Below are 124,042 nucleotides of genomic sequence, written 5' to 3' on the forward strand. Positions count from 1 at the left end.
AGAAAGTCATTGACTCTAGACGATTGATGAAACTGAGGAAGAAATGATAGTTGTGGACAACACACTCACACCCTTGTCTTTAAGACACTTCAAGTGAGGCTGAACACATGTTCAGTACCGGCTGTGATAGGTAGAAACAGGTGTCACAGAAGTGATTGATATCTGATGACATCAGAAGGTGTGAGATTGTTCATTGGTCCGTGAATGCAATCATCCCACGGACAGATTATCGGATGCAGAACGCTATTTGTAGGGAGGTAACTGATGGTACTGAAAAGAAAGGTTCTTACTATAGTAAATGAAAGATGACAGAATAGAGAAAATGGCTGAAAACTGCAGGCGGCTGTTCTACTGGTAGTGCTGCTATTCGTACTTTAAAAAATACAACTTTTATTGTTGTTGTTGTTGTTGCTGCTGTTGTTGTTGTTGTGGTTGTTGCTATTATTGTTATTATTTGCGTCAATGCAGTAACATTCTGCAGACAAAAGTCAGCGCCCTGGCAATTCAAACTAACAGCAAGCCATGTAACGAATTATGTAATCACACAAGGTCGCCAGATGTGTTTTCACGAGAAGAGAGAAATACTTGTCCAAAGTAACCTGTCAACAAGAGGCCAAAGAACAAGGACAAAGAAGGATACACTCTGTCTTTCATTTCATACGCATGTGAACTGTCTGTCAGTGTCTTGGTAAAGTCAAGCAGCTCTCTCTTAGTACCTGGGATGTCTGCGCAGATACAGTAGCAATTGGCCTGCCGACTGTGGAAAAGGTAGTGTGGTGGTCGTGAAGGGTTTCATCCATGATGTTCTCTAAAACAAATGTTACAGAGCGCGTGACAGGACATCCTTGCCCCACGCCTACATTCTCTTGGCCATTGTGCGTTTCCAGACTCTGGTGAGAGCCTTTCAAGTTTCTTTCTCACCTGCTTGAGCAGCTCAGCTGAGAAGTTGTCAACACCAGGTGGCTTCCCTCTCTTCACGCTATGTACGATTCTTTCGACTTCTTTCCGTAGGACTGGTAGGTGTGTGGCTCGCTGGTTCTAGTCTGATTGTTTTGAAGATGCTAGCATCCGTCTTCAGCTGACAGCTGCACAAATCTGTACAACATTCAGTCCATCACTTGTACTCAAGTCATCACTTGTCATCAAGTCATCACTTGTCATCAAGTACTCAGTACTTTCTGTGAGAAGCTGGCCATTGCTGACTTGTTGACCTGTCTTGGTGAGGGTCTTACGTAGCTGGTCGGCCTCTTGCTGTCACTACGCCTCCTCGATGGTCCGGCGTTGGTCTTCCAGCCAGTTCTCCCTGCTTGCCTTTTCCTCCCTCCTTTCCTTCCTCCTTCCTTTCTTCCTTCCTTCCTTCCTTCCTTTCCTTTTTGCCTTTCCTAAAGGCAGAATTCCCTTCTTTGTGTTTGGAAGAGGCTTCAGGTTTGCTTTTTCTCTCTTAAAAAATCACTTTGGTCACAGAGACAAAAGAGGTCATTCGTGACCCATGGCTGTTTCTTTTTCCTTTGACACCTTTGACACCATAGAACTTCCTGGGCTGTAGACAGTAGCTACCTCTCGATGTTTTCAATGAGGATTTCTACATCAGTATACCAAGGGCAATGGGCCTTCAGCTTTCCTTCAGCTTTCGCCTTGAAGATTTCGGCCATGTCTGAGTCTTGCAGCTTCTCCACATCAAAGCCAATGTGGAGGGCTGTACGGGCTGTGCTTCCTCTGCAAGATCATCGTCGCTGTTTCTGTCAGCGCTTGGATCTGTCCTCGATGTCGGCAGCAGGATGAAGTGGATTGGGATGGACCCGTCCATCTAGTGCCAAGTTGCCATCCTCGATTTCTTCTGGGGTGTAAAGTTTGGCTAAGGTAAGTCGACGGCTTTGCGAAAACTCTAGGAGTCTGATGACAAGGCTGCTGGTTTCACCAGAGTTGAACTGACCCACCATTCTAAGCTAACATTGGGACTTCGTTCACCGAGGGTTTTTGATCACCTGATCTAGTTGCTAACATTCCTCCCCTTTGTAGTCTTTATGCTTTTAAATGGAAAGCATATACTTGGACAATGATGACATGGGAAGTACTGGCAGAGATGCGAATGGAGATCAGCCGGCTGGAGATGGGTATACATGTGATGACATCTCCGTGATGTTCTCTCTGATGACTTCTCTATGTACAAGGACGCTCACGCCATGCTCGTGTCGGACCTCCTCCCCACGGTACCAGAGTCTATGAGCCCCGTCACCTGCTGTCCCCCCTAATCCTGGCCACCTGACTTCTGCCAGTTCCCCAATGTCCCAGGGTGCTGTTCTAACTCATGGGTGAATCATTTCACTGTCGTGAATGGTGAAATGTGTGGGTGTTCCTCGTACCCGTGATGCATGCGAGAGCTGGAATGACAAGACAACCCTTTATTTATGTGATAAAAATAATAAAGCTGGAAATAACAACAAAATGTATCCAATAGAAATGTGTTCGAGGTCAATGTCGAGCACGGAAACCCGCCTGTACGCGGTGGTTGCTGACGAAAGACTTTTGAAGACTTTGTTGTTTTATTTTAATTTTTATATTGTGTCAAAGATGTAATTTTTATTCTTATCTTCGTATGTGTCAAAAGTTTGTATTATCGTCGTTTGTTATATTTATCAACGATATTTTTGTCCTTGCCACAAGTTGTGTTCTTTTCTTCTCTGACATCATTCTTCTTGTCTTTGCCAAAAGTTATTTGTGTCAGTATTCTTGTTGTTGTTTGTTAGAAATTGTAATCTTGTATTTATCAATAGTTCCTTGTCTCGAGGAGTCTTTGTGAGGAGTTGACTCTCAGCTTGTGTCAACACTGTTCGTCTGTCAGAACTCTACTTCTCTTGTCGTCGTTCGTCAAACTTACAGTTTGTTATTCTCATCTACGTTCTTCTCTTTTTCATCAGCAGAACCTGTGACATACATCTCTACTCACTCTGTATCACCTGTGACGTGCGCTCCCTGATATTAGCAAACCCTGTGACGTGTCGCGCGTTTACCTGCAGCACGTGAGGTGTGTCGCCTTCACCAGGTCTGGAAGCGGTGAGACAGGTGTGAATAACTAATGGCACCGGGTGGACTGCACTGTGTGACGTCTTGCTTTCGTGTCTTCCTCCCCCTCCTCCTCTTCCTCCTCCTGCTGCTAGTGTCCGCAGCGGTCGCTGACTGCCCCAGCGGCTGCACGTGCGATGTGGCCAGGAAGTCCGTGAGGTGCACGCAGGTGAGCGCCTTTCCTGTCGGGACGGACGTGACGACGGAGAGCCTGACCATCACCGGCAACTACTCCATGCCCCTGCAGCTTCCTCACGTGACCAACGCCGAGTTGCGGCCCCTCAGCGCCCTCAAAACCCTCGTCATCACCCACACGGTGCTCGAGTCCGTCGGCGAGGACGTCTTCCAGGTGAGAATGTCCTGCAGTTCCACACAGTCTTAGTACTCTCGGCCATCCTAGTTCATCATAGGTTTGTGGTTGCCGTGGACTGGCCAGTGTGCGGGTCATCCTCCAGTGGCGTAGGAATCTGGTTTTGAAGGGAGGATGGGCAACCTTTATGCTGAGAGTAAACGACGTTCACATTCTTGCCTCCTCGGTGTCTTTCTGTGGATGCAGCTCCCCCGCTCACGCACACACACACACGCACGCACACACATACACACCTTTTACTCCCCTCCACACACACACACACTGATTCCTACGCAACTGTCACCTGTTTGTGTTATCCACATACCGGCGAGTCTGTACTTCATCATCTGTTGTTATCCATGTACTAACTGACCTCCAGTTCATCACAGGCGGGTGTTATCCACATACTGACGAGTCTCCGGTCCATCAGTACAGTGAGTGCTTGATGTCTCCTACATAGTAACAGGGGCAGGAGGACAGGAGTAGGATTCCTCCTGACATGCCGTGCCTTTGACATGGTCTACCACTGAGGTGGAGGGAGTGGCTAGTGGACTTAGTGACTGACTCATCCTAACAAGTCGTTGGTGTTGGTGACTCAGATCGTTGCTCGGCAGATTTTCTCCCCTTTAGGTCATAAGATCAGTGGAGTTGTGGGTCACTTAACAACCGTACCAAAGGTCAAAGAAACAGACAAAAGGCAAAGATTGCCGTATCATTGAGACGCAGAGGCAGTGAAAGTAGGTGGTTCACCGTGTCTACATTAAAGTATATGGAACGTGAGCCCAACCCTCTCCTCCCGCCGCCTGGTGCCGCTTCTGTCTACGTAGGTAAGTGACTGCTGGGTGGGCCGTGGGGGGATTGTCCAGCCACCAGCCCCCAGCCGGACTCGGCCTCACACCAGCGACCTTTTGCTCTACAGTTGAAGGCTGTAGGTACGGACCCCGCCCTAACCGTCTAATCTTCACAAGTATCACAGACGTTGACGAGCTCAGCTACAATATGGCGTCCTATGACATTAACACCTTGCACAATACATCATAATGAAATACAACACACGGCAAAGTCGATGTTGCTGATAAAACTTTCCTTTGACTGATGTGCTTTGCAGGGACTAACGAACCTGGTGTCCCTAGACCTCACCTTCAACCGGTTGAGTAAACTGGAAAAGGAAATATTCAAACCTCTCACGTCCCTGTTATTTTTGTACCTGACAGGTAAGTGTGAGCTGTCTTGAGAACTTCTATGTTCATATATTCATATAGATAAGATACGACAGTGAGAAATGCCTTGTTTATTACACTCACCAGATAAGACTGAGAAAGAGTTACATTCTTCCCTCTTCCACCCAGCAGTGCTGTACACCTCACATCACACTGTATTCACAGCAGTGCTGTACTTCAAGTTACATTCTGTTCACAGCAGTGATATACACCTCACATCACACTGTATTCACAGCAGTGCTGTACCTCAAGTTACATTCTGTTCACCGCACCACAACTCCTGGTGTTACATTCAGGGTGTACAGGGGACGGTCCTATCCTGTAAGAGCAAACCCTGAACAAATCACAAAGTAATGATATCCGACATTGTGGTTCTGCAGGAAATGACCGCTTGGACATCGCAGCCTCGTTGTTTCGTGATCTCCACAATCTCAAAGGCCTCTACATGGGCAGCCTCGGCTTGAATCACCTTGACCCCCAGCTATTTACTAACCTGGTGAACCTCACCTACCTTGACCTTTCTGACAACTACTTGAAGGAGCTGCCAGATGGTATAGCCAGCGACAAGTGGCTCCCTCGCCTGCAAGTGCTGGACCTCAGCTTCAACCACCTGACTACCCTCAAGGACACGATGGCGCCATTAGTATCCAGGGTGAACAGAGTAAGTCACGAGGTCAACAGACAAGTGAGCCCAGAGTGAAGATGGCAATGAGTACAGAGTAAGCAGGGTATTTGGTCCAGAATAAACAGGGTAATTATTTCAGCATAAATAGGGTAGTGAGTCCAGATTAAGCAGGGTAATTAGTCTAGAGTAAACGCGGTAATGAATTCGGGTAATCAGGGTAATAGGTCCAAAAAACGTAGTAATGAGTCCAGGTAAAGGGAGTAATGGGTCCAGACTAAACTGGGACAAGACCTCAGGTGTATTCGAGTTCTATTGATGAGGACAGGTAATGCATTCAGGATAAATGAGGTTAAAAACAGCTGGAAACCTTGGCTTGAAGGTCAGTATAAAAAACAGCTAAAAGTATGAGAGTGAACGCCAGAGTCCAAGACAGCATCAAACTAAATGGAGAAGAGATTGAGGAAGTTGACAGTTTCACCTATCTTGGGTCCAAAATGTCAAACACCGGGGATGCGGAGGTGGAGATTCGAGCCCGACTGGCGAAAGCCAGCCATGCCTTCGCCTCACTCAGGAGCACATGGAAGGCAAAAAACATCAGCCAGAAGATCAAGCTGAGAATCTTCAAGTCAAATGTGATCAGCACCCTCCTTTACGGATCACATCTTGGAAGATGACCAAAACCATCAGTAACAAGCTTGACGTCTTCCAAACAGATGCCTCAGGCGCATACTTAACATCTTTTGGCCAACACCATCACCAACGAAGAACTCCACCGAAGAACTGAACCAAGTCCATCACCACGCAGGTTCAACGAAGGCGTTGGCGATGGATTGGACATGTGCTCCGCCAGCAGACAGCAGACCTCTCCACAGTCGCCCTACGATGGACTCCAGACGGCCGAAAAAAACGAGGCCGCCCAAAGGAAACTTGGAGAAGAACAGTGGAAAGGGAGATGAAGGGAAAGGGCTGGACATGGGGTCACCTGGAGAGGGTTTCAGCCGATCGACATCGGTGGCGGACTCTGGTTGAGGCCTTATGTGCAACCTGATGCACGAAGGGGAATAGATATATAGGTGAGAGCTACGTGACGTGACACTGAGTAGAGGAGATCTTCATGATGTCACTCGCTGAAGTGAGATCGAGTAGCTTCACAGAGTGGCGGAGGAGAGTTTTAGGGTGAGACTTGGTGTCTATATTTCAGGTCATCCTAGCAGACAACCCGTGGAACTGCAACTGTCGGCTGAAGTGGGTGAAGGCGCATGCTAAGAGCCTGTTTCCGCCACACTCGCCAGCGGTACTGTGCCACGAGCCACCCAGCGTGCGGTACAGTGACGTCAGCACGCTGCCCGACACCCGCATGGTCTGCACACCCCCCAGCCTCCTCAACTGCTCCAAGGTCGGTGCCCCCTAGTGCTTCGTCACATTGCTTGTACATTGTACATTGTACTCACATTGAACAGGGTATCACACTGTTGACATTGTACAGGGTATCACGGTGTTGACACTGTGTACAGGGTATCACATTGTTGACACTGTGTACAGGGTATCACACTGTTGACACTGTGTACAGGGTATCACATTGTTTACACTGTGTACAGGGTATCACACTGTTGACACTGTGTACAGGTATCACACTGTTGACACTGTGTACAGGGTATCACATTGTTTACACTGTGTACAGGGTGTCACACTGTTTACACTGTGTACAGGGTGTCACACTGTTGACATTGTACAGGGTATCACGGTGTTGACACTGTGTACAGGGTATCACATTGTTTACACTGTGTACAGGGTATCACACTGTTTACACTGTGTACAGGGTATAACACTGTTGACACTGTGTACAGGGTATCACACTGTTGACACTGTGTACAGGGTATCACACTGTTGACACTGTGTACAGGGTATCACATTGTTTACACTGTGTACAGGGTATCACATTGTTTACACTGTGTACAGGGTGTCACACTGTTTACACTGTGTACAGGGTATCACACTGTTGACACTGTGTACAGGGTATCACACTGTTGACACTGTGTACAGGGTATCACACTGTTGACACTGTGTACAGGGTATCACACTGTTGACACTGTGTACAGGGTATCACATTGTTTACACTGTGTACAGGGTATCACATTGTTTACACTGTGTACAGGATATCACACTGTTGACACTGTGTACAGGGTATCACATTGTTTACACTGTGTACAGGGTATCACATTGTTTACACTGTGTACAGGGTATCACACTGTTGACACTGTGTACAGGGTATCACACTGTTGACACTGTGTACAGGGTATCACACTGTTGACACTGTGTACAGGGTATCACGTTGTTGATACTGTGTACAGGATATCACCCTGTTGACACTGTGCCCAGGCTGTAATGATAGGGTCTCGCCCACGGGGAAAGACTTGGCGTCTCAGGAGCTTGTAGCTGTGGATTCTGTGTGGAAGCTGTGGACTCTGTGTGGAAGCTGTGGACTCTGTGTGGAAGCTGTGGACTGAAGCTGACTTTGTTCTCACTGACATTCTATTAACATCTTGTCTTTCGCTTGCGGTGGTGATGGCAAGTCTTTAACACGTGTAGTCTCGATTGTAGTCCCTGGCAGCAGCTTACACCTGTACTTACAGCTATACAGTATAGTGCAGTTACACACCTGTACTTACAACTATACACTATAGTGACACACCTGTACTTACAACTATACACTATAGTAGAGTGACACACCTGTACTTACAGCTATACACTATAGTAGAGTGACACACCTGTACTTACAGCTATACACTATAGTGACACACCTGTACTTACAACTATACACTATCGTGACACACCTGTACTTACAACTATACACTATAGTAGAGTGAAACACCTGTACTTACAGCTATACACTATAGTAGAGTGACACACCTGTACTTACAGCTATACACTATAGTGACACTCCTGTACTTACAACTATACACTATAGTAGAGTGACACACTATACTTACAACTATACACTATAGTATAGTGGCACACCTGCACTTACAATATATACACTATAGTAGAGCGACACACGTGTACTTACAGCTACACACTATAGTATAGTGGCACTCCTGCACTTACAATTATACACTATAGTAGAGTGACACCTGTACTTACAACTATACACTATAGTGACACACCTGTACTTACAACTATACACTATAGTAGAGTGAAACACCTGTACTTACAGCTATACACTATAGTATAGTGGCACACCTGCACTTACAATTATACACTATAGTAGAGTGACACACCTGTACTTACAACTATACACTATAGTAGAGTGAAACACCTGTACTTACAGCTATACACTATAGTAGAGTGACACACCTGTACTTACAGCTATACACTATAGTGACACTCCTGTACTTACAACTATACACTATAGTAGAGTGACACACCTATACTTACAACTATACACTATAGTATAGTGGCACACCTGCACTTACAATTATACACTATAGTAGAGCGACACACGTGTACTTACAGCTACACACTATAGTATAGTGGCACTCCTGCACTTACAATTATACACTATAGTAGAGTGACACCTGTACTTACAACTATACACTATAGTGACACACCTGTACTTACAACTATACACTATAGTAGAGTGAAAACACCTGTGGTTACAGCACCACACTATAGTATAGTGGCACACCTGCACTTACAATTATTACCCTATAGTAGAGTGACACACCTGTACTTACAACTATACACTATCGTGACACCCTTACAGCTATACATTATAAGTAGAGTGAAAACACTGTACTTCAGGCTATACACTATAGTATAGTGGCACACCTGCACTTACAATTATACACTATAGTAGAGTGACACACCTGTACTTACAGCTACACACTATAGTGACACACCTGTACTTACAACTATACACTATCGTGCAGTTACACGCCCACATTAAGTTACTGTAACTACACACTACAAGCAGACGACTTTATACTGATCGTTTGTCACTAGTCATACATTGTTATTTCTCTGGCCAGTGTCTCTGGTAGTACATCACCACCACCACGGACCAGCACTACTGTGTTGTCACTATCACCAGCACTACTATGTTGTCACTATCACCAGCACTACTGTTGTCACTATCACCAGCACTACTGTGTTGTCACTATCACCAGCACTACTGTGTTGGTCACTATCACCTGTCACCAGCACTACTATGTTGGTCATAATCACCAGCACTACTGTGTTGTCACTATCACCAGCACTACTGTGTTGTCACTATCACCCAGCACTACTGTGTTGTCACTATCACCAGCACTACTGTGTTGGTCACTATCACCAGAATTACTATGTTGTCACTATCACAAGCACTACTATGTTGTCACTATCACCAGCACTACTGTGTTGTCACTATCACCAGCACTACTATGTTGTCACTATCGCTATCACCAGCACTACTGGTGTTGGTCACTATCTCCTGTCACCCCAGCACTACTATGTTGTCACTATCACCAGCTACTATGTGTTGGTCACTATCACAGCATACTGTTGTCAATATCACCAGCACTACTGTGGTTGTCACTGCACTGTCACCAGCACTACTATGTTGTCACTATCACGGCGAGCACTACTGTGTTTGGTCACTATCGTCTGTCACCAGCACTACTATGTTGTCACTATCACCAGCACTACTATGTTGTCACTATCACCAGCACTACTGTGTTGGTCACTATCACCAGCACTACTATGTTGTCACTATCACCAGCACTACTATGTTGTCACTATCACCAGCACTACTGTGTTGGTCACTATCACCTGTCACCAGCACTACTATGTTGTCACTATCACCAAGCACTACTATGTTGTCACTGTCACCAGCACTACTGTGTTGGTCCTATCACTGTCACCAGCACTACTATGTTGTCACTTATCACCAGCACTACTGTGTTGGTCACTATCACCTGTCACCAGCACTACTATGTTGTCACTATCACCAGCACTACTATGTTGTCACTGTCACCAGCACTACTGTGTTGGTCACTATCACCTGTCACCAGCACTACTGTGTTGTCACTATCACCAGCACTACTATGTTGTCACTATCATCATCATCAGCACTACTGTGTTGTCACTATCACCAGCACTACTATGTTGTCACTGTCACTGTCACCAGCACTACTGTGTTGTCACTATCACCAGCACTACTACGCCACACAGAGCCTGTAGAATGATCAGGTGTCTTCCATACCCACATGACTGGGGTTAAAGGTTAGAGAGCTGTGTGGTACCGCTACCATCAGGTACCGAGACTTTCATTTGCTCGGATAGTCGATGTTCTGCCGACAAAAGACAAGACGATGCGATGGAAGTGTGTTGAGGACACCGTGCGCTCTCTTTGTCTAGGTGCCAGAGACTCTAGAGGGTCAGGAGGTCAAGGTCACCTGTACAGTAGAAGGCGACCCTTTCCCCGACGTCTCTTGGCGTCTGGCCGACAACACCATCATAAGCGGCAGCGACAGTCCCGGACGTGAGCTGTTACAGGTCATCAACAGCACTTTCATCATCTCTGTCGTCGCCAACACCGCCAGCAACGGCTCGCTGCTCATCAACGTCAGTAACGTGCAAGGCATGGATCAGAAGATACTGCAGCTCTTTGTCCGCCCAACCACAACTACCACAACAACCACTACCACAACCACCGCCTCTACCACCACCACCACCATCACCACCACAGCCACAGCGCAGGACACCACCACCACAAACACAGCGAAGGACACCACCACCACAAACACAGCGAAGGACACCCCTACTGAAAAGGAAGGCAGCTTGAATATAGAAGCAATAGTCGCTGGCGCTGCCGCTGGCGTTGGTGGCATTCTCATCGGCGTCATCGTGACCGCTTGCATCTGCAAGAAATGCAGCAGCAACAAGGTGGAGCCTTCATTCTAGAAACACCAACAAGGTGAATCCCGGGAAGTCGGGCTTTGGAAGCGGCGAGAAAAACAGCAGTAAGCTTCTTCACCGTTAGCAGAACAACAACAACAACGACGACATGGGTGACGCCGGTGTAGAGGAGATCGCCTACGGTCGCGTGAAGCTCTCGAAGGTACCCCAAGAACGAGCCCCCACCCTAACGACCCACCCCACCTCAGCCTGATCATGTGATTGGCACTCTGTGGTACTTGAGGAACATTTCTCTCAACGCTCTCTTCCACCCTGTGTTTGTAACGCATGTAGGTCGGACTCTGTAACCCTGATTTTACATATATATATAGCTACAAATATATACAGATATAGCACAGATAGTGTACATGTTACTACATCAACACTGTGACGTATGTAGGTCGGACTCTGTAACCCTGATTTTACAAATACATATATCTATAGCTACAAATATATAACAGATATAGCAAAGATAGTGTTCAGGTTACTACATCAACGCCCCCTCCTCCAGCTGTTTACAACTGTAACGTTTGTAGGTCAAATTTCGTAACCATTGTTTTTTAAACATAACGAACCTACCAACAGACATTTACGCTTCGTTTTGCCAGTTTGTGAGTTTCTTGTAGCAAAGTTCGACTTTCTAAATGAGAGGCGACATTGAGAGACTGCGGTCTCTTTATTTCCTCTAATGTAACGCGGCATTTCAGCAAATAATTGATAAAACCTTACACTACATCTCTTCACACAACCACAGTACACACTGGAACAGGTCACAACCACAGTACACACTGAAACAGGTCACAACCACAGTACAGACTGACACAGGTCACAACCACAGTACACACTGACACAGGTCACAACCACAGTACACACTGACACAGGTCACAACCACAGTACACACTGACACAGGTCACAACCACAGTACAGACACTGACACAGGTCACAACCACAGTACACACTGACACAGGTCACAACCACAGTACAGCACTGAAACAGGTCACAACCACAGTACACACTGACACAGGTCACAACCACAGTACACACTGAAACAGGTCACAACCACAGTACAGACTGATACAGGTCACAACCACAGTACACACTGACACAGGTCACAACCACAGTACACACTGAAACAGGTCGGTACAGACTGACACAGGTCCAACACAGTACAGAGACTGATTACAGGTCACACACCACATACTGACACGGTCACAGTCACTAAGTTTGGTTGAAACAGACAACCACAACACTGACCTTACGTGACAACACTGAACAGGTCACAACCACACTACAGGACTGGATCAGGGTACAACCACAGGTACACAGACCTGGTAGACTGACAACCACAGTACAGACTGAGACTTGACAAGGTTCACCACAGTACCTGAAAAGGATACATGTGTGCACAACCAGCAGTATAGGACTGACACAGGTACACACCTTGGTAAGTCACTGACTCACAGGTCAGTAACACACGTGAATACAGGTCACAAAACACAGTAATGACTGACACAGGTACACCTACAGGCTTAGTAAACAGACTGAATCACAGGTCACAGTACAGACTGACACAGCGTTTAGTACACGGACTGACAACAGGTCACAACCACAGTACAGGTCACACACTGTGATACAGGTCACAACCACAGTACAGACTGACACAGGTCACAACCACACACAGGTGAACGAAATACTGTTTGAAAACGGGAGTTGACTGAGGATCCAGTTGACCGGTCACAACCACAGTACAGACAGTATAGGTGACTGGTACAACCACAGGTAACTCGACAGTAAACAGGTGCAAACCACCTGATACACAGGTACAGACTGAACAGGACACAGGTAAGAGACTGGAAGGTCACAACCACTCAGTAGCCACTGGCACTGAACACAGTACAACACTGGTGACTACAGGGGTAACCGACTGGAAAGTCACAACCAGAGGGTACAAAGGACTGATACATCACAACTACGGTAGACGGATCACAACCAGGTACAAACACTGAAAAACAGCAGGTACTACACTGAAACAGGTCACAACCAGTGACTAGGGAGTACAGTACACCACTGATGAAACAGGGTCCAACCAGGGAACCACAAGGTAGGCACTGAAACAGGTCCATACACGTACAGGTCACCACAGGTAGTACCTTGTACAAGGACTACACTGCACAGTAGGTACACTTGAACAGGTCCAGTCACACACGCTTGGACGACAGGTCAGCAACCGACAGGTACACTGACATTGATAACAGGTCACAACAGGTGCACGAACCACACACAGGTCAGGTACACTGATACAGGGTCACAACACAGTTGGACAACCAAACGTGAAAGTGAACACACTGAAACAGGTACCCAGTCACACGATACACTTGAGGTAGACTGAACGAGGTCACAAACCACAGTACAGATTCTGGACACAACAACTAGTACATGACTGACAGGTCACACTGAGGGACAGTCCACAACAAGGGTACTGAAAAAACAACAGTCACAACCTTAAGTAGTGATATTCAGACTGACACAGGTCACAGAACCACAGTAGCACCACACTGACAAACAGGTCACAACCACAGTACCACACTCACAACCACTCTTGTCAGCTTCAACCCACTGTACACTGGACACTGAAGTCAGGTCACAACCACAGTACACACTGAAACAGGACCAACACAAGTGAGATACACACTGACAGGATCGAGTACAGGTCTTATACTTAGAACAAGTCCAACGACACCTGAAGTACAGGTCACAACCAAGTACATGGGACTGAACAGGTCCACAACTTAGTGCAGTACAGTACAGACTGATTGACACAGGTCACAACCTTAGCAACACTGACTGAACAGTGGTGAATTCCAACCACAGTACACGCCTGACTGACACAGGTGACAGGTAACCACAGTACACATCACTGACAGGTACAACCAACACCACACAGTCAAACAAACCCAACAGAACAACACTGACTGAAACAGGTCAAAACAACGCACAGTCCACAGGACGTTCAACAACCACAGGTAACAGACGACAACAGGAGAGTCCAACAAACACAGTAGGACTGCAGTACACAACAGGTTCACAACCACAGTACAGACTGACACAGGTCACAACTATCTCTTATGTTAAGAACTTGAAACAGGTTCACAACACAGTTACAGGGGATCAGGTCCAACCAAGTACAGACTGACACAGGTCACAACCTTAGTACAGACTGACACAGGTCACAACCTTAGTACAGACTGACACAGGTCACAAACTTAGTACAGACTGACACAGGTCACAACCACAGTACAGACTGACACAGGGCGTCACAACAGACTGAGCACAGGTCACTGAAAAACTCGACAGTACAGCCACTGAAAGGTCACAACAACACGGTACCAGTCACAGGTCACAAACAGTAGTACACACTGACAACAGTCCGAAAACCACGTGTACACACTGCCAACACTCGTCACAACCACTAGTACAGAACTGATACAGGTCACACCATACCACAGTACACCCTTCGACTGACCAGGTCACAACCTTAGTAACAGACTGACAGCAGACCAGGTCACAACCTTTACACAACTGACAACAAGGTCATCACAACCCACAGTACACACACAGGTCACAACCCACAGTACACACAGTACACCACAAGGTCACAACCACAGTACACACTGATACAGGACTCACAACCACAGTACAGACTGATACAGGTCCACACCACAGTACAGACTGTCACAAACAAGTCACTCACAACCACGTATAACACAAGAAACTACCGAAATCTCACGGTTCACAACCACAGTTACAGACTGACACAGGTCACAACCTTAGTACACCTGACACGTTAAGCACATTGTAACTTCCAAGTACACACACTGAACAGGTCCACAACCCAGTACCTGATCAGGTCACAACCACAGTACAGACTGACACAGGTCACAACCTTAGTACAGACTGACACAGTCAAGTACAGACTGACACAGGTAACACAAGAAACAAAGACTGACAAGTCACAACCCCAGTACACACGACACAGGCACAACCACAGTACAACTGACACAGGTCACAACCACAGTACACACTGACTACACAGGTCACGAACAACCTTCAGTGATGACACAGGTCATCCGCCCCACCCCAACCCAGTCAGACCCCCCCTGCCACTCACAACCTTAGTCGACAGATCTCACAGTCACAACCACAGTTAAGACTGACACAGGTCACAACCACAGTACACACTGAAACAGACCCATCCGTCACAACTACATGTACACACTGAAACAGGTCACACCACAGTACAGCAACCTTGACACAGTCACAACACAGTTATACACTGCACAGGTCGATTAACGAGCCTTCACACGACCTCCACTATAGGTATATATAGACTGAACCAGACGACGGAGGAGCATCTCTCGGCTGCTTGCAGACGAACTGTAAGTAACTGACAGGCGACGACAGAAGACAACCTGTGGAATTCACTTCTGACATGAGGAGGAAGAGCAGACGATGCGAGCCCTCGTGTTGACGGATGCAGCAAAGATTATGGTCTTTATGGTCTGCTGTCTTTTTGGTTGATTGATTCTAAGTCGTGGCTAGTGAAGGCAGTCGACTTTTGCCAAAAGAAAGAAATAAAAAGGTAATTTAGTAATCTACAGCAATAAACTGTTGACATTAAGAATTCTATCAGGTTCCGGACACTACCTGTCACCTGGCTGACCGCCAACAGTCCAGAGATAAAGGTGTCCGGGGCCAGCAGACCACAGGGAAGAGTAATTAGATGACTGAAGCTTAAGACACGCACTGATCTGTCTGTTTCTGTTCACACCCACAGCTGAGGAGGGAGTTAAACGGCATTTTGATATGATATGATATGAGGCCGAGTCTTCTAGCACAAAAGCAACCTGCGTCACTGTCCAGATAAACACTAGGTGGTGGGTGGGACTCACAAATAGTCTCTATTCTGAACCTGTGATACAAAATATTTACCACGCAAACTGTGATACAAGCTGTTACAATGCAATCTGTTATTTTAAAAAATAATCAAAAGCAATTATTTTTATCCCTTTGCATAGTTTGGAATACATGTTTTATGGATAGACATGGAGTCTCCTTGTAATCCCATTTGATTATTTGATTAAACTTGTATTCTTAGGATTAATGATTGTGATTTCTATGTCACTTCTCGTTTAACTTTGTGATTTGTCACTTACATTCTGTACAGCCCAACAGCAGGATTTTCAACATGTGACAACAAACGAATCTTAGAATGCCAGTTGTTTTAATTATATTAATGTTCTTTATTCATGTACAATGAAACAATTGAATTAAACATCGACATGCCGGCCTCAATCAGACTTTTATCAATTGTCTTTCACTTTCATTGAAAATGTGTGTATACAGTTTCATGTTTGTTTTAAATGGCTTCTGGCCAGTTCCTGTTGCCACTCGCATGATTACAAAGTGGAGTGCAGGTCATGATCATAAGTATAAGAGCAGCCCAGCGACAGGGTATGCAATGCTGATAGTGCTGTATTATGTATTTCTATGTTTAAATCTTCATCTTTCACTAGGTCTTTTTTCAAATTAGAATTTAATTTTCAATAAAAATGGGAATGTAATTAAAAAGCTATTATGATCAGAGAATAACATGACAAACAAGTCCAACATTTTTGGACACTTTTCATGCATGCTTAAAGCCAAGCACGGCTACTAAGCAAAGCCTAGGACTAAAGCAGAGGGGTGTGTAGTCACGAATATGCACAAGGTTCTCCAACACAAATTCCAACTATAGGCACACAACACACACAAAGTACTCATATTATCTGTTAAAATTAAGCAATAAATAAAAACAAAAGAAGCAGCATAGAAGAATAGATGAACCAATATAATCACTACCTGTGTACATTACCATGGGGGATGAGAAGTGTTTTTATCAATGAAAGTGCACATGTAATGGGAGATCACCACACACTCCCTAGATATATTGAGTTTTGTTTGTACATATGTACGAAAATAAATGTATTGTGAATTTGTGCACATATATATTATGGAAAATAGAATATGTGGCATGGAACAAAAAACTAAACATAGAAAGGGAGAACTTTTTACCAGTCTTTTTTGAAATTAGAAAGTGTAAAGAAGATTTAGCAGATAAATGATGTTGAAGGGGTGTGTGTGTGTGTGTGTTGAGAGTGGGGGGGGGGGAGAATAAATTTATCAATCTCATTTCAGAAGGTAAAAATCACTTAAGATCTTTGTCTGCATCACATACAGCCAACAAAATGTCTGCGCCAGCAGCAACAGAATTCGTATTTGCACAGTCGATGTCCTTTGTCAAATAAGGCAGTTCTGACACTACTGGGAAGCGAGGAGTTAAATGTCTGAAAAGCTACATGACAAAGGAAAATAGGCCCTCATGGTCCTCAGTCCCAAAAAACGTTTTCGTAAGTACAAAAGGTTTCCAGCATCCCCAGAAATGCATACCAATATGGGGTCAACGTCATGCTGGACTATCCTGTGTCTGTCAGAGTGTTGGGCCTCCCCAGTCTAACTCTAACCTCCGCCCATCGAAAGATTTTCTCAGTGGGGGGTTCGGACCGAGGTTAGAGAAAGATTGTCAGCGTTGTCTGGCCATAGAAACGACATACAGACACGTAATTTGAGTGTTGAGTGAGTACACAAAAGAATGGCAGGGTAAAGGACAGAGGGCAGAGACAGCTGTGAAGACCATGCACCACATACATGTATACACAAACATCAGTATGGATGATAACACAAATGCTACATTTGAGGTGTACGTGAGTGTTTGACATCATGTGAGAAGAAACACCCTCATACATGCATGGCTCTCATCAAGACGTGCAATCAACACCTGACTGATGTTCAAGAAAACGGACAGGAACTGGTGGGTGGGTGGTGCGTGTGTGTTCTCCATTATTGTGTTTATGGTGGTTTTGGAGAGAGGGCAGATGCTTCTTCAGCTGTGATGAACGTTAAAGAGGAAGGCACCACATGCTTTTGTGGGGGAGTCGGTGTGTTAAGTTTGCAGATCTTTTGAAGCTAGCATTACAAACATTACACTTGTAACGATGACTATCGCTGTGGGTCAGATGGTGCCTTTGTAAATGTGATGATCTCTTAAAAGCAGCTTTACAAATACTGCAATGGTAAGGCTTGAGGTCACCATGCACCAGTATGTGTCGTTTCAAATCACTGGGTCGTCTGAAGGCAGCCTTGCATACACCACACAGCTGTGTTTTTACCTCTGTGTGCACCAGCATGTGCTGCGTCAAATGTTTGGAGCGCTTAAAAGCAGCCTGGCAAAGGTCACACTGGTGACTTTTGACACTGCTGTGGACCAGCATATGATCTTTTAAATCGGAATGAGTTCGAAAAGCAGAACGACACTGGCTGCACCGGTGAGTTCTCAAGTCACTGTGAATGGCCATGTGCCTGTTAAGATGCGACACATTTTTGAAAGCAGCTTTGCACACACTGCACTCGTGATGTCTGCCCTCACTTTGGTTTACCCGATGTTTTAAGCATGGTGAGGATTTTGCAGCAGCTCTGCACACCCTATCCTGGTCACTTTTTTCAGTCTTGTGCATCACCATATGTCTTTTTAATAATAGTGCAGTTCTGAAAGCAGATTTGCATGAAGTGCACTGATGTGGCTTTTCACTACTATGAATGTACATGTGCCTTTGCAAAGCAACTGAACTTTTAAAACAAGTCAGGCACACATCACACTGTTGGGTTCTGATTTTCCTGTTAGTTACCATTTGATCATCTATTTCTGACGCTTGTCTGAATGTGGACCTTGTGCTCACTAGAATGGGAAGTGTTGCTAGTCTTATAAATGCAAGTGTGCTTCTTCACTACAGAAGATCCCGCAGTCATGCAAATGCACTCGAGAAAATCTGTGTCTCTTTTTTGACCAAGAGTTACTTGCAAATGACAGTCTTCTTCAGCATGGGATTTCTCACAACTGACATCCAAATCATTTTCTGTGTCACTTTCTAAACACTTTATTTCATTTTGGTTGAAATCTGAATTTGCTACATCAATAAAAACATTTAATGTTACTCCATCCATGACCTCAGACAAATCACAACAGGTCTGTTGCTGATGCTGGTCACTGTCTCTCAAAATATTCATTCTACACTTTGTGCCACTAATCTTTTGGGCAGTTACTAAGTTTAGGCACATTGTAACAGCTTCTATCTTGCAACTAGGCACCACTTGCGACAATTGTCGTTGATTATCTTGCTGCTCTAGTGATCCTTCCAGTTTGATATTATCCACCTTCATGTATCTATGATTTCCTACTTCCTGTTCCATCTTTATTGCTGTATTAACTTCTTTACAAGAATGTATTTTACTCTTGGATGAAGCTGCAGCTGGTTGTTCTGTGCTTTCAGCATGTCCTAGGTTTTGCTCCATCTTAACACAGATGTCTTGCAATTTCCTCTCAGTTTTCACAACACTTGCAAACTCTGCATGCTGTTTCTTATTGTCCGTAAAACTTTGTGTTTCTGTTTTGACCATGTGAAGCCATTCTGGGTTCTCTCCAAGTGCAGGTTTTTCCCCTGACTTGACCTCAGAGGTGTTTTGAGTGCTAAACTCCAATTTCACAGCACTGCCATGCTTCCATTCATTCGGATTCTCATATTGCTCAATTTTTTGTGTGCAATATCCTTATTGACTACATCTAGTTTCAGGCTTCACTACATTAGAAGACCACTCTGAATGGATAGAATGCAAGAAAAGCTTTCTGTCTATTTCACAGACCTCTGAGTCCAACATATCTTGTACTTTGCTGAGTTCTTGAAGTGCTGCCATTGCTGATGTTTGTCAACTTTTTGATAACAGCTGTTGGTTTGACAAGAATATTTGTTGAAGACACCTTACACTTTCACTGTAAAAAAAAAAAATGTTTGTCTGTTTGTATTTTACACTTTAAGATAGAAATTTAAAAGAAGCTCTTGGAAAGTTTTTGCAAGAAAATATGTTATGCAGTTCAGTTCCCCTTTTGCCATTCTGAATACTGTGTTACCTATCAGAAAGAAACTTGAAATAAATGTTAGAATTCATTATTAATATTTTAAGATACACATAAAAAGAATCCTATATTTACAACAGAAAACAAAATCGAGATTAAGGATAACGACTGATCTTGCCATGACAATCACAATGCTCTATAAACTGTGGCAGTAATGATTGTGAATTTTATTTGTTCATTTACAACGACCAAGTTCCGCGGTTACTGATATTCTCGGTAAACACCGTTTCTATCTCATAACACGTCAAAGTGTTCTATAATATATATATAAACTCGATGACTCGGATCCTGCTATTGCAATAAGACTACATGTATAACTTTTCCGATTCCTCACGTGTATGCGCGTCCCTTTGTTGTTCACCACTCGCCCTGTAGGGGAGGTAACTCTCGTGACTCGCGCCTTGTATTGCCGGTGCTGTCCCCTGGGCCGCGCGCTGTGGTGCAGCGCTTAGCCTCTATCACTAGTACACTGAGGGTTTGTTGTCTTGGATTCAGCTCTCGTCTCGGATGGTTGCTCTTTCTCTGCGTGTGGCATCTGTTCACAGAGCTGACTGCCTTGGCGTGATATCAAAGCGTTACTTGCCGCCGTTACCGGCTCGGTGTACAATAATCGTCTCCCCTCTCCCCGTCCTTTCCCTGGGACGTATAAACCTCATCACGAACTTCTTTACACGGAAGTGCAGAGGTTAAAACACTCGCTTGTTATCACTGCAGTGAGGGGCTTAGATATCGTCTCGGGACACTCTCTGTATGTGACATCTGTTCACATAGCTGGGCATCGAGGTTTTCTCCAGGCTACACCGGTTTCCTCCCCACTCTCCCCCCCCCCCAATAGTGCAAAAATCACCTCAAGGTGCAACCAAAGATGCCACATCTAGAATAAGGTCGACACATTCGAACTCGGACCTCAATGGGAATCGTTGTAAGGGGGGTACAAAAGAGTGTTTTACCAATAGTCTCGCCATCGAGGATTTACTTCCCTCCAGATCTTTCGCTCCTGGATACACTCTTGACAACCTCTTTATTAAGACAGTAGCAATTGGAGTGCGTGACACTGGTTAAGATTTTTTTCGATCATGAAAAATAAAAATTGAAAAAATATGTGATGCAAATATGCTAAAGGCAACATATCCGATGTAATTGAAGAAATGGAGGAACAGTTAGTGAACTTGGATTTGCCTACATCAGGGATGTCCAACCTACGACGCGGTGCCATCCGGCCTGCGAAACTTCTGCCCACAGTGCAGGAAATCGGCATGTTAGTAAAAAAAAAAAAAAAAAAGACCTAAAAAAACGAAGAAAAGGGAAGACGAAGTATTTATCCCTACGTAGGGGTGTCTCTCAATCTTTTTTTCGATGGACGAACATTTCGATTCAGTGCTCCGACTTGGTGTCTCTACGATGCAGCCGGACATTCAGAAGTTGGTTTCGTGAAAACAACTTCAAATATCCCACTAATTACTACATAATTAATGGTAAGTACAACTTGTTTCTAATAAAAATGGTATCTGCTCTATTTTTTTTTTGTTTTTTTTTTGTATTTTTGCGATGAAGCGGCCCGTGACGCACATGTCGGAAATGTGTATGGCCCGCAGGCCGAAAAAGGTTGGGCATCACTGGCCTACATCATTCAAGATTCATATCTTTTATATGGGATATATATTTCCCCAATTTGTAAAAATTTAGTCACCAGTATTCATTAAGGATACAATTCTTGAGATCACGCAGTTTAGAACAGCAAAGTTAGAGAGTTTGCACCTCTTGAGTACGCATCTCAACATTAGGAAGTGTCTGAGACTGTCTCGCAGTCTGACCTTTCATACAAGTTTATAAGATGACCCATGGTTTATCCTGCATCAATACCGAAATGTGCCTGCCTCCTGCGCGCCATTAGCTGAAGCTCAGGAAACACAGGAATGGAGAAGGGCGCGCACACTTCCTTGAAGACAGGGTTGTCTGTGAGTTATTGGTCACGATCTTACACACACACCCGCCATGATCTGTACTGGGTGTTAGGTCACAGCCAATAGTTGTAGCCTGCTCCACCCGGTCAAATCGGACTTTCTGGGTGGCGCTCCCTCGCAGGACAATGACTGAGTACATAAGTATACTCTGGATCACCGTTTGTCATTGTCTCAGCTGCGGCCGTTCAAGATAGAGGTTTCTAGAAAGCAAGTGGTCTACGTGATATTTTGATCTCACCTTTTGATGAGAGGAGCTTCTACGGGGCTTCTTTTCCTGCTCCTTTTATTATTAGAGTGGAATCACTCAGTCGTGCTGTTGACTGTCTGCGTGTAACGGTGTAAGATGGCGTCACACACAGTGAGAGACTCTCGCCCCGTCAGCAACAACTTTGAAAGTTTTCTCTCTCACTTATCTCTGCATGTGTGATTGGTGCGTTCGTGTGGGGGCGGGGAGGGCTGGAGGGTGGTACTTTACCTGTCACCAAATCGAGTCCCAACTAAAGATAGGATTTTGTGCAACCTTTCAGTTTTAATGACGAGCCCGTTGCCTTATTTGATGGCACTAGTGAGCCCCGTAGTGGATCTGATTTGGTCAGTACAAGCCGGTCGTTCTATCCGTAATGAACTTTGGCCTCTGATCTTTTTAATTGTCTGTTGGTATTGTTTATTTGTTGTTTGCTTTTTAATCCGTAAGGGAAAACATAATGAAGAAACAGTTATAACACAAGCACATAGGTAAAAGTCAAAGGTCCGATTCCTGTTGACTGACTCATTGCAGCAGATGTTGTAACACCTGTCCATGCACTACTAGCGGACGTGCATTTAATATTGTGCACGGTTCAATGGTGTGTTTAATATTGCTAATATTGCAGTGCCTCGCTTGATGTTGCATATACTGCAATGCTGCGTTTAATAGTGACTTGGTCTAAGTCCATGCCATCTTTTTACATTGTTGAACGCGTGACATGTGTGAGAAGCGAATCACTACCGTTCAGTCGGTTAACTACGTCACACCACCGACAGCAACCGTGAGGTCAGGTCAGTTGACTAAATGCCATGATGGGGATACCATCGTAGAATACTTGAAAATATTGCATATTTTAAATTCTGATTTCACGTTACGACGCAGATTGTTGGCCTTGAATTCTCACCTGCAAACTGGTAAAACACCTAGCGTCTTGAAAGTACGTAGGCTCGCTGTCATGGCAACGCCTCGTTCACGAGAGCTGAGAGATCTCCCATCGATCTCCAGTGACGTCAGAGGTTACAGGTGAGGTAGACCAGTGACGTCAGAGGTTACAGGTTAGGTAGACCAACGTGTGCCCACCCAGGCCTGACGAGAGGTGTCTGATGTACCCGGGCCCTCGGCTGTCAAGGGGGTCCGGCTTTGGTCAATGATGTTTTTTTTCTCCTTTCTTTCTTTTTCATTACAGGGAAAGGTTGACGGAACATTGCTCACTCTGTGGATTTGTTTCCTATGTCACACTACAGTTTGATCCCTACCCTTATTTTTCCTCATGTACTAAGCACTCAGGTGTAAACAAATCAATGTTCAAGTAGTGATGAACATCCTAGTGCACTTGTCCTAGTGTTCGCAGTCTATCTTATGCTACTGAATGAAGTGTAGATGTTGACAATCGAACTGTAAACATATTAGCATATGTGGGAACATAATTTACGATTACAAGGACAAGGGGCCCGGAGAGATCGTCTACCCGGGGCCCGTGCTCGCACTCGGCGGCCCTGTGCCCACCTGCTTCTCCCCCGCTGAAAAAAAAGTGTATAAAAACAACAACAACAACAACAACAACACAACAACAACAACAACAACAACAGCGCATTTTGATGACAAATGACAAGTGCAATGCTGGCAAGAACTTTGAGTTTCGTTTTATGTTTGACTCGGTGCCCAACGGATCAATGATGCATCAAACTTTCTGTCAACGACCTGTTATTGAACCAAGCGTGTTGCCATGTCTGTCAGGTGTTGCCATGCATTTTGCTCAAGGTGTTGTCAGCAGCGGACTGCGCATGCGTGGAGCGTCTAGAGAGCGCGACAGTGCGCGTGCCCCGTGTTGTGGCTCCATCGACCAGGGTGGAGAGGGTGGTGTGGTGGTGGAGGTAGAGTTGGGTGGGGCCACAGCCAGCGTGTACAGCAGCATTGTCAGCGTTCACACGCCAGCCTCACCTGAGTGCAGCCAGCCGCCTGCTACCTTCGAGCGCGGGGCCCTGCATCGACCACTAACCTACTTTAGTTGGCGATCGGGAGGGACTCGACCGAGTGAACACATGGACTGAACGGCTCGACATGGCAGTGGCTGGGTCGGGCAGTGTCCCTCCCACACCACCACCACCACACCACCGTGTTTGAGGATGCAATGCGACTGACGGCCACGATCAAGCGAGAGGTAATCAGGCTGTCTTGTGCTTTCCATCAGCAGCTGTCAGTGATAGGAGGGTAGTGGGACTGTCATGTGTCAGTCAGTCATGTGTTCAGCCACTGACACAGACGAGTTTGACCAACATGTGACGTATGTGTCACACTAGGCACGAGGACTGTCATCTTTGCCAGGTAAACATTTTCTCCAGGATGCTTTGCTCGCTTCTTATGCTTGTCATTCGCTTTCAGTGCTTATTCCATCGCACGAAATGCTGCAGCAGCTGTGTGTCAAACGGATGTCACAGCTGTAAAGTACACACAACACAATTCAACATAGGTGGGCAGTGTCAAAGGTCACTTCACACACATTACAGAGAGGTACAGAAACAACCTACATGTGAACTGAGACTGGGTGGTAATCTGTCACTGGGTTTATTACAGCGGATTGTGTGTAGTCTGGTTTAGGACCCAACAACAAGCGCGACATGTTCTGGTCACTACATGTGTGTGTCGCGCGTGTGTGCTTTGACAGTGAGTTCCGCAACTCAAGAAATATGAAAATTCTGTCAACAACAAAAACATTATGTTTAGAATTGTTTCTAATAAAACTCGAAAGGTTTATTTTCTTTATCGTGAAGATGCTGACTTTTACAATTTGGAAGCTGATTAACTTAATTGTTTAATCACAAGAGTCAGTCTGTTCAACAACAGCCATTCCGCTCTTTTAATAGGAAGTTCTTTGTGTGTCTCTCTTTCTCAAACATTTTTCTGACATCTCCGCGGTACTCGACAGTATGGTGTGTACATGTTTGTGGTTGCTGGTTTGTGTACACACTTGTCGATCATCTGTTGCGTGATGTCGGCTGTTGTCGCTCAGTGAGCAAAGCAAAGTGCCTGTCCAGTGAGTCACACGTGACTCAACACTTCTGTCATGTCTTCATCGTTGTTATTAGCTTCTGGTGTAATTTATGACATTGGAAAAGGTCAAATTTGTCACCGTGATGTTTGATAAAGTGGACTAAGCTGTCACCTCGATGTCTTGCAGTCTGTAGGTTGGTAATGAGCGCCATGTTGTGTGACGAATGCATCCGTCAATGTTCGATTCTTGGCGTGGATCCTGCTGGTGATGTTACAGAGTCGATTGTTGTCGCTAGGGTAGCAGGAAGAAAGCCATCAGTAGGTGCATGCGAGTGAACAATGGCGGCTGGTGTCTGCAGCTGACAATGAACCCACCCAGCGCGTGACGTGGCTCCCTGCTCCCAGGATTCCCAGGATTCAAGTGTAAGGCCACACGAACAGGATTTTCCTACATGCTTGATGATATCAGTGGGTGACATAGCAGTCCACGGCGCCTGATCAGCAGTTTACAGTCACCTTGTTTGGACACAGTGACGAGAGTCCGAGGGTAATCTCTCCACCCACGGTTCCCACTCCTCGGGTAGACTGACTGCTCAGTCCCTGGGCTTCAGGTAGTGATGGTAAACAAGTGACCTCTTATGTTGGGGTGGGAGTGGAAATGATGAAAACTATACCCTCCCCACCCCCGACAGACATGAAGGTGTGTTTGTCCGACTGTTGACAGGGCGACGAGACTTAACCGTAAAGTTCTCACCTGACTGATCCCACCTAGGTCGAGTAGTGGTCACTTCCCACAATCCACCAGTTGTCATTGTGTCCTTCCCCACCCCGTTTTTTTCTCACCAGAGAGAAAGAGCGATCCCCATCCCACCCCGTCTGTTCTACCCCAGCCATCAGATAGAAAGACAAGCCACTTTGAGTGAAGGTTTGTATGTTGTCTGTCTGCCTGCCTGCCTGCCTGTCTGTCTGTCTGTCTGTCTGTCTGTCTGTCTTGCCTCTGAATTGATGCAGGCGAGAACAGATCGAGGACTTTCTGAAAAAGTTGTTAGAGGAAGGCAAGTCAGGAGACGTGTACGGCCATGTTGAAAGCTGTAACACACAGTTACAACAAATTGTCAAGTATTTGATTATCTTTGACATTTGTCTTTATGCAACAGCCATGTCAACCTGTGCCTATTTATAGCCACAACCGGGGTTTCATTAAGGAAACTCGCCAGAACATTTGGGTTACAGAACTCTGAGGTCACACATGTATTTAATTTGACATGTACAAGCGGTCTTCCTTCTATTTCGCCCTCAGCCAGCCATGTTTTATTGTTATTACTGCCTTCATTATTGAAGATACCAGTTGGCTAGCAGTCTGTTCTCAAGATGTAACTCTTCTTCCATTACTGTCATTTTGATTACACGTCTTTGAGTTGTCACAGTAACTGTATTACGACTGTTGGAAGCTTAGGGCAAGGTGTGGGGTCACAGTGTATTACGACTGTTGGAAACTTAGGGCAAGGTGTGGGGTCACAGTAACTGTATAACGACTGTTGGAAGCTTAGGGCAAGGTGTGGGGTCACAGTGTATTACGACTGTTGGAAGCTTAGGGCAAGGTGTGGGGTCACAGTGTATTACGACTGTTGGAAACTTAGGGCATGGTGTGGGGTCACAGTGTATTACGACTGTTGGAAACTTAGGGCAAGGTGTGGGGTCACAGTGTATACGGACTGTTGGGAAGCTTGAGGGCAGGTGTGGGTCACAGTGTATTACGACTGTTGGAAGCTTGGGGCAAGGTGTGGGGTCACAGTGTAATAGTCTTTGCTTGTGCTGTGCAGGTCACCAAGTCGCCGGTCGTCTGCTGCTGTCTCTACCGCAAGTCTTGCCCTCCAGTGGCTCACCACACTCCTCGGCTTCCGACTGCTCATCCTGCGCATGACGTCAGAGTTCAGTTATGAACCGTCTGTTGTCTCGAGATCGAGGCTCAGCGACACCGCCATATTGAAGTACAGCCGGAAGTTGTCTGGTGGTCTGATTGTGCGGGTGAAGACAGCACCTTTCAGCTTTCAATAGACTGTAGCTGTCTTCTGTCTGCCGGCGATGTCGCCCTAGCTGACCAGAAAGGCATCAGAAGCTGGAGTCTGTCGTGGGCCTTTGCGAGATGGAAACTCTTGACGGGACTGACGCCATTCTCATCAAGCATGCTGGATAGAAGAGACACGTGACAGTTGGTAGGAAAGTGACAAATGATGATGGAGGTCTCACAACAAACGTTTTTCCTTTTAAGAAAACTATCCATTCATGTTCTTGTGGATAATAAACGTTAACATCACCAGATATTATCTTGATGCCCTACTGGTCCATCCCCACCATGACGTCACTAGCAGGGCTCGTGCTTTATCGCGAGATCTCCTACGACTACCAGCAGCGGACTTTCCGCAGAGAGGACGAGATTGACGACGAGCCCCTGTAGCTGTTTGTGGATTCTGACAAGTATTAAGATCGTTATTTAATAACAAGAGTGTAGACAAGTGCAGCACCACCACCAGCACCAGCACCACCCTGCGTGACGGGTTCCTCGTTCAAGTCATCATTTTCATTATACCTTCATCTATCTCTTCAGAGACGACATGTGAAAACACTTTTCACCAGAATCGTGCATGGACATATAGCCCAGGGTCATCGCGGTTACCATGGCGATCCTGTCCAGCTTCTTGTGTTGGAGCAACACGCGCACCGGCAGCGCCATCTGTGCCTATTATTCCCTGGTAAGTGTGTGTGTGTGTGTGTTAGTGTGAATGTGTGTGTTGCTGATGTGTGGATACACTGTGGTGTGGTGTGGGTGTGTGATATCAGGGATATCAGACGAAAATAGTCCACTATCCACATCACTTGCAAGCTGTAATAATTTGAACCTAAAAGTTTCATTCGTTTCTCAACTGTTACATTTAACTTTGTAGTATTTTATTTCTTGTAATGTTCAGTACATTCTCATCGCATGCCTCGCTTCAACATGGAGTCTCGCTCTACGTCGAGTCTTGCTATCTTGCCCTCGGGCTCCTGAAATTAGAAACTTGTGTTTGGCCAGGGGGATGTCTACCAGTAAATATGTTTGTAGGCAATGTAGGCAAAGAGTAAGGGGGTCAGACAAGGAACGAGAGTTGTCTAAAGTTCACTGTGAGGTCAGGATTCTACTCGCCCAATCAGCGTCTAGATACTTTCAGACGGGGAGGTGGGGGCCTTGTTGAAGATCTCTGAGGAACGTTTATTCCCGTAACGTTACTGCCGTGAAAACACGCACCGCTCTCACGTCAGCAGTGACATCACGTACCGCTCTCACGTCAGCAGTGACATCACGTACCGCTCTCACGTCAGCAGTGACATCACGTACCGCGCTACTGCCGTTACAAGAGTACGTCGGTGCCTTCACGTCCTTCCCGTCCAACAGCTTTCCGGGGTGTATACACTGTAGAGAGTGTACGGGTATGGGTGGAGCAAGTGTACGGGTATGGGTGGAGAGACAGATGTGTGGGTGTGTCACAATTTCTGACATCAAAAGGTCTTGTTGATAACATGCCAGCCCCTCCCTGACAAGACGAGCAAGGGTCATCGGGGCATCATCATCACCTTGTGGTAGCCACTGAGCCTCGCGAGTAAATAGTTGCTGGGGTTATGCACCTGTACAGGTGTTTGGGAGAGTCTCTTTGTTTGACCTCGACCTTTCTTATTTGGTGTTCGTGAGAGCGGTCAGCGTGGCCAGCCAGGGAGGAATGTGTCCGTCTTCTCAAGAATTACATCCAACGGTTTTAGAGAGAAATACCAGACATTGTGTGTGTGTGTGAGATGTTTCATTCACTTTGTTCCTTTACAGTACTTCTTTCGTGAACACACACTGACACTGTGAGTCTGTGTCACATTGAGACACACACTGACACTGTGAGTCTGTCTGTTTGTGACACATGCTGACACTGTGTCACTGACTGACAGTAACAAACAGTCTCACTGACTGTCAAAACTCACTGTCTGACGTCACTGTCACAGGTGTGTGACTACAGGTGGGCTCACGAGCGCACTGTGTAACGTCACTGTCTGGTAAAGGTGCTCCCATTAACTGTGTGATGTCACTGTTGCAGGTGGTGTCCGTGGTGTGCATGTCACTGTACGTGTTCCGCTACCTGGCACAAGGCAAGATAGACGCTGTCCCAGGTGAGTCACCTCGTGGCCGCATTGAGCTTTGTGGGTTGCTTTACTCCGAGACCGAATTGTCATGACACTGCAGTGACTTGGTTGCTTGGCTGTCGTCGTGTGTGTGTGTGACATATTTTCTGACACGTGAATGCTCGGGTACCTGTGCCTGTGAACTGTTAAGTCGTGTCACGTGACCTGAGGGCACTAAGATGCTCCAGACTACCTGTAGAAGGTTGTGAGTACACTACCCGCTCCATGTCGCAGACCCGCTTTTGTCTCCCAGCTCCAACTAAAAACGTTTTGGGAACCTTCCAGAAGGCAGTCCCTGGTCCCTCCCCTCCTCCCATGGTAAAGCACATGAAAAGTCTGCAGCTGTCTTCCACAAGCGTCACAAAAGTCAGCTGTTTGTCAGTCAACCAACCTCTCTTTTCTTTTCTCAGCAGGCCGCCAGTACTCTTTCACTGTCCGAGGTTTGGATTGCTCTCTCTCTCTCTTCTTTTTCTTCCTCCCGTCTCTCTCTCTCTTTCTCCCTTACATCACGGAGCATCAAAGTGATGGCTACCTGCGCTTTACAAGACTACATCGTCTTCGTCGACAGTTTTTTTTTATTTTTAGGAACATGAAGGCAGATAACCGGACATTCCGATTGACGACAGTTGTAACTACCGCGCGACTGCCACGCTGACCTTGATAGCAGCTGACAACTTCCGGCTCGTTGTGCAGGGTGTGCATGACGTCATCACAACTTGTCCCCAGTGCTGGCGACAGCTGTAGTACGATGTCTTGTATACAGCTGGCCTTGACAGCTTTGACAGCTGTAGCACGATGTCTTGTATACAGCTGGCCTTGACAGCTTTGACAGCTGTAGCACGATGTCTTGTATACAGCTGGCCTTGACAGCTTTGACAGCTGTAGCACGATGTCTTGTATACAGCTGGCCTTGACAGCTTTGACAGCTGTAGCACCATGTCTTGTATACAGCTGGCCTTGACAGCTTTGACAGCTGTAGCACCATGTCTTGTATACAGCTGGCCTTGACAGCTTTGACAGCTGTAGCACCATGTCTTGTATACAGCTGGCCTTGACAGCTTTGACAGCTGTAGCACCATGTCTCTATGCACCTGAAGCTGCCTCAAGAGCTGCAGTTTCGTTTACTTTGCTCGACGTACTTTCATTTTGTAAATTCTTTCAGTCGTCTGTCCGTTTGATCATCCCAAGCGCAGGTCAAGACCTGTAGGGCCTGCATTCTTGGAAAAACTTTCTGTTCAGCTCTTGACCCCTGGGCTGCAGTCACCTGCGTGTCCATGGCAACAGCGTAGGGCATGCAGGGCCGCAGACAGAGGAAATGTTTACCTGAGTCAAAGGCTGCACTCCACCGGTGTGTCACCCTGGGTGGGGGCGGGCTGTAACCGGAGCAACTGAGACCCACTCACCTACAGACTGGCCGTGTGGCTTAGTCCTCACCTCCCGTATCATTGTCAATCAGGGACTCGCAGCACTGTTCAACAGGTGTGTCGACTGAGGTATGGGTAGAGAAAGTGATCCACTGCTAAATGTGTGTAGGGAATGTAATCGACTGCTGTGTGTATATGGAATGTGATCCACTGCTCAGTGTGAGTGTAGGAAATGTAATCCACTGCTAAGTATGTGTAAGGAATGCGATCCACTGCTAAGTATGTGTGGGGAATGTGATCCGCTGCTAATAATTGTAGGATATATGTAATCCAATGCTAAAAATGTATGGGTAATGTGATCCACTACCAATTATGTGTAAGGAATGTGATCCACTGCTAATTATTGTAGTGAATATGTGATCCACTGCCAAGTATGTGTAGGGAATGTCATCCACTGCTAAGTATGCAGCATGTGTAGGGAATGTAAGTCACTTCATAGTATGTGTCAGGACTGCAGTCCAGTGCTACGTATTGTGTGGACTGTAGTAGTCAGTCTTCACAGGGTGGATGGTAATCCAATGCTTACTATGAGTGGAGTGTACACCAGTGCAAGATTGTGTACATGAACTGTAAGCAGGTGGGTGTGTGGGCGGGCTATCTCCCGCTAATGTATTGATGTGTCACGTGTTGCAGAGTACAAGGGTATCGTGTACCCGGGCTTCGTGCTGTACACAGTCATGATCGGCGTCTCTCTCGTCATGCTACCCGGAGTTTACATGGTACGTACAGTCATGATCAGCGTCTCTCTTTCTCGTCATACTACCCGGAGTTTACAGGGTGCGTGCACCCCTCAGTGAAATGGCGCTTACCGTCCCACTGTAGGAAACTTTGTGTCTGGCCCAGTCACGGACTGTCCACCCACTCGGTCTCTAGCTAGCTCTAGCTATGGATAGCTACCTACTACAAGGCCCACTCTAGCCAGCTATGTACAAGGCCCACTCTAGCCTGCTATGCACAAGGCCACTCTAGCCGGCTATGTACAAGGGCCACTCTAGCCGGCTATGTACAAGGGCCACTCTAGCCGGCTCTGTACAAGGGCCACTCTAGCCGGCTATGTACAAGGCCCACTCTAGCCAGCTATGTACAAGGCCCACTCTAGCCGGCTATGCACAAGGCCCACTCGTTCTACTCAGATATCTCTATAGTTCGCAAACACTATAGCTAGCTACGTGCTTGACCAACTATAGGACTAGTCACAGCTTAATGAGATAAAGAACTAGCACACTACTTGTTTTCAGTATCCTTCCATATCGAGAGTGTGACGAGGATGTAGAGCTTTGTCCTCTTCAACAGAAGGCCAAATGCTAGTGACTGTCAGAATACATAGTCTGCGATGTATTTGAGGACATTATGTCAGAATACATAGTGTGCGGTGTATAGAATTCATAGTGTGCGGTGTATTTCAGGACATTATGTCAGAATACATAGTGTGTGGTGTGTTTCAGGACAAAAGGTTCCTCCTTCTACCCTGGGTGTACACCCTGGTCGTCATCGTCTTGTACGAAACAGGTGCCATCGCGCTCCTGACCACTGTCCACCTCTCTCAGGACAAGGTGACCACTACTACTATCATATCAACACTTAATAATAATGCATTAACATGTTAACCTCTGTATGGACATAGTGTTGTGCGCTAAAGCACTCACACAGCGTAATCATCTAGTAAGAAGCAAGATAGTGCACACCAGTCTACTTCACTCAACTATAGTAAAGACGAGTCTACTTCACACAACTATAGTAAACACCAGTCTACTTCACACAACTACAGTGCACACCAGTCTACCTCACACCAGTCTACTTCCCACAACTATAGTAAACACCAGTCTACTTCACACAACTATAGTGCACACCAGTCTACTTCACACAACTATAGTAAACATGAGTCTACTTCACACAACTATAGTGCACACCAGTCTACTTCACACAACTATAGTGCACACCAGTCTACTTCACACAACTATAGTGCACACCAGTCTACTTCACACAACTATAGTGCACACCAGTCTACTTCACACAACTATAGTGCACACCAGTCTACTTCACACAACTATAGTGCACACCAGTCTACTTCCCACAACTATAGTGCACACCAGTCTACTTCACACAACTACAGTAAAGACGAGTCTACTTTACACAACTATAGTGCACACCAGTCTACTTCACACAACTATAGTGTGACCAAGTGGTGAGGTATCTTTCTAACCCAACCGTCCATCAGTAAAAATACAAGCAGGTCTTGTCAACCGGTGCAACTCTTTTACTGCACGGCTAAAACAATCGCCACGGCTGCGCCACACACCGATGCTCCCTCACTCATCGCCGTTGTTCGTCCTCTCGTCTTTGTCCTAACGTCCTCCGTTTGTCGTCACCTTTTTGTCGTCACCTTTTGTCGTCATAAAATATGACGTCTATTTATGACGTCATACTCCAGCCCATCACATCCCCGCCGACTCTTTCTCCACAGCGTCCTCGCTGATGAGCTTTAGCTAGCAAGACTAGGGCTGAAATACAAGTTCACCTAATTATTGCTGGCCTTTGGGGGGGGGGGGGGCTCCAATATTTAAACCTCGAAAACCTCGAAAGAAGATCTGTTGCTGCCGCAAGCAACGCCTAGTCATACCAGCAGCTGGTACTATTTACCTAACAGAGTACAGAGTTGCCTTGTAGACAAACATCTGTACTTCGCCTAATAGCTAAATCTAACCGACTGATTATTCTTCTCCCTGAATAACTGCTACATGGGCATTCCGTCCATCTGTCCTGTGTGTAATTGTCCAGTCAGAATAACATTTCGTAGGCACAGCCGTGGCAAAGCGAAAGGGATATGAATAAAATAACAGATAAACAAACTAATCAATGATACAACATTGTACATATGTACATAGCTCGTTATCTATAGAGTCAATCATTACCGCGAGCTAAAATATGTCCCTCGTATTCATATGGTCTCTGAATAGCGTCACACGAAATAGTTCCTTGCACATTATGTGTCTCTTGCTTGTCTCGCGGCAAGTCTCTGAGATCTGCGTGGCTGAGACACTACAGGTTCTGTCACAAGGTTATTTTATATCCGCAGATAGAACCATCGCGAATCTGTCTAGAAATAAAGCCCAGTCTACTGCGAAATTAGTTTTGCCCGTAAAAATAAAAATGTATAAGCCAGCAGCCGGAAAGCTATCCAGAGAATAAAAAGCATTGCGATATCAAAATCGAGGTCGTCTTCGCTGAAACCCAGATGGTCAATGATGTCCTGGCCTGTGCGGAACATGCAGGTGTTTATGTGGAGGGTGACGTTTCCGTACGATAGCCTGGCTCGTCGCATTGGATGTGTTCCACATCCTTCCACTGGTTGACGGTCACCAGCTCATTGCCGTAATGGAACCAGGACAAGTATTTAATCCAGATTAAGTACCAGCGGATCGAGTCAGAGTTCAGAAAGAAGCCGCCCATCATCATGGCTGGAGTCATTAGGGGCGGGGCCAAGGCCACGGCGACGCCCTCATCAGCGCAAACGGTAGCGACGATGTGCCCAAAGGCGACGGCTACGTTGCCGGCAAGGATGAAGTAGATGACGGCAAGAAAGAAGGTGCCGACGTCGTCTTCCAGGCCGATCATCCAGTAGGCGATGCTGACCACTAGAGCTGGAACCATTATAAGCATGGGCAGCTCGGCGAGGCTCTTGGACAGGTAGTAGACGTCGCAGCGGACAGATTGCTGCCGTGGTCGCGCAGGAAGAGGGGAATCTCTGGAGGGAAGGTGTGCAGCACACTGAAAAGGTTGTTGAAGAGACAACAAGCAGCAATGAGAAGGTGGCCGCCGATTTCATGACCCCTTCTGTCGTACTTCAGGTCCAGGAAGATGAGGCCGATGACGAACGAGACGAGCAGGCCAGTGACGATGCGCACGCGAAACACCCACACCTCCCGACTAAGTGAGATCCAGCTGCGCCATAACACCACCCCCAGCTGCTTGATCCAGCCCGTCTGGTACTTTCGTGGAGCGAGAAAACAGCTTGCTGCGTAGTTCATCGCTCGTCGTCAGGTTTTGGTCCAATGGTTGCGCATCAGAGCTGCCTCTGGGTCTTTTCGTAGGCGTCGCAGATCACGCCGCGCCTGCGGAGGATTGTTCTTCTCTGGTGCGATAGCCAGCGTGAGGATGAAGAAGTCAGCCGGGTTGTAGTTGGACGGACAGACATGGCCAAAGTGTTGAAGAACTCCATGGCCGCACAGACTCCCATGAAAGCTACTCGCCCTCCTGCCATAAGTAGCACCTTGTCAAACAAGGCAAAGACCTCTGACGATGGCTGGTGGATGGTGCAGATGACTATGTGATGCAGAAAGACCAGACGCTGCATGGTGCGCACGATGGTCCTGGCCATGAAGCTGTCCAGGCCGGAGTGGGCTCGTCACAGAACATGATGGAGTTGGTCAGCATCTCGCAGGCGAAGACAGCCGCTTGGCCTTCCTCCGAAATACTCTTATTGGACCCAGCACACCCACATATGCGTTCATGCAATTAAGGAGCCCCATCTCCAACAGCACTTCGTCCACTTTTTCGGACAGCTCTTTCGCGGTCAGGCGCTGGTCCAACCTCAGGTAAGCCCTGAACATCAGAGATCCTGCTCGCAGCGCCAAATGTGACCAAGTGGTGAGGTATCTTTCTAACCCAACCGTCCATCAGTAAAAATACAAGCAGGTCTTGTCGACAGGTGCAACTCTTTTACTGCACGGCTAAAACAATCGCCACGGCTGCGCCACACACCGATGCTCCCTCACTCATCGCCGTTGTTCGTCCTCTCGTCTTTGTCCTAACGTCCTCCGTTTGTCGTCACCTTTTTGTCGTCACCTTTTTGTCGTCATAAAATATGACGTCATATTTTATGACGTCATACTCCAGCCCATCACAATAGTAAAGACGAGTCTCCATAGTGCACACCAGTCTACTTCACACAACTATAGTGCACACCAATCTACTTCACACCACCATAGTGCACACCAGTCTACTTCACACAACCATAGTGCACACCAGTCTACTTCACACAACTATAGTAAAGACGAGTCTCCATACAGTGCACACCAGTCTGCCTCCACACCACTCATAGTGCACACCAGTCTACTTCACACACTATAGTGCACACAATCTACTTCACACAACCATAGTGCACACCAATATACTTCACACCACCATAGTGCACACCAGTCTACTTCACACAACTATAGTGCACACCAGTCTACTTCACACAACTATAGTAAAGACGAGTCTCCATAGTGCACACCAGTCTGCCTCACACCACCATAGTGCACACCAGTCTACTTCACACAACTACAGTGCACACCAGTCTGCTTCACACCACCATAGTGCACACCAGTCTGCTTCACACCACCATAGTGCACACCAGTCTACTTCACATAACTACAGTGCACACCAGTCTGCTTCACACCACCATAGTGCACACCAGTCTACTTCACACAACTATAGTGCACACCAATCTACTTCACACCACCATAGTGAACTTCGTTCCCTAGGACTTGTGTTGACTGTGAGTCCTCCCATGTCGCTAGTCTCACTAAGGTTTTGGGTCTTTTGCTGGAGGTGAGGGTGTTTGTAGGATGACAGAGCGAGGTCGTAGTCGACATCCTCCAAGACTGTGGCTAGAGTCCACTGCAGGCCCTGGCGACTTCCCCGCGTGACACGGCGCATAAGCCAATCAATGGCCAGTGAGAATAGCAGTGGGAGACCTCTAGTGAACCCAAAATAATTTGCGTACGTGGGCAGCAAGGTGGCAGCAGATGGCGACTGTCAACGAGAGGCCAACCCCAGGATCAGCAAAGCCAGCCAAGCTTTTGCCAAGCTTAGGCCCGTCTAGAGATCCACTGACCTCACCATCCACACGAAGATCAGGATCTTCAAGACCAACGTGCTTAGTGTCCTCCTGTAGGGGTCAGGGTGCTGAAGAGAAGCTAGAAGTGTTCCAAACCAAGTGTTGGCGGCGAATACAAACCAAAGACCTGTGTTGATGGACTGCTGTCTGCACGCCGAGACTCACTCTTGGCCTCTTGCCAAGTGATCCGCTGTTAGTCTCGGCGAGCCGTAATAAGGAATGTGAATAAACCGGAAGCTATGTCGTCTAATGCCTCGTTTTAGCAGTTAACTGGAAAACATCGTCCGCCAGTCCAGGGATATTAGTTCGCGTACAAACGATCCTCTGGCCCAACACCATCTCGAAGGAAGAGCTGCGAGACAGGACGAACACCTTGGCAGAAGCAACCCACCTCCGGCGCTGGCGATGGCGAGATCACGTGATCCCTATGCCCCCAGACTCCATCCCCAGAACAGCCTGCCATGGACACCGCAAGGAAGGAGGGACAGAGGGAGGCCCAAAGTAACATGGAGGCCAACTATCGAGAAGGACCTTCAGAGCAGAGGTCTGTCACTGTCTGTCACTCCCCCACAACAGCAGCAGACAGAACCAGACGGAGGTGCCTCACGTGCCAGCCAGGTACCGACAGGATTGATTGATTGATGGATTGAATTGATGGATTGACTGACCTGGCCACACGTTTATACGGACTCAAATGTCAGCCCCTTTGACCTTGTCACGTGTTTCAGGTTCTGAGGGCTTGGGAAATAGGGTCGCTGTGCTTCTACTGCTTTCGCCTCATCGCCAACGTGAGTATGGGTCCCTCCCTTTCTCTGCCTCCCCCCACTCACTCTGTGTGTGTATATATAGATACTTGGCTCGCACAATTTCTTGTATGTGATTGCGAACTACAAATTTACAAAGGCAGACATTAGAATTTATTTACACAGATTATTCGCTGTGAGCGGTTGTCTGGGGGGCTGTCTGGCTGCCTTGGTGGGTAACAGTGTTGAGAAAGGCTGTGAACGTTCTTGACAAAGTTGTCGACACTTTGTTCACCTACCCAGCACTAGGTGTCGCTGTCTACTGTTTTCAGTGTTACTGCTTTGCGTGTGTGGTGTCGCAGTATCAGGAACTGTCAGAAGGCCGTGGAACTTACGAATTCCTGTACAAGCCGGTGAGTAGGTCTAGCTACACCCTCACAACCCAGTAGTGTGTGTGTGTGTGCGTGTAGGACAATAGAATTTAGACATACATGCAACTGTCTGTACATGTCGACAAGCAAGTCATAGTTCTTATGACTTCCGGCATAGCTCATCGTATGTCAAGACAGTACACAGTGTCACAGACGTGTATAACGATAAATAAAGGGTTCGGTGTTTTGCTACATAAATACGTGGATAGTAGACTAGCACCATCAGGTGATAAGTAGTTTCTCATTACCTGTGTCAGTGGCATGCGGTAACCAGTCAACACTTAAGTCATGTCACCATGTTTGCAGCGACGACGTCAACACCTGTCACAACCCCTGGCCGACGGCGACCTGTATTCGCCTCCCTACTGGGCCCAGCTACCCCCCTACAGCAAGGTGGACCTGCACAAGGAGTTCAACCCCCCAGGCTACGAGGAGGCCGCCGACCAGAGCCACGCAGCCTACGACAACCCCGCCTTTGTCACCGCGTCCTCCGCCTCGCTGTCCGCCAGCCTCCAGTCTTGCCGAGGTCAGCAGCAGGGGCAGGGGCAGGCAATCACCCCAGGAGATGTGGCGTGCCCCGCCCCCAGCCATCGCCCACGTGCAGAACGCTGATGAGAATAGGGAAGGGCAAGGCCCACACAGCCCTCACAGCCACCAGGCCCACCCGTCAATACAATACCTGAAAGTTGACGAGCATCCAAACCCCGAACGGACCGTGCATAGGACTACATATGTGACGTGGATATGATACACACGGACCGTACATAGGACTACCCATGTGACGTGGATATGATACAGGCTCATAAACACAACAAAGAAAAGCTACATAAGGGTGGCGGTTGGTTTACTGGTGTTTGACGCCGTGTCAGCACGAGACATGCATACAGGTGATTCAGTCATATGCCACATAGACATGACCCAGTCATTTCTGTGGAACTACCCAGAGTTAGTAGACACGGGTATGCTGGCATATGACAACTGGGTGTGATACCCGTGACAGTGGCGAGTGGGGGCAGGGGTTGAAGGTGACCTTTTGAATCCGGGGCTGTCTCCAGAGCAACGGAAATGGTGAACTTAGTCACATTTGACATGGTGGACACCAGGACAGCAGTCAGTCAGTCACTGGGACTAGTGACATTAAACATGGCTGTCGTCACAAGCTCATTTAGCCTTGTCACATGACACACAGGTCACAAGGACTAGTCAGGTAGCCTGGTAGTCACACCGTCACTCACCTTTTCGCACTTTGTGTACCTGCAGCAGAGTGTTTAGTACTCAGCTTGTCTCTCACCACATTCACCTTGTCGGTCCTGTCAGTCCACTGGTCACCTGTTCGACTGGACAGCACCTGGTGTTTACACGACCGCCATCTTACCCTTTGTTTGTTGTTGTTATTACAATGCGCTAACATGCCACACAAACCCTCTGATTGATGGTATAGATGCCCCGCCTCCCCCACATCATGAAAGATCGCGATTCCAGAGCAATGAGGGAGGCCAGGGTCACAAGGTGTAGGGTGGCGCCACCTCCATACTACCACCACTAACAGTAACACCACAGGTGCCACGTCAGCGGATGTGGGCACCAGGTAGACAACATGGACTCCACTGACTTCATTCCAACGAGGGTCTTCATGTCGTTGAAGAATTAATGTCTTTGTCGTGCGTGTTAACGTGATTTGAAATGTATTGGGGCTACACCTACACTACAGTGTATAGGGGCTACACTACAGTGTATAGGGGCTACACCTACACTACAGTGTATAGGGGCTACACTACAGTGTATAGGGGCTACACTACAATGTATTGGGGCTACACTACAGTGTATAGGGGCTACACCTACACTACAGTGTATAGGGGCTACACTACAATGTATTGGGGCTATACCTACACTACAGTGTATAGGGGATACACTACAGTGTATTGGGGCTACACTACAGTGTATTGGGGCTACACCTACACTACAGTGTATTGGGAGCGGCCCGGTGGCGCATCGGTTATCGCCTGTCACCAATACAGTGAAGGTTGGCTGCCCTGAGTCCATTTCTCGTCTCGGGCACGCTGTTCTTTCTCTGCACGTGGCATCTGTTTACAGGGCTGGCTGCCTTCCTGTAATATAGCCTCAGTTGCTGACACGGCGTAAAAACCAATCCCCCCCCCCCGCACAGTGTATTGGGGCTACACTACAATTTATTGCGGCTACACCTACACTACTGTGTTTTGGGGCTACACTACAATTTATTGCGGCTACACCTACACTACTGTGTTTTGGGGCTACACTACAATGTATTGGGGCTACACCACGATGAATTGGGGCTACACCACGATGAATTGGGGCTACACTAAAGTGTATTGGGGCTACACTACAATTAAGGTTTACAAAACAGGTGTGGAGATAATATACAAGACCCCAAAAACAGACTGGAAAAAAAAGCGCGCACAAAAAATCCAGCCTAACGATCATCCAGAAATGAAAAGGAAAGAATGTGAAGGTAGTAGAGCGAATTTGAGGCAGTAGGTAAGGATAGTAGAAGAAAGTGACAAGGTAGATCAGCGGAGTAGAGAGAATGTGAGGGAGTAGATGAGGGGAATAAGAGAGAATGTCCGGGAGTATATGAGGGGAGTAGACAGAAAATGTGAGGTGCGTAGAGAGCGGAGTAAAGAAAGAATTTGAGGGAAGTTGGGAGATTGTGAGGGGAGTAGGGAGAGTATGTGAGGTAGATGATGAGGAGAATATGTGAGGTAGATGATGAGGGGAGTATGTGAGGTAGATGATGAGGGGAGTATGTGAGGTAGATGATAGGAGAGTATGTGAAGATGATAAGAGTATGTGAGGAGATGATGAGGGGAGTATGTGAGCTAGAGGATGAGGGAGATGTGAGCTAGAGGATGAGGGGAGTATGTGAGGTGATGATGAGGGGAGTATGTGAGCTAGAGGATGAGGGAGTATGTGAGGTAGATGATGAGGGAGTATGTGAGTAGATGATGAGGGGAGTATGTGAGGTAGATGATGAGGAGAGTATGTGAGGTAGATGATGAGGGGAGTATGTGAGGTAGATGATGAGGGGAGTATGTGAGGTAGATGATGAGGGGAGTATGTGAGCTAGAGGATGAGGGGAGTATGTGAGCTAGAGGATGAGGGGAGTATGTGAGGTAGATGATGAGGGGAGTATGTGAGGTAGATGATGAGGGGAGTATGTGAGCTAGAGCGATGAGGGAGTATGTGAGCTAGAGGATGAGGGGAGTATGTGAGGTAGATGATGAGGGGAGTATGTGAGGTAGATGATGAGGGGAGTATGTGAGCAGAGGATTGTGAGGGGAGTATGTTGAGGTAGATGATGAGGGGAGTATGTGAGCTAGAGGATGAGGGGAGTATGTGAGCTAGAGGATGAGGGGAGTATGTGAGGTAGATGATGAGGGGAGTATGTGAGGTAGATGATGAGGGGAGTATGTGAGCTAGAGGATGAGGGGAGTATGTGAGGTAGATGATGAGGGGAGTATGTGAGCTAGAGGATGAGGGGGGCGAATGAAGGTGTTAATGTGCCGCTACATCAGTGCTGCCAAACTTCCACGGTTCACGGTGAGGGAGAGAGAGCGCACATCGATGTCTGTGGTTGGTGTGGAATCTTCAAATTGAGATGTGCGAGTCGACTTCGATGAATTATGTTTTCTAGAAGATACGATCGTCATTCGCCAAGTCTTCAAGAAGATAATAAACTATAAACATGGGCGGAGTGTTGTAGTTCTGGTCTTACTATGCCTTGTCACCGAGCCTTCAAACAAATATTGTCAATAAAAATATTGTCAATAAAATGTCTTCAACACAAGTCTTTTTCTGCCTTGTGTCTTGTCCTGACCTTCAGGGTGAAGCTGTTTGCATGGCTGACCAAACACTGAATTTTTAAAATAAACATTGTTACATACATTGATAGTTCCTTTAGCTGGCCAGGAGCCGCACTTTCTGCTGCGTGTCTGTGTGTGTGCACGTGTGTAACAAGTTTGTTAACGTTCATCATCGATAAAATGGATGTCGCTGGATAACTAGCAGCTGCATTCTATTTTCCTAAGGTCTGAAGGGGTCGTGATGACCAGCTGGTCGTGCCCCGTGGATAGCCACCCGTAAAACAACAGCAAAGTGTTATCAGCACCTGACTGATTATCTAAGAGGTAGTAGAACCTTAGCCCTGTGCACACATCCTGGCTACACGAGTGTTTCTGACCGGGGTCATTAATTACAGCAGACTGCCAGGCCCCTGCCTGTGCAAACAGCAATGACTGAGGCCAGACACCCAGTGATTAGCGTGATATACAGGTGGCGAGAAGTCACTGTTGGTTGGTCCTTTCCGATGCAGTGCTTACTCAAAACACGTTTTAGCCATCCTCTCGTATTTATTAAGCTCAAAGTTATTTTTGCCCTAAGATATTATTTTCCCCTGGTATTCACCTGCGTTCCTCAATATAGGGATGTTGACCTGTCACTGATGTGTCGACCTTCTGTCACTGACATCGCTCATAGATTAGTCCAGGGACGTCAGTTCATAAAGCTACTCTCATGTCCAGCCACTCATGTCCAGCCTCTCATGTCCAGCCTCTCATGTCCAGCCACAGTCGTCGTCTCACGCCCTCCGCGCGCAGTTGTGACGTCACACAAGATGTCCAGCTACCCGAGCCTTATCACCGCCATTCTGTGGCCTTGGGCTGTTCTGTCAAAGAGTTTCAAGTTGCGGCAATTAAAAGCCACTCTGTTTGAATGCCTTGTGTTTGCCGTCGCCAACTTTATGGCCGCCAGCCTGCATGTAACGGCTCGTGATACGGACATTGCGAGTAGCAGCACACCCATGGGAAGGACTGAACACCTCAGGCTTGTGCGGACTTTACGCTCTCCTTTCACGAATGTGAACAGTCAAGGTACGAGAACAGCAAGAACTAGAAGGTAACAGAGGAGTGTTTGACACAGCTACGAGAAAGGATAACCTTTCTCCTTTTACCCTGCTGTCCGACAACTCTCCACGGGAGTGAAGAAGCGCTTCCAGAGCACCAGGGTCAAAAGGGCATCTGACATCAGTAGGAAGATGAAGCGTGCGGGTAGGCGGAAGTGTGCCATGCCACTACTGAGTGAGCCTGCTGAGAAGTCCCCGCTGGTCTTCTTCGCCAACCTCAAGGAGAACATGTTGCTGCAGCGACAGCTGCAGGTGCTGCGACGCGCCGAGGCCGCCGTAGTTCATCGCATCGCCATCGACCAGAAAGTTCTCTTCAGAGGCTTCCAGGTCAGTGGTGGGGTAGCCTAGTGCTTACACCAGCGGTGTCCCAACTCACCATGTCTGTGTGACACAACGTACTCCTCCCACTTCATAGCTGTTCAGGGCTGGGAAAGGTGAGGTAGATGTGGAGGGTAGGGCAAGGTAAGTGACGGTAAAGCAGGTGCTAGGGCTGGGAAAAGGCAAAGCAGCTTTGGAGCCGTGGAAGGTAAAGCAGCTGTGGAAGCTGGGGAAAGGCAAAGCAGATTTGGGGCTGTGGAATGTAAGGCAGCTGTGGAGGGTTGGGGTAGGTAGGGGACGGTAAAGCAGTTGTGGAGGCTGGGGAAAGGCAAAGCAGCTGTGGAGCCGTGGAAGGTAAGTGAGCTGTGGGGCTGGAGGTAGGGGAAGATAAGGCAGCTGTGGGGCTGGGGAAGGTAAGGAAGCTGTCGAGATGAGCCCCGCCCTCACCTACAGCTGGCTCTAAGGTAAATCAGGTATTTAGGTAAATGAAGGTGGTTGCAGGCCAGTGGTCAGATATAGAGGGCCCTCCTAGCCACATGGGACTTTTCTGGTCAATAGGCAAAGCACAGATTATGTCCCTTGTACTCCAGTCACGATGCTTATTATTTCCCTTGCCTTCACAAAGAAGAGTGTTTCTGCAAGCCCAACCTTGTGACCCCAGCATGCTTTCAACAGTCAAAACTTTTTAATTTTGTCGGATTGTTAACAATTTTTTCCTTAGCTGCAGTCGAACTTTCACAAGCATGCCCACAAGTCTCAACAAGTGTTCGATGTGTTGACAAAAGTCCAGCTGCGGACTGGCCAGACGGGCATTTGGGCAATGCCCGGGTGCCTATTTTGTTGTATAGAATAATATTCTAGGCCTATTTTAGTGAGAAGGGCCGCTCTGTAAATAATGCCCGGGCCGCTTTTAAGCTCAAGTCCGCCCCTGCAAAAGTCGTATAACCAATTGCACTCCAATGGTAAGTCTCGACAAAATGTTGCGAAAGCTCGATCATGCTAACTGTAAGTCTCAACAGTTCAATATTTTAATGGCAGTAACAATAATAATAAAAAATGCAGACATTCAGCGCAGGAATTATGTCAAAATGGAGCTACTGCAAGAGGTTTTCCAGAAACTTAGAACAGGCTGAATGGCTGCAACTGAAAATCATGAGAGTGAGTCCCGCAGGTGGATTCAGCATAAGAAAAGGTCGATTGCAAACCAGTTTTCTAGGACTTGTCAGTGTAGTATCTTGTGGTCTGCCGAGGAACAAAGTGCTTTGTATTGGTGATACTAACTGCTGCTGTTGTGTGGATGTTGTGCAGGCCAAACTTCACAGATCAAAGTTGGCGCACGCACGTCTACGGGAGGACAAAGAGGCCGAGCGTCTCTTGCGCTCACGTGATCTGCACGTGCTCAACACCAACTGCGGCCAGGAGAAGGAAGACTTCGACTTCCTGAAAAAGCTGGATCGGCAACGCTTTGCAGACGACAGCTCGAAGAATGGCCGCCGCAGAAGGAGGGAAGAGGAGGTAACTGACAAGCACATGGAGGAGTTGATGGACGCAGTGATGAAGGAACAGAATCTGCTCCCCACCGACACAACCATGAGGACCCTCACCACGTTGGGCGACCTGCTGCAAGAGCTGCATATGCTGCCGGACACACAGCACAACGTGCTGACCGTCCAGAGCGCCAGATCGCCTACGAGCTGTACAACTCTCAGACCAGCGACCACACCTTTCGAGGGTTTGCAAGCGGCAGACTTCGAGCCTTCGCACCTGGATCACAAGCACAGCAGCCGCCCACCCATCGTTGGTTGCATACAGGTCGATGCCGACAGCCGCACGAAAGAAAGTCTTCAAACGGGAACATCTCTGTCACGTGGCCGACCCCCGACGTCACTAGCCCACTTCAGAGGCACCCTCGCCTCTGCACGGTCTCCGACAGTAGGGTCATCAAGCTCCACCAAGCGACCCAAAAGGACAATGAGACAACTGACCGGCTCTCCGCTGGAGGCGGGGCTGGCGCTGAGCATTGTGGGAACCCGCCGCCCTTCTCGTCAGGCCGCCAGCGTGTTTGAGGAGGAGGAGAAGGTCGATGCGATCGCCTTGAGACTCCAGGGGGTGCGAACCGAGGACCCTTCGCCCAAGGTGCTGGCCTTCATTAGGTCCATGGACGAGCTGGACATGCGCAGACGGGGTCAGTTTTCTTCCGCCCGTCAACAGGGAGGAGGGGAAGGCGCCATTGGGGTGAAAAAAGAAGAGAACTGGAGAGGTGAATACAAGTTTGACTACTACGCCACCAAGATGGCGCTGTATGCGGCCCACGTGCGCAGGGAGCCGCTGCCTGGTGTTCCGGGTACACCTGATGACATCAACTTACGTCTGGTTGGTCAGCGGGGTGTCAGAAGCCTCACTATGCCGTGCCTTCGCCTTGACTTCGGGAACGATGACGGCGATGGGTACATCACTGATGACGAAATCCAACATGGCGAGCCCCGTATCGCAATGGTCAATATGGAGTGACAGCCAGTTTCTTTGCTGGGACGTGAGGCCGAGATTGAATATTATTATCTGTCGTCCTTATAATGATATCTCATCATGCTGAAGAAACCTTGTCACGATTTGTTAGTCGCGGAAATGTTTCACTTTTTCCGCCTGTGGCCAGGTGCAAAATGTTCATTTCTCCACAGGTATGCGTTCACTTACTACCAAGCATCTGACGATCATCCTCTAGCATACACTGTTGGCGGTTTGTCAATCCATCAGTTGCTGAGATTACTAACCCCAATAAAGACAGGATCAGACTTTAAGCAGCAAGAAGTCTAACAGGTGATACAGGCAGACACCCGGCCCTTAGTTATCACCGTTTTGTGCATGTACAAAGGTATCATCGTGTACCCGGGCTTCGTGCTGTACAGTCATGATCGGCGTCTCTCGCATCAGGCCACCCGGAGTTTACATGGTACAGTCAAAATCAGCAAAGTTTACGGGGTACGTGTGGCCCAACAGTGACAATGCGCTTACCGTCCCACTGAAGGCGGCTTTGTGTCTGTCCACGCATGTCAACCGTCCACGTCCTACTACTGAATATGCAGATGACAGTTTTTAGTTCGCTTTGTGTAAGCCTTCAAGGCTTTGAGAAAAAATAGCGCGCAACCTCGTCACGACCGAACTGAATGACCTCTAGGGAAGTACAGTTTCGTGAGTAGATCGTCAGTCAAAATTTCAAATATTCAATAAATGAATACTTCAAAGCAGTGTACTTTTTGCCTGTCTTTTTTTTACAATTTGTGTCAGTTATTCCCAACTGCCTGACAAACGTCTAATGCTCGCTTTGGTGCATATTATGGGGCGCCTAGAGGGAAATTTTCTCTCTAGCTATAAAATGCATTCTGCAAGTACAGAATTCATTTTACAGCTAGAGAGAGAAAAACTCTGTAAAAACCAAAGTATTTCATTTATATTATAATCAGAAGTTGCTATCCAATTCATTTTATATACATAATTTTATTTTTCAAGCTAACGGCCACAAACTAGTTTCAGAGAGATGCACAATGTTAGCCTATCAGACTGTGTACTGTGCACAAAGCTTGCCATCAAAACTTTCTGAAGCAATTGTAGAAAAGGGATCAGTCTGAAGTTGACACTGCTGATCCACAGATGTAAAATGTCAGTTATGGCAAGATGGCACTGACATGGCAGTAGAAATAAAATGGTGTAGAAGTGAAGTGGCACAGACACAAAATTAAACCCAGGAATATACGAAATTAGAGCAGCCCGGTGGCGCAACGGTTAGCGCTGTTAGCGCCTGTCACCAATACAGTGAAGGTTGGCTGCCCTGAGTTCATTTCTCGTCTCGGGCACGCTGTTCTTTCTCTGCACGTGGCATCTGTTTACAGGGCTGGCTGCCCTCCACCAAGGACGGTCCCAAGCCCGGCTGAAAAAGGAGGAGGGTTGGGCGTGGGGCAAGCACCCCCACCCTGTAAAACAAATCCTTGCTGTCGACAACAGTTAAGACCAGGAGTGGCGAAGGGCCTTAAAAAAAAAAAAATATATGAAATTGCGTTACAGATGCACAGATCAGTACTGCACACAGCACTTCACTCAGATTAACAGCGAAAGATGAAAAGTGACAGAGCTAATCCCCTCTAGCCAGTAAGGCAAAGAGACACCTGTCTCCACTGTGAGTGAAGGTTCTCAGTCTTTTTAATGTCAGACATGAAGTACCATACAATGTCTGATATATTATGTAATAGTCACATTAGAAAAACAATTTCCTGAAAAGGATTAATAAAGATGTTTTGTAATGACAATGATGGACTTTATTTGTCCCAGTGGGCAATTTGAACATGGGAAGGTGCTCGAGCCATAAACATTGTAAATAAACTACTCCAAAAAGATGTTTAAAAATCACTAATGCTAACCAACTAAATAAAAATTTGAACTTGAAATCTGTTGTCATAATCACTCAGCAAGCTGGTCTGTATTTATGCACACATACACTTGTCTACCAGCAAAGTAAAAACCACAATGTAAAACAGAGGACATATTTTAATGTTAAGATACTGATGCCAGAAACAGTCTTTGCACAGGACAAGTAACACTGTCCAAAATGACTACAGTTTATATGCATCTAACTTTGAAGAGAGTTAATTTTTTCGTTCAGGATCAGTTGTGTTCGGGTCAGGTTTGACAAATACACCACCATCAAAAGGTCCTGAAATTAAAGTGATAAGAAATGAGTTTCACTTGTTGGCCACATAAACAATATCTCATTCAAAACCTGTAGCCAGAATTACCACTCCCAGAACAACTTGTAAGTCAACATGCAAAAAAAAAAAAAAAAAAACAAAAAAAAAAAAAAAAAAAACCACACACAAAAACAAAACAAACCCCAAACACTTGACTGATGGTCTTAGTGATAATTTTAATTTACTTTACATTTAATTTACAACTAGGACTGCAAAATGTATCTGCCACTCTTCTTTAAATATCACATTTTCTTGTTTTCATTTATAAAAGAGTTATCTCTCAGAAATAATGTACTAGAAAAAAATTAACCCAACAAAAATAAAATAAAATCAACTATTAAGATAAAGCATTCAACCATATAGACACAGAAGACTTGTTAACTAAAACAGGTAAACAAGCTTTTCCAAAAAGAGCAGAAAAAGTATGGTGTGCGTGCACACATACATATGCATATACAGTCAAATCTCCCTACTATACCACCTACCGGGACGAGCAAAAGTGGCATAGTAGCGAGAGTGGCATAATAGCGAGGGTTCGTAAAAACGGCTTTATTTGCTCAAGTTACCCGTCAGTCCAAAGCTCTCAAGAATAGTCGGCTGGCGCTAGCTGTCTCCTCTCATTCTCCCCCTCACCTCTTCATTCTCCACCCCTGCTAACCACATCCGCACACCTGCATCCTGTCTCTAGTCAACCCCCTCCCGCTCTCCCTCTGTCACGTGACTGTCACCCGGCCAGCGACCACCTCCCATCGCCGCCTCCACCCTCCCTGTGTACGTGCTAGGTTCCATCCACCTAACTGCAATGTCCCACACTACCATAGAGTATAATAATCGAGCACTGCGCGGAATTTCACAACTTGTGCCTTTTAACAATCACACAAAAGTGGCATAGTAGCGAAGTAGGTGGTGGCATAGTAAATTTTTTTACATTGAATTTATAGTCGGGACCGAGCAAAAGTGGCATAATACCGAGAGTGGCATAGTAGAGAGATTTGACTGTATAGACATGTCATCTGAATACATATTATAGACAAAAGAAAAACATGGTAATTGTACCTTCATGTTTGAATTCAGCATTTTTTCAAACTCCTCTGGATCAATCTGTGGCACCTTGGTCACAAGGTCCAGAAGAAAGCGCCCAGTTGCATTATCAGCAGGCACTTTTCCAGACTGTAAAAGTAGTAAGAACCTTAATGATTAATGATTTTCTCCTTCAAGTTGCTTTGTGTTGTTAAAAGATGTAAATTTAACAGCAGCGCAAGTGAAGTGCAAGGAGCTGCTCAGTTATTAAGCACACACACACTTTGGTCGTTGAAATGAAAACAAAAGCTCTATGAATCACCATTTCTTTAAGGAAAATAATGTCTGAAGAAAAGATTGCAACTCTCTCCTCTAGAAATCTTTTCTCAGATGCAATTATGACACTGCACAAACTTTAACACCTTTTCAAGAATAAACTGACCCTAAATGAAGTTGAGAGAAAATAACAAAAAGGACGAAGATCAACATACCAACACATTATCCACATATTCTGTGACTTGCTGAAGCATGGTGCGTATCCATGAGGTTGCTGTCTCGATCTGTATGAGGTCAGACTTCACAGTCACAGTGCGCTTAGGGTTGAACTTGCCCTGCTGAAGTACCTCCACTAACAAAGAAAGAGATTACAGCACATTTTATGAGGATCAAATTAGACATAAAATATTTTTTCTGAGAATGTGAGCACTGTAAAATGTGAATAAGACACCACTATGTCACTATAAGCATAAGAAACCTTAACAGGGCAGTCTGACCAAGAGGACTCACGGAAGCTGATTATTTCACTCTACTTTTCCTCATTAGTAAAAAATATCAATAGGGCAGCTTGATTTAATGGAAGGCTGGGGGAAATTGGTGTTTTATGCCATGCCAGCAACTATGGCTATATCACGGCAAGGCAGCCAGCCCTGTCAACAGATGTCACGTGCAGAGAAAGAACAGCGTGCCCAAGACGAGAGTTGAACCCAGGACAGCCAACCTTCACTGTATTGGTGACAGGCGCTAATCGTTGCGCCACCGGACCGCCACTAGATTTAATGGAAGTATCAAATAGTAAATGGTAAAAAAGTAAAAGACCAGCTTACATCCTGTCTGCTCTGGATCATAGCTTGTTGTTTCCACTTGCACAGGCGTAAACATGGTTCCTGTGGTCTTCCCTGGCACTCCTATTGTTGTGCTAATGTAGGCTTTCATCCCCATCTTCCCACCACGCATAAATGTATCCACAGTCAAGTGAATGGGACTCCTGGCCTCGCGTGAATAATATTCATGAATTAGAACTGAATGCACTGACACCTCCAAGCCTGTTGAATACCTGCCAACAAGATTAATTTATTAACCCATGCTGCATGGCGCATATAAAAGAACAAAAATATTATACAAAATTAACTCAGAATGCTTTCTACACTCATATTTTTCATTCTTCTCTGTAAAATAATCTATACTGCAACTAAAATGTCCTGAACACACACATCAGGATGAAGTCATCCAAAGAACAAGAAAACCAACTAAACATGTAGATTACTAACATGAGGAGGCTCACACTCACCAACCAACAATTGTCTCTGAAGAATTGACTTTCCTGTGAAGTTCATACATGCTCCTTGCATAGTCAATGTCCACAGCAACCTGCCAACATGCACCACAAGGCCTTACTCTCATGACATCAGACTCAGAGATAAAGGAAACCGCATTCACACAACTTTTAAAGGTCTACCAAAAAGCATTTTCCACCTAAACAACTGGGCTAAGCTCAGTGCTAAAAAAGTATCTTTTCTTTTTCATGACACAAGCCTTCAAATATCACCAAATTTATCACCATTGGCCACAGCCTTGATGGTGAAAATCTACGCATGTACATTTACGGTGTCAGGGTACTTGTTTAGTGCATGGTAATTTTGAGGACTTTAAATATTTTGATATCTTGTAGGAAACATCTGAAGTAGTCCAGACTATTGCACTAAAAATCTTGAGGGAAAATCTGCTGCAGCCCAAAACATACCTCATCCTCTGATTCATTATGTGGAACAGCAAAACAGTTAGTCACTTCAACAACACCCTTGTCATATACCCCTGAAACAAAAAGGTGACATTGGTAATGAAAATAAAAAAAGAGAACAAAAATCCTTTGGTGCTAAAATGCACCAAATTGAATTGTAGCAGTGCCTAGGAAATGTTCAACATAGGAAATCAATATTACTAGATAAAAAGCCACGTTAAACAAAAAGTTTCATTCCCCTTACACTAGCAACACAGCATCAAGCTTTCGCATGTCTTGTTTTTGATGACACCTTATGATTTTAGACCTGCCAACACCAAACTGTTTACAGTTTCAGCACTTCCAAACAAATTTTCTTTGCATGACTTTTATTTCTCCAGCATAATTTACACAGGTTTCTAAGCAAGACAACTATTTCAGTATTTTTCCCCATATTGTAAATGAGCTGGCGTTCTTCATTCTCCACATAGAAAGGACATATAAAGGCAATGCGACCCCAACACACATGGTTGTTTTGGTGACAGAGATAGGGAGCATAAGGTCATGAAAGGAAGAGTGGAGTTGTCTGGCTTGGGGGTGGAGGCAGGGGGATGTTGATATTTTACGGGAAGACAGCAACTAAGACTATATCAGGGCAAGGCTGCCAGCCCTGTACACAGATGGCACATCAGAGAAAGAACAGCATGCCTGAGACAAGAGCTGAACTCAGAACAGCCAACCCTGTATTGGTGACAGGCGCTAACTGTTGCACCACCGGACTGTCCAGTTGTCTGGCTGGCATGTAGAGGCCGAAGTCGAGATAGTGCAGGAGCCTGCAGATAAATTAAAGCACAGCACAAACAGTCTACTGTGGAAATGGATTGGTAGCCAGTTCAGAGAACAAAGGAGAGATATGGTCCCGTTTCCTAGCTCTAAGCACCAGAAGTGCAGCGGCGTTTTGCTTGTTCTGTATAGAGTGGGGAATTAACTCTTCTTAGATGATCCTGAGCCAAGTCATTAAATTATAAGGCATGGTTCAGCCCTTCAACTCATGTTTGCTTAAAGAACTATGCTATGCCATTCCTGAAGTGGTAAATGTGCTCTGTCCCTTCACCTAACTGGCTAGAGGGGGCAGCTCTTCATCACATTTCGTCTTGCCCGTTAATCTGTGTCAGGTTTTGTGCGTGTTGGCAATCATGGATCCGTGACATCGCCTATGTTTCTTAATTGGTTTCTGTGTCTTCACCACTTGCCTTATTTTTCTAGAGCATTTTCTTTCAACTGTAGTGTCTGCGCCATCTTACCCTATTTTAGATCTGTGTATCAGTTGTGTTCATTTTAGATTCTTTTTCTGCAATCGCTCTAACAAGCTCTAACATTCGTCAATGTGAAAATACAGCAATCTAAAACAATAACTGTTTCTAGCTTTGTGTGCAGTTTAAATTCACACAGTATTTATCTACATTTGTTGTTCCAAAAGACAGCTAACAGAGCACCATGGCTGTTCTAGCTGAAATTCTTGACTTCAACACAAGCCTTGCCTTAAGTGTTGCCATGTTGTCATTGTTGTAATGGTTTTCCATGAGATGACCTGCAGATGTACCTCCGGAATCCGGGGTGGCTTTACCACTGCTGGGTCACCTGCTGCTGATGAAGAAAGATCCTCTGCAGCAATTCTCAGCTAGGCTATGACAGTACAGTAACATGTTTGGTCTGTACCTGGGCAGCCAGCTGGTGATGGTGGTACTCAACGGCTACAAGGTCATAAGGGATGCAATGGTAAAAAATACCGACGCTTTCTCCAACAGGTCATAAAGTTTTCTTCAGGTTATTGTAACTGACAGCAAAGGCATTGTTGACACCTCTGGTACGGTGTGGAAAGACCAAAGAAAGTTACTTTAAACATTCTACATGAGCTAAGGATGGGCAAAAACGCTCTGGCAGTAAAGATCCAAGAAGAGGTCAAAAAGTATGTTAGGGTCATATCCAAAACCAAGGTCAGCCACTGAATCTAGTCCACTTGACCCAGGCAAGCATGTGCAACATCTGCTCCATTCTCTTTGGCAAATTCATCGGGAATGATGACGATGTCTTTGGAAATAAACTGATGTGGATGGATACTGTTGTTAATGACTGGGAAGTGGGTGCTGCAGTCACTATTATTCCTTACCCGTGTCACCTGCCTGGAGATTACCTTAAGTTGAAATGACTTGTGGACAGCATGCGGCTGATTCTAAATGAGTAGACAAGCACTGCTGCCGCTCTGAGGAGAGCATAGCGGACAACTTTATTGGTGCCTACATCAGAGAAATACATCATCGCAACAGGATCAACTCACATCAGCAGACAAGTGCTACGAGGAGATCCACAGAGTTATCGGAACCGAGATAGCGCTCAACAAACAGGGTAGACCCCAGTTATTTTAAGTGGAGGCTGTCATAAGGAAGGTTCTTCACTACATCAATATTATGCCACCAAGTTTGCTGCATGTCCCTTTATATGACGTGGAGTTTGGCAGATACACAATCCCTAAAGGCACTTTAGTTTGTTTTTTTTTTTTTTTGTCGTTCGCCTCTTTCACACTTGGAGACCAGCTCTTGATATGAAATTGGTGGTCTTCTGTAGAGTCTCCACTGGCCCGTACAGCTTGTTGTGCAGGGTCTCCGACTGTGGCCACGTCTCTTTCCTCAGGGTACGGAGATTCCTACAGTCCTGTAGGATGTGTTCTACAGTCTGGTCTGCCTCTCCACATGAGCATCTCGGGGACGGCACGAGGTGCAACTTCCTATGTAGGTGGTGAAGCAGCCTATTGTGCCCGGTCCTGAGGCGGAAGATAGCGACCTGGTCCGGTCTGGACAGCTGATGGTAACTGTCCAGTGGTTGCTGTGGCCTGTACAGAGACTTAATGATGGTTTTCATCTCTGACATGTTGACTGCATTGTCTTCTTGCTCGTCCTCTGCACCCAACTTAGCCATCCTGTCAGCTTCCTCATTCCCATCTATCCCGCAGTGTGATGGGATCCACTGCAGAGCCGTTCTGAGGCACTTGATGTTTAGCAGCGCGGCTTCCAGGTCTGGCAGTTTGTTATTGTTGACTGCCTGCAGCACCGACAGAGCATCGGTCAGGAAGACGACCTGGCTGTCATGGTCTGCTCTGCTGCTGATGATGTTTGCTGCTGTGGACCAGGGCTTCTACTTCTGCTCTATAGTTTGTACAGTGGAGGCCAGTTGGTATTGCTGCTGCCTGCCACTGTCCATTTGGGAACTGGATGTACACGCCGGCCCTCCCCTCTGGATAGCGTCTGTGGCTGACCCGTCTGTGTAGGCCCTTATCCATGATTCCTGGGGTACCTTTCTTCTAGCATGGCTAGCGTCAGGGCTCTCTTGCTCACGTCGCTATGCTCATCCTTTGTTGTGAGGTGAGGAACTGTGGTGCAGATGGTAATGTTCCCTGTTCTGTCTTTCCAAGGAGGAGGATCGAGGTAGAGAGTCGGTACCTGGACCTGTGCAGGAAGCTTTGTTTGGTATTTTCTGTGTAGTGCCTGCGTCTCTCGCACAAAGCTGGATCTTTTCAGCCTTCCCGAGGACAGCTGTTTCTGTCTGGCACTCATCAGGTGGTCTTCACTGTGCCCCTGTTGGATCACCACCTTGCCGCGGTCGGGGGGCTTGCGTGTCTCGATGACCCTAAGAGCTATGCCGACAGGAGCATCAGCTCCTAGCAGGGTCACCCAAGTCGGACAGGTCGAAGGGTAGAGACCAGACAAAGAGTGGTCCATGAGTGCTGAAGTCGGAGGTGGTGGGCCGCAAGGCGCACCCTGAAATAACCACACCACCACGCAACACAGCCTATGCCACTTGGAGGCACTTTAGTCATCCCCAACCTGGATTCTGTGATGAGAGATCTGGGGCGACCCCGACAGATTCCAACCTGAACAATTCAATGGAGGGGACGGCAAACTGTGGCGACCCAAAGAGTTCATTACCTTCTCTATGAATCAGCGTGTCTGTTTGGGTGAAACACTTGCCAGAATGGAATTATTTCTATAGCTGTCAACAATGGTACAACACTTCCGATTTCTGATTCCGTAAACTAAAGAGGTTCCACTGTTGCAAGACCTGATGAGATTTTCCTCTTCTCCTGAACATTTCAAGGTTCAAACTGTGCCTAGGATGAGTTCTACAAAAGAAACATCTGAATAAAAACAGTAATGGATCTGACGTTACCGTCTCAGTTTAGTTCTAGTTTATTCCTTGATCCTCCTCGAGGAGCATAAGCACCAACTGTCTCAGAGGGCACCAAAACACATCTACAGTGATTCTACACCTGTTTTTTTCTGTTTCTTATTATGTTTGTTCCGTTCTTATTGTATTTTTCTTTCTTTTTTTAGTATGCGCCCGCCTTTAATGGTATAATATAAATTCAACATATTCTTATTAAATAAATCTATAGCATATCCCACGTAAAATGAAGAAATTATAAGTACTGATTCAGCCTGATACTTATAGCCAGCAAAAGGGAGAGATAACTGGTGTGACATATATATGGGAAATATGTATCCCATCCAATAAGCCAAAAAACAAAATGGAATATGCTCGCAATGTTTAGATAAAAGTAAAAACACATCCAGTAAGTGTTAAGCAGCACAAGGATGATGTTCTCGGATTCACACCACATTGCTTTGCATTACCATTAAAGCAGGCCACTAAAATTGCACTGTAAGTATCAGCTAAAATAAAGAAAAAATGTGCAGAGGATATATTATATCCTTTTGTATATATACATAAAGTGTCACAAACATCATAAAGTATCACAAGTTCTTGCAAAAGCTAAAATGATATTTGGATAGGTCTTTTCATATACTGAGATACCTGTTTTATCAGAGTTTATGCAGAGATTTTCCCTGTAAGAAAAGTGCGAAAATATGGTTTCTATGGATAAACTGAAAACTGTGTTTGCTGATTTCAAGGCAGCGCTTTGGCAAGCGCTTCAGGAAGTTTTTAACCGTAGATACATTTCAACAACAACATTTGTTGTGGGACTGGGTGGGTGTTCTTTCCATCTTAATGTATTTATGTTAAAGGAAGTCATTCGACTCTAATGTTGAAATTTGATTCAAGTCTCTCTCTCATAAATACATCGCTTACCAATATGAAACCCCCCCAAAAATGTAAGTTTTCGAGACTTGCGTATATACGCATTTTTAAAAAATTACAGTATTCTAAACACAAACTTCAGCATGATTCTCAAAGCTATAATTGTTCTGTTTGGTTCATTATTAAACACTGGGTCTGCAATTGCTGTAAACGAAGGATGATGATGATGATGATGATGATGTCGATTTGTAATGCGCAGGTATCCATTCAGAAGAATGCTAATTGCGCAGAAAAAAAACAAAAGAAGAAGAAGTAAAGCGAACAAATATATAAAACACCAGGAAAGTAAAAAATATAGACAGAAGTGTTTCGTGGTTGTTTAAGACTGGTTTGAAAGAAACAGACGGGTCTTCAGTCTCTTGCGAAACGTGGTTGGTGAGGGGATGGTGGAGAGTGATGATGGCAGAGAATTCCACAGCTTAGGTGCCGCGTTTTTGAAGGCCCTGGCTCCAGTGCGCTTCTTGTTGGTGTCTTCCACTGCAGGGAGACAGAAGCGTGACTGGGAGCCTGAGCGCAGGCTACGTGACGGTGTAGCAAGATAGGACCTCTCCTCAAGAATCAAACTCCCAGTGAGGTATGCAGACGCTGGGATTTCTAGTGTTGTTGAATGGATTAGCAGACAATTTCGTGGTATTTTTTTTTTTTTTTTTATCAAAACCAAAAATAAAGCGTGAGTTGTATGTGTTTAGCTTTTTTCATGTTATTTTTATTTAAATTTGACTTGTAGTTACTCTTTAGCAAACGATCAAACACCCACTCGCGTAGTGATATCAAAGAAAAATAGTTCTATTATAACATCTCTTTGCAAGCTGTAATTATTTGAAACTAAAAGTTTTACGTGTTTCTCTACTGTTAAATTTAATTTTGTAGTATGCACAGACCATTGGTTCTCGCTGAGAGCTCGGTTCTGTCCGATTCTTGAGGAGAGGTCCTATCTTGCTACAACGGCTGGTAAGGAGGAACTGTCTCTTGCAAATAAGGACTGTTACTTGTCACACACTGACAATTCTTTTACGTCTGATATAAATATGATAGTACTTCAATCATCTACTTTCTATCAATGCAGCGTAAATAATTTTTAATTTGTAATTCAAAAAGTATATCTATGATAAAGAACCTCTCCCACAACAGCAAATTAATGTATAAGTCATAGAAAATTTAAAAAACACTCAGCGCTTAATATTATTATCGAGGACTGGACTGAGACTTAGTTTCTACTTTTAGCATATGCGCATCAAAATCTCATAAATTGTGTAATCGGAATTCATATACTTCATATACAACTATTATAAACACTTACCTAGCAATGTCCCTATAACTCGTTTTGAGTCTTCATTTCTTCTTTCATACGAATCAATAATGCTGAAATATACCACAGGGTGAATCTTACACACGAGGTTGGACGCCATTTTGCGGTATGAAAACAGCGTAGGACTCGTCTGAAAAACAAAATCACTGACATCTAAATTTTAGTGAATTATTAAGATATACTCAAATGTGTGACTAACTATAATAACTGCCTATATATATATAATGTTAAAATTTTTTCTAGTGAATGTTTCTAATAAAAATGTCAACTGCGGAAAGAAATCCTCAACATATTCAACTTCCGGAAGATGAACCGCACATTCGGTTGGAAGTATTTGTTCGTATAGAAGCATAAAGTTATTCAGCTTGAGGTAATATTTTAAACTTTGACACTGTGGTTTGTGACTATAAGTGTCGTGTTATAGGTTATTCGATTCAGATTTACATTCCTTCAGAAATAATAACTTAAATGGCTATATCTTGCAAGACAACGAATGGCAAATGAAGCTGTGGGCAACACATGACATGAATACTATCATTGACAGGTGACTTTCAGTGACATTGCTGCATGCTATCATTCTTGCCATTTATGTCCTTGTACGGCTCTTCACAAGGACGCGTGTATAATTGAATATAAAAACTTGTAACGACTAGAGCATGGCTTTATTTGTAAAATCTGATTGTGCTATGTTATTGATGTTGATTTTATATACAGGACGATCTTTTTTACACAAGGTGTCACCTCTCTCCCTCTCTAATTATTAATTTACGCGTCATTTCACAAAAAATGTCGATGAAGGTAACAGCTACATACCTTTGGCATTAGTGACTCAAAACTGCTGCTGATTCTTGAGCCTAATGTCGTCTTACCCATTCACTATATTCAACATGTTTGTGATTAGTACTCACTCCACTTGCTTGTGATTTGTACTCTTTCCTTCGACCACCATCTGTCATTACCATCTGTTCACGCACTTCTAACAAGGGCAATGGTCCTGAACATCAAAAAGCGGTCCGGTGGCGCAACGGTTAGCGCCTGTCACCAATACAGTGAAGGTTGGCTGCCCTGAGTTCATTTCTCGTCTCGGGCACGCTGTTCTTTCTCTGCACGTGGCATCTGTTTACAGGGCTGGCTGCTTGCCGTAATATAGTCTTGGTTGCTGACACGGCGTAAAACACCAATTCCCCCCCCCCCCACTGAACATCAAAATCTGAATCTTTCATGTTCTCATTGAATATAGTTATGCAAAAAGAGCTTGAAATGAGTCTTTACATTTATTTCTGTTATGAACCATTAGTGCAGCGGTTCTCAACCTGTGGGGTGCGCACCCCTGGCGCGAAGGTGGTCATTTTTTTAAAGTTTCTTTTACCGGTATTAGTGAAATTAGCTTACATTGCTGGCTAAGGTGGGGGGGGGGGAACCACTGACGTACCTTTGTTTATCAGGGGGGCGTCACATGTAAAATGTTGAGAACCGCTGCATTCGTGTAAAACGAGTAAGAAAATGTTAAAACAGGGTTCACAGGGTCCTTACCTATCCTCTCAAGTCCTTATGTAGAGAATTTTCGCCGTAAGGCCTTATAAGTCCTTATATTTGCCATGGGGTCCTTACAATTCCTTACACACGTCCTTACATTTTCTCTGTGACCCTTACAAGTCCTTATATCGATAAAATATTACTACAGATTTATTTTTCATGCCTCTTATAAATCCACATATTTATTTTCGGAGTCGACTTCAGCACAAAATACAGATGATTCTTCTTCGCCTCACCGCTATTTTAATCACACGACTGCCTAGTCTCATTCACGACAAGAACTTTACTTACGTTTCGCGATATTTTAGTCTTGACGGATGACCACATTTCTTTGTCTTCTTGATGATTCAAAAAATGCTGGGGAAGTGTTCTTTTCAGGAGAACTGGCTAAAGGAAGAAAAAATAAAGACTGGTTGATAAAAGACTCTAAATATAAACGTTGTGCACGATGTGCTGCCTGCGGAATATCCTTGAATCTTTCGTCAATGGGCAAAAGTGTTTTGAAGAAGCACAAGCTTACTGATAGACACAAAAAGCGCATGAAAGTATTTCTGGAAGATACACGTGTTTGTGTTAGGATTACTTTCGTAATCAAGAACATCTGTACTACACTAGTTGCCCCTTCGCATTCACAAAAAACACACTCTTGTTTCAAAAGGTCTTTAGATACTTATCTCTTTCTTGAACCAGAGCCTTGATTTTCTAGTACTGTGCATAGCTCTATTTCTCTCTTCTCTCTCTCTCTCTCCACTTTTGAGTGTATAAATAAACTGACTTTTGTATTACACCAAAGAATGGTTTTCAGGTCTTGCAATTATTGTTACTTAGATTTCTAGAAAACTTGGAACATAAACATTAACGGTTTATGTTATCAGTGCGTTAAAGAGACTTTTTAAGTTATCTAAATATGGCAGACAGGCATCAAAATTAACTCTTTGATTATTTATTACTAGAATAGTAATTCATGTATTGCAGAACATAGAGAAGACCAAAAATTCATAAATAAAACCTCTTTCCGACCGTACATGAGAAAAACTTAAGCATTGATGACTGTCACTTAGGTCCTTACAAATGCATGAAAGGTCCTTACTTGGCACCATCCCTGATCCCTGGGAACCCTGTAAAAGTAGTTTACACTACTGTTTATAATTACTACAATTTATAATTTAATTTAATGGCATGATCTTTTTGGTAATATAGCCTTGTGAAAACAAATAGCTGATAGGGCTGTATTAAGATGAGATTTTGTAAGACCAAAGACTGAGATCAAAGGTTTAATATGAAACTTTTTGAGTCTTACTGTGTGCCTTTAAATTTGAAAGGGAAACAATGCATTAAAATAGTTCTAATCTTAAGTGGTAAAGATATATTGCTTATGGCGCCTACATAAATCTGCTTTCACACCAGTCTTATAACAATTATGCACACACAAAAATTGTTGGAGTGAAACATGGTTTTTTTATATTTTATGCCAGGTTAAAAAAAATGCTTATAGATTAATATAAATTTAGTGCAGTCATGCTCGATTGTTTTCTCAAATGTAAAACATCAAGGAGTATTCTTGCAGTGAACTTGTTCTACTTTTTTTTTATAAAATATAACTTACTATAACTAGAGCACCTCCCCATGTTTAAATTTCCTATTGGGACCAATAAAGTTGATCATTGTCATTGTCAGTATCCTTTAAATTTTTGACAGCCTTTGGATATTAGCTACACAACATTCTCAGCACATAACAACACTAGAAAGAAAGAATTTTATGCCACAAAAAATACCATCTAAATGGTCACTTAGTCCCTCCCCATTTTTTGCTGTATTTTACTTATTGCTGCTCACAAGGCAGGGGAGTTTTTCACCTATGGGATTGAGTGAGTCTCAAAGTAACAACCTTGTCCAAAGTCAAGCACAAATCAATAAGCTACAGAGCCATCTAAACTTCACACACAAAATTTGTACGATTGATGGTTACAAGTGTTTGTTATTAGGTGACTATGATGAATCATAAGCACTTACTTATTTCTAGTAAATCTTTTTGAAAGTGTAATTTATCTTTTTTTTTTTTTTTTTTATTAAAGCACGTGAAAGTTCATGGGCAGAATAGAAAGCCATGGAGGAGGGACGCTGGGGTAATACCATGGCAGGTTTGAGTGGCCAAGGACTACGAATGGAGCGCTGTTTGCTCAACAAAGAAGAAGTTCTTCTACCAGAGGCATTTGTTGACCAGGTATATATAATCACTAACCAAGAGTTTAAAAAAAAATGAATGGATTTTCTGTGAAAGTATCTTAAAGAACTATACTTTCATAATTATCATACTTGGCATTTGATATCATACTAGGTGTATCTGTGTAGAATCACTGTTTAACAAATTTTTAGCTATATTTTTAAAGTTCTAGGAATTAGTCCTCGAGCTTAAGAATGACAAATTTAATAGTAATAATAAAGTAAATTTACTGTGATTTGTAGTTGTTGTAATATCAGTGATGGTGGTGACGGCGGGAGCAACAACAGATATCATTTTTGGTGCACATATAACTGTCATGGAAGTTGCATCAAGACAGTGGCAGTGAAGAAAATAAGGAAGCCGAAGGCAGGATTATAGACAGTAGATCAAGTCCATGCTTGTTGATTCATGTAGATCCAGAGTCTAAAGCAACAAACGTTGAGAGGAAAATGGAAAGTATTGAACAACTGCAGGATATTAGTGAATTGATACAGTAAACAAGAACCCAGAGTTGAGATGATGCAGGTATGGTGTTTGAGACTGTTAGATGATGAAGAAGACAACAGTGGGGAACAGACTCAGGAGAACAGTCCAGAACTGTAGCAGGAGGATCCAACTTAAAGCACTGATCAACAGTATTCAGCAGACATCAAACATGACAAAACCCCAAGGTTTCCTCAATAAAAAGAAGAGGGAAAGCTAGTCCCTTCAAGCTTGTAAGGAGAAGGGACATAACTCTCATAACACATATTACAGCGACATATAAAGATGTGAACAAAATGGCATTTTAAGTGGTTGAGATAGTCAGACACAAAAAATTCCTAAACCAGTTTGTTTCTCAGTTGATTAATGATCTTTCTATTTTGATGTCTTTTTTTTGAAAACACTGGCCTGCTAAAAACAGGAGGAGAGAATTTACTAGCTCATCAAAATAGTAGCTAAGTGTCACTTATGTCATTTGTGGTCTTGAGTTACTAAAACTCTTATATGGCATGAGAAAATTACACTGTGTGCTTGTTTGGAAGAAAAACAACCATACTATGACCAGTGGGTGTGCCAGTGGCTGCTTTTAGGATGTCATGGTTGAGAGCTGACAGGCTTGTCAAAAGTCGAGGTCATAACCTGGCAGGCTTTGCTAAATGTCAGTCATGAGCTGGAAGGCTTGCCAGATATCATGGTCGCAAGTAAATGGGCTAACTAGATGTCATGATTGTATGCCAGCAAGTCTGAGATAGTCCTGATTAACCTCTTGCCAATACTTAATGTTTGATTGTTGAACAGAGGCTGGCTGTATATGATCAACCACACCTCAGTAGTATATGAATGCTGTCTCAACAATATGCTTTGTTTGCCACTCTTTGATCTTTTCTTGAGTTACATTAAGTTTTCTATCCATTCTAAATTGTATTCAAACCGTCAGTGCTGCATAAATTCTTCATAGAAATGTAAACTTGTCTTCTTCAGTAATACCAGCTTGAAATCCACTTTTACAAAACTAGAAATAACTGTCCTAGATGAAAAACACAGGTCCTAAGACAGTGCTGACACATGCAGTTGATGCAGAACACACTCTCATATCATACTCTAATTTCTATCCCTCTCTCAACACATTGGAAAGTCCCCAGAATGCCCTTCATTATGGTCCCAATGACTGTGGCCCACTTCTTGCAGGACTGTCCCACCCCAAAAAAAACTAAAAACAGAGACATGGGCTGCGTCACACTATTGAAAGCAGATCCCTGCAGCACAAACAGTACACATCAGACTTTGTCATGACCAGGGCTTCTGCTAAGTCTAAATTCTTTGGGATCCCAGGGACCCCTTCTTCAGATTTCTAAGGGGTCCCCGGCTAACTCTAAGGGGTCCCTTTACAAAGTTGAAAAAACCCACCAAATCAACATACTTTGTTCAACTGCCTTTCATGCACACAAAGCACTGTTATGTCTAGTCAGAAACGGCGAGATTTCTGTGCCATGAAGAGTGTGCAAGCATCTGTGATGAGCTTATGCTCACTATACTTGGGGTGCTCACTTTCTTTCCGTTTCTGAGACGATGATTTTAACCATGCTGTCAACATCTTGGAAATAGGTTAAGGGAACTCTTCCCAGTGAGGGAAAAAAACTCAGTGCAAGGGAAGTAACTCTCACCTTGTAGCAGACGACAACAATAGATTGGGCTACGATGTCAGACACTACATTTACCCAATTTTGTATCTGTTCTTCGCCCAAATTTGAAGGGGTCCCCTGGGACCCCATTGACAAAAATTGAAGGGGTCCTCCGAACTTTTAATGCGTACTGTACGCAAATTTTTTGCGTAAGCAAAAGCCCTGGTCATGACCATGTATTTAGTTATTGTCTAAACTTTCAAAGAAGAAGAAAAATCTGTCCAGATGAAAAGACATTAGCGGTATTAAGACAAACAGTTTGCATCTGTCCGGAAGAGTGTTTTTTGGGTGATAAATATCTGATCATCCTGGTCCATATGGTCATATATAATCTGATCACCCTGCTCCGAATGGTTTTTATATATATATATGGTTTTGTATATATATCTGGTCATCCTGGTCTGTATGATCTTTACCTATATATAGTCACCCTGGTTCATATGGTCATCATATATGTATATATGTGGTCATATTGATCTATATGATGATCATATATATATATGGTGTATATAGCCTTATATATAGTCACCTTGGTCCATTTGATCATCATATATGTATATATGTGCTTACCTTGGTCTATATGGTCATCATATTTATGTATATGGTCACCCAGGCCCATATGAGTATTTGAATGGCAGAGAAAAGGTAGAATTTAATTAATAAGATTGAACTTTGTACTTGAGAGCTACATTCAGGGTGTCTTTGATTTTCAGACTAACATCTTTCAGCATGTTATGTCTCAAGAAACCTGGGATAGTGTTTTAACTGAAGAGCAGAGGAAACATCTTGAAGTGAGTTGTCTTCTGTGTGTGTGTGTGTACAGATATTTGAGTGCAAGCAAGGTAGTATGTTTTGGGACACATATAGAGACACTGGCATCAATTTCAGAATATAGTCCTTGAAAGCTATCTATAACAATGTATTGATCGGCCATTAGGACTGAATGAAAACTACAAAAGTGAATGAAACAATTTTTAGCCTAAATTTGGATGCATTGATTGACACACATGCATGTTGATAGCATTTGTGCAGATTTAAAAAAGGATAGCTGGGAGTGTATCTGGAGTGAGAGGGGGGAGAGTGTATGCATGTGTATGTGTTGGGATACAGCAATAATAGTGTGGTTTCATTTTGTTACAGAAGTTTTTACCATCTTTTCCAAAGGATATAGATGCTGAAGAGAAGAGTAAAACCATAAGGTGAAGTCCATTAGAAGTTCAAAAATGAAAACTAATGATGAGCTTTATAACCTTGTTCTTCCCTAGATTTGTGTATTTTGATTTTCTTAGTCATTCCCCCACCTCTCCTGCATACATTTATTTACCAAATAACACATTACTTGCAGGACATTTTTCCCTTCTTGGTAGAAAACGAAGTATTCCATAATGACTGTTCTAAAAATGTGTAATGGTTTGTTCTAGTCTTAACCAGGTAATATGCAAAAGCTGAAACCATGGTTGTACAACTAGAAACGTGCAGCAGGCTGCTGCTTAGATCTGTGTAGTAATTCCTCCAGAAAGTTCCCATGTTTCAAGAGTTTTAAAATAAACAAAAGTTTAGAAGCTTGTGTAGGTGTCAGTGACCTTGATTTTGGTTTTTAAAAAAATAAACATGATGACAAGAAATGAAGATGGAAGAATTTAAAATGTTTGTACTAATATTTCACTGTGTCTGTAGGAGGCTGTTTCTTGGAGAAAATTTTAAGTTTGGCAACCCTCTCATGCAGTTTCACCAGAAAGTAAAGGGTAAGGGAAAAATTACTTTTGAAAATATTATGGAATGATTGAGGCAAGACGCAACTCTGAAATTTGATGAAAATCTTAATTTGTAGTCATTTTGGCATTAAATAATTTTTATGAATTTATACGATTATGGCAATTGTGTGTGCAGTTTGTACTTTTTATGAAAAAAATTGATTTTCTTGATGAAGGAGCTGTATGTTTATTCCTACTACCAGTCTGCCCTTGATGATTGAGAAAGGTGAGCACAGAGCTCTGTATCTGATGCTCGCAAACACTGCAAATGCTATGCAAGACAACAATGGCTAAAATGTCAAACAAGAAGTGATGAGAGATAGAAATACTTATGATGAAGATGAACACTGAACTTCTAGATGGTTAAAAAATATAATACTTTAATTTTTGCAAACGCCATTTTTAATGACTTTTTTGCAACTTAATTAACATTTGAACTCAAAACAGCAGCTTTGCTCATTTTACAACCAAAAAAAAAAATCGTTTACTTTACCAAGTTGTTTGTACTTATCTCAAGATAAGGAAATGTAGATCTTTCCTTTAGTTAGCAGTGTCAAGATTGTGAGTTTACAACAGAAAAAAAATCCTTTTAAATCTGCTTGTTTGGGCAACAGTTGAATAATGTGTAAAAACAGTATTTTTCAAAGTTTCATTCAAGGACCAAAAAGATGAATCAAAACAAAAGTGATACAATATTATGCAAATATTTGGGTTTAAATTTTTGAGCCAGGGCTTACTTTAACCTCCCAGGTAGTACTTGGACTTTATGTTACATGTGGGTTAGATCATGTTATCCAAGAATTACTTAAATATTCCATAAAAGTCCAAGCTGAGGGTGAACTATTTTTACTTAACATTCCAAGCTAAAGTAATATTGGGAATTAATGCCAAAAATTGTTTTAAAAACAATGTTTTCACCTTGAAATAGTAGTGCATCCTGTTAGAAAAAGCAAGTATGGTTTAGATTTCTACACTTTACAGGTGGACATCACTCTTTGCAGGGTCATCTTCATTGTGTTGAAAGAGATTTCACAATTTCCTTTGCTTTTGTACATTCCTTTTTAGCAGTGTGTGCTCTAGCAAGATAAAGACTCAGTCTGAACCTTTGGTGGCTAGTTAATAGAGAATAGGCTGCTTGCTGACAATCTCTTGCCCAGTTTATATACTGTAGTATGAAGAAGGTAACTGAAGGCATATTTTTGTGATTTTGTTTCTATAATTAATATGAGTCGTAGTTTTATCAGTCAACCTTTTTGTGCGCTCATTCTTTTATCTGCAAGATATGTGAGTATTATTGCATAAACTTTGTCACCTCAGATGGCTACTTGTCACCTGATATTGCCAAGTATTCAAGACTGTGTCGCAAGTTCAAGTATCGAGAATACAAATTTTCTCAGCAACAGTTTTTCTCAAAGCTCTTGAAAGAGATTTTAATATCTCGCCAGGTAATCATTTTCATTTTAGTAAATTAAATTACTTTCTGCTTGGCAGAAGGGTTGGGTGAGAAAAATTCTGTGAATGAATGTAGGTGTTTATTTCTCATTTCAAGGATCAGGGTTCTGCTTAACGAATGTTATAAAAAGACAGTGTTGAACTACAATGGGTAAGAAGTGTGCAGTTATCTATCGCCAGGTTCTTCGATCAAGCTGTAGCTATGATTTTGTATTATGAACAATTTTTCGAAGCATTTGCGAATAAATTGAAATAGATTTTAAAATTTGTTTGTTTTTTGCAACAGTGTGCCTTGGGGCAAATTAATGGGCTGCCTTCAGACCAGCCACTTAAATTTCATCATTCACCTCCAAAAGATCGTCATAAAGGGATCGACTATCGTGTGAACAAAAACTATTTAAGGTAAAGCTTGATGATCTAGTATCCATTAGTCTGACTTGAGCATGTTCAGTAATCTGTATATTTTAGGGATGGTGATGTTTCTGGGAAATGTTTTACAAGCAAATAAACCAGACAGTGCTTGAATTCTCAAATCCATATATATGACGGAAAGTTGAGTTACTAAAAATACTGTTGAAGGACCCTACCTTCCCACTTACTGACGTTCATAAGATTTTGTTCAAATGTGCATATAGCATCTTTGCTGCTGGATGTTTGTACAGGACAGTTCATGATAAAAACGTTCTATTTATTTTCTTACTATTATCTCTGTGGTGTAAATGTTATAAAAACAGATGAAATGTTCTTTGTGATGTTGCTCAGAATTCTGAAAGAGGCTAGAGAAGAATGTGGATTGGAAGACACATCTTCAGAGGAAGAAGACAGCATCAGTAAGTTTCTTTTGTCTGGTTTTGTGGGTATTCTTTATGGATCATTTGAGAGGGAGGAAATCTTAGCAAAAGTGTAAAACATAATAGTTTAAGTTTTTTTTTTCACTACTCAAAATGTTTCCAAATGTATTTGGTATACTGCATTGTATTTATTTTGACGTGAAATGCAGTTTTATGTGCAGTGGAAATGCTGCTGTCATATTCATGCCACATCCCACCTCTAAAGGTTGATGGGCCCCTATTCTAAAGCAAAATTAAAATGTGTAATAGGTGAGAAGAAATTCAAAGCATCTAATGTTTAAAATAGAAGTGTTCTTCAGTCGATTGGCTTTTAGAACATATTAGCAGTTTCATGCCGGATTTAGGGGTCTGTTTCTGTATCTTCTTTTGCACCGACACATAATAGCTGACTATTTAGAGACCCTGGTGGGTGGGTGGTAATCCCATACAAAACCTGTTCTGCACAGACATCCTTCTGTGACCATCCATTTACAGTCGCCATACTGTGATGTCAGTTATGTTTTCACCTACGTGTTTATTTTACAGCAGTTGACTTTTGCTGACTCCTTTCAGTTTGTGTCTTTATAGCCTGATCTGTGTTGAACGTTATACAGGTCCTGTACAGAGGAGCAGAAGGCAGTTGTTTAAATCTTTGGGGCCTATTCCTTCCCCTGAGCCAACTACACCTAGTGTTGTAGCCACCTTTGCTAGCAAACCGTCCACCCTGAATGGGGATCTGTCAGGTAATTTCATAGTTTCTGTCATAGTGTTCTGTTAACCTTTGAGAGGTGTTGATGTCATTGTATTAGTGCTGGCATGTGTGGCAGTGCTGTTTATATTGGATTTGATGGTGTGAAAACTTCATTTTACCAGATCAGAAATAGATCAAAAGAAATTCAGAAAACCTCCAAATGAAAAACCTTAGAAAAGCATGCAGCTTAGCAATTTAAATATTAACATCTGCCTTAAAAATGGCTGTGCTTTTTGTTATTTGTCAAAGGTTTATTCAGTTTAAAAAAGGATTATGTTTCAATCATTGACCAAATTACTGATGTATTAAGATGTACTTGTATCTTTCCTAAAACATGAACATATCAGCAAGAAGTTAAGGGCAAATCCTTCCTACAAAAATGCAGGCTATTGGTGGATGTTGAACACAAGAGCAGGGTAAGGATGAAAGGTGACAGGAGAATGTTGGAACAAAGAAATTGATTGCTTTCTGTGAACTTGGCAGGAACAAATAACAGCAAGCGACCACGACCAATCAGCCCCGTGGAGATCCAGGAGGAGGACTACAGAATTTTGCTCAAGAACCACAAACGCAAAAAGCTGGAGTCAGCAGTGAGTTGATAAGTTACAGTTGAAAGGGGCTGAGAGAACTAAATGAGAGGGAGGAGGAGAAGAAGAAAGTTGTGATGATGTAGACTTAAAACACAAAAGCTCCTCTGTTACAGAGATGCTCTTGGCACACAGACAGAAATTGGACAAACAACCAAAATGAGATGGGAAAGGGGGGTATAGTGTGAAATGGGAAAAAAAGATATTTGTGATTGGTGGAGTTTGCAATTCACCAGATAAATAGCTAAGTTGTCAGCACTTGGTGGTTTATGTATTTTTTATGTGTTTTTTAGATATATTTATGTGTCATGTCTCCTTCTCCTCTTCTGTATCTTGATCATCATCTTTAATGGTTTTAGAGTTGGATCAGGTTTGGTTTATAGGTGTGTGCGCATGTGGTTACTTGTAAGAACACTTGAGGTTCTTAGCTGTTTCCCTCCTGAGTGTTCATGTTGTTTTAGTGTTGGTGATATGACATTGAGTGAGTATAGAATTAATGTTAGTCATTTGTGAATGACTCTGTATATGGCTATCTGTTGTGAAATAAGTTCTTATGAATATTTAGATGTTGGTGAGTTAATTTTATTTCCAGGATGGATTCATAAGTTCTTGGTTGCTATAGTTTTCATTTGATCTGATTATTTTAAAAATTATTGGGATAGTTATTTTATTATCTGGGTAATTCCATAAACGAATAATATTTAATTTTTGTTTATATTTTTTCAGGAGCTGCCAGAATTGGATACACAAACTGTTACTTTGCAGGACATACTGATCAGATGTCAGGCCAACAAGAAGGTCACAAAGTCTCCTACACGTGAGTAACTTCTTAGCTACCAGGTCACAGGCTGGTATGAACTACCAGATTATAGACCGGCACTTATTTATTCATTAATTGTGTAAGTTACTGTAGGTTCTTGTAACTGTTTCTGATATTTACTTTCTTCCCCCATCTCTGTTCACAATCAGCTTCTCATGTTTTGCTTGTGTGGATATTCCTCCATTTTGGAGAATTATTCATCACAGTCAATGGTTTTTAGAGAAGCGAGCATCATTTATAGAATCTTACCAAAGAAGGATTGCATTTTTGAGATACATTTTTAGATGTACTCATTGGTGTTAGTAGTCTTGTTGACATTTTGTTTATGAATGTACCTTGATAAATGTCTTAAAATTATTCATCTACATCCAAAAGACTTCCTAACAAGCAGGCAAAGGAAACTTAAGCTAGGATTTCTGACAGGCAAAGAAAACTGCAAACTTTTTTAGAAGAATATCAGTGGAATAGTGAAAAAACAAATGACAGTTCAAATTAATTACATTGTTGGTTTTAGTTTTACTCCAATTCCTTTCTAGAACCTTTCACGAAAAGACTGTTATGTTACATTGTTATTATGTTATAAATATTAGAGGTAGTTCATGACAGTTAATGTTCAATATTAGTATGATTGTGACTCTGTCTTCATAGTAAATTCCAGGTACCCTCTGATCTTGAAATACCATTGAAAATGTGTTACTCTGTCAGCAGCTAGTTGTGAGCCTGGCCATGAAGTCACAACCACAAACACCCCGCAGTCCAAGAAGAAGCAAAGAGTTCGAGAGAAAGGGGATCGTAAGATAAAAAAGAAACTGAAGACAGAGAAAGGTCTAGAAACAGCTGATGCTGCAGATGTCAGTCTTTCATTGCCATCTAACAGCAGCGCTTTAGATGTCCACACAGCTCTTCTGACCCATCGTGATGACGATGGTGTGCCTGATTTCCCATTGCCAGAGTGAGTGGTCCTGATTCACCTGTGGGAAAGAATTCTTTAGTTAATGAAATTGATAGATAACATGTTCTGGGTATTCAAAATTTTTGGTGAATTGTCATCACATTTGATGAGAATATTATACATATGTTAAAGACTGAATCAATAGCATCAATGGAGAACTTTGATTTTTACAACAGTGATTGTAAGATAACCTTGAGTGGAAAGTACACATGTCGATATGGTCTCCAAATCAAATGTTATGCATGGTTTGAACAGGTGCAGATATGCTTACATTGAAGAAATTTTTGCATAATTAGTTTTATAGATCTTTGCTACACGAAGGTGTCTACTGATATGGGTTTTGTGTGCAGTACATTGCCATCACGTCTAACAATGGGACAAGCAGACAGTTTCTTCAGTCTACTTCGTGACGTGATCTGTGATTTCACTGACAGCAAGGCCACCACTGCTAAGGTAACAAAAGTCCAAACAATTTTCTGAAGAGCAAAGAGGCAGTGATATGCTTTGCCATGTCTTTTGATATATGAAAATGTTAAACAGATGACCTTAATGCTGATGAGCAAATATCATAAATAAAAATGCTGATTTTTTTCTTAGTTGAAATGAAAACGATCCATGGGAAAATAATGTCATGTCTGATTTAATCCAAAGTTGGGAGAAAAAAGGCTGAACTGAAATATTCAGGCTTTTTTTTTTAAAGCTTTCAGTCTCAGATTCTGATATCAACGCAAATTTTATTTACTAAACAATTCTGAACAAATATAGTAGCCCAGTTTATGTATAGCATCTATATTCTCTTCTGTTTGACACGATCCACCACTTTTACCCGACAATATCTGTTTTACCAGTAGAGGTCCCATCAAATAAATTATTTACTGAGAAGTTTTAGGTAGAGGCCATAAACCACTATCTGAAAGTAGCCGATTTACCCAGCTTGGGAGGGTAACAGTTTGGCTTCTAGTTCGCATAAATTGAGCCCTGTTAAATAGGGGACTGGTGGAGAGACTACAAGTTAACCATTATCATTTGTTACTTTTAGGTTTTATTATTGCATGTCCTGGTGCTGGAGCTGAACATGTCATTCTTCCAGTGGAGTATGGCAGTGTAAGTCTTGAAGTGTCATTACCAAGAACATGTTGCGGTTTAACCAGATTAAGCAGTCTGTGTTAGCATGTTCTTTGCCAAATCTTCAGAAAAATATTTCATGTGCTGTGCAGCTGGAAGAACGAGTTCGAGAATGGCAGGAGTCTCCAGCCAGTGCCCTTAATTCCTGGGTCCACCAGCAGGAGAACTGGGTGGACTGTGTAGTCTCTGCTCTCAAGTTCCTGTCAGGAGATGTTCTAGGTAATTTTTCTGATCCTGACAGGCAATATTTTGAAAGGATTTTGAAATATTTATGTAAACAGTAATTAAGTTTTGAAGAAATGATTGTTTTTCAGGATAACATGAAGAAGAGTATAAACATGAGAAAGGTCTCAGAATGTTGTACCTAGAAGTGCTTTTAAAGGCTACTGAGACAGGAGAGAGGTGTCCCTGAGATGCATTTCACCTCCACTCCACAAAGATGGCTTGGGTCATCCTCATACAGTCTGATTGTGAAGAAGATTTTACAGAATGTAAATCTTTTATAGAATTCTGAGGTTCTCACTCCTCCATAAATGTATTGAGGGGTTTGGAGTTGGTTTTTTTTTCATTGGGTGGTGGGGGTGGTGGGATTGACAAGTTCATGAGCTGTAATGAGTTTAGCAAGATATTATGGAAGAGTTTTAATGTGTTCAAACTTTTGTGGCAAATCAGGCCTTAGCATGGAAAACTTTGTGCCTTTCCTGGACTACAAAGAGCGAGCCCAACAGTGGAAATGGATAGGAGCAGGCAGGGACAGCAACCAACATCTTGCCCCACTGTTTTATCACTGGATGAAGCATAAGGATGCTGTTTGTTTAGATGGACTTGGTGCTGGCCAGGGCTCTCCACCACCAGTCAAAATGTAAGTATTACATACCCAGAATGTAGATCTTTCCGAGCCTGAATGCATAAAAATGGCCAGAGAGTTGAGAGGGAAGCAGAAATTGAATTGCCTAAAAGACTTGAAGCATCTTCTTTTGTAAGAATGTGAATATTAACCCTTATATCACTTTGCACTTCTGCTTTCTCATTTTCATAATAAAAGTGAGGATTTATATAGTGCCTTTCCAAAACATTTTGCTCAGAGTGCTTTACATATATCATATATAGACTACATCATAAACAATCATACTTTTACAACATACACTCATACACAAAGAAAATTACAGACACGTGTTATGCACACACAGGGTCACAGTAAAGTTGTCATTCTGAAAAAAATGCATCTAAAGTTTAAATTTAAAGGTGGTAAGAGAATCAGAGTGACAAAGGCTGATAGGTAATCCATTCCAAGTTGATGGGGCTTTGTAGAAGAACAATCTCTGTCCATACTTCTTTTGTCTTAGTGGGACTCGCAAAAGCTTTGTGTCAGAAGATGAGGCATATAAATGTGAGTGAGTTCAGAGAGGTAACGAGGGCCAGTGACAGAAACAGCAGAGTAAGTAAAACTGGAAAGTTTGTAGGCCATATGACCAACGACTGGCAGCCAGTGAAGACAGCGAATGATAGATGATATACTTTCACATCTAGATGGTCTGCAGATGAGGCAAGCAGAGTTATTCTGGATTGTTTGAAGTCTGTCAAGAAGATACTTGGCAATTCCAGCTAGAAGAGAATTACAATAGTCCATCCTCGATGGCACAAAGGCACAGATGAAAGTTTTGGTTGCATTGGTGGTGAGATAATGACGAATGATACTGATCCTACGAAGTTCAAGGTAACCATTTCTGCAGACATGAGAAATATGCTGATGAAAAGTCCAGTTCTTATCAAGAATGACACCCAAGCTGGGGACAGAGGCAGAGAAATGAATAGTTGAGCTGAGAAAGAGAAAAGGATGACTTAGAAATTTCTTTGGACGAGTTCAGTCTTGTCGTCATTCAGTTGCAGTCTGTTTGTTTTGGAGTATCCAGGACTTTACATCACCTATGCATTCTTGTGTCCGCTTCTTTAGTCTAAAGAGTTCAGTAAGTGGAGCTGACTGACACAGCTGTGTATTATCAGCATGTCACATGTGACATGGCATGGAGTGACATAATGTGAGAGAGAGGGAAGGTATATAACTCAAAAAGTATTGTACCCAATACAGATCCCTGCGGGACACCATGTCTCAGGACAGAAGCATCTGAGTGAACACCATTCACACACACAGTTTGGGTTCAGTCCATGAGATAGGATCAATACCAGGACAAAGTAACATCATGAATACCAAAAGACTGCTTCTTTGTAGAAGTATAGAATGATCCATGGTATCAAATGCAGCTGACAAGTCTAACAACACCAGAGATGACACGTCATTGTCAGCACTTTGGAGCAGATCATTTACAACCTTTAGAAGTGCAGATTCAGTGCCATGGCCTTTTCTGTAAGCCGACTGGAATAGTTTAAGATGATTTAGCTCCACATGTACAATAAGCTGGGAAAATCTTTTCCAGAACCTTAGACAGAAAAGACGGGTTTAAAACTGGTCTATAATTGCTTAAACTGAACTGAAGAGGAAAGTGCATAGATGTGAGCGAAGCATTAATAAAATATATATGTGGTAACAGGACATCTAGACCAGTGGTTCTCAAAGTATTTCAGACCATGGGCCACTTTACTAAAGTAAACAATACAGAGGACCACTCAGGACTGTGAATTTCAAATTTAAATTGCTGCATTTGTTGCATTACAGTTCAAATATAAATGTACTTTTATAACAGTAGTATAGTCATGTTTGCATAACATTTCATTCTAAGCTGAAACAGGGCTAAACTGGAAGCTTTGTACACACCTGCCTCGTTTTAAGAGTTAACTGGAAAAAAAAAATTGTCTCCAAACAGTCCAGCAATACAAGTTCATGGTAAGTGATAAGTAAGTGGTAAGTAAGCCTTGGTAAGTGAGCTTTTATGCCAGCGAGCAGTTGGGCATCGATAAAATTAAAACTCGTGTGAAATCATCACTAGACTAATTAACGTATCTGGAAATTTAAACATCACTTTGCTGACATTTGATGGCGGTCAGCCACGAACCACCTGACTTATGCGTGCGGCCCACAAGTGGTCCGCTGACCACACCTTGAGAACCACTAGACTAGACAATCAAAAAAGCAGAGAGAATGAAATAGTGTTTTGGGGCTGCTCTTCAAATTTCCTTAACAAACTGCTCACTAACTGGCTCAAAACCACATAACATAGGACCATTCTAAATTGTATCTGACACAAATGAAGATGCAACAACTTTTGGCATATCGATACAGGCTTATTGGTGAAGAACGCTGCAAATTTCTGTGAGAGATCTTGAGAAAAAAACACTGATGGGATTGGAGTACTAATGGTTTTGCCAAGCAGACTGTTGCTGTCATCAACGTCATAATTTTCCTGCTTCTAAAATTTTGCTTAAGAGCAATAAAGCAAAAATGTAATGCATTCCTAATATAATTCTTTTAAAATCATTTAAAACTTTGCTTAGAAAATTGTTGTAGGGAGGGACAAATCTAACATACAAAGTATGTTTTTGTCTCCAGGAAAACAAATTTTGTTGTGCGACCAACAACAAATGCAGAGAAAGCAGCTTTTCGTGAACAGGTGGGTCTTGGAATATATTGAAATGAAGGTAAAGAGTGAGGGGCTTAAAGACTTGCATCTTCTTTATTTTAAAAAAAAGTAAACAGGTAAATGTAGTCATGTAACCTTAGTGTGGTAGGGGAGTAAATTTTAGCACCCTCACTTATTTCAGGGCCATCTTAATGTTCAAGTGGTAAAGAGTAAGATGTTATTTCAGGGCCATCATTTGGGTCTTTACAGATCAGGAAAAACTTGAAGTCAGTATACAGTGGAACCTCGGTTAACGAACTTAATCCATTCTGGAGGGCTGTTCGTTATCTGAAATGTTCGTTATCCGAAACAATTTTTTCCATAAGAAATAAAGGAAATAGATTTAATTGATTCCCAGCCCCTGGTGACTCGCTAATATTTTAAAGTTACAGGCTATATAGGTATTTGTTTTAATGAGAACAGTTATAATTCAATATAAATGGAGTTAAATAAACATAAAAACATTAACGAAAGCATTTAAACATCAGAAAACTTGCCGTTTTGACGGCGTGGTTGAAAGCAGATGTGGGGAGGATGGGGTGGAATTACTGATTCCCCCTCCATGAGCACACGTGACATTATAAAATTGGGGGTGACTTCCCTTTTCTGTAGCTTTGAGGTTAAAGGAAAAAACTTGTCCAGTGTCTGTTCCTTCTGCCTTTTTTGTAAAACTCTTTGGTAATACGACATCACATATCCGACAGACGCATGCCACCTTCATACTTTGAAATCATTTCCTTTTTCAATTCATTTGTTGGCCGCTTCCTTGTCATTATCTCAGTACTATTGCTCTTTATCTTCTTTGTAGCCATTATTGTGGATTATCTTCTTAAAATAAAGCACAACAATCACTAAATAAGAAGAATGCGCACAGGTAAGGAACGACCAATCGTAACTGTGTCTCGAGCGCGAATGATTATATGCTGGTCGGTCACGTGTGGTTCACGTGGCTGTTCGTTATCCGAAATTTTGCATGCTATCCGAGACAAACTTTTGACGAAAGTTTTGTTCGTTATCCGAAATATTCGCTATCCGAGGCGTTCGCTAACCGAGGTTCCACTGTATTTTGAAAAATGATTTTCAGTCCCCAGAAAAGTCAGTATTTCAAGAAACTCATTAAAAGACACGAAAAAGTCAAAAATATTTGCTTAAAATTATGGTAAATTTTTGAAGCATTAATTTTTTTTGGACTGAATTGGCTTTTTTCAGATTGAACAAGCTCACATTTTATTTTTTGTATAAGCCAGAAATAGAGCCATGTCTGCAAAATAACTTCCCTGCTGATTTGACTGTCACCATTAGCACTGGCATTGTCATCCTCTTAACAGTGTTCACAAAGCAGACTTTAATAAGCTGTGGGTTACAGATAAAAAAATATATAACATTTTGGCCTTGGCTTTAAGAAGTGAAGGACAGCAAATTCAAATATAAATGTAATTTTTGCGGAAAGGAAGGAAAACTTTCAAGCATGAGTATCGATGCTGTACGTAGTCAAATGGAAAGCAGCAGACACAAAAGACTCCTTTTGTCAGAAAAATCATTGGTGACGATGACTGTAACTAGCTTTTTTTTCTGATTCTACTATTTTCTGTGGTATTTCCTGGTGATATTAAAAAAGAGCACTTGAATAATTTTGTATCTGTAGACAAATAGAAGTATGTATTGATTACCTCTGAAAGTTCCAAAATATACTTGTGATATGAGTGTGTGAAGTGGATGAATGAAGTTTATTCTGGGAAAAGTCAGTATTCTGTTTTTGTCATAGTAGTACAGACTGTGGCCTCACTGCCTTACCTTTCTCAGTAGAGTCGGGTTCCCAAAGTGCTAAGTAATCATGGTACAAGGATCACTTTATAATAATGAGAGAACTTTAGGTGTGCCCTAAGTGTTAAAACCTAAAAATTTTAATGACTTTTATGGACCACAGTGCAGGAGAGAGATTATGTATGTGTTTGTGTTTTTATGTATGTATGTTGTGCTGTCAGGAGGCAAGACGTTTGAGAGCCCTCATCGTGCCTTTACCTACCAGCTTCATGGTTATGAGTCTGTGGTGGGGCCAGTGAAAGGAGTCTACAACAAGGAGAGTGCCATGACCAAGGCACGAGAACATGCTCTTCTTGTCTCCGAACGTCCAGCCTATGTCACCATTCTGACATTAGGTATGAACAGCCTGAAAATGTGTATATGCACATGTTAACATTCTGATTCTTATCGATTTGTAACAATGCTGCTGCATAATATATAACCAAGAAAATATTACTTCACAAAGAGCTGGGCGTTGGGACTTGTAATTCATTTTGCTTGTGGTCGTGTCTGTGATAGTTCGTGATGCAGCAGCGCGACTTCCTAATGGAGAGGGGACACGAGGTGACATTTGTGAGCTGCTGAAAGATTCACATTTCCTGGCTCCAGGAGTCACAGATACACAGGTGAGTCATTTCATTTCAAGATTTATGTATGTCTTTTTTCTATCAGTGACGTGTATTACAGGAATGCTGTATATATACTATGCCACCAATCATGCCAAGTCCCAACTAATGTGGTTCTGTCTAGAACATGCATGTATACATGCCGTTTCTGGGACTGGTGTTCAGTGCCTCTCTGAACTCTCTCCCATCTATACACCCACTTGACTTCGTTCATCTTCTGACACCAGGTTTCTACAAGTCCCACTAGATTTGACAAAGACTTATGGACAAAGGTCTTTCTCCAAACAAGCCCCATTGACTTGGAACAGATTACCTGTCATCCTTAGTCATTCTAATTTTCTTTCTTCCCTTAAGTCTAAACTTAGGACGCATCTTTTCCAAACTATGGCTTGACTGCGACCCTGTCCTCACCATGAACATGTATATAGTGTGTCTGTAATTTACTTTATGTATGAGTGAGTGTATGTTGTAGAAGTGTGTCTTTTATATGTGAATATGGGTGCATGGTTGTTGATTTAGTCTGTATTTTATTTATGTAAAGTGCTCTGAGCAAATGTTTAGAAATCCTCATGATTATTATTATTATATTATAAACTTGCTGCATTCAAATTTGACCAGACAAGTAGCATGCTTAGATTCATCATGTTTATGAGCAGAGTTTACTGTAAATCTAATGTATGTTTGTTCATATAAATGTCATAGTCGGGATTTTGTTTTTGTGGATGAGTTAGAAGATTCTCTATCTATTCCTCTTCGTGCATCAGGTTGCACATAAGGCCTCAACCAGAGTCCGCCACCAATGTCGATCAGCTGAAACCCTCTCCAGGTGACCCCATGTCCAGCCCTTTCCTTTCATCTCCCTTTCCACCGTTCTCCTCCAAGTTTCCTTTGGGCGGCCTCTTTTTCTTCGGCCGTCTGGAGTCCATTGTAGGGCGACTCTGGAAAGGTCTGCTGTCTGCTGGCGGAGCACATGTCCAATCCATCGCCAATGCCTTCGTTGAACCTGCGTGGTGATGGACTCGGTTTCAGTTCTTCGATGGAATTCTTCATTGGTGATGGTGTTTGGCCAAAAGATGTTAAGTATGCGCCTGAGGCATCTGTTTTGGAAGATGTCAAGCTTGTTACTGATGGTTTTGGTCATCTTCCATGATTCTGATCCGTAAAGGAGGGTGCTGATCACATTTGACTTGAAGATTCTCAGCTTGATCTTCTGACTGATGTTTGTTGCCTTCCATGTGCTCCTGAGTGAGGCGAAGGCCTGGCTGGCTTTCGCCAGTCGGGCTCGAATCTCCACCTCCGCATCTCCGGTGTTTGACATTTTGGACCCAAGATAGGTGAAACTGTCAACTTCCTCAATCTCTTCTCCATTTAGTTTGATGCTGTCTTGGACTCTGGCGTTCACTCTCATACTTTTCGTTTTCTTTGCACTGACCTTCAAGCCAAGGTTTCCAGCTGTTTCTGAGAAGGCATTAGTTTTTTCCTGCATGTCTTGGTGGCGGTGTGACAGCAAGGCAAGGTCATCAGCAAAGTCTAAGTCTTCCAGCGTTGTTGTTGCTGTCATAGTCATGGTCCATCTGATCCCTCTCCTCTCACTGTCGGTGGAAGTCTTCATGATCCAGTCCATGGCCAGGATGAAGAGAAACGGCGACAGAATGCAGCCCTGCTTCACCCCGGTACTGACGTTAAAGGGGTCTGTGAGCTCCATGTCACAGACAACCTGGGATTTGAAATCACTGTACAGCATTGCAACGACCTGAACAAGTTTTGCAGGGACTCCGTAATGCCTCAGGATCTTCCATAAGGACTCGCGGTGGATGCTGTCAAAAGCCTTCTCCAGGTCGATGAAATTGATGTACAGCGATGTGTTCCATTCGTTGCTCTGCTCCAGAATTTGACGCAGAATGAAGATGTGTTCAGAGCAGGATCGCCCAGGGCGAAATCCTGCTTGCTGTGGTCGGAGGTCTTTCTCAAGGGTTGCCGTCAGTCTTGACAGAACAATCTTGCTAAAGACCTTGCTGGTGAGGGAAAGAAGTGTTATGCCCCTCCAATTATTGCAGTCTCCAAGATCTCCTTTCTTGGGTAACTTGAAGATGAGCCCTGTCTTCCACACATCAGGGAGCTGCCCTGATTCCCAAACTTGCCTGAAGATTTCAGTCAGCTTGGGAGCTGTCACATTTATATCTACTTTCAACATCTCTGCTGTTATTCCATCTGCCCCTGGTGCTTTGCCGCTCTTCATTGTCTTGATTGCTGCTGTCACTTCTTCCAGGCTTGGTGGGTCTGTGCAGATGTCAAGGTCTATAGCTGCTGGCTGGATGTCTGCAAGCTGAGGGGGATCTGGTCTGTTCAGAACTGACTCAAAATGCTCTCTCCAGTGCTGTAGTTTTCCTGCCTCTCCCTCAACAACATTACCGTTCATGTCTTTCACTGGCACATCACTGTTCTTAAACCCGTTGTTTAGCTGTTTGTTTATCTTGTACAGTGTCTTCAAGTCGTTTTTGCTAGCTGCTTTTTCTGCTTCATCTGCCAGTTTCTCTATATGGTCTCTTTTGTCGGTTCTTGCCATCCTCTTTACCTCTTTGTTTAGTTTTGTATATCTTTGTCTGAGTTGTTCCTTCAGGCGTTCAGATCTAGTGCTGTTGATTCTTTGTTTGACTGACTTTCTCTCGTCTATCTTCTTCCATGTCTCTTCTCTGATCCACTGTTCTTTCTTTTTCCGTTGGAAGCCCAGTATTTTCTCTCCTGATTCCTGTAAGACTCGATTGAAGTCGTCTAAGGTCATCTCTTGTTGGTCTCCTAGTGCCTGGAACCTGTTCTTCACTTCCATAGCAAAGGCCCTTTCGGTGGCTGGATTTTTCAGTTTGCCAGAGTCCACTCTCTGCTGACGTGCCTGTTTTCCTCGTGATCGACGCAGCTTCAGAGAAACTGTGGCTATCACAAGAGTGTGGTCACTGGAAACGTCTGCTCCTCTGTAAGCTCTTACATCTTGAAGTGAGCTCCTCCATCTTCGGTTGATGATGACATGGTCTATCTGGTTCTTTGTGCTCCCATCTGGTGATGTCCATGTTGCCTTGTGGATGTCTTTGTGTTGGAAGAGTGTGCCTCCAATCAGTAGGTTGTTTTCTTCACAAAAGTCTTCCAGTCTCTCTCCGTTGTCATTGATGGTTCCAATTCCATGTTTGCCCATGACATGCTCCCTGCAGGTGTTGTCACTTCCCACCTTGGCATTGAGATCGCCGATGATGAGCAGCATATCGTGGGCTGGAACGCTCTCTGAGGCTGCCTGGAGCTGATCATAAAAAGCATCCTTGTCTTCTGCCTCGGAGTCATTTGTTGGTGCATACCAAGCTAGCACTGTCAGCTTGGTGTACTTTGAGTGGAATCTTGCTCTCAAAAGCCTGGGTCCATAAGGCTTACATTCCAGCAGTGCCTTTTCAGTTTTCTTGTTGAGGAGTAGTGCCACTCCTTCAGAGTGCTGACCGTCTGATCTTCCTGAGAACAAGATGGTATGTCCTGACGATAGTCTCCTCTTTCCCGTGCCAGTCCATCTGACCTCACTGACTCCCCAGGATGTCCAAGTTGTAGTTGTCAAACTCCTTGACTAGTTGGTGCATCCTGCCAGTCTGGTACAAGGTCTGGACGTTCCAACACCCCACCCTCAACTTTTGCCTCGGCTTGAGTAAATCTGCTGTCGGGGCGCCAGCTCCCTCTCGGGTTTGGCTGTCGTCCGTCATAAGTCCAGTCGCCTGGTGTGCTTCATTACCTTCGCCATCTGTGACTAATTCTCTGGTTTCAGTTTCTGTAACAAGCTTTTTTTTACATGGTGGGGTCGTTAGCCCTACCACAACCTATTTTACCTCTAGGTGAGGTGTCCACCTTAGTCGCCTCTTACGACATGCCTGGCTGGATGGCAGGGACCCTATTCTTACAATGCTCACTAGGCAAGCATACCCCGGGGTCCCACAGGGGGAGTTAGAAGATTATTTGACTCAAAGTGTAGAGACAGCAAGGCAAGAATCATTTGAGACCAAGATCATTGGTGTGACAAAATCTGACATTTACCTTGTTATTGAAAAAAGTCAGGTTAGCGAGTGGGAGAGTATTATTCTGTTCACATATTTACATATATTCCAAGTACATGTCACATGTGGTGATAGATTTAGCTTTTTTGGTCTATTTGACATCATTACTTCATAGTGCAGGGTTCCCAGGTCCTTGCAAGGTCCTTTTAAGTCCTTTTATATTGAATTTTCGCCGAAAGGCCTTTTAAGTCCTTTTATTTGCCATGCGGTCCTTTCAAATTCTCACACAGGTCTTACATTTTCTCTGACCTTTTAAGTCCTTTATCGATAAAAATTACGACAAATTTATTTCCGGAGTCGACTTTGGCGCAAAATACCGACGATGTTTCGCCGTGTTTTGGTCTACACATCTGTACAACACTAGTTGCCCTTCCGTATTCGCAAAAAACACTCTTTTTTCAAAAGGTCTTTAGAAACTTACTCTTTCTTGAACCTTGATCTTCTAGTACTACTGTGCATAGCTCTATTTCTCTCTCTCTTCCGTTAGAGTGTGTGTGCGAGAGAGAGACATGAACTGACTTTTGTATTACACCAAAGAATGCTTTCAGGTTTTGCAATTATTATTACTTAGATTTCTAGAAACTTGGAACATTAACGGTGTATGTTATCAGCGCGCTAAGACACTTTTTAAGTTATCTAATCTAAATATGGCAGACAGGCATCAAAATTAACTCTTTGATTATTTATTACTAGAAATACATGTATTTGAGAACATAGAGAAGACCACAGATTCATAAATAATACATCTTTCCGACCACACAAGAGAAAAACTTAAGCATTGATGACTGTCACTTAGGTCCTTACGAATGCATGAAAGGTCCTTTTAAGGTCCTTTTAAGGTCCTTTTTGGGCACCATCCCTGATCCCTGGGAACCCTGTAGTGTGTGTTGGACAATTCGTGTAGGATAATGTCATTGCACGTAAGTATGCACTTCGCCGTACACACAGATGCAGCCCGACTTACACATTTTCTTTTTTTATTTCACAAGACAATTAGTCTGCCTCTGCAGGCCCTGTCTAAATTTAAGCAAAAATGAACTTCACATAGTTTCTACAACCAAGAATTCATTTTCTAACAATGCCTATTCCCCTATGTATCATGACCACATGCACTCATAAAATATATAAATACAGTATTGTTCAGAAGAAATAAATCAAAAGAGTTTTTTTAAAAGTTAAAATACTCTCCTTGTAACTCATGAAATATAAAATTACCCACGTCTTCCTGGGAATATACAGTATCCAGTTCTTCTAGTGTACTTTTGTTGTGTAATTTTGTGGCTTAAAAAGTCAGGTTATTGTCATATAATGCTAGCTGCCCTTTTAGAGACTTCTAAACCCTTTTTAACAAAAATAACTGAAAGCTTGCTCTTTCACATTGTGTCACTTGGCACTTTGCACCCTGGCTTGTCCATGGCCAAGACATGCTGCTTTAGGCACACACAACTTGAGCTCACATTTTTTTTAAAGTACCATGTCATCTGTCCCTGACAGTCATGAATCTTCTTATACTACTGAAAATTGGTTTTCTCTGTGACCAGATCAATACTGTAGTGAGTGGGGCATTGGATCGTCTTCACTCTGAGAAAGATCCATGTGTCAAATACGATGTTAACTCTAAGCTATGGATTTATCTTCACCGCAGCCGGACAGAAGATGAATTCGGTGAGTTTTAGCAATTAGGGGTTTTGTTAAATTTGTGGGATTTTTTTGTTTTAAGTGTTTTCCTCCCATGACAGTATGTAATTATCACACATAACTGTGGGGTTTAATGGTTTGAATGTCTGTTTCTTAGTCTGATGCATCTCTTGAAGATAAGTAGAGTTACCATACTTTCCCCTACTCTTAGTTGACAGAAGCATTGAAAACAAGAAAATTCTGAGTTTATAGGTGGATTTCTTTGATGGCATTTGACCTGACTGCCTTAATCCCCAGGCACATTGTTGTTATCATGATTATTAAATGTTTAATGTAGCTACAATTTTTTGTTTCTTTACTTTTACCAAATTTTGCCTGCTGTATTATTTTGGAGCATTTTGAGGTGAGAAACTAATGAATTGATATTTTGTGGCACTTTCTGATTTTTTTCTCCTTCTTTCTAATTTAAATCCTATAAATCTTTTGGACCTGTTGATATTATTATGAATGCTGTTACCATTGTTAAATAGAATAAGTGTAGACTTATCATCAGTATCATAGCATGAAGCTGACAGCACTGTCTCATTTCAGAGCGCATTCACCAAGCCCAGGGTGCAGCAGCCAAAGCCAAGAAATCCCTGCAACGCCCTAAAGCCTCAAAGGCAGTGAGTCTTTGTCACTTGGTGGTAGGCCACATAAAATATTTACTTGTCAACATGGACTCTTTGTTACTTGCTGGGAGACAACAAATGTTTGCTAGCATAGACCTTATAGGCTTGGTCTCTAAGCCACATGCAATATTTAATTGTCAGAATTGACTGCCATTTGTTTGTAGGCTGTATAAAATATTAGTTTTTGAACATTGAGTTTTTTACAGGTAGATCATATAAATTTTGTATTTCTGAGTATTTTACTTTTTTCATCAAGTGGTTCACTGTATAAAATTCATGTTATCAACTGTATAAAATTCATATTATCAGCATTTTAGTTCTGACTGATAGAAACAGTTCATTTACATACACTCATATTAACAGAAAATATAGGGACTGGTGCACATATGTAGCTCCTGTTGGTATAAACAGTGTGGTTGCAGTCTAGTTAATTTTAACCAGTCGCTTGTTTTTGCATTTAAAGATCAAAGACCAGGTGGCCTCACAGACAATTGTGGCCTCAGCAAAGACTTCATTGAGTGAAGGTTGTGCTGCCTCTCCTGCAAGTGGTGACATAAAGCTGAAGGATATTACTTCCCTTGTCTCACAGCCTGTCAGGCAGCTATCCAACACATTATCTGAAACGTCATTTGCACAGGTTAGTAAATGTGCAAATGAATCTTCATTATTTTCGTCTTCATACTGTACTGTATGGATATGTCTCAAAACCATGATTATTTATTTGTTTTCTTGATTCATTGTCTAATGAATATATCTGTTATCATGTAAGCTTGTTCTGTTTAAATTAAACAATTATAGTATTTGACTGCCTGAGTACTTCATCCACAAACCACTAGTTTATTGTGAGGCAGGTTTGGAAGAAGTCTATGTTTGGGTTCTCCAATTCTTGCAGGTCCGTGCCACTAAATCTGGTAGCAAACAGGGGGCTACAGCTGCAGCACAGAAGGCAGCTGCAGCAGCGATCGCCGCCGCATCGACTCAAGCAGCAGCTGCAGCTATTGCTGCAGCATCAACACAGCCAGCAAACATCTCTGCTGGCCAGATGACCATGCCTGCAAGTGGGTCACAGGTCAGCACCATTACCATTTCTGCATCTCCAAACAACCACCGGGCAGTCCCTCAGCTCTCAAAGACACAGCAGGCTGTAGCAGGGACTGCTCTTCCTTCTGCCAAGTCACGCCTGCCAACAGTAACAGTGTCTCAAACAGCTGGTTCAAGCATACTTGGGGCCAAAGGTCAGACAGTTGGAGTTCTACAAGGGCAACAAACCATATCTCAGAATAGTTCTTTGTTGACTTCCATTGGCAAGCCAACAGCAGGAGGCATCAGCAAACCACCAGTAGTGACTGTAACTAAACAAGGTCTGGCCTCGGTTTCCAGACAGGTCAGTTTAGCAGAGGTACAACCCGAAGGTTCTGTCGGAGGTGGCAGCAAAGGGACGGCTAAAGGATCACCCATCATTCTCACTCAGGAAGTCACCTCACAGACGTCAAGTCCAGCTGGTGTGTCTCTGCCTTCCACTGCGAAAGTCCTGACTCTGGCACAGTCAGGGAATGCTGGAGGAGGAAGTGGGGGGGCTGCAGTTGGTGACGGCTCAGTGATGACTCGGCTTGTGCAGCAACAGGTTGTGTCTGTAGGCAGTTTGCTGGCCTCAGGACAAGCACGTAATCTGACACAGACCTTGGGGCAACCAAGAAGCACAACACTCAAGATACAAGGTAAGAATGTGTACCATTAAAAAATTACACAAACAAGATCTTACATGCTAAACAAACACTTCAGCTTTATTTCAATGTTCCCTATCCATAAAATGCAATAGGTTTTAGATCTCCAGTTAATATTGTTGGGGGCAGGGAAGAATTTCTAACATCCATCTGAGATATTATAGACCAGTCACACACAAAGTACACGTCAGTGTTCATATTATTGTGATCTTGATCCTTGGTGTCAAAAAAATTAGTAGTACTGTGTTTTATACAAATACTGTTGCCTACCTTTGGCAACAAATAATGATGAAACATTATATGTGGGACTTACTTGATGAGACCAGTTGCTTTTGAGACTCCAACACCAAAATGTTTCCATTTTCAAACCCCTTTGGTAAATTCTCTTTTTATGGTTTTGATTTCTCATGCTCCTTTTATACATATTTATATATGATGGGAAATTTTATACGTCATGAGAAAGTTTCACTTTTTTTTTTTTCATTTTTGTTGTGAACATTAACAAAACGTAGTCTTTGACTATGAACTAAATGTCTGACTAAATATTTGACCTCACAGGAGGGAGTATTGTCCAACCCATCGTGGGTGGGAGCCCAGTGCAGATCACAGGTAAGCCGCTAGCAACTGCCAAAGGATTGTTGCAGCTGGGAGGCAAAGGAGGACAGCCACTGGGTGTGATCCAGACCTCCCATGGCCAGATCTCTACTCTTAGTCTTATTCCACAGGCTCTGGCTACATCCACAACAGCAGCAGGCACTGTAGCATCCGGCAGCAAGCTGACGGTCTCAGGTAATGACACAACAATCATTTATCAATTTTCCTTTATCTAGATCTCTTTAGCATAAGAAAAGGGAGGAAGTGGATACGAGTTAGTTGAAATTTAAAGTGTAAACAGAAGTTTAAGAACAGTATCATCATAAACTCATGGACCATGTGGTAGGTATGGACTGGATCTTCATGATTGCCTTTTTGCGCTTTTATGGAATGAGCAATATTTGGTGGGAAATGGGGGATAGCATTTTATGTAGCTCTCAGAGGACAGGAAATGTGCAACAAGCAGTGTACAGAAATGCCCAAGTTTCAGATCCAAATAAGCAGAGTGTTCTGATTCAGTGTTCAGCAGTTGAAAGATAATCAGTCAAGATAGTGAAATGTGCATGTAACTTTCTTTTTGAGCTGACAATTTGTTTTTGAATCCCTTTTGTAGTGCATGTACATGTGCCCCTTCCCCCAAAAAAAAATAATAAATCGTAATTATTCAGCAAAAGAAAAGTTAGAAATCCCAAACAAATGTTAGGAAAAAATGTTTTAATTTTGCAGAAATTACTGACATGATAATAAAAGTAGGGTTAGGGTTAGAAGGTTGCTTATAGACCATCGTTTCCAAACAGTTCACAGTGCTTTACAAATAATAAACCATACTAAGATCACACTGTTACTTAAAGCTTTAACAACAATCTTTATCATTTAATAACCAAGCACACGATCACCTGTACTGTTCACGCAGTACATATACTAAAAAACACGATCACCTGCAAACTGTCAGTAACAAGAATCATGGAACATGTACATCTTCACCCCACTGCTTGAATGCTGACAATGAGGATGCATTTATCACCTGGGAGGGAAGTGTATTCCAAGCAAGCTGGGAGGGAAGTGTGTTAACAGCTAGACACTCTGCCCCTTGTAGTGACGTCATGACCAATCATTTCGCAACCTTGGAGAATCTGCTTAAGAAAATTTCCCAGGCAGAGTGACGGCACTTGTTCTGAGAAAAAGACACAAATGCTAGAAATTAAATATCTAAAAAATAAAAGAATTACAGGATTTTGTCTTAGACAAATGCACATTTGAAATGTGTTTGTATTTTAATATTTTAATAACAATCATCACTTCTTGAACACGACAACCTGAGTGATGTTTTCTTCTTTTGACACGAAGATATGCATGCACTCACTACTTGCTCACAACAGAACTCTCCAGGAGAGTAATTTTCTTCTGCTTTTCTTGTGGAAGGTGAGAATGCCAATATTTGAAGGCTTGAATCTTGAAAATCAAGCATAATTATGTACTCATATTATGGGAACTATTATTTTTAAATGAACCTAACCTTTTCCATTAAGAGGTTAAGTACACATTTGTGTTTTCAGCCTCTAGCGGTTCCAGTTCTCCTGTTACCTTCACAATGGTAGGCTCTTCAGCAGCTGGGTCCAACACGCAATCCAAGCCCACAGTTCTCACTCACGTCTCCTCCACAGGGTCTGGCACCTCTGCACAAGCAAAAGTTGTTTCCCCGTCGCAGGCTGGTATGGTTGTTACCCAGTTCACCTCAGGGAACAGCATTTCTCTGCGACCAGGTACAATCAGCGAACAAACACTTGATGGCTTGTACTTTATTTCAAGGGAACGAATTGAAGTCATTGGAATTAAGCTATACAATTTGCAACTTAAACTTATTAGGAAGAACAGAGCAACAAATTTTACACTTAGTTCATATTTAGCGATTTTTTTTATTTTGTTTAAGTTTCATCTGTCATAAAATACCATTTTAAGCATACCCAAATTACACAATTGTTGAGCATACTTAATGAGTTAACTGGTCAGTTAAAATTCTGAATTGATATCTGCTTTGGGAATGCTCAAAGACTTTTTTTTTTTTTTGGTACTTGCATGTTGGTTTTTGTCTGTGGGCTCTCATATGTTCATGTCAACACATCTAGGTCTTGCAGGAGCATCCCAGACTAAAGTGGTGACAGGTCAGGCTGCTGGACTGGTGCCAGCACAGTTTATTGTGCAACAGGCAACAGGTGGTGGCACAGCACAGACAGGGACTCAGGGTGAGAATAAGGTCTAGTTTGTCTGGAATGGAGAAGAGACCAAAAAGATGGAAATTCAGGGCTTCTGCTAAGGCTAATTTCTTTGGGGTCCCAGGTACCCCTTCTTCAGATTTCTTAGGAGTCCCAGGCTAACTCTAAGGGGTCCCTTTACAATGTGAAAAAAAAAAAAAAAATCAACAAATCAACATACTTTGTTCAACTGCCTTTCAGGCACACAAAGCACTGTAATGTCTAGTCAGAGACGGCGAGATTTCTGTGCTATGAAGTCTGTGCAAGCATCTGTGATGCGCTTATGCTCACTATACTTGGGGTGCTCACTTTCCGTTTCTGAGACGATGATTTTAACCATGCTGTCAGCATCTTGGAAATAGGTTAATGCAGGGGTGGGCAATTAATTTTCCCAAGGGGCCGTATGAGAAATTGGGATGGTTTCAGAGGGCCGGACTAATATAGTTAACTCAGTTTTACCTAATATTGTATATATAGTATATATACTGGCGAGCAGGCCAGCGGGCGGGCCGGTCAGAGACAGGAGGCGGGCCGGCCCTTGCCGAGGTCTGGGTTAATGGAACTCTTCCCGGTGAGGGAAAAAAGCTCAGTGCAAGGGAAGTAACTCTCACCTTGTAGCAGACAGCAACAATAGATTGGAATACGATGTCAGACACTACATTTACCCAATTTTGTATCTGTTCTTCGCCCAAATTTGAAGGGGTCCTCTGGGACCCCATTGACGAAAATTGAAGGGGTCCTCCGAACTTTGAATGCATACTGTATGCAATTTTTTGCGTAAGCAGAAGCCATGGAAATTTGTTATGTTCATGTGGCTGTACAAAAAGCTTTAAGACCATTGTTTATTTGTTTCATGGGTTAAAATGCTTGTCTGAAGAAGCATATTACATTTTTCAGAGTAATTACATACTCCAGAAAATTCATCTGTAAGGTTAATTTAGAGCAGAAAGTTATCTATTTTCATTTGGTCTACCCACAGCCAAAGAAATGTTGATTAGTTGTTTTTCCTGCACTTTGTTGGTGGGGTGAGGAACTGTGTCCCACTGAAGAGTAGTGAAAATATATTTATTCATGGCAAAGGCAACTGCTTTAGCCTTTCTTATCTGTGGATCTTCTAATTTGTCTTTTCACAGGAACCCCAATCATCGTGAGTCAGGCTAGTGGCAAGGGTGGTCAACAGAACATACAGGTGGTGCGCACAGTGCTGTCACAACAGGGGGGACTCAAACCAGGGCAGGCAACTATTCTTATCTCTCAGCCAGCTCTTCAGCAAGCTGCTGCAGCGGGCACTGTCTTGTCTTCAGCGCAGGTGATTCATGCATCTGGTGGTGTATCCTCTGCGAAGACTACGGGACGTGGTTCGCCTAAAGGCAAAACACAACCAGTCTACGCTCGCATCATCACACCACCTGCTGGCATGAAACTGACAACAGTAAATCCCAATCAGGTGACAGCCAGTAGTAATGTGAATGTTCTTCAGACAGTGGGCAAGATCCTGGCTGGCTTGCCGAGTGCTGTCAGCACAGGTGGCGGAAACACTGCACAGCAGAACATAGGCACAGTCACCATCAGTGCTGCAGGGGCGTTGCCGTCTGTAGCTGTAGCCGTCACTCAGGCTCATCCTGGCAGCCTGCAGTCTTTAGTTCGGACTCAGACAGCTGATAGTGGAGGAAGTGGCACTGAACCAGGGACAAACTGACAAAAATATAGTGAGTAGAAACCTTAGATGGGGTGACCACTGCTAGCATGGTGTTGAAGGAAGAACAGAAATTGTGTGGGTACTAATGTGAGTTAATGGAGCATGCGTGTGTACATGGTGGAAGAATTGGTGCTAATTCTATATCTTTGAGAATGGTGTAAGTTTTTTGTATTTGTTACTATCAGATGTTGCTACTCATCTGTTTCCATGGTTACACCCGATCAGTTTGTGCTCGTTGACAGCACCAGCCTTATAAATAAGAGAATATCAGAGCCTGAGGTTCAAAGGGCAGCTTCTGTTTCGTGTGATTTGTACAGTAGTTTTCTATTTCACCACCAGTTCAGATGTTTTCACAATGATAATGCATATTGTCTGTAATCTCTGCATGTTGATGCACACATGTGCATGTTGTATGGGTTTGTGTGTGTGTTATGTGCATGTTATCCTGTTTGTACGACTGCTTTTTTTCCTGCAAATACGCATAGGATATTTTGTCGACATGCGTATGCATGTAAGATTATGAATGTAAGTGTAAATGCAGGGGATAGCATGTGAGAGAATATTGCTGAATTGAAAATATTCTAATTCTACAAATGTTGTAACTTCAGCATGATATTGGCATCATGCTGGCCATGTTCACCTGAAGTTGGTTTTCAAAGAGACAACTCCTCTTTCTCTCAGTTGAAGCACATTGAGAGACTTCTTGGATGTTCTCCCTTCTCACCACTGCTGCAGCACTTGGTTACAGTGTTTATGGTGAGGGTTACAATAGTTATACTTTCGCAGTACAGGAGACCTGTGCTTTGTAAGGTGGAAAAGAAATTTTTAAAGTTTGCAGCCTGTGAAACTGTAACATTCATAAAACGAAGTAGAGGGTAAAAAGCATGATTAAAATTAAGCATAAGGGGAAAATGGGAATACTTAAACATGAGGAAAGCTTGAGAAAAGACATGGTTTGTCATTTAAACTTGAGACGATAACCAGAAAATCACCTCCCAGCATCTTCAGCATGTAAATAAGGGAAGGGTTGGGGTAAGCAGAACATACAAGTACCCTGTCAGCATGATGGTTTCTGCAATTAGATGACAGATTACAAACTTCCTTTTATGCATTCTTGGCAGTTATTTGTGACATGCACCAGGAACTAGGTGTTTGAGTGATCATTGTTGCAAGGACTGTTTCTTATCTCCTGGCAATAACAACAAGAAAAAGTGTTGTCTTGTTGTTTGAGAAATTCTTTGGGTGAAGGTTTGTCCATGGTGTGTCATGCAGAATTGATCTTTGAACTCTCTGTGAGAATACAAGGTGAAAGAGCAAAGAAGTGATTGTGTGCTTTAAGAATGCCTTAACTCATGTAAGTTAGTTTGAGGCAGAATGACACACACAATGTACAAGTCAATGACTGCAACTACAAAATACTTGTTAATTTACAGTTGTTAAGTGATATTATATCTGCTACTGCACAAGTGCCCCTAATCATCTTTGAATGTCTGTGAAAAAAAAATGAACTTTATTATTAGCTAAAAAAAAAATTTCAAATATTAACCTTCTTTGCTGCTCATACAGGGATCAAAACCATAGCATTCATATGAAAGACAATGTTATTGCGATGTTACTATCATTGGCCTCCAGTTTTCACAAAGGCTGCTGTGTGGTCTTGTTGCCATGATATAGCCCTAGTTACTGGCACGGCGTTAAACGCAAACGACAAACAGCTGTGTGGTCTTGTGGTAGCATGCAGATAAGAGTAAAATGTTGCTGGGGTGGTGGATTCATAACTTGCTTTTTTTAACCTCTTTAAACAAACTTTCCACCCTGTCAGAACTTTCTGCTTCGACTTTGGGCTTACATTGGCCTTCAAAGTACCTAAGAACTTGGTTTAATCTTGGTATCGGATTGTTGCTTGTTGCATATAATTGTTCAGATGATGGAAGTTATATTTCCATGGTTCTTATGGGGATAATTCCTACCTTATTCCTGCTTAACCACTCTCCCAAAACAGTGTTTACACACTACATAACAACAATCTATTGACATCTGTTCCACATTTGCTTCTCTAGAATCATCTGCCTCTTCCTTCCACACTCAGGGCAAAACAATGTCTTGTATTATGTCTATGCCCAAGGCCCTATAAAATCTCATGCTGCAATCGTGGACCTGCAATTTGATGGTCTGCCTTATCACATTTCCACTTTGATATGTTGGAAATGCATGTTCAGGAGATGATGCATTACCATGCTTCTTTCAAACAAGCAAAATACCAACCAGAGTGAACTGAATCAGTATTTATAATGCTTTCACTTTTTTCATCCAATGCATTCTCTACACACAGTTGCACGGTCTAAAATATTTTTTAAATATTAAATCAGTAAATTGTGCATAATTAGCAAAACAGTTGAGAAGATAATAACAATGATTTATATAGCACTTTTCCAATGATTTGCTCAGAATGCTTTACAGAAATGATATACTGACTGAATTATTAACAACCACATACCAACATTTGCTCACTTCTACAACAGAGATACATTATGCACACTCAGGGTCACAGTGAAGTTGCCATTTTGAAAAGATGTGCCTTTGTACTTCAAGATGGTAAGAGAATTGGAGGGATGAAGGCTGATGTTCTAAGTTGATGGGGATTGTCAGGAAAAAGACCTCTGTCTATACATCTTTGCCTTTGTGCTCAAAGAAACTTGATGTCGGAAGATGAATAGTTAAGTAGGCGTATAGGAATGACTTCGGAGAGGTACCGAGGACTGGTGCCAAAAACAGCGGAGTAAGTCAAAGTGGAAAGTTTCTAGGTTATATGATCCGCGATTGGCACCCAGTCAAGAAAGCAAATGATAGGAGACGTTTACATCAAGGTGGTCTGTAGATGAGGCAAGCAGTATTATCCTGGATCATTTGAAGTCTGTCAAGAACATACATGGGAGTGCCAGCCAAGAGAGAATTACAAAAGTCAATCCTCAACAGCGGAAAGGCGCAGATTAGAGTTTTAGTTGTGGTGAGATAATTATATTATCACCATACTCATCAGTTGGATTTTCAGATGTAATTAATAGTCATAACGCTTATCACAAAGGTGTGTATCAAAGGTCTTTTTACAAGCATCGTATAGTCACCCTAGCTGAAAAACTTTGACCCCTTCTTACCAGAAAAGTATATTACATACCACTGCTTGATTCAGATAGTTGCAGGCTTAAACCACTTGTGGAAGGTTTTGTTTATATTTGTTGTGTTCTTAATTTTGTAGCATAAGGCATCATTGTAACATGAAGACATCTGTTCAAGAAAATCATAAATAATCTCATCCTATGCATACATTTTTTTTCACTCATAACAGCTGAAAACTAAAACAATACATTACTAACATGACGAAAGAGGTCAGCAGCGTAGAGCTGTATGACAATAAAGCGCTATGATTGCAATAGTCAGAGTTGCAGGCATTTGCACTGACTGATATCCCATTCCATACTGTTGAATACTCTCCGTCACCTCGCAGTTCTATGCACATTCTTGTCACCTCCACAATACGGACTTTGTTTGCTGGAAAAAAGATAATGATAGCTTTCATTAAGTAAAATATTTTAAAAGTGTTAATTTTATTTCCTGCCAGAGAACTGATCATTTGAAGCAACTGTGAAGAACAACAAATGCGTTTTGTGTAGAATAACAGGTGCATGTGTTCATTACACGAAAAGGAAAATTTCAATCAAGTGTACTTCTCACTTTAAATTACACTCTCGTAGCGAGATTAGTTGAAAATATGAGCATAAGTAAGCTAAGGAGGACAGAGTTTACGGACAGTAGCGTTCACCGCGGTACTTGACGCAGGTGCCATCAGGACAGGGTTTGGCCTCCGTGGTCTTCATTCCAAAATGATCGCCGCATCTGTCGTCGTTTTGGTTGCATACATAACATCTTGGGGCAACACCTGATAGCAAGAGTTCACAAACATTAAGTTGTCATTAGCCACTCAAAGTTTCTTGAATATTTTTAACAGCAGCGCATAAAATGTACCGACACAGAGTGAGAATACGGAAGTCTGACAGGTATGGAAGGTTTTAGGCCATTTTAAAATGAATGACGCTATCCGTCCAAAAAAAAAAAATTGATTCTCACAGCATGTAAACAGTGACATTAAGAAGACAACCGATACTGCGATAGTCATCTCTGCTTCACATCTATCATCATGACCACTGCATCGAGTGTCTCAAAGGTTCGTGCGCACCTGTCAGGTGTCAACTTCCTGTACAAAGGAGCTCGGTCGTCCATTGGATGAAACAATCACGTGGTATCTTAACGGCGTAATGACTAGGCTGAACGTCAGATAACAACGTACCGCAACGCGCGCGGGCGCCTATGACGGGCGGGCCGTACCCCAGCGAAATTTCAGTGAGCGCCCGCGGGCGCACGCGTAATTGCTCTAGAGCAGACCTGTGGCGTGTTGCATAGCACGTAGCGAATCGAGCGAAGCTAGCCTAGCGAATCTAGCGGTTAGCGAAAGCTAGCGGTCCCTGTGCAACGCAGTGTAGCCGGAAGCCAGAGTTTCAAGATGGCCGACTTAAGGCGAGGTTTGAGTGAAGTCTTTGTTTTGCTTGCTACACCCCGCCGTGCTGTAGCCAAGCCGTCGCAAATAAATATCGAGCTTGCGGCCCACCTGTCCACTGAAAGTAAATCAGGACAATAATGAAAATTCCAATGCCCACATGATCGGTTTCGTCGAAGTCATCGTTCCAGGATACTCGACATACCAGTTCAAATCTCACTTCGAATGTTGCCGGACGCCTTTGATGTAAGTTAACGTAATAAAATAAAGTAAAATGTAATAGACTTAATGAAATATAAATAAAAATGCCGAAATCAATTTTTAAGGAATGTGAACGTCCAAGATATATATATACATAAATGTATCCACTACACATATCTATAATAATGCTCACACACACAAACTTTCATAGAGATCTTTTGTGAAATTTTTCAGGCTCTCCAGGCTTGGATTGAGCCTCATCTGCCACAGCAACGTGGTTCAACAATAGACAAAGCTGCTTGCCACCTTGTGGTTACTCACCAAATCAACCTCCAGAATAATATTCACCTATATTTTCCATACCACGTCTATAGCAAAGCATCCATCATCAGTGTCTGCTTTTCTCTTCCAACAACATTTATTATTTCATTATATAATTTGAATATTTTGCATAAATATCTCTTGCATTTGTATCAACACCCATAATTTCTTTCCCCATGCAAATTGAGGTCTACATGTCTTTGTGTCACCATCATTAATAAGTTGTCCACCATGTGCATATATTATATGATATGTGCATTTATATTTATGGTTGGTGTGATTTTGCAGTTGTGCTTATATGTTGTCTACATACTGAAGTTGACACAGCAGCAGCAAAGTATTGTCATACACCATATGGCTGTGTATTTTTCATCACTGTGTACAGTTCTCTCCCAGCAACCTTTATATTTCCATTGCATAATTTGAATTTTTTATAACATATCTCTTGCATTTGCATCACCACTATGATTTGTTTTTATTCGTATAAATTGAGGAGTGTGCGTGTGTTTAATTCCTGTCACCATCCTTAATAATTTGCTTTTCACCAGATGCATGTTCTGTGCTTTCAAATGAACTAGAGTGTCACTTTTTGTGTTTAGCTTTGATGCAACACACTTTTCCAGTTATAATTTCTCATTTGATTATCATGTAATGTGTTTATCATATAATAAATTTTCATTTGATTTTACTAATTCATGGTAGAAACAAGTGTGCTTCATTGTGTACATGATTATCAGGTAAATCAGGATTTTTTGGTTTTTAACGGTCACAGTGAAAAAGAAAAAAAAGACATTTGTAAGGGGCGTGTAAGTTTTTTTATATTAGTACTAAAATCAAGACGGTGACAATATTCTTTATTCAGTAGGGTCGTACTAATAACCGATACTGGGAGAGGTGAGGAGTCTCCTGAGACATTCCTTGCTGTTCTTGCTTCTTTGTAGGGGTGGCACATTGCTGGGTATTGGAGATCTCGGAGAGAGTGTTTACTGAAAAATAAATATTAATGAATTATGACCAATATATGGGCATGGAAAACCCAAATATGTCTAGCCTGTATGCCCATGGTAACTGCTCTTGCTGGAACAGTGCATGAATACAAAAAGTTCCTAACTGAGCTTTTTACATATCTAGACTCATCTCTTTGTGGCAGAACAGACTTTTGTCACTACCCTCCCCAAATACCTGTAGGATAAGAAGCATTAAACAATTAATACTTGAACTGTCAAATGTTTTACTAAATATGGCTATACTAAAATTATGCTTTACTTGCTTATTTATGTTATAAATGGTTCACTCACCTTTTACACTCCCCAGTGATGATGATGTCAGTGGTGAGATGAACGAAGAGTCTCCTTCCAAGATTTCAGCCATTCTGGAATAGAAATTCCATCGTGATCTTCCCTGGCCCGTTTTCTTGTTGAAATCTAATATAGCTTTGTACCTGTTGGGATACAAGTACCAAACATGCTTACATATCATTATGTATCCAGACTAATTTCACACAGCTACCAAAAAATCTCTACTAAAGCTTGGTTGATACTGGTGGGGTCTTGTTTACAGGTTAAATGAATGAATTGTGGTAACAAATAAATAAGAACTTGCACAACCTTAAAAACCTGTGATGTTTTGTTTCTCAGATCTATGGAAAAATGTTGCACTCTAAGACAGAAAGCCAATGATTTTGTAGGAACTCACCATATTTTCATATTGCTCCATTTTTTTCTCAAGTGCTGCTGGAGCAAAGTGGCATCCTGAGGCTGCCATTTCCAAAACAATCCTCTTCCATACCTCTATTTTCAAGTTGGAATTGCAAATTGTTCCTTATGTTCGGCATAAGTGTCCATGAGGAAAAGTACTGCCCCCTTGGTCCATTGATTTCCCACATTTGTTTCTGTTAAAATATGAAATCAATTAATCAGGAATAAAAACAGGAAAATAAAAACCAGAATAACATAGTGATATGTTTAGTAAATGCAACAGTATCAGATTCAAACTTAAAGCTTTGATTCTAAACATCAAAGAATAGGGTAGTTGTACTATTTTATTCTGTTGGAAGGATAGTTCAATAATGTGCACAATATTTTCATAGCTGGGTTATTTGTGAAAATCATTAAAGCCTTCCAATTATAACAGCTCTTCGTGGCATTTATAACACTGAAAAATTACCTTTATCACCACCTTCAGCCTTTTCATAACTTGAGATAATAAATTTTGGAACTAGAAAGCAGAAAATTAAAACAGACACACAAGAGGCCGGTACACGCGGAGACTGCAGGTTGGAGGATACTGTCGGGGCTACAAGTTGTTATAAAATTACTCTTGCTAAACATGTGAATATTTTGTCAACCTTGAAAATAGGGTATTTTAAATAGCAATCGTTAAAAGACACCACTTTGTACACGGCCTTAATCGTAAAGCTCGTACTCGGCAAACGCCAATCCGACTACACGCGTACATTGTCTAAAATTGCTCCCGCTACACAAATAAATATATGTTTCCACATAAATAATAGAGTATTTTTATTACTTATCATTAAAAGATACTTACCACTTTGTATCCGGTCCAATACTCCTTTTTAACGGGAGCATCAAAGAAACTCTCATCTGCAAACTTGAAACCGACAACAATGTCGGCCATTTTGAATAGCAAGCGTAGGACCTCCAAAGGCCGCTAGCTTTGCTACGCTAGGGGTCTAGGTTCGCTAGCTTGTAGGGGCGCGCTTTTTACACTTCCGGCTAGATTGGCTAGCTTCGCTCGATTCGCTACGCCTATGCAACACGTCTCAGGGCAAACGCCGGCCCGCGGGCCGGATCCGGCCCGCCTCCTGTCTCTGACCGGCCCTTCCGCTGGCCGCCCACCAGTAAATATACTATGTATACAGTATTGGGTAAAACTGAGTTAACTATATTAGTCCGGCCCTCTAGAACCATTCCAGTTTCTCATCCGGCCCCTTGGGAAAATTAATTGCCCACCCCTGCTCTAGAGGTAGTACGCCACGGGCGCAAAGATGGCCGCCATGGTTGTCGAGTTTAGGCGTGTCGATGATATTCACGGTTTATCTTCTAATAAATAAGTATTTTGCAACAGATAGATATATACGATGACAAAGAAGTGTATTAAAAGTTCAGATTTCATCGTCTTTCTAGAGATGGTAGATGAATTTGCCTTCGATCTTGAAACTTCGAATCGGCACCACAACAACAGAAAGTCTACTCGTCATTTGTTTTTACGTGATATGCTTGACTACAGAATTGTTTTTTCTTTTTAATTCTCATGGACTTTTTCCTCTTTAGTTCCCAAATGAATGCCAGTAGAAGTATATTGTTTGGCGCTGCAATAGATTGCTTCTGTAGCGGGAGCGCTAGTTTCGGTCAGCGGTACCGCTGACAGCGCCTAGTCCCTCCACCCCACATCCCCTTCCACCCCACGCGTGGTCGCGCGAGCGGCGCGCAGGGCGAGACGGACAGCAACAGCGGGTGACGTAGAACCCAAGCTGCCCTGTACAAAATGCGGGCGTACAGCAGCGCCCGCGCCTCTTCTCTCGAGACGAGAATGGGTGGTTTTCACGTAACGTCATCAGTTTTTGCGAGCTGCTTCAGCGGCCATTTTTCTTACCCTACTAAAGCAGTGGTTACTGAAGCTTGCTGGCAACTGATCGGTTATCATGGTCGTCTGCGGCATAAAAGGATGCGGAAACAAGCCCTGCAGTAAACGAAATGTTCCTCTAGATGTATCTTTTCATAAGATACCCAAAATTATTTTGAACCAAGGTGACGAAACAAGAAAACTTACAGAAGAACGACGTCGTCTGTGGAAGGCAGCCGTTTACTGAAAGGATATTACAACAGAAGAGAAGTGGAACAAAATACTTATCTGTTCGAAACACTTTGTTGGCGGTAAGAAACCAGACGCTTTCCAAATTGCTAAAGTATTTAACGTTGTTCTGCATGTTGTACACATTGTGATAAATATTCTCTTCATTGTAGGTTGGTGACAGTTCACGTGATTTGAGTGAACATCAAAACAAGACTTTCATTATGCATGACCACGACTAATAAACTATAGCTATAGAGAGAGAGGATAAAAAATGTTATTTCTACTCCATTATTTTTCTTTTTAGACGTGTATTTGGTTTATTTTGTTTCAGTGCTGATTATTATTATTTTTTTGTAGTTAATATCACAAAGATGTAATTCATGGGTTGTTTTATTCTTGTGTCTAGGAAAGCCAGCATATGTGAATTTCCGAACAGCCCTTCCTGGCTTCCCACTCTACACTTGGGACATGAGCGATCAAGTACTTGCTCAGAAGCTGAGACTTCGAAAAACAGGTATTTGAGGCTTGTGTCTCGCAAAAGAAGTAATGCATCTGTCCCTACTCTACATACTGCAAGCAAGAAGCGAAAATCAATCAGCAGTGAGACAAGCCAGGAAGAAAAATTATGTGAAAGTGATTTTGGTTGCTCAAGTGCTTGCGAAGAAAGTTTACATGGTGACATAGAAGATTCATGTTCAAATGATCAGAACACTCAAACAGATTTTGGTTGCTCAAGTGCTTGCGAAGAAAGTTTACATGGTGGCATAGAAGATTCATGTTCAAATGATCAGAACACTCAAACAGATTTGACTGGACTAAATATAGATGCAATCATGCAGGACTCTGAGACCAGACTTCTTGATTCAGTTAAAAACAGACAACATTGTTCTATTTATGAAAGGCAGGTGTACGTTGAAGATGAAACTAAAGTTCCATTCTACACGGGACTTCCTTCATTGGCAGTAATGGACCTTATTTTCAGAACAGTAGAGCCATACATGTCTAATCAAACACAGTCACTGTCCAAAGAGCAAGAGTTTTTGCTGTGTTTAATTAAGATCAGACTGAACTACCAATTCCATGATATAGGGTATCAGCTGAAAGTATCCGTGTCAACTGTGCAAAGGAGTTTTCATAGAACTCTTGATGTACTTGTAGCATGATTGTCTTTTTTGTTGCACTGGCCTTCAAGAGAAGCTCTGAAACTGTCTATGCCTATGTGCTTTAGAGAAAACTTTAAAGATAAAGTTGCTGTTATTGTTGACTGTTTTGAACTTGAAGCACAGAAACCCTCAGGCCAAACCAATCAGATCCAAGTTTATTCCAACTATAAAAATATCATTCTGCCCAAATATCTGATTGGGATCACACACAAGGTTCAATCAGCTACATTTCAGATGCATTGGTGGCAGGGCTTCAGACAAACACATCATTGAAAATACTTCTTTGTTGTCCAACTTGTTACCAGGAGATGTAATTATGGCCGACAGAGGTTTCAACATTGAAGATGAAGTTCTTTTTATCAAGCTAAATTAATAATTCCAGATTTTACCCATGGGAAAAAAGCAACTTCACCCACTACAAGTTGAAAATTCGAGAAAAATAGCCTCTGTACGAATTCATGTTGAGAGAGTTATAGGCTTTGTTCGCAGAAAGTTTGGAATTTTGCAGTCTAAAGTGCCTATTGACCTGATGGCAACAAAGCCTGGTGATGATAATCCAGTCATAGACAAAATAGTTCGGCTTTGTTGCTGCATTGTAAATTTACATAAATCCATAGTGCCTATTGAGTAGCTATAGTGCAATTTTTTAGTTTGAAATCAGCATTTATTTTCAGAATGCATGCTTGCAATCTGTATATGTTTACATTACCACAGAAGTTATTCTCAGATATAAAATGCACAATTACCTTATTGTAGTTCTTTTTCTTTCGCACTTTATTTATAATAGCATGACGATATCCAACTGATCAGATAAGTTACTTGGTAAATTGATGTGAAACTGTGAACAATATAGAATTTGTTCTTTGCTGGAGATGTCATGCTTTGTATGATGTTGATCAAAATATTTGCTGTTGACAGAATATTGTTAATATTTTTTGCTTATTAACAGGATACTCAAACATGTATAATTGAATCAAATGTTATTGTCATTTGCATGCAAATGCCGTTTGCTTCCTCAGAAGCTAATTCAGAGAAATATTGATGCCAGAGCTTCTTTGTGGATTTTAGATTACCTAACCAATAGTTCTTCTTAGTAATCCATATCAATGATGTTATTTAGATTGGGATTTTGATATGTTCCTTCTTACCCTGTAATGATTTTTTATGTTATGTTCTGTCAGCAGACAAAAATTTTCTGAAAAGAATTAATAAATATGCATTTGAATGTGCAAAAGTTCTTGTTTGATGTTAAAGAAGAAAGAAAGAAAAGGTGTGACTGGAGAGGGAGAGATTGGGGTAGCAAGCAATGAGTGAGAGGAGGTGAAACTGGACACTTAATGAAGGGGAGGAGGATTGTGTTTCTTATTGAAGGAAGAAGCCACTGCCGGGACAGTGTGTTTTAATAGGGAGAAGAGAAAAGGATTCGAAGAGAGGTGGACGCTTGTTTAAGAGTAGAGAGCCATTTACTAGACAGTGTGTCTCACTAGTGTGTAAGAGATCGAGTACATTTTAGTTTGGAGGTTGTGTTAGTCGAAGTGTGATTGCCAAGACAGTGAGTTTTAATAGTAGATTCCGTGGATTTTTGTGATTGTGCTAGAAGAGCCATTGCCAAGACAGTGTGCTTCATAATGTGTAGAAGATTCAGTGGAGATATGTGATTGTGTTAGAAGAACCATTGCCAAGACAGTGAGTTTGAATAGTAATAGATACAGGAATTTGTGTGATTGTGTTAGAGGAGACATTGCCAAGACAGTGAGTTTTAATAGTGTGCAAGGAGCAGGGCCGCCGAGAGCCAGCCCGGGCCCCGGGACAGACCTCTCCGGGCCCCTTGTACTTGTAATCGTAAATTTTTTTCCCAGTATTTAATGTATGTTTACAATTCGAATCTCAATATCTACACTCAAACTCAACTTCTGCATGTGTAATGCTTGGGTGTTCTGTCCTTTGACCTTTCTTTAAAAGAAAAAGAAAAGGAGAAGAAGAAAAAAAATTCCACTGACCAAGGCCGGGCCCCCTTGACAGCCGCGGGCCCGGGTACACCAGACCCCCCTGTCCCCCCCTCTCGTCAGGCCTGGCAAGGAGTTCGGTGGACTTGGTAAATGTGTTTGACGAAAGGAAGAGCCATTGTTATAGTGACTGTGTTTTCATAGGGTTTTTTAATTTTTTTTTTTTTTTTTATCAATAAACATAGGCAGACTCGTATAGGCAAAATCGTTTTGTTTATTTGAGTGAAAGAGCACGCAATTGTTCGACTCCGCTGGTGTGCTCGAGAGACGCTAGCGGTGTCGTAACACAAGCCGATACAGAGCCGCTGAAGAAACGCAAAGCGTTAGGGAAGGAAGATGGCGGACAGTGCCTCGTTGCTAACGTGTGTATCACGTGAGTGAAAACGACCCATTGGTCCTGCCGGTATGGCAGTTAGAACGTTTGGAGACTTGAGTTAGCGAGAAGTACCAAGGCGCTGAAATATGCATCTGGGCTCCGGTGCATAGGCGGTCTTAACTCGAGTTAAGACAGCAGTTAAGCCAAGCACGCTGTCTTAACCTAAGACGCCTGCTAAGCGCGGTGCATGGGCGGTCTCAACTCGCTAAGCAAGCGGTCTTAGTCTTAAAATTTGAGACTGGTCCCCCCCTGGCTTAACTCCTTGCTTAGCCGCGACACGCTGCTTACGCATGACCGCACGACGGCTGTCGTAGTAACAGAGGCGCTTGATCGTGTTGTTTACTGAGTTGCCCTGCGTATACCATTGACAGATACAGATTTTTGACTACTTCAGGGATCCATCAAATCCATTTGAAATGCATGACGTCGATTTGTTTCATCGTTTTCGATTCCGTCGAGCGAACATAACAGTGGAAAATGATTTCGACCATCATTTTCAACGAAAAGACTCTATTCCGCCTTTGTTGCAGGTAAGACTACAGTCACCGCCACTATATAAATATATAATTAATAAGTGTAATTGACAGCATTACGTTAAAAATATTTAATAATGTTAGAATGACATCAAAATATAGTTACACAATAAAACAATGGCGTATAACTTAAGACGGTGTTGACGACAGTGGGTGATGTTTGTTGTTATTATTGCTGCTCTCAGGTAAACATGAGACCACAAAACTTATACATATTTGGAAAGGAAAAAACTTGAACTTTGCAATAAAAGTAATGAAAATTTTCTACTTTCACTCTGGTGACAGCAATAATCCAAAAAATTTCAGTTTGCTGTACTTGGGTCATATGTGCAGATGCACAATTCTGGCCCATCCATTGTGCTCCTAGTGTTGTTTTAGAGTATGTAAACATTATTAAAAAATTGATGGCATTATATTTAAGTAAAACAACACAGAATAAAGTAGCAGAGCACCCAGAATCTCTTATATAGTTTGATTTAATACATGTTTATCAATTTGACAGGCAGTTTCTTGCAGTTTGTCTCAAGTTGTAAGCATGTGGCTCAAGAGATAGATAATCATAATAGGTTAATGTTCACATCGTCCTTTTTAACTAAAAATGGACAGTTTTGTTTAGATGTGAATACTAAAATATATAAATCATTGAGGTCAATAATATTTCCTATGTCTTTTGCAGGTGATGGGTGCATTACAATTTTATGCTACAAGCACAATGCAAGTTGTAGTGGCTGACGGCATTGACATGGGATGAATATGGGAGACAGTGGCTACCCGCTGAGGGACTGGCTTAGTTTCCCTTTTTTTTAAATGCAGACAAGGAAAAGAACTCCTCCCCTTTAATATCATATGCTTCAGAATATATTTGTGACTTCAGATACATCCCTGCCAAAACAGCAAAAATCATCATGTGTTCCATTGTGCTGTCATAATTTCTAACTGAATGGTCAATTATTATTCAATTTGACTTTGGCTGAATAGCAACATCCACCCCAATCAGTTGGTGAAACACTTTCAGCAGCTGGCATTACCAATCCATTTTCCATCTGTTTTTCCGTCTAGTATTTGTTACCTCAGCCTGTGCCAGATTTATTTTGATTTCCATGAATTGCAATTCTTTTTTAACAAGATTCAAGTTCACTGTCCAGGAGCTACAAAGTTTTTCGTTCTCTTATCTTTGTTGTGCATTCTTTTGTATCATCAGGTATTTTGCTTTCTTCGGGTGACCCAGTTGACGGATGAAATTCTGGCTGCTTGGTACATCACCTTGTGTGTTTTATCTGACAGTCAAAAAGATTTTTTCAGAAATGTGCAGCTGTCTAGGCCTAAGCCGCTTTGATGGCTTTGAATATTGCTGTCTGGCTCTCAGTGGTGTTGATGCTGCACGAAAGAAATGTTTCTTAGAACAATTGATTCATGACACTTCTACTTGGGAGCACTGAGTACTTACCATCGCATTAGGTTATGTAAAGGTATTGTTTGAATTACTCTTCTGTGTAAGGTTTCTATATAAATAGATTATTGTGTTGCTTGTTATTCTTTGTGATGCCAAGTAACTAGTAAAAAGCATATATGTTGATATTTACTACATGCTGCTAGTAGGATTGTGAAGGACATGTTTCTCTCTTTAGAGTTAATATTTAGCACTTTTCACTGGACTCAGGTGTAGCCATTTCAGAACTTCATAACATCTTATTTGCAACTGTTTAAGAATGTAGACACTGCAAATCTGTCATTCAGAAGCTGAGTGTCTACTGGAATCTAAACTGTAGAACACTGGTACTGTAACATGCATTAGACTTGTAGTTAAAACTTGTTAAATGTCCAAACTGACTGTGGATGTAAAGACAAACCTGCTGTGTACATCTCCCAAATTATGTCATAGTCTGTGCTTGGCACTTGAATTAAACAATTTATAATTTTAAGCCAGCTGTGGAAAATTATATGTAGCTGCCCTCTCTAAAGTACAAAAACCTTGGTGGCTTTTCCTTAATATTTCATGTTTTGTTCAAAAATACCATCAGGAATATCTGTGATATAAAGTACATTTTTAAAATTTCCCATTTGAAAACATCAGCTTCTGAAATGTTCAATTCATTGTTGTTTGTTATGCATGAAAATAATAAATCTGCATATACTTCTAGCAAAAGCATCTCCATTGTTGAATTAGAAGATTGAACTGGAGTGTTCTATATTGCACCTCCTATATATGTCAATATTATTATTTTATTACTCTCCCCTATCATGAAAAACTTCTGGAGGAACCAGCGTAAATGATTCACCACCTGTAACAAAAACTAAATCAGCAATGTATCTAGTTATTTTAAATAAATGTATTTCGGATGGAAATACTTATTTTCAAACTGGCTGTTGTGTGCTGACTATAGGCTTTGCATTTGCATTCTCTCGGTATCTAGAGCTTTTTCTGCGGATGACACAGACGTAAAAAAAAAAAAAAAAAAAAAAGTCTACACAGGTAAACAAAAAGACCAACCTTCGATGTTTATGCCTTCCATCAGTTCTCTGAAATCATCTACCAAAATATTTATCACTTTCTCCTTTCATCACGGGTGTTTCTGGTGGCCCCCCTGTCCGTTGGTGGATGTTTTTGACGACATCGAAATGAAATTATGGACGATCTTAAATTCGTTCATTTCTTTCTTATTTCATCTTTTTCTTTTTCTGGTAAAGCCTCTTCTTCTCCCTGGTAACCTCCTCGATTAAGACTAATATTTCGCTGTCGCACATCCCTACTTCGTTTCAGCCATGGTGCGCAGACGAATTTCGCGGCTCAGCACCATCGCTGTAGCGCAGTTTTCATTGGTGGAATATACGGTTGGCAAGGGAAGCCTCGGCCGTTCCCCGGACGAATTTATTTATATCACTGACCTCGACCGCCGCGCTGACCTGACCCGTTTCTCAGCTAAGCAAGGGGCTGAGATCGCTCATGCAACAGGCTTGAGACCGCGAACTTAGCCAAGACGAAAAGCGAGTTAAGCAAGCCATCTTAAGACGAAAAGTTAAGACCGCCTATGCACCGGAGCCCTGGGCTGGTGTGCACAAGCGAACTTAAACATGAACTTAAGCTTAAGTTGGCTGACTCAACTTTAAGTAAAGTAATTCGGTGTGCACAAGACAACTCAAGTCCGCTAAGTACAAAATTTCTTACTCAACTTTAAGACTGCCCTCCCCCAGGTATAAACCCTTACTTAACTGAGTCGGGCGACTTAAGTTAGCACATTTCTGATTTCTTCGCGTGAAGAGTGACAGAAGATGGCAGCGAGATGACTGTGCTTTAGAATGACGATAAGAAGACATTTGAGGAGGGAATGTGTGTTTCGTGACAGACACAATCCTTTTGACCTGTATGATCCGTGATGTAGCCCTAGTTGCTGGCACGGCATAAAACACAAACACTTTGACCTGTATGACGACGTTGAACTCTACGCTCGATTTCGCTTTCGGCGAGTCGATATCTTGTACCTGTGCGATTTAATACAGGACATCGACCACCCTGGCTTTTAAATTTGACCATTTTTTAAATTTTGGGGCCATTCCGTTTTTGCTCTCCACGAGCACTGATGGCAACTGCTATGTCTTTCCACAGCTGATTTTTTTTTTTTCGCGGTCAATACATAAACAAAACATAACAAAAACTACCGCACATATCAATTTACATAAATAGATCAACAAACATATCTCTGACAATCTACACAAATCTTTCCTCCATCTCATCATGCCCTACCCTATGAAAGGACCAGCTGACGCTAGTAACAGTATATATAGGTTGTAGTGGTTTGTCTTTTAGTTGTAGCCCACACAAATACGATAGCTTTCAACATACATCAATAAATAACACATATTTCAGGCAGTTCGCACATTTCAACTGTACACTGAACTTATACTTATCTTACATTTATGACATTAGCTACATCTGAGGCATAGCTCACCCATATATTATCTTCACGTATACAAATACCAAATCAGGGAAGGAAAACATGTCTATTCACACACATTTTCAAGTAGGTATAGGGTATCCAGACTACGAGGAGACATAAGGGATACATGATTATTTAGAGATACATAACAATATATGTATACATACTAACAAGCAATATTTTACAATATACCAACATAAAAAACAAACATATACACATAAATTAACAAACATTTTAAGAATACATACATCTGCCAGAGAAGCCACACAAATAAAGCAATCATCATAGAATGCACCTTGGAGCCCATGTGTCATAGGATGACAGCACAATATTAATGTATATCAAGACATATGTAGTTTTTGATAATCAAGATAAGATAAATGTATATAATCAGTATTTAGTTTAGTTAACAAGTTGTTCACAGGGATAGCCAGTGTTTAGCAAACTTTTCTTTGGTTAATTGTAAACATGCATTAAATTTTTCAATTCAATATCTGTGTTTCAATATTGGATATAGGGTTCTAACTGGGGGGTAACTTTTTTAATATACAAGCAATATATGTATGCCTTTGCCAGAATAAAATTAAATCAAATGAACATCTGTCTCAAAAGTTATATTGCATTCCAAATAAAATCAAATGTTCACTAAAAGTTATCTTAGGTGCATTTGTACATTTGTCTAATATACAATTTTGTAAGTTTTTCCAAAAAAAAATTAACAAATTTACACTTCCAAAAAAATATGCTGAATATTTTCTTTATCATCTCTGCAAAGGCTGCAGACATCATCCTCTTCTAGTCCCATGTGGAATAATATTACTCTTGTCGCCCAGATTCTATGTAACACTCTGATTTGAAGCCGTTTTAATTTAATATCTTTTATATTAGCCATTGCTTTAAATATAACATGCCAATCAACATTTCTATTTATCCTTTATCCAGTGAAAGCAACAGTTTGGTATACATGCGTTAGATATATTTTATCATAATATTGTCTTGCTCCGTTCTGTATTATTCGAATTATTCTCAGAGTTTTGTTTGTGTCATATGTAGAAGGAGATAAATCTGTTTTATTCCTTCTATTTAAGTTTATGTATGTTTTTATGGCCTTTATGAACCATTAAAAAGAGACAAAGTCAATGTTAACATCATATTTTATTTTTAACAGCTTGATATGATAGAAAGTTTCCTCTTTCATCTGTCAAGTGTTTTGAGTATACATCTTTCTCCACCATCCTTCTATATAGAATTGGCTTATTCCCAATTGTTATTCTATCGTTTACGAAAAGTAGGTTCTGACAAATTTCATGTTTATCACACACTATATTCTCTCCAAAATCCTGTATGCTTTTAGTATATCCATCCAGAAGCTTTTTGCATTAATATAGTAGGTAAACTGCATGGCCCAGTTTGTCCAAAATAACCTATTATTTTATGTGTAGACAGAGATTTTTTTCCAGTTGTGGTTACTTTTCTTTATTTTCTGCAGCCATGATAATTTTAACGCATTCATATAAGTTTTAACATCAGGTATGCCCATGCCTCTAGCCTGGATATTTTTCTATTAATTTTATCATTTTTTTCCATTCCATACAAACCTAAAGATAGATTTCTGTCTGTCATTTATAACAAAGTCTGGAGGGTTAGGTAGTAGTAACCAAAGGTGTACTAGTTTTGATAAAACTTAAGGACTTATAAGTATTGCTACTCTCCCTAATGGAGTTAATTACTGTCGTTCTTTAATCATATTTTGATACAACTTCTCTATTTAGCAAGCTTGCTATCGTAGTTTAATTTTATACAGTCTTTTACGTAGGTCTTTTTTTTTTTTTTTTTTGATAATTGTTTCATTTTTTCAGGCAAAATACCTCAATCTCAAAAGATAGTATCGTGGTTGAAAAGACTGAACAAGACCAACATAAAAGCGTAACACACGAACAAAGCGATTGTTGATTGGCTGATTGTCTATAAATAGAACAGTGACGCGAGAGAATTCCCGGGCAATTCCGAAAAGACGAGAGGTCACTGTCTTGACCCATTTCTTAAGTAGCAAGCAGTTGAGTCCGCTTGTGCACACCGATGAGAATTCTCGCGCGGCAGCGAACTCAGCTGAGTAAGTTTGCGGTTAAGTCGGCCAACTTAAGTAAGAAATTTAAGTTCGCTTGTGCACATCAGCCCTGGTCCGCTGGAAATAGCGGCTCGCGACGCTCAGTCTCTGTCCTTTTCCCTCCCTTGGATGTTGAGCTAGGTGTAAGGTTCTCAATAGGTAGGTAGGCTAGTATAAGTTTGGTAGTTGTTTTGTTGGTAGATGTATATATTCTGTAAATAAATTTATGTCTTTAAGTCCTTTATGTCTTTATCTTTTATCTTATGTCCTTTCGGTGTGTACTGTCCCTGTGTATGTAGTCGTGACACAGCAGAAGAGAACACACGAGAAGGTCCGGCGGAACTGACACACCGACTGAAAAGACACTTTACGAGTAGTCAGTAAGTAAAGCAGGGTCTTTTGTGGACTCCTAGGTCGGCTGTAGCTCGGGTGCGTATGGAAATAGGTATAGAAGGAAAAAGTAAAGAACACAACGCGAGGCACGTAAGAACTAGGCGACGCACCCGACTAACGAGAGCCAGAATTTTTCGTAGACAGGAAAATTCTCCTAGGGAACTCCCGTCCTCTTCCCTGGACCGACAAAAGAGGAACGGACTGATTTGGCGCTAGGGTGTTAGCGATAGGTGCCGGTCAGTCCGGTTACACTTCTATTAATTCGTCGTCGTTGTCAAAATATGTCCATCAACAAAATTATATTCTCTACTTCGCTGTCAGCCGCCATTTTAACAGGCGCCCATGGTGGGCGAAGGATATCACAGGCTCTCACAGGCGTGAGTGAGCGCCCGCGGAGCGGTGAGCGCCCGCGTTACGGTACGCAGGGCTGGTGTGTGTTTAGTAGACACGTGTTTAGTATATACCACGTACAGAGGATCATAGTTGGTGCTGATACCAAGTACACACGTCCCTCCTATTTCCCCTCCTGCTGTACGATGTCAGAGGAGAACAGGCATTCCAAACGGGACTAGATATGATAACCAGCAAGACCGAGAGAAAAGGCGCAGCTTGGCTACCACGTCACCCGCTGCTGCTGTCCGTCTCGCGCCGCGCCGCTCGCGCGACCTCGCGTGGGGTGGAAGGGGATGTGGGGTGGAGGGACCAAGCTCTGTCAGCAGTACCTGCTGACCTAAAGCTGACCTAAACAGCGCTACCGCTACACTCCCCTGTCCTCAGACCTAATGTACTCACTACCAATTAGTACATTAGTCTAAAACAAATATAATAGTAACTAAACATTTTCTAAAAATCAAAACATGTCAAATCATTGCAGTTATAAATCAGTTTCTCAAGTCCGAATGTACGATATAAGTCATTTCACAGTTCCTTCACTTTTCTTGTGTAGTTCAAGAGTCTCTTTATCTTGACAAAGTTCGTCTCAAATGTTGACACTTGACAAAGCATCTTCGGCAACTCCAGAATCTTCTCCAGCGTCCATTGAATACTTGCACCACTGTGGTTGGCCACCCGGTGGTCACCGTCACGTGCAGAAGGCGTGCAGCACGCGCCTCGCCTTTGGTAACTTCGCAGCCTGGCGCGTGATGGCGTCCTTGGTAACCTCGCAGGACACTCGGAGGTTGGTGGCGGTGTTCTGCGTTCACCAACACCTGACTGCCCAGCCCTTCCAACAGGCTTGACACACTTTTTCCTCCTGTGGAGTGAAGTGATTAGGTAGTGGGGAGAGTGATGTACATTAGGGGTGTTGCTATCATCTTGTCTACACTGTTCCTCTAACACACAGGGATTACATTCTGGCACACTAGGAACACAAAGAACTACTGTCACTAACTACTTCATTAGTTTCAGTCTCTTTCTGCCCACACTGTTCCTCTAATACACAGGGATTACATTCTGGCACACACAAGAACACACACAGAACTGCTCTCGCTAACTACCTCATTAGCTTCAGCCTCCTTCTGTTCACACTGTTCCTCCATCTCTCTACCCTCTAGAGCAGGGGTGGGCAATTGTTTTGACTCGGGGGCCACATTGTGTCGGCGGAAGTCAGCGGAGGGCCGCACCTTTTTAAAACTGCTCAGTTTATTAAATATTGGCATTTCTTTTCCATTATAGAAACATTAAATATCAATAAACAATAAAGACAGTTCATATCAATTTATTAATCTTATTCTTTAATCAGTTTAATGGGACAAATGCACCCTGTCACAATTTTTCACAATCCATTTAAAGTCTGGATTGAGGTTGCTGGTAGATATCCTCAGCACTGCCTCCAAGTTGGTGTCAGTCAGTAAGCCTCTGTATTTGTTCTTGTTAATTTTCATACACGAAAAGCTTTGCTCGCATATGTACGTGGACCCAAACAGTGAAAACATCTTCATTGCAAATTTCCTCAGGTGAGGAAAGTTGTCAGCAGACAAAGATTTGTAAAAATCCACTAGTTTCGCAGAATTGAACGCTTCCTTCATGGCGGGATCTGACTGCAAGTCCATCAGCTCCAACTGCAGCTCATCAGGTGCTGCACCCGGATCAGCAGTGAATGGATAAGCCAGAATATTAAATTCTGGCTCAGTGTTACTAAAATCTTGAAATCGTCTTTCCATTTCTTCCTCCAAGCTCTTCAAATAGCTCTTAACTTTGGTTGCTATATTCCCAGGCATTTTCTGTTTTCCTAGCAAAGGGAAATGGCAGAACTTGCCTTCACCTGCTTGCTGAGCAAAGAGTCTCAGTTTTAACTTAAAAGCCTTCACGTGTCCACATTTCATGAGCAAACAAACCCTTTCCCTGAAACGTCACACTCAGATCATTTAATTTCTCGAACATATCAACAGCAAACATGAAGTCGAACCTCCACTCTTCACACCCATTTTGGTTTTGAATTCACAAGAAATTTCCTTCATGTCCAGGAAAACAATGATTTCCTCCCTCAATGCCCAGACTCTCTTTAGCACTTTGGCCAGACTCAACCACCCAACATTGTTGTGGTAAAGAACGTCTTCATATTCTGCCTCCAAATCCTCCAGCAGAGACTTCAACTGCCGGTGGTTGAGCGCTTTTGATTTAATAATATTCACAACACTTATCACAAGCTCAATCACGTGCTTAATATCCAATGCTGATTTGCACAAACTTTCTTGATGCAAAATACAGTGGAATGATAAAATATCACTGCCTGGATTTTCAGTTGTTAATTTGTCTTTCAAAAGTTTCACCATTCCTATGTTTTTGCCAGTGAATGATTTGGCTCCATGTGTGGCCATCCTATGATCCTATCCCATGACAATCCTCTTTTTTCCACACAGTCCACTGCACACTCAAACAAGTCCTGACCAGTTGTTGTATTTTTCATTGATTCCATGCTTAACAATTCTTCTGTGATGGTAAAAGTATTGTCAATTCCACGGATAAAGATGAGCAGTTGTGCGGTGTCTTCATTATCCGTGCTCTCATCGAATGCCAATGAATACCACACAAAATCACGGCTTGCAGTGTCCAGTTAATTGTTGTGTGAGTTCATCGACAGTCCGCCTTAATAATGAAATGTTTTCAAATGTATTTCTGATTTCTGGACACACGACACTTGCACAATCGACCATGCACTTTTGTATGAACTCCCCGTCTGAAAAGGGCTTGTTGCATTTTGCAATATTATATTCTACCATGAAACTAGCCTCTGTTGCACTATCCTGGATGGTTGATTGTTTGGAAAATATAGTCTGTTGTTTCTTGAGCTTTGCAACATACTCCGTGGCTTTTTTCTTGCGTTCTTCTTCAGAAAATTTGCTGCCAAATTCGCGATGTTTCGTTTGATGGTGTCGCTTCAAATTAAACTCCTTGAAAACAGCAATCGTTTCACAACACAGTAAGCACACTGCCTTATCGTCCGATTTACAACAGAAATATTTGTGTGTCCATTCTTCATTAAACACTCGACATTCCGTATCAACTTTACGTTTTTTTTGAAGGATTCATGCTTCCACTCATGTCGGCAACGTGTACTGACATGGGGTTTCCGCGCACTGACTTTTTTTATTCCATTTACGAACTCCTCGTGCTGCAGGTGGGGATTTCCGCACTGAGTACGCATGCGCGTTGCCGGCTCTCATGGTAAAACGCATACAAGTAGGATCATAATTCGCGGCTGCACGAAACAAACCGAGTTTCGGTTGAAAACTGTCAAATTTTGTGAATATTAAAAAAAACTTATATGTTTTGGCGGGCCGTATGAAATGGCGAGGCGGGCCGGATCCGGCCCGCGGGCCGTATTTTGCCCACCACTGCTCTAGAGAAATGCCAGACGTGTTATCCTCCATGCTACCCTTGGGCCAGTCAGCGGAGGTACCATCACTCGCGGGTCCCGCCCCCACGCTTTGCGTGACCTCGCCTGACCTACCCGTGCCACCTTTCCTGCTCGCCGCGTCGCTCGGACTGTCACCGTCAGGCACAACACACGTCACTGCCCTAGGACACAGCCCTAGGTCAGAGTTCCTCTGCGTGTCGCCAGCTGCAACTTGGGCTTGTATTCATGGACGTCGGTTAAACGTTTACAGATCCCGGAATCACTTCAAACATGGCGTCCCAGCAGAATAACAAAATGCGCAAGGCAAATTTTTCCCATCGCGAAGTGATGGTGATGCTGGAAAACATTTTAGAGAATAGGCGAACAATCATGTCAAGCATTTGTTTGGATTTGTCCAATAAGGACAAAAATAAAGTGTGGCAGATGATTGCAGAAAAAGTATCATCTCTGGGAACCGCAACACGCACCAGCGACAAGGTGCGTGAAAAGTTTTATAATTTAAAGAGAGAGCACAGAGCTCGAGTGTCAGCAAAGACAGAAAACAGGCAATGGAGGGGTTATCGCAAAACCCTATGATGACATCCTCGATGCCATTGTGGGGAAGGATACGGTGCTATCAACATTAGTTAAACGTTCACTGAGCTGTTGCCTTTGTTGTTTCATACATGCACCTGTAGACTGGAAATGATGATGACTATTCAGTCTGCAATTTTTTGTGACAACTGTACATGTAGGTGTCAGTTTAAAATTATTGTTACTTGATGCTTCTCATGTGGTTGCTTTGAATATAACTATATACCTCTTTAAGTACACACCAACGTTCATGTAAACATTTATGTTTTGTAGTTGTGCTGTGGTTGAAAGAAAACCACTTAGTAATCACTTGGGACAACTTAAAAAAAAAGACAGTTTCCATTTATCCATCTATTTTATAAATGGCGAAAAGTAGTAAACAACAATAATTACAAATATTTGTGTGATGAAATCCCCTTTTTCACTTTAATCAACAATGCATTCAAGTGTTACAAGCTGAAAAATGATGGTCTTGCTTATGACATAACATGTACACATTTATTGCAGTCCTTAATGAGACCATAATGGAAAATCCGGGAAGCAACACTGTGACCCTTTTCCAAATGAGACCATAGGCATGTATACAGTCCCGACAGTAGAAGTCTGTGGCTATGAGACATGTAAACACTTTAAAAAAAACAACTTTAGCACAGACGTGATTAAATGGGAAGGCTACCATACAAAGTAAATTCAAAAGTGATGGTTTTGATCTGATTGTACCTGCTAAACTCCCCACTCCAACTGTAAAAGTTTTAAATGTGATCTTTTTTCTGTCTATATCTATCTAATCCTCTTCGTGCATCAGGTTGCACATAAGGCCTCAACCAGAGTCCGCCACCGATGTCAATCGGCTGAAACCTGCTCTAGGTGACCCCATGTCCAGCCCTTTCCTTTCATCTCCATTTCCACCGTTCTTCTCCAAGTTTCCTTTGGGCGGCCTCGTTTTCTTCGGCCGTCTGGAGTCCATTGTAGGGCGACTCTGGAAAGGTCTGCTGTCTGCTGGCGGAGCACATGTCCAATCCATCGCCAACGCCTTCGTTGAACCTGCGTGGTGATGGACTCGGTTTCAGTTCTTCGGTGGAGTTCTTCGTTGGTGATGGTGTTTGGCCAAAAGATGTTAAGTATGCGCCTGAGGCATCTGTTTTGGAAGACGTCAAGCTTGTTACTGATGGTTTTGGTCATCTTCCAAGATTCTGATCTGTAAAGGAGGGTGCTGATCACATTTGACTTGAAGATTCTCAGCTTGATCTTCTGGCTGATGTTTGTTGCCTTCCATGTGCTCCTGAGTGAGGCGAAGGCCTGGCTGGCTTTCGCCAGTCGGGCTCGAATCTCCACCTCCGCATCTCCGGTGTTTGACATTTTGGACCCAAGATAGGAGAAACTGTCAACTTCCTCAATCTCTTCTCCATTTAGTTTGATGCTGTCTTGGACTCTGGCGTTCACTCTCATACTTTTCGTTTTCTTTGCACTGACCTTCAAGCCAAGGTTTCCAGCTGTTTCTGAGAAGGCATTTGTTTTTTCCTGCATGTCTTGGTGGCGGTGTGACAGCAGGGCAATGTCATCAGCAAAGTCTATGCCAGCGTTGTTGTTGCTGTTATCGTCATGGTCCATCTGATCCCTCTCCTCTCACTGTCGATGTAAGATATCATGATCCAGTCCATGGCCAGAATGAAGAGGAACGGCGACAGAATGCAGCCCTGCTTCACCCCAGTACTGATGTTGAAGGGGTCTGTGAGCTCTGTGTCTCAGACAACCTGGGATTTGAAATGGCTGTACAGCATTGCAATGACCTGAACAAGGGACTCCGTAATGCCTCAGGATCTTCCATAAGCACTCGCGGTGGATGCTGTCAAAAGCCTTCTCCAGGTCGATGAAATTGATGTATTGGTGTGTTCCACTCGTTGCTCTGCTCCACAATCTGTCGGAGAATGAAGATGTGTTTCTCAAGAGTTGCCGTCAGTCTTGACAAAACAATCTTGCTGAAGACCTTGCTGGTGAGGGAAAGAAGTGTTATGCCCCTCCAATTATTGCAGTCTCCAAGATCTCCTTTCTTCGGTAATTTTAAGATGAGCCCTGTCTTCCACGCATCAGGGAGCTGTCCTGATTCCCAAACTTGCCTGAAGATTTCAGTCAGCATGGGAGCTGTCACATTCACATCTGCTTTCAACATCTCTGCTGTTATTCCATCTGCCCCTGGTGCTTTGCCGCTCTTCATTGTCTTGACTGCTGCTGTCACTTCTTCCAGGCTTGGTGGGTCTGTGCAGATGTCAAGGTCTATAGCTGCTGGCTGGATGTCTGCAAGCTGAGGGGGATCTGGTCTGTTCAGAACTGACTCAAAATGCTCCCTCCAGTGCTGTAGTTTTCCTGCCTCTCCCTCGACGACATTACCGTTCATGTCTTTCACTGGCACATCACTGTTCTTAAACCTGTTGTTTAGCTGTTTGTTTATCTTGTACAGTGTCTTCAGGTCATTTTTTCTTGCTGCTATTTTTTTCTAAGTTACTTTAAATTTCTTCTAAAAAATGGATTCGTAAAGTTCACAAAGAAATGTTTATAACCTGTCATTTAACTGAAGTTATATAAGTTCACTCACAAATCTATTTCGTTATAAAAACACGTTACATTAAGTTCATCATTATCACTATTGATACAGTATTATGATTACTTTGGAGCTACAGGAAATAAATATTAAAGGCATATTTTATCAGACTTTCATATTCGAGAAACGCAGCAGACTCTCCACTCATAGGAACCTGAGTGACCGAAGAATAACAAAATGAAAGAATACTTTAAAACAAATTTCTAGCGGAAAAGTAAATTCAATGTAATGTCTTGCTTATGACATAACATGTACACATTTATTGCAGTCCTTAATGAGACCATAATGGAAAATCCAGGAAGCAACACTGTGACCCTTTTCCAAATGAGACCATAGGCATGTATACAGTCCCGACAGTAGAAGTCTGTGGCTATGAGACATGTAAACACTTAAAAAAAACAACTTTAGCACAGACGTGATTAAATGGGAAGGCTACCATACAAAGTAAATTCAAAAGTGATGGTTTTGATCTGATTGTATCTGCTAAATTCTCCACCCCAAATGTAAAAGTTTTAAAAGTGATTTTTTTTTCGAAGTTACTTTAAATTTTAAAAAAAGGATTTGTGAAGTTCACATAGAAATGTTCATTACCTGTCATTTAACTGAAATTATATAAGTTCTTTCACAAATCTATTTTGTAATAAAAACATGCTACATTAATAACATCATTATCACTATTGATACTGTATTAGGCTTTTTTAAATTGTAACACAAGTCACACAATGCTGCACTTTTCTGCACAACTATCTTTTGTGTCCTCAAACATCGTCTTTTGTTGCATTGTTAGAGTTTACAGAACTACATTTCCCATTGCGACTGTCTTCTTACAGAGTCTCCAGAAGTATGGCAAGCAGTTGAGGTGGAACCACTGAATGATGCTGATGAAGCACAGATCTCATCATGCCAGGCACCTGTGGAACTGCCATCACAGAAGAATGCACCTGCAAAAGACAAAGCAAAGCAGGATAGACCTAAAAAACCAACAGTAACTCAAGAAAGAGCTAAAGAAAAGGCAGCAAACCGGAACTGAAGAAACCCCTTTGATGTCTGAATATTTGGAGTCTTGTATTACACTGAACAGATATAACACTGAACTGGTAAAACTGAAAATATTGGACCTCAAACAAAAGATGAAAATTGGTGACACCACAGATGCAAGTACATCTGCAAGTGCTGAATAAAAATTACTGTCAATTATTTTTGTTTCAGTTTATCTGTGTGTGCAGAGGTGTATATGTGTGAGTATCTTAAAAGTACATGTTGATCACTCTCTGTCTTTCGGCTTTTCCTGCAGCTACGCGTGCCCGTTCAGATGCATGTAGGTTGCCATTGTCATCATCATCATCTTCGTCATCTGAAGAGTTACCATTATTGCCCTCGTCACCATCAGGCTCAGGCCGATTGAGCCACCAAGCACGTTTGTGCAGCATAAAACATTCAGTTATCACATCACAGGCATTTGCAGGTGATAATCGAAGCTAAGGCAGCTCCATCTCCTCTTGCATACTCCAGTGGCACGCTCCACAGTGGAACGTGTGGAGGTGTGACTATTATTGTCTTGCTGCTCTGACCTAGTCAAGGGATTTAGGATTGGATTGGATTTAGGATTTAGAGGAGGTATCCTCTGACAGGCTGATTTACTTGCTCCATGGCATTAAAGATCCCAGATTCCTTTAGGACCCTGCCATCATGCACACTGCCAGGCCACTTTGTAACAACATCAATAAATATCATGTTCGCATCACAGATTACCTGCAGGGTTAGGGTTAGTCAGGGTTAGGGTTAAGGTTAAGGTTAAGGTAGGATTAGGGTTAGTCAGGGTTGGGGTCAGGGGTTAGGGTTAGGTCTCGGGTGAGGGTTAGTGTTAGGGGTTAGGGTTAAGGGTTAGAGTTAGGGTTAGGGTTAGGGTTAGGGTTAGGGTTAGGGTTAGGGTTAGGGTTAGGGTTAGGTTGCACCGTCTGTGTAGGCGACGCCTTGTTCCATTTGTTCGGTTAGAAAGTTGTTGTGTAAGATGGTTCCAAAAAAAAAAAATTTCTTTTATCGATTTCTAGAAAACTGCAAAATTCTTGAATGTGGTGAAAAAGGGGTAAAATGAATGGCTTAGTTGTCATTGTTAATCAAACAATGCGTGATATTGTACGTATTCTAGCATTTGTAAAGTTTTGATTATCTGTGATTTTTTTTATTATCCAGATGACGTGTGCTGATAATAGAGGTTCCACTGTATATATATGTATGGTACTACAGTGGAACCTCGGTTAGCGAACGCCTCGGATAGCGAATATTTCGGATAGCAAAAAGTTCGTTAATTTTGTCTCTGATAGCGAACACAATTTCGGATAACGAACAGCCACGTGAACCACACGTGACCGACGATTGTGTTTACTACATTTTTTTCTATAATGCTTAATTACTTCATTTATGTAGTTAATTTCCTTCCCTGTAAATGGCGAGGGCTAAATGGAAAAAAAAGCGCTCAGTTGCTTATTTTACCCCTCGTAAATAAAGAATTGTCATTGTCATTGTCATTGTCATTGACCAGCAGGTTATCATTCGCGCTCGAGACACAGTTACGATCGGTCGTTCCTTATTGCGATAATGCATGAACATTTGGATGCAGGGGCCCCTGTTACTGTGCCGTATCTTACGATAGCTAGCTACTGGGGCTCCATCAGAATTTTCAAGTGCTATTGTGATGATTGTCCAGCTGGGGCTTCCTGCCTATGAGGCCTGTGGAGCAGTCTCCTCAGGCTCTTGTTCCTTGATGCCTGACTTCTCTTCGTATTGGGAAGTAGAGTCCACAGTTCACATCTGTAAGGCAGGACTGGTGCTATGAGGGACTTGTACAGATTGTGGTCAACCTAATGTTATGGCTGTGCCAGACACTGTCCATCCTAGCCATTGCTGCTGTTATTGTCATGATCCTGATGAAGATCTCTATAGTAGAGTTGCTGCTGTCATGATCCTGATTTAGAGATGCCATGATCGTGATCCAGATATCTCTTGTAGAGCTGCTGTTGCTTTCACTATCCTGAAGAAGATATCTCTCATGATCCTGATCCAGATATCTGTCATAGAGCTGTTGTTGCTGTCATGATCCTGATGCTATGGGTGTACCAGAACCTGTCCAGGCCAGCTATTGCTGCTGTTACTATCATCCTGATGCAGATATCTGTTGTAGAGCTACTGTCATTGGAAATGATTGCTCCCATTAGTGATGTTTACCGGGAAAGGCTGACTTATGGACTGCACATTATGGTGTAGTGATGGCAGGTTTTGTGCACTTCACTATCCTGATTTCAAATACCAAAAATATTTTTTTTGCGATAATCAGAACACTTTATTACAACAAGAAATGTTCTTCAGTCGAAATTGTGATCTGCTATGTTTACATAATAATAATAAATGCAAAATGTGTAAAACTCATACTCACATGCCTAAGGAGCAAGCTCAGCGCTTAAGAACAAAAACTAAACAGGGACAGCATATGAGGGACAGGAAAACAAACAACATATGAGCTATACAAGAATAAACAACCGTACTAAACGAAGAATAAAATCAAATACAGAAAACACAGAGAGGAACCAATTAACAAGAACAAGAGCTGAGAGTAACAGGATGTTGCAAAAGGAAAGGGCATGAAAAAGGACTAGTATTATGGGATAGGGTGTAATGTTTGTGGAATTACGGAAGAGGTGTGTGTAAAGGATTCAATAGTGGGTAGGTGGCGGGTATGGAAAGAGAGAGAGTTCAATGTTTGGCTGCACAACAACTAAACATCCTGTGGCCACATGTTGTTGTTGTGGTGGCAGGAAGAGTAAGGAGATGATCATCAAACAAGGAGCGGAGTTGTCTAGCTGGGACTTAAGCTCAGAAATAATCAGGGCAGGTGCCAACAAGACATTAAAACACAGCACGGACAGATTTTTCATATTTAAAATCATTTTCTGCATGACCTTTGGTCACCTTTTTTTTTCCTTTAATGGATACTCCTTGTTGTAGATATTTATTGGCGATGTTTTCCTATTATTCAGCATGGCGCATTAGCGATGAGAGTAATAATAAGTGACATCACACATCACATCATAAGTGACATCACACATAGCAACAACCAGCAAGCAACTTCAGCCATCGGCTGATGATGTTGCTATATAAACAAGATTATGTTTGCTGGGCCATTCCTCTCTTCCAGATTGTTCTTGACTGCTTGAGCTGCATCGTTTCTTCCAATCAACACTTTCATCCACTAACGGCTTCTGTGTCACTTTGCCATCTTGTTTTGAGTTTTTGGCTTACCAGGATTATGAGCCTTCTTCATTGACACGTAAACTTTTCCGACGTGGTAAACCATGTTGCTTTAATTCTGAGATCTTTGATCTCTGCACTTTAGCAATGTCATCTGGTGATATGGTGATAAAATGCGGTTCATCTTGCTCTGCTTGATTCGTCAGTGCCAGGATTGTACTCTTTCAAATGTGTTGCCCAAAAATATTTTACTGGGCTGAATTTGTGGTCACTTCACAGGAAAGGCTGGTGAGAAGGAAGATCTGTCACTGCTTGCCACATCTGAGAGACAGCCAAATATCTCTACTGACTAGTGTGAAGGTGATGAAGACTGTAGCTTTATGTCACCTGTCTCAACTGTCAGCGACCTCACGCCTTTTCACCCCTTGTTACTGTGGCTATGACCATGACAACGAAAACTTTTTAGTTCTTTAGACAACAACAGCCCCAAAGGATATCCCATGAGACACTAACCCTGCTTTCTAACAGGACACGAATATAATACCAATACACTGTACCAACCATTGCTTTGGAAGCAGACCGACATGAGTGTTAAATAGGGCAGGTGCGGCCATCACCTCAGCAACATTGGTGGACTAATGGCATTATTAGCTTGAAAGACAGCATCAATAATTTATTGTCGATCATCACAAAGTATGGAGGGCTCGACAACAAGTTGAGAAGGGCTTTAAAGGCAACTCCTATGAACCACGAAGAGGAAATCATGGCAATATTTTTTGGTGGGCGAAAAGACATGACACTGGTGAGAGAGAAAAGAGGAGACAAGTGGTATAGTATAAGGAAATTGAAGAACACTATGTAATGATTGGTGAACCTGCAACTTTCTATCTGTGCCATTGAACACTGGAACGAGACACATGTTCTTGCTATTGCTGATAGCATTCACAGTGCAGTTGAAGAAATGGAAATTACAACCAAGATCATCGCAAGCCTGGACCAATATCAATGGCCAGGTGGCTCACAAACTGAGTGAGGCAGCAAAATCAGTCTATACTCTATAGGATGGATTCAAGGGATAGTTACATTCGAGCTGTCATCAAAAGACTTTATGCTATCATTTCACACTAAGCAAGATTTTCATTTACCACGTGACTAGAAACAAAAACCAGGGCAGAAAACTAGGTGTTCTGCTTATTGCAGATTTGTTTGCTTTACATTTTTTAACTCAGCATAGCTGGTTGTACAAAACCCCAAATGTGCCTATTGATCCGTTACAATTCATTGGATGACTTTACACCCTACTGCACATGAACTGGCTGGCCAAGAATGTCTCAGAATCTGTGGCTAAATCCACAAGAATAATTTAGAGGTAAGCACCTGTTTGGATTTTATATTAAGTTTTAGAGAGCGTATCATGAATTATTTATATCAAGTTTTCCCTCATATTACACGGTGAACTTTATATAAAATCCTTGTCATAATGTTTTGCCTAGGTAAAGTTTCGTCCGCCTATCCAGTAAATGTCTCGACATCTAGACAGTTTTTAATACTAAGATTTAAAAAAAATCTGCTGAACTCGTGAGATATCAGAACCTTAACTTTGATGCTAACCTTAACTGACTCAGTTTATTCAGAACCCTAATGCCAGCATATCCAAAGCGGCAGGTTTGTCATCTTATGTTTTTTTTTTAATGTCTGACAGGATCTGTTAAAGGAAGCAATGCAAAGAATTGGCTGGGAAGACTGAGGTAGATGGTTTCCTGGTTGGAGGAGCCTCTCTAACTCGAGATTTTATGGCAATTGTTAATGCAAGAAAGCATGAAAGTGGACCTCTTGATTGTTGCATGTCTGTCAAGACCAGCTCTTAGCCTGTCGTAAAGCTGTAGGCTATCGGATCTTGGTGAACCATTTAGCAGTTTAATATTTGGAAACACAAAATCCCTTAAGTCAACAAAAGACCTGCATAAAATTGTGTAAGTTATTTTTATTTCAAAAGTCCTCACCTTTGCTTACCACGACATAGAACCAATAAACTGAAAACACGAAAGACCATAACGCTTGAGCTTTTGTACCTGTCAGCATAAGAGTTCACATTGTCTACTCGTTCATGTTAAACCAGAGGTGAATTTGTGCTGTGGCCTCGTTCTAGTGAAAAATTTGCCTGCAAACAGTCCAACAAAGATATACATCTGTTCAATCTCACTGCACTGCATCGCACCAAAGTGCAGAGCACAAAATCTGACAAAGCACAGCAAATAATATAGGGGAGATTTTTTCTCTCTCTAGAAGAGGCATACATGTAACTGTGCCTCTAGGTGTCATGTGACAGTCTTTTGATCCCTTCACCTTTAGTGGATGTGTTCTGCACAATTCTAGCTAATAAACTTATTTGAAGCTTGACTACTTCTTTGTGTTCATGTACTTTACAAGGGTTTTTGTTTTTTTGTTTTTGTTTTTTTTTATTTAAGTCCTTGTTACTCCTTGAGGAGCAGAGGGCTGCAACTGCCTGGCCATGATGTCAGCTGGTGTGCGCAGGGTGTGTCCTATCCACCCCATTGGCACTTTTTGATGTCTTGGCTAGTGGCATTCTGGTTGGTTCTTGTCCACAGGCAGCTGTTGGAGATCTTTTCAGGCCATCTTATTCCCAGAATATGGCGTAGGCATCGGTTGGTAAATTCTGCAACTTGTTGTTGATGGTATTTGTCACTTTTAAGGTTTCAGAATCATACAGTAGGACGGCCTTCACATTGGTGTTGAAGATGCAGGTCTTACTGCGGAAGGACAATGCTCGGGACTTCCAGATGGGGCGAAGGCTGGTAAAGCATGCCTGGCCTTGTTGATGCAGCTTTTGATGTCATCATCCGCTCCACCGTCCTTGTGACAATGCTC

General features: G+C 42.7%; 8 protein-coding genes and 3 long non-coding RNA genes across 18 annotated transcripts; 6 read left to right on the plus strand and 5 right to left on the minus strand.

Annotated features, from left to right (window-relative positions):
- The first annotated feature begins 2,932 nt into the window (after window positions 1-2,932).
- LOC112559697 (vasorin-like) lies at window positions 2,933-5,332 on the plus strand. Its single transcript, XM_025231031.1, has 3 exons — window positions 2,933-3,412; window positions 4,521-4,626; window positions 5,013-5,332. Exons 1-3 carry the CDS (start codon window positions 3,077-3,079, stop codon window positions 5,330-5,332), a joined length of 762 nt encoding a protein of 253 aa, XP_025086816.1. The 5' UTR covers window positions 2,933-3,076.
- A 921-nt stretch (window positions 5,333-6,253) lies between these two features.
- Window positions 6,254-12,867, plus strand: LOC112560093 (ELMO domain-containing protein C-like). Its single transcript, XM_025231668.1, has 3 exons — window positions 6,254-6,653; window positions 10,652-12,327; window positions 12,828-12,867. Exons 1-2 carry the CDS (start codon window positions 6,615-6,617, stop codon window positions 11,195-11,197), a joined length of 585 nt encoding a protein of 194 aa, XP_025087453.1. The 5' UTR covers window positions 6,254-6,614; the 3' UTR covers window positions 11,198-12,327; window positions 12,828-12,867.
- A 4,568-nt stretch (window positions 12,868-17,435) lies between these two features.
- On the minus strand, window positions 17,436-20,035 carry LOC112559698 (zinc finger protein 184-like). Its single transcript, XM_025231032.1, has 4 exons — window positions 19,985-20,035; window positions 19,104-19,840; window positions 18,457-18,646; window positions 17,436-17,582 (listed from the first exon to the last, which is right to left on the minus strand). Exons 1-4 carry the CDS (start codon window positions 20,033-20,035, stop codon window positions 17,436-17,438), a joined length of 1,125 nt encoding a protein of 374 aa, XP_025086817.1.
- A 3,112-nt stretch (window positions 20,036-23,147) lies between these two features.
- On the plus strand, window positions 23,148-39,984 carry LOC112560041. Of its 5 annotated transcripts, none has more exons than XM_025231609.1 (8): window positions 23,148-23,257; window positions 27,281-28,210; window positions 29,576-29,648; window positions 31,718-31,803; window positions 32,530-32,637; window positions 37,694-37,753; window positions 38,041-38,121; window positions 38,446-39,984. In XM_025231609.1, the coding sequence occupies exons 2-8, from the start codon at window positions 28,136-28,138 to the stop codon at window positions 38,749-38,751; spliced, it is 789 nt and encodes a 262-aa protein (XP_025087394.1). In that variant the 5' UTR covers window positions 23,148-23,257; window positions 27,281-28,135; the 3' UTR covers window positions 38,752-39,984. The 5 variants fall into 5 exon arrangements, with proteins under 5 accessions (XP_025087394.1, XP_025087389.1, XP_025087390.1 ...); XM_025231604.1 differs by lacking the exon at window positions 23,148-23,257 and adding an exon at window positions 24,256-24,791; XM_025231605.1 differs by lacking the exon at window positions 23,148-23,257 and adding an exon at window positions 24,256-24,627.
- Window positions 39,985-40,599: 615 nt separating this feature from the next.
- Window positions 40,600-41,962, plus strand: LOC112560042. Of its 2 annotated transcripts, none has more exons than XR_003098464.1 (2): window positions 40,600-40,905; window positions 41,470-41,962. It is a non-coding gene; the product is annotated as an uncharacterized LOC112560042 (long non-coding RNA). The 2 variants fall into 2 exon arrangements; XR_003098463.1 differs by lacking the exon at window positions 40,600-40,905 and adding an exon at window positions 41,117-41,141.
- Window positions 41,963-42,972: 1,010 nt separating this feature from the next.
- On the plus strand, window positions 42,973-47,279 carry LOC112560891. The gene is made up of 2 exons (XM_025233000.1): window positions 42,973-43,405; window positions 44,705-47,279. Exons 1-2 carry the CDS (start codon window positions 43,211-43,213, stop codon window positions 45,905-45,907), a joined length of 1,398 nt encoding a protein of 465 aa, XP_025088785.1. The 5' UTR covers window positions 42,973-43,210; the 3' UTR covers window positions 45,908-47,279.
- Window positions 47,280-47,915: 636 nt separating this feature from the next.
- Window positions 47,916-59,492, minus strand: LOC112559118 (eukaryotic translation initiation factor 3 subunit F-like). 3 transcript variants are annotated; one of them, XM_025230089.1, is made up of 8 exons: window positions 59,442-59,492; window positions 57,606-57,744; window positions 51,176-51,246; window positions 50,723-50,802; window positions 50,259-50,488; window positions 49,647-49,783; window positions 49,192-49,305; window positions 47,916-48,101 (listed from the first exon to the last, which is right to left on the minus strand). In XM_025230089.1, the coding sequence occupies exons 1-8, from the start codon at window positions 59,475-59,477 to the stop codon at window positions 48,018-48,020; spliced, it is 891 nt and encodes a 296-aa protein (XP_025085874.1). In that variant the 5' UTR covers window positions 59,478-59,492; the 3' UTR covers window positions 47,916-48,017. The 3 variants fall into 3 exon arrangements, with proteins under 3 accessions (XP_025085874.1, XP_025085873.1, XP_025085872.1); XM_025230088.1 differs by lacking the exon at window positions 59,442-59,492 and adding an exon at window positions 58,523-58,585; XM_025230087.1 differs by lacking the exon at window positions 59,442-59,492 and adding an exon at window positions 58,428-58,532.
- LOC112559119 (nuclear factor related to kappa-B-binding protein-like) lies at window positions 57,754-91,795 on the plus strand. Its single transcript, XM_025230090.1, has 26 exons — window positions 57,754-57,984; window positions 61,226-61,374; window positions 64,253-64,330; window positions 64,680-64,738; window positions 65,217-65,284; window positions 66,611-66,738; window positions 67,032-67,147; window positions 67,508-67,575; window positions 68,190-68,318; window positions 68,810-68,916; window positions 69,640-69,730; window positions 70,439-70,685; window positions 71,036-71,138; window positions 71,903-72,029; window positions 72,483-72,672; window positions 75,316-75,380; window positions 77,374-77,544; window positions 77,708-77,814; window positions 83,438-83,561; window positions 84,126-84,220; window positions 84,669-84,842; window positions 85,098-85,923; window positions 86,488-86,718; window positions 88,080-88,286; window positions 88,650-88,766; window positions 89,909-91,795. The coding sequence occupies exons 2-26, from the start codon at window positions 61,258-61,260 to the stop codon at window positions 90,472-90,474; spliced, it is 4,311 nt and encodes a 1,436-aa protein (XP_025085875.1). The 5' UTR covers window positions 57,754-57,984; window positions 61,226-61,257; the 3' UTR covers window positions 90,475-91,795.
- A 949-nt stretch (window positions 91,796-92,744) lies between these two features.
- Window positions 92,745-94,749, minus strand: LOC112559121. The gene is made up of 3 exons (XR_003098283.1): window positions 94,600-94,749; window positions 94,283-94,411; window positions 92,745-94,023 (listed from the first exon to the last, which is right to left on the minus strand). It is a non-coding gene; the product is annotated as an uncharacterized LOC112559121 (long non-coding RNA).
- Window positions 94,750-96,474: 1,725 nt separating this feature from the next.
- Window positions 96,475-98,329, minus strand: LOC112559835. Its single transcript, XR_003098403.1, has 4 exons — window positions 98,096-98,329; window positions 97,244-97,439; window positions 96,847-96,989; window positions 96,475-96,534 (listed from the first exon to the last, which is right to left on the minus strand). It is a non-coding gene; the product is annotated as an uncharacterized LOC112559835 (long non-coding RNA).
- Window positions 98,330-111,619: 13,290 nt separating this feature from the next.
- On the minus strand, window positions 111,620-112,696 carry LOC112559699 (general transcription factor II-I repeat domain-containing protein 2B-like). The gene is made up of 2 exons (XM_025231033.1): window positions 112,285-112,696; window positions 111,620-112,107 (listed from the first exon to the last, which is right to left on the minus strand). The coding sequence occupies exons 1-2, from the start codon at window positions 112,694-112,696 to the stop codon at window positions 111,620-111,622; spliced, it is 900 nt and encodes a 299-aa protein (XP_025086818.1).
- Between the last annotated feature and the right edge of the window lie 11,346 nt (window positions 112,697-124,042).

Source organism: Pomacea canaliculata, linkage group LG3 (assembly GCF_003073045.1).
Source record: "Pomacea canaliculata isolate SZHN2017 linkage group LG3, ASM307304v1, whole genome shotgun sequence".
NCBI classification, from domain to species: Eukaryota; Metazoa; Mollusca; class Gastropoda; order Architaenioglossa; family Ampullariidae; genus Pomacea; species Pomacea canaliculata.

What these genes read in the sequence shown, in the direction of transcription:
- LOC112559119 (XM_025230090.1), top strand. Translation starts at nt 61,258, where the DNA reads ATGGAGGAGGGACGCTGGGGTAATACCATGGCAGGTTTGAGTGGCCAA. An exon ending in TGAGTCTTTGTCACTTGGTG is followed by an intron (nt 84,221 to 84,668) that starts GTAGGCCACATA and finishes TTGCATTTAAAG; the next exon opens with ATCAAAGACCAGGTGGCCTC. An exon ending in CAGCATTTCTCTGCGACCAG is followed by an intron (nt 88,287 to 88,649) that starts GTACAATCAGCG and finishes CAACACATCTAG; the next exon opens with GTCTTGCAGGAGCATCCCAG.
- LOC112560891 (XM_025233000.1), top strand. Translation starts at nt 43,211, where the DNA reads ATGAAGCGTGCGGGTAGGCGGAAGTGTGCCATGCCACTACTGAGTGAG. An exon ending in TTCTCTTCAGAGGCTTCCAG is followed by an intron (nt 43,406 to 44,704) that starts GTCAGTGGTGGG and finishes GATGTTGTGCAG; the next exon opens with GCCAAACTTCACAGATCAAA.
- LOC112559697 (XM_025231031.1), top strand. Translation starts at nt 3,077, where the DNA reads ATGGCACCGGGTGGACTGCACTGTGTGACGTCTTGCTTTCGTGTCTTC. An exon ending in TCGGCGAGGACGTCTTCCAG is followed by an intron (nt 3,413 to 4,520) that starts GTGAGAATGTCC and finishes TGTGCTTTGCAG; the next exon opens with GGACTAACGAACCTGGTGTC. An exon ending in GTTATTTTTGTACCTGACAG is followed by an intron (nt 4,627 to 5,012) that starts GTAAGTGTGAGC and finishes GTGGTTCTGCAG; the next exon opens with GAAATGACCGCTTGGACATC.
- LOC112560093 (XM_025231668.1), top strand. Translation starts at nt 6,615, where the DNA reads ATGGTCTGCACACCCCCCAGCCTCCTCAACTGCTCCAAG. An exon ending in GCCTCCTCAACTGCTCCAAG is followed by an intron (nt 6,654 to 10,651) that starts GTCGGTGCCCCC and finishes CTCTTTGTCTAG; the next exon opens with GTGCCAGAGACTCTAGAGGG.
- LOC112559699 (XM_025231033.1), bottom strand. Translation starts at nt 112,696, where the DNA reads ATGGCCACACATGGAGCCAAATCATTCACTGGCAAAAACATAGGAATG. An exon ending in AATGGGTGTGAAGAGTGGAG is followed by an intron (nt 112,108 to 112,284) that starts GTTCGACTTCAT and finishes TCCCTTTGCTAG; the next exon opens with GAAAACAGAAAATGCCTGGG.
- LOC112559698 (XM_025231032.1), bottom strand. Translation starts at nt 20,035, where the DNA reads ATGGCAGCACTTCAAGAACTCAGCAAAGTACAAGATATGTTGGACTCA. An exon ending in AAGATATGTTGGACTCAGAG is followed by an intron (nt 19,841 to 19,984) that starts GTCTGTGAAATA and finishes AATGAATGGAAG; the next exon opens with CATGGCAGTGCTGTGAAATT. An exon ending in AGAGACACAGATTTTCTCGA is followed by an intron (nt 18,647 to 19,103) that starts GTGCATTTGCAT and finishes GCATCTTAACAG; the next exon opens with GCACATGGCCATTCACAGTG.
- LOC112559118 (XM_025230087.1), bottom strand. Translation starts at nt 58,487, where the DNA reads ATGGGTAAGACGACATTAGGCTCAAGAATCAGCAGCAGTTTTGAGTCA. An exon ending in AGTTATAGGGACATTGCTAG is followed by an intron (nt 51,247 to 57,605) that starts GTAAGTGTTTAT and finishes TTTTTGTTTCAG; the next exon opens with GGGTATATGACAAGGGTGTT. An exon ending in TGCTGAATTCAAACATGAAG is followed by an intron (nt 48,102 to 49,191) that starts GTACAATTACCA and finishes CTTTAATTTCAG; the next exon opens with GACCTTTTGATGGTGGTGTA.
- LOC112560041 (XM_025231609.1), top strand. Translation starts at nt 28,136, where the DNA reads ATGGCGATCCTGTCCAGCTTCTTGTGTTGGAGCAACACGCGCACCGGC. An exon ending in TCTGTGCCTATTATTCCCTG is followed by an intron (nt 28,211 to 29,575) that starts GTAAGTGTGTGT and finishes TCACTGTTGCAG; the next exon opens with GTGGTGTCCGTGGTGTGCAT. An exon ending in TGCTACCCGGAGTTTACATG is followed by an intron (nt 31,804 to 32,529) that starts GTACGTACAGTC and finishes GGTGTGTTTCAG; the next exon opens with GACAAAAGGTTCCTCCTTCT.